The sequence below is a fragment of the Spea bombifrons genome, chromosome 4 (genome assembly GCF_027358695.1).
Source record: "Spea bombifrons isolate aSpeBom1 chromosome 4, aSpeBom1.2.pri, whole genome shotgun sequence".
NCBI classification, from domain to species: domain Eukaryota; kingdom Metazoa; phylum Chordata; class Amphibia; order Anura; family Pelobatidae; genus Spea; species Spea bombifrons.
This window is the reverse complement of record NC_071090.1, coordinates 69,391,706-69,523,853: the sequence shown is the minus strand read 5'-3', so window position 1 is coordinate 69,523,853 and position 132,148 is coordinate 69,391,706. Positions and strand designations below refer to the sequence as shown.

Here is a 132,148-nt window from a genome sequence, read left to right as displayed (position 1 = left end):
TGCACTCCAAACCAATTCTGCTGTAGCCTGGTGCTAGGTAACAAGGTGAAGTAATATACGCAGTCTATGGATAGTTACCAGCACTCTAGGTCTTTTCCCAATAAATACAAATTCCTCTTTTGCAGGTCAACGTTTCAGTCTTTATTTGACTTTCATCAAGACTGAAACGTTGACCTGCAAAAGAGGAATTTGTATTTATATATTTGTATTTTATATTTTTTTTTATTTTTTTTTTAATGAAAAGTAGACAATATTGAGGTAAATTGGAATGAATGTTGGGAATAACAGCACAAAATGAACATAAAAATAAGTTATAAACACCAAAGGGGGAATGGTTTACTTGCATACAGCTTTGATGATCTAATACTTTAACCCCTTAATGACAATGCATTGTTTTCAATGGGTTTAGGCACTGCCCATTGTCCTTAAGGCCATACTCTGTTCATGGCTCTTTAAGGCATGAGGACTTCAGTATGGGAGTTATAAATGACTCCATTGCATAGTGTATAGACACCACAACCTTTCTTCCCATATTCCCATTAAACAAGTGAGCTCTGCCAAATACCATGGAGCACCTGGCATAATGAACATAGCCATAAATGTTGTGATGAAGGGCTATTATTGTTACTAAACAAAAATGTATATCAAAAGATAAATGAAATTTTTAAATGAAATTGACACTATTCAGACAGTGTAATGCAAAATATTTAAAAAGCTATCAATTTCTCAAATAGCATGGATACAAGTTTAAGATGGTTGTCATCTTATAAAGTGGGTATTTATGAGGTTAATCAAAATATAGCCTATTTTAGCAATTACACTATGACCATCTATGCATATTTCCAAGAATGAAAAAGCTGGCTAGTGTCAGGACCTTGCCTGTCATTGCTTAGTCTTCATCCTAGGGTGCTTTCCCAATCCTTGACATGCCTTTGGTGTCTCCCACGTGCCATATGCCAGTCTTTTCCCCATGCGCAGGCTACCACATAGGTTCACAGATTAGTAAAGTCAGTAACATGGCTTCAAAAAGTCATTAAACCTTTTTATGGACACAAGCCACACAACACCAAACTTGTTTGCAATTATGCTCTTAGAAACCTGTAATCATATAGCTACTACTGTTTGAGCTGCTGCTGTTGTACTGAAGCTATTGTTATGCACGGTAGATTTTATTTTCTTATGTATATTAGTTTAAAAATGGGTTCAAATTGGGTTAAACAGGGTCTGAGAAGAAACAATAGGTTACCTAGCTATCAGGTAGATAGGGGGTGTTTGGTACCTGTACACTTGCAATTACATGGGGGACCTAATCATCCCAGAGTTATTAACTTTCAAGGTACCATAACAATGAAATATGACGTATTAAAATCAGGCAGGGGTTTGCTGCAAGGTTTTTATGACCCAGCTCATTAAGAGTGTTGTAAAGTGCCTGGCCTACATACCCCCCTCCCACATGACACCAAATGGGTGGTCTCCCCGAGACAAAGAAAGAAAGTTCCTATAAGAATGGGAATATGGGAGAAACAAGTAGAATTTTCATTATTGAATATCTTTGACCATAGACTTGGTGGAGATTCCCACTGATTATTTCACTTTTGTTTTCTGTGTTTTATCCTTGTTTTATTTTAGACTGTTTTGTATTGTGATTGTTTTGTATGTCTTTAAAGTTATAGCTTTCAGGGATTGCATGTTACCAATTTCAGGGAGAATCATAGAATGTGCGGGCGAGTCAAGTTCTTCCACACCAATTATCCCTCCTCCACCAAACTTTATGGTTGGCACAATGCAGTCAGGCGTGCTTCTTTCTCCTGGCACCTGCCAAACCCAGACTCGCCCATGAGACTGCCAAACAGAGAAGCGTGATTGGTCACCCAGAACAGGTGGCGTGCTTTACGCCACTCAATCCCACGCTTGGCATAGTATTTGGGGATGTACATTGGCTTGCGTGCAGCTGCTTGGCTATGGAAACCCATTCCATGAAGCTCCCGCTGCAGTTTTTTGTGCTGATATTACTGCCGGTGGAAGTTTGGAACTCTTCAGCTATGGAATCAGCACGGTGTTGCCAACCTTTACACACCATGCGCCTCAGCACTCAATGACGCTGCTTTGTGACTTTTTGTGCGCTTCTGCTTTATGGATTCGAGTTGCTGCCCTTCCTAAACGCTTCCACTTTCCAATAACTCCCCTTACAGTTGACCCTGGAATATCTTGCAGGGATGAAATTTACGAACTGACTTTTTGCAAGGGTGGTATCATATCACAGTGCCACGCTTGAATTCACTGAGCTCTTCAGAACTACCCATTTTTTCCCAATTGGGAGATGTAGCGATATTATATGAATGGGACACAGAGGCTGAATGTAAAGTTGTTCATATGTTTGAATGGTAGATGTGAGAAAATTGTGTTAATACTATTTGTGTGTTTTTATTCTTTTTATTTTTTGTAGACAATTGATACCACTAAATGATGATTTTCAGATTGAATTTAATGTGTTTATGTATAACATACATCAGTGTTGTTCGCACATTTTTTGCATATAGGGTAGGAATTTATTTTTGTGGTTCTTAGATCTTAGCCATCGGTAAAGTGACTTTTGAATAGAGTCATCAAGTAGCCACTTACAATGTTCCATTTTCCAACCGTGGAGCCTTGTGTCTCCTCCTTTACACCATGTTTCATAGCAATATTAGATGGCAGGGACATCACAGATTGCATGATTACATCATGATCACAGTCTTAGTTTATGATCAGGATTAGAGAGGCAGCGAACTATTTTGCTGCCTAACTGCATTTTACTGCCGGTACATTATTTTTCTTATCTAGTTAGTTGAGGGTTTCCGGACTAGAGCTGGGGGAATTTTGCCAAAATAATCAGGAACTCACATTAGATGACCAATCCAAAGTAAGTGTGCTTAACAACAGGAGGCCAATGTTTTTTTGACATCTGGACACACTTAATATCAGTATATATTTTGAATGTATGTGTATCTAGAAATACCAGCTTATATATTTAAGAAATTTTTACATTAATGTAGATCATTTACCAGTTAAATACATTTGACTAAGTTATATGTCTACTTTAAAATAACATGTCTTCACTTCTTAGCCTAGACATCCCTACCATTAAAATGACTGAGGGATTTACTACCCTATTTACTTGGTAAGCTTGGTAGGAATCATTGTCAAAATAATTATTTCTCTATATCATCCTCCACAGACCAGACTCACTGGAAGTATTTATATGTGTCCACAGTGTGTTATCTTTGTAGAGTTTCCCATGGAATTTGCCCCAAGTAGATAAACTAGGGGGTAAAAGGCTCCATTTCTCATATTTGAGTTAAGAATTGCCAGAATGTCTTTCTGATGGGAACTTCATAACTACAATAATTATATTCATTGAAAAACACAGTTACTCAATAGATACATGCATTTTTTTTATTTGTGTTGGTCTTGGTACAAAAATGTTTATCCTATTAATATCCTATTAATATTTACAGATACATTTCTATAGAATTTTTACTTACAAATAATTTTAAGTGTTTGCCTGTTAAACCCCTATTATTCTTTTTGATGGATACCAAAATGCCTTGTCTGACCTATTTCAAAGAGAAAGACTATTCAATTAACCTTAAGATTTGCTCATTTGCTGACATTATGACATATGGTACAGATAAAATTACCCACATGATGTATGGCTGCTCTCTGTTCTTCCTCCCCTGCCAAAACTCTCCCCGGCCTCAACGGGAGAGTATTAGTATAATGATCCCTAAAACTTAAAAAATCTTAACTGAGCACTGAGGGTGGCACACTTTCAGGTGCAGTTCACCTTTGTGGAATGTAGCTCTTCATAACTACATTCACAACTAACATGCATAAGGCTTGATTCAATGCCACCTGATATGGATGCTGCCCTATGCCTCGACCCAGTGCAGCGTCCCCAGGTGCCCCCCCCTGTTGCCATCCTAATAACATTAAAAGGCATTTCACACCCTTAAGCCACAATTTTCAGGATATGACTTCATATCTCGGCATGCCGTGTCTTAAAGGTGCACAGCACCTTTTATTGCAGTCTATAGAGGTCATGCTGAGCCTCCATAGCGTAAGTAGGCCAGTTGTACCATGGTAGCAAGGGGATTGTGTTGTAAGTACTATTCTCACAGAGACAGAGAGTTGATACCTGATGTAACGAATCTGTGAAAACATGTTTCAAATTTGAGTGGGCAGAGATCCCAGAATACCGCTGAAAGCCCATTTATTGAGTTGGCTGACATCCCAGAATAGTATTGTGGGATCTCAGTCAACTACATAATTGGGCTCTCCTCAGTACTCTAACAGGTCAACCAACTCAAATGAGAAACATGTGTCTCTTATAATTAACACTGAATGAAGTCTAATATTGACAGAACTTGAAACAGCTACTGTGTTTGCATTCAGAGGGTTAAGCGCCGTTGCTAAGGTGTATTTTTGCTTGACTGTGCATGTACAGCGTGTTTATGTGGTTTTTGTATGACGTCTACATTTGATTTAGTCAGGTTTAGTGAAGATTAGTTTCATGGTCTGAAATGTAGAGGCAAAATCCATCTACAGGCAAAGGCTACACACCTCATTGAGTAGCTTTCAGGGAAGGGTTTTCAATGGTTTCAATGTAGCATTTTCTGTGTGTTCCTGCTGTCGAACCTGCAATCGATCCATGGGCGTACCTGGGAACTTCTGGGCTCTGGCTACCCGGAGCCTTCCCTTGCGGGATGCAGCAAGGACTGCACACTGACGTCAGCGGGCGGCCCTTGTACGTCGGTGGGAGTTCTCCCTGACGTCAGTGGGAGGTCCAGCTGACATTGGGGGCGTTTACGCTGATGTTGGGGCCTTCCTCGCTGATGTTAACGGAAAACACCTCCATTTAAAGGGAAAATGGGCAGAGGAACAGGGCGTTTCAAGGGCAAACCCAGAGAGTTCCCAGGTATATCCATGGGGTTATTTCAAGCCATTAAATTGCTTACTGTATTTTCTCACACTGCTGAGGCATTGAATCGGCCCACACAGTAGTCAGGTGTTGAATTGCGCTTGTAATTGCTAGTACTGTTGAATGCCAAAACACTTCCCAGAAATGTAATCAGAAAATGCATAATTATCCTGTGAAACAAAAGCAGGTGCTGACATGTTGTCACTCATTAATGGTGTCCAGAGAAGGCTTTAAATTGCTTGAGAGTCTCAATGTTTTGTGTCAGCTGAGCAGCACCTTTAACACGATTGTCTCCTTGTGGGCATGGTTCACTCAAGGGAGTGGGTACTTTCTGACACCTTTTATTGAATGTGATCCCACATTTATGACTAGATTTCTACAGAAAAGGGTGATAGAATAGCTCCAGAGACTATTATAGTTTAAATGCTTTAATTTAACAATGACATTTTATTACAGTTCAGTTCTTCTGATGAACCAGGGTTGTGCTGGCACCCATCACATGAGTTCCACGTAATATGTACACAGCACTAATGGCATCTTGTTGGGAGGCTATTTGAATTTTCAGCACAATGATTCTCCCCTGTTGAGGTTCCGTAACAGTTTTGAATTCCCCTGCAGTATTTTCATTGCTTATAATTTGCTTTTAGTCTTGGACTTTTTATTAATTATTTTTAATATGTATTTGATAGATACATTCAATGATAATCCTCACAATTTACTAACATCAGGGCATGGTATCATTTTTGGAGAGGGTGTGATTGCTTATTATCCTGCTGTGGACAATAAACCGTAAAGAATTAGCCGTTTAAAGTGTTAAAGTCAGAGCATCTTGTAACATATGTTTTCCTGTTTTTGATATTTGAGGTTTTCTCCTGTCACGTTAATTAAGCCCATATGGGGGTTCAAAACTGTTTGTTTTGATGGTAGCAGCACAAACAACTCTAATTATAATACACCAAGTAGTGTGTCAGAGAAATTGTCTGGCCAGTTCACAGTGGTATTTCTCAGAGGAGACTAAGAAGGGTTGCACAGAGCTTTAGATGTGCTGAATACCATCATCTCTGTGACAGTGTCGTGCCTTTCAGACCCAGTTTTAATTGCTTAGTCTTTCCCTAACTCACCACTGGCAATTAAAAATACTCATAAGCCATGTTAATTTATACCTCCTACTTGTGTCTTCTTTTGTATCCATTGTAAACTGAGAATATAAAGGAATGATGGTGCTAGAAAGGAGTGAAACACACACAACATAAATTATGGGCGAGTAAGGTAAAAACCCCTCCACTTAACAATTAAGGGGTAGCAAAAGGATTATTAAACACACATTATCCAGACAAGCCTTTCCTTTCCCACAGAGATCTTGCTGCTACCACCACTGCAAGAGATTCTGGGTAGGTACATGTAAATAACGCCAACAATGATCACCTTTTGCCTCTATATCCACTTTATACATGGAGCCCTTGAAGCGTATGCTATACGAGACAGCCTTTAAACAAAGCCTGGGACAGAGGTGTAGAAGCCAGATAACCACTCGTGGACAGATGTTTTGTCCTTTATTATTATCAAGTTTATTACTGCCCAGACCTTACTTCTCATGTTCTAAACCAATATAATATCTCATGCTCCTCATGTTATTTGCATCTTTTTCTCCCACTCCTGCTTATCAAAATAATATATTCACTTCATCCATTGTGTAACATCTAACTAGTGGCTATATATTTCTTTAAAATAATACACAAAAGCTGGCATATAATTTGTCTAAAAGTAAGTTTTTTTTTAGACTTTCCAATGTTAAATTGGCCTTTGATATATTATTATAGCTGTGGTAATTGGGCTGGCTTAGTTGGTTCCATGCTCTTCTGCAGTGTATAAACTGGCAGAAATTTTGCAGTTTGGATGAACTTGCATTAAATCTGATAGTTATAGAAAAAAATGCTGGTGTTCTTCCTTAACTTGCTGAGCACTTGTCAAGTGCTGTCAGTAAATGAAAAGAAACCAGATATTTGGAAGTTTCTTGTCCTTTACTGACATCTTGTGGCCTTTAACCTTAAAGATAAAAAACATCAGACGTAGATTTGATTTTTAGATTTGAAGCCACTGAGGCACTGGAATAACCAAGAACTAATAATGGATGACATTTTGCATGTTCTTGGGCATTGTTCCTTGGTCATTCACTTGTATGTGCGCCCATGCTCTGTTCCAGGCATGTGTCCTATTGATCGAGAACGCGGAGACTCGCCATGTAGAAAATACCGGAGGCAGCTCCAGCCCTTGTAGCCTTGAAAATCTGCTAGTTCAGGACAATGGGGTCAAGACCAGCAACATGTTTCACATCAATGTGGGTTTTAATTGCAGTCTTTTGACACAGAAAATACCAAAAAGGACCTTATCTGACCTCTACAGGAAAAAGTTGTTCCAGGCACACTCTATTGTTTACCAAATGTGTCTAGACTTCTATTGCTACTATATGAATCAATTATATAATGATAATCATAGAGAATTAAAAAATTTTTTTTATTGCTTCTCTTAATAGGTAATCAGATGATCAGTCCTATTTATATCCTACTTATTCTTGTTCTGTGTTAATAATTATTTCATACAGACAACATATGTTTGTTTCTCTGGTACATAGATTATTTATTTATTAACGACGAATAGTTCAGGTAGTTATTGCTAAAAAGTGTACAGCTTGGTTGAAAAAAATGGCATGAAAGCTTTCTTTCATAACCAAGGAGACAATGTGAGCTTACTGCCATGACATCACATATCCACCTGCTGCTCCATGTACTCTTCTATTTGTAGAGGTTCTTATTTGTCTGTGAGTGATGTGAATGGTGTGCAGTAAACAGATCACCTGTTAAGAGCAAAACAGCATGACAATTTGTGATTTATCGCCTGGCATTTATTTAGATTTGTGGCTTCATGGAACCTGACCACATACATCAGGGGTGTCCAAGTTTTTTTCTGCAGTGGGCCACTTCATCAGAAATGTATGTGTGTGTGGGCTGCACTCATTGTGTCTCAACCTGTCTACTCATTGTGTCTCAACCTGCCTACTCATTGTGTTTGGCTCAACCTGCCTAAAACTCACAATATGCATAAATTTTTGGGGGTCCTGTCTGTCCCAGCATTACACTGTGCACAGACAGCATTACGTTTTAAGACACACACAGCCTAAACGCTTGTAAATGAGTTCCAAGCTACCCAGTATCTGTACTGGGTAGACTAGAGCTCAACGCTGCAGGGTCACCACCCCATTTATCGCGGGATCCAGAAAGGAAATGTTGGTGACTATGCAATATGCAGTATTATTAATATGCAAGGTGTATAAAACAAATTGAATCACTTGTGTGGTTTAGACCACACAATTAATTGGTGAGACCGACCAATAATCAATGACCTAAAATTGATCAGGTTGCAATAATTCTGAATTCAAAAATACAATGTTTGGGTTTTTTTACACATAATTTGTGCGTGTGTGTTTTTTTTTTTTCTTCTCCTGTGACAGCTTTCTAGATTCAAAAGCCCCATTCCATGCCTCATCCCTCCATTTCAACCCTGTGGGATGGAGGAAGTTTTGTAGAATAAAAAAATAAAACTCAATCTTTGGGAATGAAAAACAATTTAGTTACTTTTTTCAGGGAACAACCTGTATTGTAAATGTTCTCACCTCCTCATCTTTTGAAATATTGCCCTAAAAAAACTACACAAACACAAAACAATATCCATTTCACACCATATGGCAGCAAATGTAAAAATGGCAGTTGTTTGTGCAGGAGTGTGTATGTATGCTTCTGTGCACCTACTAACGCTAGTGTTTTAAGGAAAATTGCATCCTCGATTGACTTGAAAAGGTTCGAAGATCACAAGAGATTGCAATACAAAGAAAATAATGTGTGGCTCTAGGATTTGTTAGGGTAACTAAACTAATAGTTTATTTTAATAGATTGTAAATTTACAAAAGAATGGTCCACCATTGCTTCTGTACCAGGACGTCCTAATTTGTGTTATTCTTAACTATTTTGCCTCTTCTAGTTTTAACCCCTTAAGGACAATGGGCAGTCCCTAAACCCATTGAAAACAAGGCATTTTGAGGCCGTACATGTACGGGCTTTGTCATTAAGGGGTTAATGTTATTGTCCCCTATTGCAATAGTGCTATACTGATCCCCTATAACTGTAATATATTGTTTTATAAATAGTAATTCATAGCTAAAGTAGCTTTGACATAGGATAGTGTTTTCCTCACCATCACATATGTGTTTTCCATGTATTCCCCTCGACTATAACCCTGTTTTTTTCTCTCCCTTCCCCTTTCGCTCCATAGCCTTTTCTACATACACATACATACATACATACATTAGTTACTATTATAGTAATATATATTTTGTTTAAGATGTTGAAGAATAGTTCATAAACCAATAGTTTGTATTCTTTACATAGAAGGTTCACTGTTTAATGCCAATATCACTTGACACTTTGGTCCTCATCATTTCTCTGAAGTGGTGTAATAAATGGCCCTAAAAGGGAAGGAAAGAGAAAAAAACTACTACTAAAGAAAGGAAATGAACACTGGGTGTTTGTGAACAGATGGTGTTAAACAACCATCTTTGACCTTTTGGTGGGTGATGTAATTTATAAAAAGATTTTTCATTAATTACTAATTATAATAAAAATGTAATGTCAGTGGTTCAAGCTAGACAGTGCAAAAAAGTAAATGCAGATCTATACACAATATCTATCTAGCTATATCTGTCAACAAAAGCATTACCTTAAGCATTTCCCTAGCAATTATGGACCCCATACCATTTGTTTTTAAAGTAGGAGAGTGAAATAACGGTAACTTACTGCATACTAAAACAATAGTAAATTAATTCAAGGAAGAGAGAGAAATGAGAGAGAAAATAGCATTGTCAAAACAATTTGTTGATTGTCACACTTTGCTGCGTGACTTTCCAATGTTCTATCCTATACTATCCCCACATGAAGGACTTCAGCATCCTCAATGAAGATCCATCTTCCCTGCTTGCTCTAGACCTCAACACTTTCATAATGCACCATCTCCACTCCACACAGTGAAGGCCACCACATTGACCTGGTCTTCTCCAACTTCTGTATTGTCTCCCAATTCTCAAACACCCAACTTCTCTCTAATCTCACCACCTTCTATCCTTCTAAGTTTAACCATGCCATACCTCCCACTTCGTATCACCTAAGATATCTCTCGCTGCCAGCAAAAACCCTATAGCACTTTAGTCCTGTAACAAGGTTTATGATGTCCTACCATCTAAATACCTTCTAGACTTTACCTTAGACTTTACTTAATGCATCTGATCAATGACTGTCTTTCCAATGGCATATTCCCAAGATCTGTGTTTGTGAGGCTGTGACGCCGGCATTACATGCACAGAGTTGTGACACATTACATCATTATAAGAGGGAAGTAGTTCGTTAAATTGGACATAAAGAGTATGTCTTGTTTAGTAGAAATGTCTATTGCTGTGTGCTGTGTGCGTACACAGCAGGTGCTGCCCCAGGATACAAGGGCTGCATTCCTCAAAAGCCGCTAACAGTCCAGGAATCCTGAGTGTACTTGCCTTAGAACCAGTAGTTTCGATGATTTTTTAATTGAAATATCCATGCTCAAGCTCGGATATCCAAAACAATTACAATGCTACACCTGCACTACCTAAACATCACTAACCATAATTTATTTCAAATTGTTTTAATAGCCTTGCATATTTATTGTAATAATAATAATAATAATAAAAATATATATATATATATATATTATATTAATCTATACTTAGTTTTTTTTTTTCAAAAGAAGACTGTAAAGTAATAACAAGACTCTATGATAATCCCAACACAGGATTGTTAAAGTCAGATCCTAACTATACAACAAACGCTACACATTTTGCAACTTATTAATAAACTATTTAACTTTGTTTGAACAATTTAGATTTTATTTTAATCTCTTGGAGGTGTATTAGTTTTCTTTCATCTGTGAATACGTGCATTGATTTTCACGTGGAATAAGTGGGCTGTGATTAAGGGATATGCTTGGCAAACATTTATGTGAATCTGAGCTGTTAAGCGATCATTTGGAGGATTTGTGCATTGGGAATTGAATTGCTTATTAAGTATTATTTTAGTGCGCAGTCCGCATATTCTTGAAAAGTCTAGTTTGTGATACATTTTAATACTATTTAATTTTCTTAGTGGCTTTATTAAATGATGTATAATTTTATTATTACAAAGAAGACCTCAAAATCAACTTAGTTAGTAACTCATTTTGCTTAGACTTAAATTATTTCCAGTACTTTATATTAATGATGGGATACTCATACGTCTTTATTAGGGTATCTTTGTTAGTCTAATTATACAAATATGATTGAACACTTCTTGCTCTTAGGGCAGGGACGTCAAGGCCTTAGAATATCCTGTTAATTAGAAGAACACCAAAATGCAAATACCTATCATAGTGGTTATTCATGCACATGCAAAGAAGGAAAGTTAGGTGACTTAAAGTGCAAAGACTTTGGCCCTTCATAATGCTTTCTGCCAACATTCTTCTGTACTTTTATGCCAGCTTGGAGGAGGGTTAACAGCTTAAGTTGGAGTTAATTGAAATACTTTATCTCAATGACCTAACTATGCATTATACGTTATAACACAGTGGAATATGATTGACATATGTAACTTAATACATAATAAGTTCCTACCCTTCTGAATTTATCCTGCTGAAGGCTCTTGATAATACATAGTTAAATAAAAAAGTTGGAATGCTTCTAGTGATTACAACTCCTCTTAAAACTCACAATTTAGTAAATAACCCAAATACATCCGGTTCACGGTTCACGAGTAGGAACCAGGTAATACTCTCAATTAGCCAATTAAATCTAAAAAAAATCCTGCATTTTTTATTCCTAAATTTTGAGAATTCCAGGTGACAAACAAAAACAAATTAAAATTTAGTCCAATGAAAATCAATGCAATATATCAGCGACTGTGGTCGTGTTTTGCTTTTAAAAATGTAAAATCAATGCATTTGGCAGCTCTGTCACATAAATAAGAACAAAATGACAAAAAATGTTTTTTTCAAAGTATTTATTTAGCATAAAATGCTAACAGTTAAAAAAAAAAGTTCAATGTATGTTGTAAAGTGTTATAAATGATGCTTTATGTGAATTGTTCCAGGAATGATAAACGTCATGCATTCATATTGTGTTTAATGACTGATGTTTAGATCATTTTCTATAACTGTATTGCAGGGGGGAAAAAATCTGACAGATTTAGCTGTAATTATGGGTAATAGTACACAAGGCTGTTTTCTCCATATTATCTATAACATATTGCAGGTATTGAGATTTGATTCATTAAATAGATAGGACTTTTAGTTAACCCATGCACATTCATACCCTGATGCAAAATGAGTTTGGGTGAGTTGAAATATGTTTTTGTAAGGGAAAACTCAACTGGGTAACCTATTCACGATGCATAATAAAATGCATCATTGTGGCTCACTATTTAGTGAGACATGTTGACAGAGCATTTATGGTCAATTGGAGAGGCAAGGCCTGACCATTCTTGCTCCATAACTTTTTAACAGAGTGCATTGTTTTATATTTTTAAGTAACTTAATTGTTCTAGCAGTCTAAGCAAAAGTTTGGAACTTAGCACCTTGGTCAGCTCCTGAAAGTCACTGTAAAATGGGAAATATTCCTACAAGCAGTATTGCCAACAGAAATCTCCTGCAGATGTGAGTTCACCAACAAAAGATTTCAAATGACCATAATGTAACAGGTCCACTAGAATTAACCATGGGTTAAAATCAACCAATCTGAACAGATTCAGAGCCAATATAAACAGATTAGAAAGCTACTGGCGCAATATCCATCATGCTATATCCCAACTCATTGACAACATAAATTAGATATCTTGCACGTGACTTCTTATTTTTATTGTATAAATGCAAATATTTGCTGATATTCCCTCAAATTTCACATTCTGAATATTTTTTCTACACTAAAGCAATGACCTTTTGCTTCAGCAAATTACCATATCGTTTGTATTGATTACTGCTGCCCCTCCCCCACAGCCCCTCTCCCTTCTTTTTTCTGTACCCTCTCCCCACCCCCATTTGATATAACTAAAATAGAACAAAAACGTGCTCACAGTATTCGTGTGCAGATTATATTAATGTGGCATTAATTGCAGTATTCATTAACCTTTAAATTATTTATTATTTTGCAAGTTTATGAAAGCTAGCTTTATAAATGTATAAATATGCAATTACAGGATGTGTCTGGCATAAATACAATAAAAGGGTAATATTTGTCTTTTTTGTAAAAAAAAATGTTTGCAAATATATGTATAACCAGGGTAACTATGTATATCACTGTTTCTTAGTAATTGGAGATGTGTAGCTGTATGAAGTTCCTGCCACGCCATGTCACTGGAGGAAGAAGCTTCCGCTTCATTGCAATCAAGTCTCGGAGGAGAAGGATGTTCCACTGTTTGTAAAGTAATCCAAGAACATTATCACCTCCCTGGGGATAATTCTGAAAGACAGAAAAAAAAGAGTTAAAATGCACAGATTTTACTCATAAGAGTCTTCTTTTCTAAACAGTCCAAGTATCTACTACCGTTATATCCCCAGGTGTGAAGGCCACTACATTCCACTACTTTGGCACAGAAATAGCCAATGTTATCAAGAATGAAGGCACCAAAAATCTGGTAAATGTATACTGTTATTTTTGTGGAATGCTACAAGCTTACATTGAAACAATGAAACAATAGAAAGCTAAACAGTGTAGGTTCTCAACAATGGTCACCCAACAGTGCAGACAATCACACATTTGGTACACACATATTCATGTTTGAACCAACAGTAACCAGCACTGGTGAGATTACTTGAGAACTCATGATAAGAATAGTCTACATAAGAAAATTCACAGGAGGAAAGGGTGGAAGGAATGCCATACATTTCAAGGAGTTTAAAAAATGACGAAAAACAAAACTCCTTAACGTTGACTTTTCATAGTTGCACACACTGTATGTAAAGCACGCATGAAATAAGTTTATGTTGTAGAATTCAACTACATAAAATATGTGTGATGTTTATGACAAACACAAATGGCCTGGCAGAATTATTTTTGCAAAGTAATTATAAATGACTTATAAACCCTTTCTATGTGATCAGAAGCTGCTGTTTCATGGAAATGCAGCCTGTGTTGTGTTATCTCTGGTATTCATGATGTATGAAATCCTACAATTGGTCATAAACCAAGATAGCATAAAAAAGACAAGATTAAAGACACTAAATCACTACTGTTTGTAATAACTAGAATGATTTAGGATTAACTAAAGCTGGTGCAGCGTATATGTTTCCAAATTGAGTTATGAGGTTTTGCTGTAACTGGACCAGACAAAGCATCCATTCTCCCTTTCCCCATTTCTTTTTTGCAGTACTGGGTATTAGTACAATACTGATTCCTTGACACACTTACATGTAACTTAATCATTTTTGTCTTAATTTTGGTTTTAATTTTATATTGTATAAATATTATTTATTTTAAAAGTATCATATTCAAATATCAGTTAAAAAAGTTGTATATCTGCAATCTTAAAAATTATCTTATTTAATTATTATTATTATCATTATTACAAGGACCTAATTAAAATATATATTCATTTGTAAGAAGCAGTAATGCCTACTTTTATTATTACAAACTGTTTGAAATGGTAACATTAGCTGGTCAAAGTAATATTAATGGCTCCAGGATCCACTACCACCTGTATATACATTCTGATACTCCAGCCATCATATGTACATTAGTGCATATGACAGCTAAGCAGTCCTTTAAAATGCAATTGGTGTCCCCATTAAAAAATGCATAGTGGGATACGGCAAAATCCTCCATATGCATTTGTCCCTTTGCCTGCCAGCTTTTTCCCTTGCGTATAATATACTGACACCTAGTCAGCTCCAGCACTGGTGACTCTATTGGTCGTTCATACGGACCTTTAACTCTTGGAGCCAAGTTGCAGCACCAGGATTTTAAAAATCTATTGGCATCCTCTTAGACTCCAATCTCCAATTGGTTGATGCCAGAGGAGGCCCCTGCAGGCGACCAATAGGCTCACTCGCACGGCCCTTTAACTCCTGACGGTGCAACATGGCCGCTCCAAGAGTTAATGGTCCGTACGAGCGACTCTTGGAGCCAAGTTGCGGCACCAGGATTTTAAAGGTCTGTACGAGCCTGTGGGCAGGGGGTCTAGTGAGATCTCCATGCAAAAGTGTTCCCATTGATTTTATTGAGACCATACCAACGTTAAACAGAGCTTGTATGACCCTAACCTAACTTTAATGTATTTATTTATTATTTATTAAATAATGCCTAAACACATAAAAAAACAACTAAAAAGATAAAGCCAGTTCTGCTCCCATGAATATGAAAGATATTTAAAAAAAAAAACCCCAACTTTATAAATCTAGCCATACAAACAAATACTAAATAATAATAATAATAAAGAGATGTTGGGAAATATTTCTAGGGTATTATTTTACAAAATTCAAATCCTTTAAAAACATTTTTATATTAAAAGTGAGTGAAACTTCATATCCAGGACACTATTGTCCTGTTGTGTGGTTGGGTGGTATTTATTTATATTTCAGAACACAACAAAGTGTAAGTATAAATGGATATTTGTTAGTTTAGAAGAAATAATATTTTGTTTTTAGAAATTACTAGCTCTAGCCCCGTTTATATATCTCCGATATAGGGCAGACTAGATGGGCTAATGGTTCTTATCTATAACCTCTTACTATATTACCCCTTTTTAATAATGTTTGATGGATATGTAATTATGTCTGTGTAGTTCTTTCAAATCACAACATTAATCTGTAGTAGCTTTAGATTTATGCATTTAGAATAACTTACCTGACGATGAGTACTTGGGTTTGACACAAATACTTAGAAATAATGACATCAAACCCCCCAAGAAGAGGACCATTAGCAAAATGTGCCGGGTCACGTTGCAGATGAGAATACATATTACATTTTAGTATTTTGTGATGATCCACAGTGTACCTCTGTACTATACACATGTATATTCATAAATAAAGATTTGGCAAAATGACAAAAAAGCTCTGATGGTTCGGGTATGAAAAACCCTTGGCCATGGAGTTAAATAATATATTTGCAATATTATTGGCATTATCAATTAAACAATTATATTATAGTATTTAGGGATACATTAATAAAGAGTATTTGTAAGCATCCTTCAGAGTCATCTTTCATACATTTGTACCACAGGAGCTGTTTGGGCTCTCATTTTCTTTTATTTTTGTGCATGTAGACATTATTTTCCTTGATCTATGTAACTTTCACCTGTCCCTTTAGGTTCACGGCTTAAACACCTTAAGCATTTTTCATTACCCCAAGAACATGTCTGATACAGAACATGACCAAAGATGAAAGTTTGTGTCATCACATTGTATTTGAGCTTTTCAGCATTAAGTGTGTTTTACTTTCTAACCTGTTTTGACTTTGCAGCTTCGTTCACACTTAAATCTTGTTTTAAAACGATTACTGTTTCCTCCGCAGCCGCCAAACACAAACGGTCGACAGTCATCAGCTTCCATGTGGTAATACCAAAATAAAGCATAACTGGTGCAAAATCCTTCATTCATTGGGAGCATGCAGATATCTGAAAAGGCAGATAATGTTATAAAATACATCACTCAGTGTATATAACACACTTTGTTCCTCCAGTTTTCAAAAGCAGGCTTTGTTGGTCAACACATTGAAATGAACTGATCCATATATTTTATGATAAATAAAATATTGCCTGATCAAAACCTTTTTCCTCACTCTCTGAAATTTGCATGAAAAGGGCAAGTCCCCAACATGCCCTAAGAACAAACGGGCTACGTTGGTTCCTCTGCTTTAATATGTTGGTTCCTACATCTTGACTGCCATAAGGAGATTCCATACAGAATTTTGCACCAAAGTGCACCTCTCTCATTGTGCTTTCATACAAGTTTTAAAGCTCTGAGAAAACCATGACATTGTAGTCCAGGGCAATCTTAACAGCATTGTAGGCCATTAGGCAAAGCAATGCCATGAGGCCCCTACCTATCCACCAAAAAAACAACATGATGTGAAGCAAGGATTACTCAACATAAACAGACATATACATATTTGTGTGTATATGTAAGGGATAGAAGAGCTAGCTAGCATAGGCAAGTGGCCCCGAAGTAGGACCAGTCCTATTGGTCCAGATGGGTCCACATGGAAACAGATCAACTGAGTAACACATGCAAACCCTGCTTTGTGGTTATAGATCAAATGAGAACCACAGAGATCAACTAAATATCGCAAGTAAACCCTCCGTTGCAGGTATAGATCAAACAAGAACCACATGGAAACAGACCAACTAAGTAATACATGCAAACCCTGCTTTGTGGCTATAGATCAAATGAGAACCACAGAGATCAACTAAATATCACAAGTAAACCCTCCATTGCAGGTATAGATCAAACAAGAACCACATGGAAACAGATAAACTGATTATCACATGCAAGCTCTGTAATGTGGGTATAGATCAAATTATCTTCAGTGGTGGACTGGTTTCAGTACCTGCCAGTTTCATGTTATTTACATGGTAACCTGCCTGCTATACTTTAATAAAACAAGGGGAAGACACGAACGGGTCGTATGTGGTTTATAGCAAATTGTTTTTATTTAAATAAAAACTATTGTGTTTATGTATTACAGGAAAATACAATTATTCATCAACTCTTACAGCAAATAAGGCCTGTAAAATACATAAAGTCGAGGCACTGCGGATCCCCAGTGTAAACATTTAATGTTGGACCTTTTACCTGGAATCATACTATCCATGTGTCGCTTTCTTCTCTTTAATTGTCCCATTAGCTCCTTATCACTTTCCGCTGCTGAGAAACAATACACAATTGCGGTTATCAGGAGGGAGCAGTAAATTTACCAAACATTTAAAATATCGAATATCATTTTTATAGACCCTTGATGTATGTCAGGGAACAAATGGTTCACTTATAAGTATAAAAATATTATCAACGGCAATAAAATTATAATGGCTGCCAGCATCAGAGGGAGAAAGGTTAGAAATTAGTCAGAGAAAATTTAAACTGTATAAAATGCTGGTTGACTAGAATATAAATGTCAAACAGGAATCAAGAGATATTTTGTTTCCACAGAGAAGTATAATCCAGCTAGCCTTTTCCACATTCAATATTTTTATATTACTTTGTCTTGATGGTTTTGTTTTACCAGTACTAATTAATAACAGGTTTGTTGTATACAGTTGCAATCAAAATTATTCAACCCCTATTGCAAATCGGTGTATCGTCAACATTTACAGACTTTCTGCTGTTTGCAATGAACAGATCTAACAAAAGCAATAGCTCAACATAACAAATGGCTTCCCCAAATACAATTGAATATATAATGACTTCTCCAGTCTCAAAACTACTCAACCCCCTGAATAAAATCCCTCATAACAGCTCAAATATCAAAGGCTTCATTAGTTGCACCCGGTGTGCTAGAGCTGGAACACATGAAATACCTGAACTGCCTAAAGGTTTGTTGAGTGTCACGTTAGACTGCATGTTAGAAATGGTCCAAAAACGTAAGAGCTCATCGCCTTTCACAAACAAGGAACAAGATACAAAAATATAGGGAAGGCACTGAATGTTCCTAGACACAGCGTTGGAAGCATAGTTCTCAAGGTTTAACTTTGCAAAGGAACATTGGTTATACTACCTGGACGGGGCAGAAAAAGGAAGCTATCAATGGCTGCAACCAGATTTCTGAGAAGGCGGGCTGAGAAAACCCTCAAATGACTGCAAAAGACCTGCAGCAGGACTTAGTGGCAACAGACACTGAGGTTTCAGTGAGCACAGTAAGGCGCATACTAAATGCAGAAGGTGTCCATGCAAAAACTCCAAGTTGTACACCAGTGCTGACCCAAAAGCACAAGAAAAGTCGGCTCCAATATGCTCAAAATCATATAAATAAGCCACAGAAGTTTTCGGATTCTGTTCTGTGCAGCGATGAAACAAAACTGGGACTTTTTGGCCTGATGGATCAGCAGTATGTATGGAGGAAAAAGAATGAAGGATACACTGAAAAGAACACCTACATTTAAGCACGGTGGTCGCTGAGTGATGCTCGGGGGTTGCTTTGCCTCCTCTGGCACTGGAAACATGCAGCGTGTGGAAGGCAAGATGGATTCATTGAAATCCCAGGAGAAAACACCATGGCATCTTTGAGGAAGCTTAAGCTTGGGCGTCGTTGGACCTTCCAACAAGATAATGATCCGAAGCATACCTCAAATTCCACCAAGTTTTGGTTGCAGAAGACGGCCTGGAAGATTCTACAGTGGCCATCACAGTCACCTGACATGAACCCCATTGAAAATCTCTGGTGGGATTTGCAGAAGGCAGTTGCCACACGCAAACCCAAGAATATTGCTGATCTGGAGGCCATTGCTCATGAGGAATGGGCTAAGATTCCTCTGGAACGCTGCCAGCACTGCTGTCTGGCTATGCATCTTATTTGCAGCAGGTCATAAAAGCAAAAAGGTGCTCTACTAAATACTAAAATAATAAGTTTGAGACTGGAGAAATCATCATAAGTTGCAGTTGAATTTGGGGAAACCACTTGAAGCATTTGTTGTGTTGAGCTATTTCAATTGCTTTTGTATGATTTGTTGATTGCAAACAGCATATTTTGACAATATACCTGATTTGCAATGGGGGTTGAATAATTTTGATTGCAACTGTATATCTATATATATTTCTGTATAATCTACAATATGAAATGCTTTACCTTAGCCTACCTACTGATTAAAATAAATTAATTTAGTCATTGATGATTTTTTTTTCTTTCTTGGATACCCATTTACATTTCAAATCCTATGTTTGACTCAGTACAAACAAAATAAACTGTAGCTATGTATTCATGTTTATATTATTGTTTGCAATGATACGATATTGTATGTCTGCATCTACAAAGTTATACTGTACCTCGTTTCACTGAAAATAATATATTACTGCCCCATATCTCACAAATTGCTAAGTATAATCAAGGCCACAACACCTGTGCTGTTGTGCAGCGAGGTAGTGCTTGGAACTTCAGTTGTTTTAAGTGTTTCAATCCAGGGAACATGTCCTACTTCATTATCAACCACAGTGTCCACAGGATGTACATTCACTGCTTCTTGAGTTTCATCAGGATCTTCATCATACCCTTCATCTGGATTTGATGACTTGATAATTATCTGATAATCCTTTCCTGGATTAAATAAGCATTGACACCACAGGTTATTATTGATATAACCTCATGCAATATTTAACACATGGATATTAAATTAGGAAACAATGAGAAGAAACATGACTAGGTGTAGAATGTTATATTCTTTTCCCTAACATTTCACCCACTTATAATCATTGCATAGCTGTAGCCTTCCTTTTAGTCACCTAATAAATCTTTGGCACTCATAGATACATATACTGTAGCCTTATTCTATTTATTATATAAGCAAAGCTCTACCTACTGAATCATGTACTTATGAAGGAACCTTTGACAATAGCTAACAACCTCTAAACAGCTCTAAAAAAAGCAAGAGAGTAGGCTCTGTAGGAGTTAAACTGGATTTAAATTGCTGAGAAACATATCATGGTCAGCACTTTGAAAACTGCAATGTAGATATGTGAATGTTAGTCACCACTGACTCATTTACTCAAGTAGGCACATTTAGGATACAATAGTGACAACCTTGGTGTCCCAACTTGTCCACTTAATCTGTGTTCTCTCTATAGCTATTTCTCTTCTCTCTATGTTACCCCCACATCATTTATTCTCACTAATACCAAACCAAGCCTTTTGTTATCCTGCCTGCCACAGCCAGAGAAAGATGGTGAAGATCAGATGCAGAGATGCGTGGCAACAAAGCTATATTTTGGTTGACTGGAGCATGTGTATTTATACCAAAGGTTGTGGCTGCAGGCACATCTTTTGGTATTAAACCACCTAACTTTACAGATCACAGCATGTTATAGCACATAAGGTATACAGTTCTGATGTCTAAGCTGGAGTGGTACTTATAAACTGAACTATGTGAACTTTAATTTTAATAATTGTGCAATGAAACTCACACACAAGCTCATTGTCTGTACACACTCTCATGTTTGTATGTGTCTTATTGGCAGGGCAAAACATGGTCACCCTCGACTCTCCCACCTGTCCTGAATTCATAAACGCAGCAATGCTGTAAAAGAGCCTGCTGTACAGTTGCTGGGAAGTCACTGTAAAAAATACTGAGCTCTCTCAGCATTTACCTTGTGGCGGCTGTGGTGACGTCATTCCAAAAGACGGGGGCCAAAACGTCAAGTTAGCAGGGCACCACACTCCACTTATTGGTCACCATGAAAGTAATGGTACAGATAAATGCACCTGCCATTTGCATATTCCTACATGAATGCCATAATACTTTTTTATTGATTATAACCAATCTTTTTTTCTCAAGTAACAAGTTTAATATGAGTTACAAAAACTAACCCATATTTTGTATTACAATATATTAATAACTAAATGATTTGTTAATTATATAACCCCTGGAATATACACCGATCAGCCATAACATTATGACCGCCTGCCTAATATTGTGTAGGTCCCCCTTTTGCCACCAAAACAGCCCAGTCCAGACATGGACTCCACTAGACCTCTGAAGGTGTGCTGTGGTATCTGGCACCAAGATGTTAGCAGAAGATCCTTTAAGTCCTGTAACTAGCGAGGTGGGGGCATCATGGATTCATCCCGGTGCCACGTGTTCTCCAGGTAAGCAACGCACATGCACCTGGCCATCCATGTTATATACATGGATGGCCAGGGGGCAGCAGCTACGCAGCCCAAATATGGTACAAACTGCAATGCACTGTGTGTTCTGACACCAGCATTAACTTTTTCAGCAATTTAAGCTACATCAGCTTATCTGTTGGATTTGACCACACAGGCCAGCCTTCACCCCCATGTGCATCAATAAGTCTTGGCCTCCCATGACCCTGTCGGCAGTTTAGTACTTTTCCTTCCTTGGACCTCTTTTGATTGGCCACTGTAGACCCGGAACATCCCATATGAGCTGCAGTTTTGGAGATGTTCTGACACAGGTGTCTAGCCATCACAATTTGGCCCTTGTCAAAGTCACTCAGATCCTTATCTGCTTCTAACACATCAACTTTGAAGAGGAAATGTCCACTTGCTGCCTAATATATCCCCCCCACTGACAGGTGCCATGATAACAATGTTATCAGTGTTATTCACTGTCAGTGGTGATAATGGTATGGCTGATCGACGTACATCATCCATTTACTCAATTGAATTCACTCAATTAAATTAATCCAATTTATACCCTGACGAAGGCAGTCAGCCAATGTAACAGTGTTATTTTAATCTAGAACACAAACACAATAAGTTATATATAACATTTATATTGTTATTTGCACTTATCAAACAAATATGGTAGGTCAAAATAATATCCAAAGTTTTACATGCTTTAATAAATGACAGCAGAAGAAGCTGAACTTTAGTCCCTAGGGTCTGTTATCTAGGTAGTTGACAGGAGTTTTTTCAGGGGGGTTGTGGTTTGATTAACTGAAGTCACTATGCATTATTAAGGGCCATCCTTGGCTTTTTGCTTCAGCAAATGGGCTGAGCTGGCACCTACATAATGCATAGTTCAATATGTTAAGTGATATAAAAGAAGTCTCATTGATTTAACTATACACCATATAGAGCTGGCCAAACTCACTGTGCAGCAGGAGCTCAGTATGGTTGGACCCTCATAATATCATATAGATAAATAACAATGGGTGCTGATAAGCGCAACATTTTATGTGGTTTGTGAATAAAGGCACCTAATAAATATTTAGTGAGTGCAGCACACAAAAGAGGCCGTCTTCACCACTGTTCACAACATAATGGAAATAAAATACCCCTTACGAAAAAATTACTGCAGTGTATTGTCCACACTTCCTCGTTTGGCTCACTCACTCCTCCTCCTTCGTAACGGAGCGTAAAAAATGTAATGATTTCACGGCACAACACGTTTCGCTGCAGTTTTTTGGACATGAAAAAACTGCAATACTGCGCTTTTACTGCAGTATTACTGCACATTTACTGCAGTTTTACTGCATTTGTACTTCACTGTACTGCAGTTTTACTGCAGTTATTTTTGTACGGAAGTACAAATGCAATAAAGCTGCAGTACATTGAAGCACAACTGTAGGTTTGCAATATAAAAAAAGTGCAGCAAATGTGCAGTAACACTGCAGTACAGTGAAGTACAAATGCAGTAAAAGTGCAGAAAATATGCAGTAATACTGCAGTAAAAGTGCAGTATTGCAGTTTTTTCATGTCCAAAAAACTGCAGCGAAACGTGTTGTGCCGTGACATCATTACATTTTTTACGCTCCGTTACGAAGGAGGAGGAGTGAGTGAGCCAAACGAGGAAGTGTGGACAATACACTATATCGTGGTGAAAGATCTCACCCCCAGGATGCTGACTGTGGACACTGGACTCCATTTTCTTAAATGTAAGAGTGGATGTTATTTTATTTTTTTATATTAAACCGCTGCTATACTCGTTATGCTGCTGTCTGTCTTCATATATATCTGAAAACCCTCTTCAATTGAGAATACCGCTACCTGGAGAGAAGTGTTTGCTAAGGAAAGACTCTGTGAACAACATTCCTCTAAGCAGGGATTATGTAAAGAAATTTGTAGAAATCTTGGGAAAAGTGGGAAGTATATTTTATATTCTCCACATAGATGTGCGCCACTTTTGTTATATTGTATTTTATTTCCCTCATAATATCATGTCAGTTAGATGAAACCCCAACTCTAAAGCAAACCTTCTACAACTACATCTTTAGCGATTAAACCTCACTGAGCCAAAATGTTTTAGGAGATACTTGTTCAACAAAAAAAAATATTTATACTAATCCAGTATCTAATGATGGTCCACATTCACTAGAATGAGAAATTCCCTCTGCTGGAAAGAACAAGCATACCCTGATATATATACCTACCTTAAGCAAGCAGCAGCACACTTGTGATTTATCACCAGCTACTCTTACAATCCCAATTTCACCTTTTCAGTCTGCTACTGTCCATGAGATATCGGGCTGAACTAACTTCCACTTATCACTGCTTTTATCTCATTATTTCCCAACTGTTAATGAATCCAGCCCAATGTATAACTAGTTTATAAGATAAAATGACATTGTGCCTGGCCAGTGGTTGTTAGTGAATGGGCAATGCCTTTGGAGAACAGTGTGTGCACAGATGCATGATAAAGTTTGTGTTTAAGTTGTATGCACTTTGTACTGTTCAGCTTGCAAATGCATTTGTAATCGCCAACCAGCCCACAATAACATGAGTTAAGCCCCCATCTGCCTGGGTAGGATGCATCTCCTATTACAATACAGTAATTCAGTCTTAAACTGGACAAGTAACCTAAAGTAATCATGAAAACATGCCTTAGTAGACTCAACAATCATAAAATTAGAGACACACAAAAAGTTAATTATGATTATTACATTGAAAATAATAATAATATTAGCAACGACAATAATAATAAGAAGTGGATACGCTACCACTTAAGTAAGTGATTTGCATTTGTAAGAGATAGAATCAAACGTCTCAGAAACCAATAATGGATTTATTTTGCTATATGATCAGCTAACTCTATAAATGATAAAAAGGAGAATTGACCGGGCAGCTGTCAGAAAAAGGAGACAGCAAGACAAGTGTAATGCAAAAAACCCTAGTTAGTAGCTAGACTGCCATCAACAACTTACTCTGTTAAGTGGTCCAACACAGAAGGGGGATCGAGGTCACAGAGCAGTGCCACACAACTATTTTACTCAATTTTCCTATACTATAATAGTAAAGAGGCAGATCCAGTTTTTAGGCATCAATCAACAAATTCTTTTTTAGTTTAACAGGCATTGAACCAGTTACCTAGTTTGAGTATATAACAACTCCTCCAGAATATTATGACCCACTTTTGTTAATCTGTAGGAACACTGAAATTATGTACTTTGTCAATGCCTAATGAATTACATTGAACTACTGGCTACCAAAAATGACGATCAGCCATATTAATTACTCTGGTGAGAAAGATCTGTCTCTACACCCATGTTGCTGCTCATTTGCATGGCATGGCAGCCCCATCTTTAACGGCAACATCAGGGCTACGTGCGTAAGCAGGGAAAGAGGATCCAGCGTCACTTAAGGGCCAGACCTACAAGATTCATTTATCTTGACAAGCAGGGGTTGAAAACCTAGTGTCTATCCTTTCTACAAATATGGAGATGGAATGAGAAAAAGGAGAATGTAGGCAACAAAATGTTAAAATGTCCTGTTACCACTTAGTTTTTGCTACTGATTAGAAAATAGGCTTTTATACACGCCGAGAAGATTAAACAGTGAATGAGGGCTTGTCTTGGCAACAATACAAGCCCAAGGCCCGGGTCCCTTAGTGTAAAACTACCGAATGTTCTTCAGTCAGGACAATCCATCATTTAAAATACTAGCCAGTGAATGGTGGTGTGATTGTGTTTTACCTCAAATGTTCATATCTTGAACTCACCTGCACAAGCTGTAAAGAAAAAGAGAAAAAGGATTATATAAGTGATGATAATATATAGGGAAGGATAAGTATTTATGGTATGTCTATACATTAATTAAAAATAAAGGGAACAAGCTTACTGATTCAATGTTTGAAATACATCCATGATCTCTATGTAGACCATTTCTGTGTTTTGTGAGTGTGGCTTATTTGAGAAACACATTAGGGTTGTAAATGGATGAAACACAGAATATTGTACATCCATTTACAATTTGGAGGAGGCCTTTGACGTTTCCTTTTGTTTTAAAATGTTTAGTCAATAGATTTGGCCAGACTTCTCCATTACTAAAGAGATGGTTGTGGATCCAAATAGCATTTTATAACAACAAACAAGCTGCACAATTTCAGACTACATTGAAGGACATTGTCAGACCTTATGAATACATAACACAATTCCACATTAACACAACCCATTCCACTGCAAGTTTGGAGGTATGATACTGTTATGAGACAATCTTCTAGTGCAAAATCTTTAGCTGTTTTTATGGAACAATTACATTTTTGACTCTTCTAGGTTATTACAAGAAGAACAGCATTTTACTGTTAACATACTTAGGCACCAAGTTCCTGACTTAAGACCTTTTAAAAGTGGCCATAATGTTGTGTGGATAGAGCACCTGAGGTATCCATGGAGATGCCTCAAATTTAGTGTCTTGTAGTTCAATGCACAGTTATTTAAATAGTTCTGTTATCGAAATGCCTGCAATGCAGCATTCAAAGAACAGATACAGAGAAAAACCTGTATTTAACACAGAATGCTTTTAGTTAGTGTGTTACTTCTGACATACTCATAGACATGTGTGGATCTTCTTTTTAAAATATGGATCAGTTATCATTAGTTATTTGTAATTAAACATTCTTAGCTGTCCGGTATCTAATTATTCAAGTATTTATTGTTATCTATTATTTCATGTATTTATTTATCGTTTTTTCTAATAATGACTACTACAAACTGCAGTCTCTCCCGCAAGTGTTTTTTTACAACTTCCATTATGCCCAACCAACCAGCCAGGTTATGGAAACCCAAACAAGAGCTTCATTCCAACTCAGGTCATAAACTAATAATTGAGCTGGCACTGAGATCTCAATAATCTCACATATCATGCATAGATTTTAATTGTCTGTATGCAAGGTGCCATTGGAAATAATAAATTGCACAGTGGCACATTTTCATAAATTGCCAGCATTACTGACATTGGTGGTTTATATTATACATAGCTCAAGAGGGTCTTGTTTTCCACGGGACAGTCTTACCAAGTAGCCCCCATGCTCTCCTTTTGCAAGTAGAAGGGATCATAGGCCGCTTGGGTGAAACTGACCTCAATCACAACTCTGACAAGGTCACCTCATTATGATAAATAGTGTATATGAGATCATATCCTGTCTTTCTCAATACAACCTCAGATGAACAACAACACATGACATATTACACCCTGCCATGATTTAAAGAAAGATGCTGTAGCTGGGAATTCTACAGTTCACTCTCCTGGTTCTCTGAGGAAAGGCAGCAATATTTACATAGGCCCACTCTCCATCCAAATCATCTCTCAATCTACAGGACTTAATGCTATCTCGGACTAGTCTTGTCTTTGTTTGTGGCTAGCACTGCTTCTTCCATGACTAGCTATGCCCTTCAAGTGGCTAAACCCACCCTCCTGTGCAGATAGCACTGCCCTCTTATGAAGCTGCTCTCTCTCAGAAGACGGAGCACCCCTGGAGACCTACTTTCAAAAGCTTCCAGGTATGGTTATATAGGGTAGGTAGGTCACAATTACTAAACAGGCAATCACATTTGTCAAGTCATGAAAACTCCAAAGAAAATAATTCCTTTTACAAATGTTGCAGCACACATACAGCTATTATGCCTGACAAAAAATATTTTATATTTTACAAACTTTAAATACTAATTTTCTTTAAGACCAAACTCATGGTACCAAAATGGACAAGCAAAACTGCAATGGAAATATTTTTTAGGCAACCTATATATTTGTAGCTCATTGGTTAATCAAATAATACAAACAATAATACCCTTTATACACAATTCCGGTTAGGACCATTCCTTGCTAAATCCACTTTTCAAACTTTGCACCATAATTGCTTTTGAAGTGTAATCCTTACTAAAATTACTACTGATCCATCAAAATCATATGTGGCATGTATAAGGGCTACAGATTTAGTAACTATTTCCAGTGGAAGATTTGCATTTTATTGAAGCCCAGCACTGGTGTGATAACATGCAGATTTTCTGTCAGACAGTGAAAGTCTGTGATCAGAGGAAGATGCTTGTCATTTAGGCTTTAGACTCCTAATGTTACAGCATTTTCCGGGTAATACGCAGTCTGTGCAGAAATTCAAATTGCTTCAATATACCAAACGATAGAAGCATCCTGCAAGGAACAGATTGAGCTTGATCTAATTACTCTCACTTACCACACTTGTCACTCATTTCTTTTCTGACCAAATCTTTTACTTCTTCCGCCTGCAAAGCAAAGGAAAGGTTAAGGAAGTACTGGTGTGAATGTAATGTGTTACGTCAAAAGGGCTTACTGGTCGCAACTTCATTTTAAAGTACTTTAGAGTGTCTGTTTCCCAGCATCAGTTTACTTGTATGTTCTATCTATAATTGTATGAATAAATGGCCTATTTTTCAAGTAGGACACAGTCTAGTGTTACTTATGTCTAGAAACAAATAGAATTTGATGGCAGAATTACTATTGTCTGTGGTATTATTGCTGTCATATTTTGTCTTGCATTTCATTCTGTAGACATAATAAAAAAGAGATTATACAAAAAAAGAATTTGATGGCAGAATAGAAGCATTTGGCCCATCCAGTCTGCCCATTTTTCCTTCATCTTGTTATAGATTCAAGATAGCTTGATGCCTATCCCATAGAAAAAAGAAAGGATAGGAAAACACACACACACATATATATATATATATATACATACACACAGAAATCCAAATCTCCTGCAGGATTTAGCATGCCCCGGTTATGTACACCTGTGTCAGGTCTGTAAAGAGCAGTGAGTGAGTGTCTATTTGGACACACGCATTATATATCTATATAGATATATCGACAATCCTGCCAATAAGGAACACTAAGGACCCTTATTCTCTTACATAAGTGTTTTTCATTTGAGCAGATAGTTTGAGCTGGTGGATAATGTCACTTTAAATTCATTCACTTTAACTGAAAATAAGAAATACAATTTTAGTAGTGTCTATTGATTTTTTTCTCTCGGCTATTCTGTAGTATGTCACATCTTCTCCCTCCAACTTCTGTTTTATTGTACACTTTGTACGAATGTGCGTATATTACTTATTGAACTATAGCGTATTTTTTATAGTCATGTTTAATATATACATTAAAAAAATAGAATTGACAGGGATTTCCCCAGCAACGTCACAGTTCCAGGGCTGCGTGAGTTGAAGCTTAATTAGTACATATTACACGCATTAACATATTACAGCTTGTAGCAGTCATTCGCCCACCATCCGACATCAACACTGTTTCACAGCAACTGACCGTCATTCATAATCAAACACTGATTACAGTCATGTAATCATGTGTCATGATAAGTCATGTTTGGCATAGACACTGGTAAGCCTTACTTATTTAGCCCTTCAAATCTGAATCCCACACAAGTTATACAAGTTACACAAGTTATACATCCCTTAAAAAAGGGGGCATTTATACTAAAATGAAAAAAAAATGATTTTTTTTGTCATTTTCTTAGAATTTCTTCTACAGAGTAGGTGCCACTGATGAACAATAACCCAATCTTTCTTGGGATCTTTCTTAAGAATGCATATTAAAGTACCATTGCACCACAACTTTACCAACATCATGTCCCCCAGTGCCACCTTTGCCCCCAAACAGCTTGTGAGTACACACACATTCTAACACACATGCTCTCTCTCACATCACTTTTATGTAACATTCATGCACACACATAACACATATATACGCTTGTGCTAACACACACTCCATCTCACAACAGCTATACATACATACTCACACAAACACTTACACATACACATCTATGTTCACACACACATACACATCTTAACTAACACACAAACACTGACACATTCATGCTTGTACATACAAATGCTTTCACAGACAGATTCATGTTAACACACACATACACACATTCATGTTCACATACAGATACACATTCCCGCTCACATACACTATACATTGTTATTTGCACTCACAAGCAGTGGGAGATGACTTAAAGAGTGCAAATGAACCAGTGACAAAAAAGATCTTTGCTCTTCCTAACCAGTAGGGCTATTTGAACCACGTGTAACACGTGCAACATCCTCTGGGAAACCGACAGAGTCAGGATGGATGCCCAGCATCTCCTGTAATACTAAAACACAATCTCTATTATGCTAAATAAACCCTATATGATCTGACATTTTATTAGTGCCTCTGAAATTTTAATTACATAAAAATCTACTATTAGTACTGCCATTTTTTCTTGATTAAACAATTACTTCTGGGATGGGTCTGGACAACCTGCAGTACTTGTAATGCTTCACTTAGTTACAAAACAATTCGACATGGCAAAGAACACAATAAAACTAATCTCATAAGAAACTCTAAAACACATATACAATAAGCATGCTTACTGAAAGTCCAGGGTCTCCCTTGTCCCCTTTCAGACCCTCCAGACCATCCTCTCCCTGGAATTATAACATGTGAAATGATGTAAATATCTTGGATCATAGATGATTGCTATAAAGATTAGAAGTTACATTTCACCAAACAAGGCTACATCAGTTTAAGATTCATCACACTGCATTTTATTCTGTCTCAAAATAACTTTCATGGATAAACGTATGCCTTGATAACCCTTGGCTAAATGTACCAACCATTTCTCCTTTGCTTCCGGGTGTCCCTGGGTCTCCCCTTGGACATGGCAATGATTTGCCTCGTTTTCCCTTTTCACCCTGAGAAAATACATTTAATTGAATATGTTTGTATGTTTATTTAATTACTATGTATACATTGTAATACATGATAAGCACAGTACTTAAAGAGGTTAAACTTCTTTTGCACTACTCCTAACAAGCTAATGATCTTCTCCATAATTCATACTTGTCATTGTTTTTTTGAAAATGTTTGGTTATATGCTGCCCCCAGGTTACTTAAAAATATGGTATTCATAATAATAGTCAAATATACACTCTGGTACTTAGAGGAAAAAAAATCTGCACATATGTGAGTTTCAATACAGTTTCAGCAGACTAACAAAATCATACATTAAGAGGCTTTTGGGATCTGATTTCTCTTTATCAGGTCAGAGATAATGAGCAAAATGGTCTTAATGATTGAAAAAAATGTAGATACGCTTACACAGAATGAATAGAGGAAAATGTTGCTGTTCTTCACAAAGAACAAAGTGAGATTTTTGTTAAGTGCATTAAAATCCAATAACACAAGAGATGTGTTAATTTATGCCATATATAGTCTAAAATATGCACATCTTACTAGGTTCACATGTCAGTTTGCCCAGTTATAGCCATTTCCATTTCTGTTATTGGGTTTATTCAGGAAACCAGGTATTTCCAGGTGTCTTGAAACATTTCTGTTCACTGACATTACTGATTATCCCGGCAAGAAGGGACTAACTGATGATAACATACCAGTCAATAATTCAGATTAGACTTGTGCATTCAGGTTCGAGCAAACTTCATTTTTTAAAAAATATTTAATTGATATGAATCTTCGAAAAAAGGATGGCCCTCAATGAGGCAACCTCTGAATATTTGTTATCCAATCGTTCATTGGTCTGTCAGATTTGGTCCCTTACCATACCCTTCCTCTCCTTAATTTAACGAGTTGGAACCAAGCACTGGGATGTCATCCAACAGTGAAATACAGATACTTATGTTACATTTTATGACTTATATTTATGACTTATATACTTTATGAGTTATATGTAACAAGCATTAATTAACTAAAGTAAGAAAAAGGTGGAAGGGACCTCTTCTTTTGAAAATATTACACTGAATTTCATTTAGAAGTGAAAAATTCTTGAATTTTGTCTGAACAGGAAGGTCAGGAAACCATTTTTATTGTCAGAAAACATATGTGCCAAAAACTAAACAACATATTTTCCTGGATCGATTTGGCTGTGCACAGTCACAGTCAACTAAATAAGTTGATTGCTAAAATGTTTCAGCTGACTGCAACCCCCCCTACAAACCTACTATTTAATAAAGAGTGTAGGAGATTAACTTTGATTGTTTATGAGAGTAAAGACAATCTTGCATGCAACATAAAAAGATCTATCTCTATCTAATCTGAGCAATCATTGATGTTGGAGAACTCTTTACTCACTGAGAAAGAAATATGATATGGAAAAAAAGACACTATGAGCAATGAATTTAGTTGTAGACCCCTTGATAATAACTGGCACAGTTTAGTGATATTTTATTAGTTTAAGGAGCCATATAAATGATAATATTCTTCAGGTGTTTACCTTAGGTCCAGGTTCACCCTTTGGTCCTTGAGGTCCTTGAGATCCAGGTGCTCCAACTTGCCCTGGCACACCAATTGGTCCTCTGAAGCCACTTAGACCAGGTGCTCCTTTACTACCCTGACACCACACAAGGTATTTAGTGATAATATGGAACAAATATGGTGACAAGGAGTAAAGTATATATAAAACACTTAATATTAAAACACATACATACGGAGATAAAAAATAAACATTGGTAACCACCAGTGGCAATTAGTATTTGTTAGTTTAATGTGTTCAAGAAAACAAAATCTAAAATTCATTATTTCTCACTTTCTCTCCTTTGTCTCCCGTGAGGCCGGCTGATGCATCCATGCCATTCTCGCCTTTATCACCCTACAAGTAGAAAATACTAAGGGTAGTAAAAATTACAGTCACAGTAAAGAATAGTATTTATTTAATATATATGATTTATTATGGATTTATTTAACTTATTCTGTTTCTATAAATCCAAATAATTATGTGATGCACTACTTGTTATGGCCTGGATATTCATTGTGCAGTTCTGCAGAATATGATGACACTGTATATATATATATATATATATATATATATATATATATATATATATATATATATATATATAAAAATAATAAAATAATAATAATGATAACTATAATTAGGAAAGACCAACCAAAGTATGCTTCCCTGTGATTCGACTTAACTAACTGGAACACACCCCAAAACACAATGATTACATCACCTTTTTGTTTTACCAGATGTTTAAATATTCTGGTTAAACATAACATTAGTGACATAAAACATAATGGAAATATTATATACAAGAGCAAGTTGTACAACACAGTCAATACTATTGCACATATTCTAACTTTTTATATTTCTTTCATTGTTACAAACTGTGGCTCTATTTAGTATGAAGGAAGCGCAGCCAAAAAAGGCTGCCCATCCTATATATTATGTGTACACGGTATATAATTAAAGAAAATAACATGGATATGCTACTGACCTTCGGTCCTGGAGGACCTTGTGCCCCTGGTGCACCTGGACTACCTGGCTCTCCAACTTCACCCTTTTAATGCAAAGATGAAATAATAATCATTATAAGCGATGTTGATATATGCAAAACACAATTTAAAGACGTCTTTTCTTAAAATTAGATCCAAAAACCCTTTATACGTTAAAAAAATAAATGATATATGTTCATTCATGTATAAAACAGCATGAGCATTTTTCTCATTTTACAGAACATACATATATATTTGTATTTTTGTATATATATATATATATATATATATATATATATATGAATATTTGAATATACATGCTTATAATTAGCTACAATTTTTAATATATTTAGTTATGAACAAAAGTACAGATACAATTATTAGGTATGAAATGTAAAGATGCATTAAGTTTTATACCAGACAAAAATAGGTTGTAAGAGAATTTAGGATGAAGTGGTGCATGACTTTAATTGGAGCAGTTACAGTCACGCACCGATAAGCCTCAGGTTTAGCTCAAACACATCTAGAAAAGTTCCCCCGCTTCTGCATGTATGCACAGATAAATTGGAAGTTTGGTTTCTGACCTTTGCTTGGTTGTAAGAGGCCTGTCAAATATTTTCAAGCAAAAGATGTTATACTTTGGATTTCTAATGCAATAAAGTAGTTTCCAAAACCTTCTTGTAACTTTTACTCTCCTTTTATAGTGACCATTACAGACAGTTGAAGCAAACTGTTCTATGTAACTGGCGTCAGTAGAAACATCTCTTCTGTTTAGTAATATTTAGAATATACATTTAAATCAGGTTAAGTTCTTTAAAATAACCTCAATGATTGAACTATGGATTATTCATGGACAGGAAAGTCCTTTGCTCAGTAGAAGCTCACCAAGGTTGGCTCTACATAATTATACATTCAGTGGTGTTTATTGACTAATGACAAATTTGTCAGAAGAATGGATCCAACTTGCTCACTTCACTATTCATTATAAAAGACCAACACAATCAGATGTCTTTAGCAAGAATGGCTGAGCTGGCCCTGCCTACTGGATATTTCAACTGGGACTTTTGCATTACACAGAGCCGGCCAAGCTCTTCTTGTGGCAGATGCTTACTGGGGTTGCCCTTCACATAATGTACAGTTAAGTGCAATGTGGAAAATATAAATCTCCTGCAAAATCTCCTGCCCATTAGTGAATAGACTCTCCTGCAAAATCTCCTGTTAACCTGTAAACAGCTAATTTAGATGAAAATCCTGCAGATAAATAAGTTAATTTATCAGAGCTATTTATAGTTTGTTTTTTTCCTGTAAGTTGTAAAAATTGGTTTAAGGATAAGTACAGTTTTTAGTCAGTTGATGCTTTTTATTGTGCCATTATAGAAAAGGATATAAATTAACATGCTTCTCTATGTCCAATTAAATGTATGAACTTCGACTGAACACCCCATTTTCTCGTGGCCTAATATTGCAATATGAACTTTTCTTGAAAACTGTTCTATGGCCAAAGGTGGAAGAAACACCATGTCAATTTCCTATACTGATGATATTTCCCCAAATTCCTCACCCACCCTTACAAAGGCAGCTAGAACAAATCAGTAACTTGACAAAAGGGGAAAATTACTTTATTGACAGGAATCATAACTTATTGGAGACCTATCTATATTGTAGTCCACAGAATTAACTCTTCTTGATCACTGATATGAGCTACTTGCATATTATGTGCATAGAAAAAGAGCAAAGTATACTTACTTTAACTCCTGTTATTCCAGGTTCTCCCTTTGTTCCAGGATTTCCTATAAATCCCTGTTAGACAAAGAGTATCCAATGAATTAGAATTTAAAAGAGAGGATATATTTTGTAGCTTTAGCTGCAAAACTGAACAGAACAGCTCTGTATTCTTATTACTCTTGGTTATAATTAGACTTGTGCATTTGTATTCAGGCGAACATGAAAACGAACAGGAAGGGTGCGTTTTCGTTGTTCAGCCCGAATACCGAAAAACGAACATGGTGGCGGCAAAACATACACAAACACGAAGACACACAACACAAAGAATCTTCTTGGTTTATTAATCTCCCTGGTCCCTTCCCCATCTAGCCTACGCAGGGGTTAACAGGAGCTGAAATCCATAGGTTTGCGTGAGGAGTTAAAAGTCTGTGCGAGTGACTCTTTTGGTCGCCTGCAGGGGTCTCCTCTGGCATCAACTAATTGGTTGATGCTAGAGGAGGCCCCTGCCGGCGACCAATAGAGTCGCTCATATGGACCTTTAACTCCTGACGGTGAAACTCCAAGAGTTAAAGGTCCATACGAGCGACTCTATGAACCTTTAACTCCTGGAGCAGGCAGGTGGCTTTTCACCATCGGGAGTTAAAGGTCTGTATGAGCGACTGTATTGGTGCACTTCATTGGTTGATGGCAGAGGAGGCCCATGCCGGCGACCAATAGAGTTGCTCATACGGACCTTTAAAATCCTGGTGCCAAAGCTGCTGCGAAGTGTGTACTGCCTTAACCCCGTATTAACCCTTCTAAAAAAAGAGGCAAAAAACTAAGAAAAAAACACGAAGAATGTACACGAATATTTGTCTGAACCGAACACAGGAACAGGCAAATATTTGTGGAATACGAAGATTGTCAGCTGCCCAAGACTAGTTAAAATAGGATATATGTAACCATTGATACACGACTCAATGGACAGTCAGAAAAAATACTGGATTAACAACATCAGCTGCTACTTAAACCTCCAAATACCTTTTCTTGATAAAAGTCTCAACAGTGTCCAGAAACCTGGGGATTAAAACCAACGGCCTGAAAGAAGGGAGGTTGTTCTCCTGGCCATGTCACATCAAGGGAGCTGTGCGATCGGTGGAATCTTTGTCTCCCCATGTCCCTACCATTCTTGCCAATCCTGTGGCTAATTTTGTAATCAGTGGCCTTTATATACCAGGATGCTTCTTTTGATGGGGCATTGTTAACTAGCCCTAAACGGTTTGGTTCTGGTTTTGACCGTTAGCCTCAGACTTTTATTTTGGGTTTTGTGGAGTTGTTGCTCCTAGTGCTTGACATGAATAGGACATCGACTATGCCTCTTGGTACTAACTCATGAATTTCTGATTATCTGGGAATGACCCTGGAGTTTATTCTTCTGCTATATCCTCAAATACTTTGTTCTGATTACCGTATTTGCTCGATTATAAGACGAGGTTTTTTTCAGAAAAGCAAATGCTCTGAAAAATACCCCTCGTCTTCTAATCGAGGTCGTCTTCTAATCAGACCTCAAATAGAGGTCTGATTAGGAGACTAAGATCCAGATCCCCCGCACCGCTGCAGGGTACCTGGATCCTCCTGTCTCACCCCCCCCATCATACACACACTTACCGGTGCTTCCTGCTGTGTTGCCGGGGCAGCGGGTTGACGTCTACGCGATCCGCGTAGACAACGTCCGCTGCAGCCGGAAGGAGGTGTGGCTAGCAGCGGGGGTTGTCTGCGTCCGTCGCGTAGACCTTCCCCGACGGTCAGAGATCAGAGCTCCCCGCACTCTGATCTCTGACAGCTGGGGAAAGTATACGCGATGGACGCATACAAACCCCCGCTGCTAACTCCACCTCCTTTTGCAGCGGAAGGCGACGTCAACCCGCTGCCCCGGCTGGAAGCAGCGGTAAGAGAGGGCTGAGAGGGGAGAGAGAGGGGTGAGAGAGAGAGAGTGTGTGTGTGTGTGTGTGTTAGTTAAATGGGGGTATAGGGTGTGTGTGTTAAATGGGGGCATAGGGCATTTCTGGAGTGGCATTAAGGGGGCATTTAATAGAGCACTCTGCCTCCTGAAATGCCTTATACCTCCCTATATGGCACTCTGCCCCATAATATGCCTTTTAACCCCCTAAATGCCAGAGTGGCATATAGGGGTATAAGGCATTTCTGGAGGCAGAGTGCTCTATACAATGCATTTTAACTCCCTTAATGCCACTCTGCCTCCTGAAATGCCTTATACCTCCCTATATGCCACTCTGCCCCATAATATGCATTTTAACCCCCTAAATGCCAGAATGGGATATAGGGGTATAAGGCATTTCTGGAGGCAGAGTGGCACATAGGGGGTCAAAAGGCATACCATGGGGCACAGTGGCATATAGAGGGTTAAAAGGCATATCATGGGCCACAGTGCCATATTGGAGTGGCAAGCCTGGGGGCAGATGTGCGTAACTGGGGGACAGGTTGGAAAATACAAGAAATAAAAACAAAAAAAATATTTTTCTCAATCATAGCTTTTATTAAAAAAAATAGTTTACATGAATTAACATTTACTGGTAAAACTTTTTTCCTTTGGGGTCGTCTTATATTCAGGCTTTTTCTTTTTTTCCTAAGTTAATATTCAGATTTTGGGGGGTCGTCTTATAATCAGGGTCGTCTTATAATCGAGCAAATACGGTAATACAGGTGTATGACCTTGGTTCTTATGGCCTTGATTGTGCTTCTGCCATGAGAACAGATCACTCAGAGCCTGATTTGCTGCACATTCTGGTTTTCAGGCTAATATTTACTAAGTAACTCTGGAATCTGCATGCCCCAGCTTTACAACCAATACTGGGAATAACATATTTTTGTTTAACCCCTTAATGACAAAGCCCATACATGTACGGGCTCAAAATGCATTGTTTTCAATGGGTTTAGGGACCGCCCATTGTTCTTAAAGGGTTAAGACGGAACTGAGGCTCAACTAATCTTGAGCGAGCTAGCATTCCCGCACCACCCAGGCAGCCATCTTAAAATGCTTCAACAACCAGCAATATTTAGGTAAGTATAACTTCATTTCTATAAATTTGATGGTTACTTCACTAGCACATTTATCAGCAGTGGACCCTATCATATACACTTTTTCGGATAGCATGTACACCTTAACTTCTTTTACTCATATTTCTATTACATGGGTGTGTTTTTTATGCACATAGGAGAGGTTAAATTGTCTGTGCTGGAATGCATCACCTTTTCTCCTCTTTGGCCAGTGTACCCCGAAGATCCAGTATCCCCCTTTTCACCCTAAAAATAGGGAATAAAACACTGGTAGTTATTAGAATTTTAACAAGATACACTTTCAATCCATCTGTAGTATAGTGAAACCCAGCAGTCTATTTCATATAATTATATATGTCATGCTACAAATTACTGCTGCCCATAAAGCAGTGTTAAAAGTGCTGTAGGGTACATTCTTAAAGTTGACAATTTTAGCAGCATTAATTATAAAGTGGTGAATTAAAAAAAAATGTTAGGGAGGGCCCAAAATTCCTCAAAACAAAATGCAGCCATCTTGTGAGAAAGAGAAGAGTAATTGAAATTCTACTTGCATTGGCATTGTTCACTGACATTTCTGGCGCATTAACAGTCGGTTTAGTGGGAAACGGTTGGAATTCTTTTACGGTAGATGCTTACCCTTTAGCATCTACTCATACTAATAAATATATATAATAAATATATGTACTGTGTGTAAAAAGTTCATTCGGTGCTCAAGAATACAACTAAAATTATAGCTAGAATTAATAAAATTATGAATCCATTCATTAATGTTTACAGCCATTTTTGTAGCCTTCCTGACTCCAATATGACATTTTTTTTAGTGGAATGCTTCAATACCAATATGAATAGTTGTATGAACTGAGAAGTTAGTAACTACTCTTCTTATAGAGATAAAAACCTGGTACCATTTTCCAAGTTTCAACTGGGTTATTCCAGAGAATACTTTTTTTATAGGCCAAGTAACTCCTCTATAAGATCTTCCATTAATTGGTCAATAGAATCATTTATCTATTTCGTATATTTAGATCCCAGTTAAACAGAGCTTTTGTCATGTTAAATTATAGGAACCCCCATTTCACCAGTGAATCTAAAAGCTCTATACTGTTGAATGCTTCTATACAGCTTACTCTTCTAGTAAACGGCTTTTAGTTTAAATAGTATTTAATAAACAATAAAAGGTTATAAAGATTTGAAGTTTTCTCTGCAAAGTATTATAATGCAATGTTTACTGAAAGCCTCCAAGGATGTGCAATGAGACAGGAAGATGCATGACAGAACAGTTGAGATCTGAAAAAGAAGCAGCTAGAGAGGTAATTAGCAGGAGAAGTGAACCAAATATCTCAATATCACAGATTTAGAATTCCCCAGCTATCCCCCAGAATGTCTAGTTCACACGAAAGCAATCAAAGCACATTTAGCTAAACCAGACTTTAGCCGGGCAAAAATAAAAAAGCAGAACAAAATATATGCTAATTTGCGACCACAGTGTGTTTTTCTGTCAGTTATTGTCAGTTGACAAACTCTGATTTACGTGTGTTTTGTCTTTTTTTTTTTAACCCTGTTCAAAGGAAATAACCTATGGTCTAATTTGAAGGAACACACTGATTTGCTGTGTCCCATGCATCCATTGTTTATATATATATATATATATATAATATATATATATAAAGGGTGGGGTGGACTGTTGGATGAGGTGTCTAATCCTTGGCACCACTTTTTTCTTGGATAAAGTAGGATAAAGATGACCCTTTTTCCATGATTCTTGCTCTGCTGCTTTGCTGCGTGTTCACTTACTAGGTCTTCTCCTAACACGTTCTCCCCTGGGATCAGGATTTAATACAGAGCCATTGGCATACTAGCCTCCTAGGCAGGCAAAATGCCATCACACAAAAAAGAGCAGGTCTACGTGACCATGCAAAGTAGGAACGTTATGAAGGAGGGCCACGAAGCTCCCCAATTTCCCCCCCAAATGTCACAATCCACTGTCATAGTTACTTAATTTGCCAACAATAAAATTCAGACAGCACTGGCTTATAAAAACATGCAGGGTGTTAATACCCACTACTTTACTTAACTGTAAATTAAGGAGTTCCACTTATTGTGGCCAACTATTAGGCATACTCACTGAGGTAACCTGGTCAAATGTAAAATACATTTTTTCAATCTCAGAGGGCACACACCAAAATATATTTTGATTTCACATAACCTTCTCTGCACTACCTTTTAAATATCTCACTGCAGGATATTAAATGACACAGTAACCTTTAGTTAGTTAGAGCTCTCTGGTTAGCAAGATGTAGGGGCTAAATGACACAGTAACTTTAGTTAGAACTCTATGGTTAGCAAGGCCAAGTGACAGATAGGAGATACTGTGAAATGTGACAGCATAGTACTGGCTATTACTTGTTTTAAAGATTAGTGCTGACCATTGAGATGCCACATTCTCCCCAAAATCCATTTCCTTCCTGAAGATAAAGAGGCAACTAATATTTAGAATACTTTCACCAGGCTATAGGCATATATCAGGACCCTCTCCTGTCCAGTTGTCAGCAATCACTTAAAAGCCTTTCCTCTTATTTATTTGGGATCTTGGGGTTTTATTTGCATGATGGAAGGGACTTGCTTCCAGAAGCTTCCAATAGAATCCTCAAAAGTAAATATATATATATATAAATATAAAGACATGGTTGAATTAGTTTGGTGTGGAAGAACTGGACCATCCTGCACAGAGCCCTGACCACAACTCAATTGCAATTGAATTGTTCACATTATAGGTCACGTTAAAGGTGGAAAAAGTTCTGACATGATTTATCTTTGTCTCATTCTTTAACATTACAAGAACCTGGCATTTTAACAGGGGTGTATATCCACTGTAGCAGTGAACCTGAAGTATTATTGCTAGGTCCTAACATTTTGACTGTTTCAAATATACCACTATGAATGGAGATTTTTTGCTGGCTCAGAAAAACATCTTAGAACCTTATGTCTGAGAGTCAGTTTTTAAAATACCATTTCTGAAGTTCTAAGTAGTGCTTACCGGAACTCCTTTTTGCCCTTGAAGTCCTCGGTCACCTTTTAAGCCTTTCAGTCCGTTTCTCCCATCAAGTCCTGCTGAACCCTGGTGGGGACAATTATGTTAGGAATTTGGAAACTGTGGGCATTGATTGTTACAAGCCCTCTAGTACAAAGTGAGTGAGAGAGTGAGCAATCTCCAGCTCGAGAGTAGAAATATATCACAATTATTTTTAGCAAATTCACTATGCTTGTAACCGATAAGGAAAACATAAAGATTGGTGGGGCACATGACTCCTACGAATATCAAGTTAATAAAATAAATAAATATCCCAGGGTTTCGATAAAATAAAAAAAATCATTATAGACATGCTACATGAGAGACACATATGTCTCAATATTAATTCTCACTCCTGCCAAGCCTTCATTGGTATCAATAACTCGGAGACACACTGTAGAAAAAACAATATTTATTAGAGTTGGGGCAATATGATTGCTGTTTGAAATTGTTTTGCTAGGCAACTGTGATTTCTTGGCGCTCATTAGTCACATAACCATACCTGGTAACTTCCCAGGGCTGGGGCTGCCCAGAGCTCTCCTCTGTGGCTTCATCAAGGATTGGAACTAACCATGCATGGGGCAGGACTAGTCCCAGATAGCCTTTAGTGTTTGGTGTAGTAGGTGGGACATAGGCATGGTCAAATGCTGCTCCTCTGCCCAAAGGACAATGATCTGGGGAGTTCCCAGGGATGCACAGGACAACCCATAAAATGCCATACTGAGACATAACCAATATTGGTTATGATTAGTATTGCCTTCAAACTAACTTGTTGAGGATGATGGGGTTTATTTCCTTCCATTGTCTTACATTGTAAAGAAAAGTTTACTTGAGAAAACTTATATCCTCTAGTGTGGATGCATGGACTGTAATTGAAGTAACATAAGAATGTTATGACAAAATACCGATTACATGAATATGGGGGAGATGGCTCATGATCCTTAGAGATGATGAATAAGAGGCACTTATTGCGGCTTTTTCAATCAATTCTCAGAAGGCAAAGAATCTGTGATTATACAAAGGGGAAGAAAAATGATTTCCATATTGATAATCCATTACTGCTTTTAAGTACTTCTCAAACAGAATTGCTGTATTATTTACCAAAATATACTAGCAATGAAGATGCTTAAATATGGAAGCATTTAAAGAAAATCAAAAGTGTGACTCCAGCTAAACCACAACACCAGCTACAGCTTTAATAAAAGATTAACACCTTGTTTACTAAACTAGAATGGTTGCCTCATGATAGATACTTCACAAGAATCTTGAAGGGATAAATGGCAGTTTAGTTTTTAATACATACACAGATGTGTTTAGCAGTGATGCAGGAACTTTGATATTTTATATTCCTGAAAATGTTCCTCCAACCATTCTGGATATATGTTAACTCAATATAATTTGAACCTGGTACAACGATGGTCAATAAAATGCTTGCAATGCCAAGCTACAATGATGTAATTAATGGGGTGGCTAGGAATACAATTGCAACAGATTTTCACTTCTATGGAATGCAACAGATTTTTAGTCCACTGTCTGTCCTTCTGGTGCTCCAAAAAAGTTATTTTGTACCTATTTAAATTGCGGTGAAAAGTGACAGTATGATGTCAAATTGTGGTAACTCCAATCAGTGATCGAGTGGAACCATGTAAATGAGCAAGGAAACTGTCACAAGGTGACCACATATAATTTTTTTTACTTTAATGGCAGTCATCTGTGCATGTGTACTAACAGAATGATTTACATACATATCAAAATATACTCCCCAGTTTTCAGTGGCTCAACCAGACAGTGAATGTTGTAGTAGTTCTTTCCCACTTTTTAACATGAAAATAAAGGGGCCCCCTGGACCAGTAAGGAAGGGGGACATGACTGCTGGCCTAGGCCTAATGGCTTGTCAGTGTCCCCTGTCCTTATTGGCTGTTCCTTGCAACTTTGTTGCAGGACCTATGGGTTATAGGAAGGTGAAGCCTTCCTGGAGCTGCCACAGCACCTGTGATTGTCCCGCCCTCCCACCCATTGGTTCATCTGTCAGGTCAGGTTGTTTTTTCTTGTTTTCTGTCTCTCTGTTTTTTATTGTCACAGCAGCGGTGTTGTTCCCCCCCTGGCCAGCGCTTATGAGTTCGTTATCTGGAATTTGCCCTACGGGCTTGGGGAGGCGTGTCCTGAAGACGGCTGATGGCATCGGATGGACTAGGACTCTTGGTGCACGTGGTACAATAACCGCCTATCGGGCCCAAAAGGTTCGGTAGCTGGCGGGTCGTTTAAGTATATAATTATGTCATTTATTGGTTTATGTTCTGCTGGACAATAAAGGGGGGGAATTGTAATAAAGCTGTGGCCTATGCCCTACCCACTACAATTGTGTCTTGTTTCTTATTTTGGGTATTGGGTGGGTATTTGCTTTGGGCTATAGGCCTAAGCAGTCATGTGCATGTTCATGTGAATGTGCGTGACATCCTTACCTTGAACTACACAAAGACTGTGGAGGATTAGATACACCTTTATTGCATTGTCCCAGAAGAAGATTTCGCTGGTATGAGGGACAATTACCTCCCAATAAGGTAAAACTTCCTTATATTACATATTAGCCTCCGACTCCTTGCTTTAACACCTACTTGCTCGTTTGATGAATCCCTTTATGTATTTAAAAGTTTATCTCATATCCTGTGTGGACAGTTGTCAGACATTTAAAACATAACCCTCCAATATGCAGCATGAACAGCAAGAACTTGCTGTTTGCATCCAAATTAACCGCTCCACATTTACAATTTGACCATATATGTGCTTTTTATTAGTCCTATTTGAAAAGAACAGTATCTTAAAAGTATTGCCCCCAAAAAACACTGAAATATTTACCTATATATAAACTTGTGAAACATTGATTTAACCACCAAACTTTGCTGATTTTGTAATGATTAGTTTTTAGAGGTTGTAAAAAGATTGCATGATTTCCTCACGAGTAATCTTGAAAGGATTCAGCCTTCTGTGCACGTAAGAGGATAGTACTTAATGTATATTTAATTTTTTCCATTGAGATTTAGAGTAACAAAGTACAGGACAATAAAAGCAGCTAAAAGCACCAGTAAAAAGGCAATTAGTGATTCACAACTGAAATAGCATTGCTCTTTGGAAAACACAACAAACGAAGGTGGAAAGAATACTCGGTGGACAACGTCAGAATTCTAATTTGGTTCTGAAATAAAAAAAAATACTAAAAAAATAGTAGTTCGTTTTTTAACAAAATCATTGCATGATGTATTTAACTTGTTAGTTTGACACGTTTTAACAAATGTTGTAGAAGTGCTGTTGAAGCTATTAAAAGTATTGTCTCTTAGGGTTGAGATGAAGATGAGTTTGACCTAAAATAGCAGTTAAAAATATGGTGGTACTATAGCAAGATTGAAAATCCGAGCTTGGTGTGAAGCACCAGACACATAACCTACAATTAATGATGAAACTATGAGGTAAAGCGCTACGTGTTAAAGTCGGTGGTTATTAGTAATTATCAGTGATTCTGGTGCAATGTTACTGACCTAAGGCAGGCAGCCAGCCAGGAAGTTGGAAAGTACCCTAGTAGGCCAACCAAGCCCTGTACTTGAGAATTTTACCCCACACATGATGTGGTCGTCAATTACATTGCATAATGGAAAAGACATTTCATGTTCAACAATATAGAGTTTATTTTTACTTACTGTCCTTCCTGGAAGTCCTGGTTCTCCCAGCTCCCCCTGCTCAGAGAATAAAGAAAACTGCTAAAGCATAATAGTCCATCATCTTTTTGGGACGCTATTTTATAATCAACTAAATCATTGGCATATATTTTAAGGAAAACAGCATTACATTTAGCTAACTTTACTATATTACAAAAATGTATTTGCCTTGGTTACATAACATGGAGTAATTATGTTGGTAAACTATCTTACTACTAGTTACTTGTCACCTACCTAGCACCTGTAGTATAATGCCTTCCTCACGGTGAGCTTAGTATAATTGTAAAATAGAAGCAACCATGGGCATACATATTGGAGGCAAAAGTACATATAAACTAAAAATAACATAAATGTAAACTACTGACCTTCTGTCCTACAGGACCACGAGCACCAAACAGTCCCATAGATCCCTTAGAACCAGCTTCACCTTTAACACCCTTAATTAAGAACAATGTCACGTTAACCTGTGCATTGTATAATATAGCACTATAAATTTATGGCAAGAACATATTTCATTACTAAAATCATATTTCACTACCTAGGATCGGAATATATGAATTCATTATTGAACCATATTATAGATTGGAGACAAGTACCTTTTCACCTGTTGGCCCGTCTTCCCCTTTCTCTCCTTTGTCTCCATCAAAGCCTGGGTGACCTCGGTCCCCCTGCGAAGATAAATGTCATGAGTAACTCAACAGACGCTGGTGTATGTTAACATATTCGATGCAAGATCATCTGTTGTCTGTTATAATTTTCTTATTAAGTTCAATAAAGAGTTAGCATGTAAAGAACGGTGTCTTCATCATACATCTCCTGGTGACATAGGGACAACCAGGCTAACAACAAATGTCTCCATATCTGAGATAAACTATCAATGGTTGTAGTTGAAAGACATTGGTGCCTTTCCTGGCGACCTTGCCAGTAATTTGCATGTGCGGCAGATTTTTTTGAGAATGGGACAACAAAATATGTATGAAACCCAAGAACAAGAAATGTTGAGTAACAGCTTAAAATTGGATGATCTGTTATCTTTTATGGTTCAGAAAATCAACCCTCAGGGTAAGCAGAAACAGATTGGCCCCTTTACCTCTTCTTTCTATTCTACACTGTGTATATAATTAGAAGCAAATGCATGAAATAGTTAATTATTTTTCTTGTTAAGCTCTTCCAGTTAGCTATAATTGGGAATCACCATTTTTTAATTCTTATCTATTAACACAATAAAGAAGAATGTCATGTTTATAACATTGCTCTTCATTTTCATAGTAATTGCTTACACACAGCAGCTGAAATGTCTTTTGCCAAATTATCAGCCGTATGCTTACTTCTTCGAAGAAATAACAATACTTTATAAGATTACAGCCAGTTTTCTTTACATGTTTGTAGATTTGTATTTAATTCCTCTTCTGTGGAGCTTACAATTTAAATATACACTCAATACTTCATATGCAGTTTAATTCATGCACAAGTGAAGTCTTCACATAAACCTTTTTTCTTTTGTTCAACCGTGTCTCTGTGTTAGGGATAATTAGTGCCAGCCAGCTCCAGCTTCAGCTCTGGCTTGGGCAAGACTTCCAGGGGGTCTAATGAGACCCCCGCACACATACCCAGACAGCACTCCTATCGATGCAATTGCTTTCCTGCCAGAGATTGTTTGCTTTTAGCAGGCAAATTTGGCATCGGAAACACTACGCTGTTGCTCTGATGTTTAGGAGCTAAGTGCTTCTTATTATTTTTTTACAAAGTTATGAATGCAGAGTGGACTACAACACCTTAAAGCAGCAAGGGTGATTTCATCCATTTGTTCTTGTTCCACCTTCTACCCCAATGGTTTGTGCTGATCTCTCAGTTGAACATTTTAAATGGGTGAGCTGTAAAAGCCTACACACTTCTCATGTAGATATTCATACCAACTGAGTTATCCAGGTATTTGATAACTGGATACACATTTGAATATGAGCTTACACGTGTGTCCAAAATATTAAGCAAAAGCCTTGTTATTATTTAACATATCTATAAGTAGGTTCGAGAATTCTAGAATTCCCAACTACTATCTGGCGTGTTCTGCACTGTGCACATCTTTATACATAGTGTACATACACCAATCCAAAAATGGGTTATTATAAAAAATAGTTTATAATAACTTAGCCAGTGATTAACAGTAAGGGGAGTATTATCAGTAACAACATTTATAGCAGTTGCCTTTTTATGGCAAACACTTGTTCGCAACACATAAGTTCTCCTCAAAAACAATTTAATATCTTACTGGATCTCCTTTGTTTCCTTTATAGCCTGGAGTCCCATAAATAGTCATAGGATCCCCCTGAATATAAAAAAATATATAATAAACATATACAATGAGAGTCTGTCAGTCATTTTGATGGTCAAAGTTAGTTGATATGTATAGTCATATAGAACAGTTTGTAACTTTAGAGGGCAAGACCCATAAAAAATCACCTAGAACATAAAATACAGTGCTATGTACAGAAATGTAGGTTAGCTTGGTTTTATTTCATTTTGCTCCTTTATCTGCAGACTGGAGGATGTTCTTTAAGCGGGGAAGATCATCCAAAATATCAAATGATTCATTCCAAAACTACACAGAGCTAATTCATTATGGTAATGTTAATGAAGACCATTCGGTTTGCAAACCTATTGGTGCAGGGTGACATGTGGTTGTAGGAATAGGATAGGGTTAATTTAACTAGCAATAGCGCAAGTTCAGTTCGAAAACTCTGGTTGCGCTCCTGCTGCTCGATTTGCGTGAGGTTTTTTGCCTGCGCTGCGTCATTGGCAGGAATTGCCCAAGGTCAACTGTTCACTGATCTGTTGAGTCTGGTGAGCAGCAGAAAGCAGGAGAGCATCGGGTGGCAAGGAAGAGCTGCTGAATATGTGACAACCCAACAAAAAGTAATGGTCAAAATGTTTTGTATACAATTTAAAAAAGTTTTTTTTTTAACAAAAATATGTTGTGGCTTTTATTGGGGTGAAAGTTGCTCTCCTACTGAAAGTTTTGGTGCTCTACGTGTGGACCAAAAACTGTGAAATGTTGCGACCACATGTACAGTTAAACCCTTTCCTCCATAGACTTTTATTAGTCAGTAGGTCCAGCTAGGTTATTGAGACCTTGTATTGTTTACCACAATATGACAAAGAGCCAGGCTGTTAGTATTGTAAACTGGGCTACACTAACATAGCTAGAGCATTTTCATTTTATTTATTATTTTTATTTTGTACTCAAACTTGAACCAAATATTTTACCCTTTCTCCTTTAAATCCAGGAAGTCCTCGGTCACCCTGCAAGATGGAAGATAAAAATGATAAAGGAAGGTGATAGATTTTCATGTATATACCTGAGACATTAAGATCAAAGAGACTCTGAAATAGAAGGATTTTAGATCATTTTGGTACCCAGCGAGTACACTGTAAATTCTAGTTTTTCTGTAGTCCGACATTGCTGGTAACAATGTGATTTGAAAGAATTAAATAGAATGAGGGTTTTTATAAAGGTGGTGCCCTAAGGCGTAACCAATAGAAATGAACTTCACAGGTAAGAGTTTATATTTTGTTTCTTTGTATATACTAAAAATAGATCTAAAGATTATTGGAAAGTTTACTATACCCCGCAGCCTAACTAACAAAGAATGCACGTTAAAGTACTTTAATATGCACCTTTTACCTATAGAAATAAAAATCTAAGAGAAGCTGCAGTGCATAGCCCCCTTTTGTGGTCTACATTTCACATCACATTTGGCTGCTTGGTCATCAAGAGCTTCCATGCAACAACAACAAAGAGAAATCATTGATTCCAAAGCTCTTTTTAAATTATATATAACAGCACAATGCCTAAACCAGTGAACAAATCAATATAACAACGATATTCCGTTTGGACTTAATATGCACATAAGTCTCAATTACATTTTTACAAGCAACATTTTTTACTGACATATCAAATTGTAAGATCTTTATTTACTGGAGCTTGTCTATTTACTTTGATCTATGATAAATAAATTAATGGGGTGGAATAACCATACGAAACAGGAAAATAAGATGACATACGCTCAAAGTAAGATTCTAGTACACGCATGTTGTTGACTTTCATCCCTAAACAAAGATGAAAACGTTAATTAAGGTAAAGTGGGTGCATTGAGAAAGGGACATACATTGCTGAAGTGTTTGATATTCAGCTTTTTGTGTATCATTTACTAAATACGGGTGACACTAGTGCGCCTTAGGATGCATGGGACCTTCTGTTTTTTTTCTCATTTGAATCACTGTTACACAAAGGGCCAGTGATTATACTTGTGCACACACTGCATGCTGCGAAGAATTAGATTTTCATTGTGAGGACACTCTCTTTTATTTTTAGGTTTATTTAATGGAATAATCTAAAAAATTTGATATTTAAGAAAAAGGAAGGATCCGCTATACAAACTTCAACTGAATTGTGTTTACCTTCTATTCAGTACTACTGCATAACATATACTATACCAATTAAAAAGCCTTTCCTGTAAGATGGGTGCACGATTATCAGAAGTGTTTTTGTATTTGCACCAACCAGTACAATTTTTTGGTTTAATTGTTTAGGTTTCCTTATCCAGGGTTATCTTGAAGATTGTAAAATTGTAAACAAAAAAAAAAAAACGAACAATGGTTACTGCTTCACCACTAATGAGATGACGTTTGCTAATCCTTTTGAAAGAGTTAATTAGAAGACAAACTGCAGACCAGTTAAACCCAGGCTGAGCTCAGCATGAAGGAGAATTATATAGAAATGTGTAGAAAACTGTACTTGAAGGGCTTAATGACACTCCATATACTGGTGCTAATATAATCAGAGTTACAGGGGTAATGGTATATGTTAACTCTTTCACTATGAAAACCGTTTCCAATATGTTTGGGTTAGTGTTACTTTATTGTTTATATTTGCTTGCCAATATATACTGTAAGTTTCAGCAAGGCATGCATATTACTGTAGTAATAAGATATAAGGAGCTTAAGGGAGTCTAGGTATCTTTTTCTATACAAATATCATAGTGCAGTTATATTCCTCCAGGTTACATGCATTTGGAGAGGACTAACCTTGCGTTCTCAACAAGCACTACTTATTGCTTTATGATTAACGCTAAACCCCTTTTAAGGTCTAGCCGCTAGGTTGTGCGGTAATACTTTTATTTTATCTTCAGGTAGCTATAGTGCCTAAGATCAGGGTGGTGGTGAAAGGGTAGAACCGTTTCAGTGGGCTATTCCACAATTGAACCTGCCCTAACACTAAATATACCTTCCCAATGTTTAAGAAGAAACCTTCTCCAATCTTAAAGGATGCCCCTGTGTTGTCTGGAAAGTATGGTTAAAAAAAGAGATTTGTATCGGCCTTGAACAATATCATGTCCCCATGAGGATGTCTTTTCTCCAGAAAACAGAAACCCAGTACATTTTAACATTTCAAAAAAAAAAATATGATCCATACTTATCCCATATATTGCAATATAGTTAATAATAAAATATATCTGAGTTTTAATAATATCAGAAATTGACAGTAATATCAGAAATTGACTAAAAATAAATGCAGGATAAACAAACATTATAATTTACCATTTCACATATTCCCATTTGCTAAATTCTAGTATGTATCTTAGTAGATCTTTGTTAAGTTGCTTATAGAAGTGGTTAATACTACTGTACATCTCAAGCTATTGTGGTAACCATAGAAACTATGTGTTTATTTTTTTCCTGCAAACTCTTCAAGGTAGCAAATTTCTCCCCATTTAACTTTGGACCTTATATATAACTAAGTGTTTTATAAATTAGAGAAGAAATTGTTGAGGATTTTATTTTTATTCTAGTGAGTTCAATTTAGCGCCAGTGATTTTATGTTCACAGGTTGCGTGGCAATGACGTTAATAAATTGGCTGTGGCCTTTTCAGCCCACATTTGGTGTCTGTGTTTTATTTGGGGGGTTATGGGGGATGACATAGCCCAAGAGTCAAGGCTACCCCTGTCATGTGTGTCATTGTATAGCGGTAGAGTACGACGTATGATGTTAGCATGTTTTTAAGTATATAGTGTTAGCATGTGTAAGGGGATGTAAGATGATGCTGTTAGTATGTGTGCGTATTAATTTATTGTGTTAGAGTGTGTGTTAGCGTATGGTGCTAGCATGAATGTGTGTGTAAAGAAATACAGCACACTACCATCACTTACCCTAGGCTCACCACCTGACTTCATATTTCTTAACAAAGCAGCATCATATTTTGTTTTACAGTAAATCTCACTTGGCAGTCATGTATATAAATCTTCAAGCACTTTTCACAGTTGCAAATGCTACCTTATAATTCACCATGCATTAACTATTTCTAACTTAACAAAAATAGCTCATTGTAGCTTTGTATGCTAAGTGTTAAAATGCACTTACTCTGTCACCTTTCATTCCTTGAAATCCTTTGGGACCCTTAAAAAAATGAGAAAGTGTATATACTTTAAACCATCACATGATGTAGTTAATATATGGAGTGATCAGATGACAGTAAAGGTATCAAGCATTGAACGCATCATCCTCAAACGCTTTAAATAATAAAATATTGAATCTTTTACACAAAGGAGGATACAACCTGTTTTTAATTAATTTATCTCCTGTGATTTTCAGAATGGATTTAAAAAAAGTAAACAAAAGACCATTCCCTGTTTCAAAGTGCGTATCACCAACCAAAGATACAGGAATACTACACATGATTCATAATCTTTAATTAAACAGACCGTAGTTTACTACGCTCAGGAAATGCGTGTTTCATACAAGCTAGCAGGGACAAATGTTAAGAAAGGAGTCCTTAAGAAGTATTTTTAGATTATTTACAAGTTAGGCTTTCTCCCAATGTATAATATGCATGGAATAAAAAAGAAAAAACAAGTGATATACCAATGAAGGACAAATTTAGATCTCTGCACAGTGATAATGTGTTATGCACCGGAGGCTATGCTTGTTATTTAGCAGGTATTCTATTCATAATGTATGACTAGTCCATAAAGACATATTCGTAACAGCTAGTATAGCAGGGGTTACATTGTCATTAAATTATATTAGTGTTCACTGTGCATTAGAGCTGGAAAAAAACTTGAGTGTCAAGGGTTAATTAGATGACAAATATTTAAAGATGAATTGGACAAAAAGAGTTTATGTGAAGCAAGAAAGAAGTTGTTATGGAAACTGCAAACATCCAGAATGTGATGAGGATGGACAGGAGGGGAAGATTCTGTAATTACAGTACACTGCTGGCATGTTATCATAACGAGACAAGGCATTAATAAAAGAATTATCTGTAAATGAAATTAAAGTTCACAGTCTTGGATTGGATATGACTTAATGCTTTTAGCACCAAAAAAAATAAAAACAATTCAGTCTCATGCAGATGGTACCCTCACTGACCCCAATCCAGTTACGTACCATTATTAGACCATTGCACTAAACACATACATATTATAATTAATGTTTTACACCAGCACGTAATCAATGTAGTATGGCTCTTATACTCCCCCCTCTGAAAATACTACCTCCCCCTTAAAATCTGTCTGGTCATTTTGATTTGCTAACCTGGGGAGGGGGTGATTGGCTAATCATCTGGTAGGAACCTGCAACAGCCAGACATTTGTAATTGGGAACTGGCCAAACTGCATTTTGAGTTGAATAAACAGAGTATTGAGTAACCCACCTACAAATGATTGAACCTTTCACAAGCGGAAGTTTTACTGCTTAGACCCTTAACATTTATTCATAGAGTTTTAACATAGGAGTAGACTTTATGTATTTTGTACTATACATACCATATAAATGTATCTCCCCACTAACTTGCATGTTTGCGCAATGATTTTAAAAGTCTTTATAAAATTGGCTCAAATCTATGTATATTGGTGGCTTCTAGCTGTTTCTCTGCTACAACTTTAATACGTTATAAGTAGACTTGTGCATTTGTATACGGGCGAACATGAAAACGAACACAAAGGGTGTGGCGGAAGAACTCCCTGCTGGTAACCAACAGAGTCGTTTGTAAAGACCTTTAACTCCTGGAGCAGGGACTGGTGTCCCCAGGAGTTTCATCATCAAGAGTTAAAGGTCCGTACGAGCCACTTTACTGGTCGCCAGCAGGGAGCTTCTTCATTGGTTGATGACAGAGGAGCTCCCTGCCAGCGACCAATGGCGTTGCTCGTACGGACCTTTAAAATCCGTTACCGCTTTAACCACGTATTAAACTATTTAAAAAAAATTAGGAAAAAAACCGAACACGAAGAACCGATAAAAACGGGAACGGGCTAATATTCGTGGAATACGAAGATTTTCTTCTCTCTGTTCACTTTGGCAAGCCCAATTCAACCAACTCGGAGAGAGGTTGTGCCTGGAGGATCCACCCTTTTGCTGAAGTTCACCGGGAAGGCCATGCCCACGTAGAGGTGGACAAAGAAAACACGAAGAGCAACAGACGAAGAAAGAAGACAAAAGAAAGAAGCCGTGCAACAGGGAAGCAGTTGGTGGAAAAGGTAGGGAGACATTCAGAGAGAGCATGATAGAGAGTGAATGAGCCTGGAAGAGAACGTGAATGAGAGTGTGAAAGAGCGTGGGTGTGAGAAAGTCTGAAAGAGCATGAAAGAGTAAATTGAGGGTGGATGAGAGCGAATCTTGTTTCTGAATGTCCTGCATTTTTTGTCTAAACCAAAAGGACAGGAAAAATAATTCGTTGTCCGAAAACAAATGGACCAAAAACAAAACAAAAAATAAGTTTGAATAGTTTTTGGTCTATTTATATATGAGTAATGTTAAAAAAACATCAAGTATGTAAAAATATAATTGTAAGTTTTTTGGTTTTTTTGTATGTGTTGCTCTTACCATAATTCCTACAGGGCCTTTCATTCCTGGGACTCCATTATCCCCCTGGAAAAACACAAAAAGCATAGTTTTTACCAAAAAAGATTAATTGCTATGTACATAATATAAGATAATGTACATAGCATTATCCTTATAATATAAGATAATACAAAGTATTTATTAAATTACATTTTTATTTCGCAAATTTTGTAGCACTTTTACAACAGATAAGAGCAAACCTAGATAACCATAAAATGGGCAAAATAAAATATAAACAACAAATATCATTATTTAAACATACTGATATGCTCTTGGGAGTTTACAGTCTATTAGGAAGTAGAGATGAAATGAGGCAAAAAGTCCAAGACTGGTTAGACAAGAATTACTTAATTGTAGTGAAGGTCATGTGGAGAAGTCAGTGGCCTGGAGATATTGGTGGTCAAACCTGGAGAGTTCCCAGGTATGGAGGTATTGAAAACAATGCATTTTGAGCAATCATACTTTTTATTAAATATGAAAAATAGTTTACATGAGAATTAATATTTACTAGTAAAACTTTTCTTATAGGGTAGTCTTATATTCAGGCTTTCTTCTTTTCCTAAATTAATATTCAAATTTGGGGGTTGTCTTATAATCAGGGTCATCTTATAATCGAGCAAATACAGGGCTAAATATATTAATATGAACTTTCCTAGGACTTATGGGTGTTTTTAAGCAGAACCCATTACAAATTGGATCAAGCACATGGAAACAACGGTCATGTGTGCACTTTGTGTCCCTAAAAAAATATCCAGTCAGGGCACAGCGTATATTAGACTCGTGCATTTGTTTTCCTACAAACTTTATTTTTAGCGAAAATTGCATGTTTTGTGCGTTTGTACAAATCAACGAAAACTATGGTGATCTCTGATGAAACCAGCAAAAACCAATTGTAAAAATGATGAAAATTTGTTTGGTTTTCTTAGATTCGTTGCCATGTGTAGTCACCATTTGTCGGGTTTAGTAGTCGGCAAGTATGCAAGGCTGGAGACGTGGGTGAATCAAAAGCGAGGTACCGATAGGGATGAGACGTAGACGAAGTCAGGATAAGCAGAGGTCAGTTCAGGCAGCTAAGGTTCAGACACGATAAGGCAAGCGAAGGGTCAATATCCAATGAAACAACGATAAGGAAGCACTGATGTATATACGTAGGGAGCACAGTATATCTGAGCAATGAGTGAACTAAAGGACACAGATTTATAGGAAGGAGGGAGGGATACTCCCTCTGATGTCAAGATTAACCTGATTCTATACACCTGTGAATATTGCAGACTGTGCCTTTAAGAAGAGGATTTGTATGCGTGCGCGCCACTAGAGGGCGTGCGAGAGACGGAACGTGTTCTCCGTCTCTGTTGGGACGGCCCTGCTGTTGTGTTCCGGCCGTCCTGGGGATCATAATGCTGGGAAGAAGATCGCTGCACCGTCAACGCCGGGGAGTGAGCGGGTCTGCCACGTCGGACCCCTCTTCGCCCGTCGCCATATCGGCGGCATGGGTCAGAAGGAGGACGCGGCATGGGACCAAGGTGAGTACCGCGGCGGGGACCTGACACTATTACAAGCCATTTTGGCACCATTACAAGCCATTTTTGTGCTCGTTGATGAAGTAAAGTGGGAAGGACTGTGTGCGGGAAGGTACATATCAATAACTGATAGGTAGAAGTACCCCAAAAAATGGGGGTGGTCTTTATTGATGTTATGGCTGTGATTGATGGGTCAAACAACCTTTGGGAGTTTTTTATTACTTTTGTTACTCTGGCCAATCAACATTTAAAAGGGGAAGGGACAAGCATTAGAGGTATAAGTGTTAGTGATGGGAAGTTCGGATCATTAAAGTGAATCGGATCATTTCGATTCGTTCACTGAAATGATCCGATTCATGATCCGGATCTTCGGATCACTCAGTGTGAGATCCGGATCATTGTAAGATCCAGATCTTTGAACGACTCTCTGCCTTCATTGGTATTCTAATCATTCAGAGAATATCACCATACTGTTATAAATAATACATTAATAATCACTGCCCCCACTATTTACATTCCCCTTTACCTGCAACTGCACCTTAAGCTAACTTTATTAAATTAATTAAATTAACCCTCACCATTAAATTAACCCTAAACACCCCATCAACCATGACTGCCCCTAAAATTAACCCTTAACACCCCATCAACCATGACTGCCCCTAAGATTAACCCTTAACACCCCATTAAGCATAACTGCCCCCAAATTAACCCTAAACACCCCATTAAGCATAACTGCCCCCAAATTAACCCTAAACACCTCATTAAGCATAAATGCCCCTAAATTAACACTAAAGACCCCATTAAGCATAACTGCCCCCAAATTAACCCTAAACACCTCATTAAGCATAACTGCCCCTAAATTAACACTAAAGACCCCATTAAGCATAACTACCCCCAAATTAACCCTAAACACCTCATTAAGCATAACTGCCCCTAAATTAACACTAAAGACCCCATTAAGCATAACTGCCCCCAAATTAACCCTAAACACCTCATTAAGCATAACTGCCCCTAAATTATCCCTAAACACCCCATTAAGCATAACTGCCCCCAAATTAACCCTAAACACCTCATTAAGCATAACTGCCCCTAAATTATCCCTAAACACCCCATTAAGCATAACTGCCCCTAAATTAACACTAAAGACCCCATCAACCATACCAATTTATTAGGTAATTTATCTGGAGTACATGCAATTAATTTAGGGGCAGTTATGGTTAATGGAGTATTTAGGGTTAATTTCAGGGGCCGTTATGGTTAATGGGGTCTTTAGGGTTAATTTCAGGGGCCATTATGGTTAATGAAATCTTTACGGTTTTCCAGTGGGGCAGTTATGGTTGATGGGGTATAAGGGTTAATTTTATGCTGATGACTGAGGGTTAATTTAATTAATTTAATAAAGTTAACTGTAGGTGCAGTTATAGGTAAAGGGGGGGCAAACTCAGGGGAATCTAAATCCTGGGGGCAGTGTGAACATTATTAATGTATTTATTTATAAAAGTATGGTATCAGTAATATTCTCTGAAAGATTCGGATCCTTGTAAGATCCGGATCCCTGTAAGATTCGAATCATTCGACTCTTCGGATCATTCGACTCTTCGGATCATTCGACTCTTCGGATCATTCGACTCTTCGAACGACTCTCTGACTCTATGAGTCATCGTTCCTGTGTGAATTAATGAGCTGTAACCTGACCCCAGAGTCTGTGTCTGAGTGCTCTGCAGATGACTCACAGCTCTAGGATCAGGTTACAGCTGCATGATTCACAGACTGAACCGCTACAAATGAATCGTTCAGTCTAGTGAACCGATTCATCCGGATCACTAAAAAGAACCGGATCAAATGAACGATTCGTTCATGATCCGGACATCACTAATAAGTGTGCTGACGCCATTTTAACTTGTCGGTAGCAGCAGTTACAGAGTGATGGGTGTTGGAGTGTGGGACAGCGACAGTTAGTTTAGCAGAGGCCGAGATTAATGCCCCTTGCTCATATACAATACTGCAAGTTAATTCATAGTTTATTTTAGTGCAGAAAATGTACTGTTTATATGGAGGATTGGAGACGCTGTAGTTTAGTTGATTAACATTTATGCTACCAGCCAAGCCTGTAATTGATGTGCCAGTGTCTGTCTGCCTAGGCCCAGTGCTTTACTACTACTGCTGCTGCGCCTCTTTGACTGTCCTAACAATGGGGGAAGCTTTTTAACCTCTCTTTCCTCATTCTTCCATCCTGTCTTTTTCTCTTCTCGTCTGTCTTCTCTCCCCTCCGTTTTTTTCATCTCTCATTTTCTCTAGTCTTTCCTATTGTCTATCCTCTCCAACCTCCTCTGGTAAACCAAAAATTTTAGCTGACACCAGTAAACTGATAATCATAGCCAAATCCCAAACCATGCTTTTGATACACCTCCAGATGCAACCTTTAAAAGTGTCCAGGAAAAGGCTGGCAAAACATTGCATTCTTAAATGCAAAACAAAACCGAGCCATTTAAACACTGCATCCTATTTAATATGTATAGGCGCTTGCAAAGACTTCTGGTATTGTGCTGGCAAATCTGACATGGCTTACAAGCTACACAATGCTACTTCATTTAATTTCACTTGAATTGATTGATGCTGTATTATATTAGGGCATTTAATTAAAATGTGTGTTTTAATGGTTAATACACTTGATATCAAAACTATAGTAATGTGGTCTGTGGAGACACTTTGTTTACACATTATAAATGTCTACCACCATCTAGTGGATTCAAATGAGTATTATTTAAACACGCCGATACTGTATTCATAGCACTCAGGTATTTAGACAAATATAGTAAATGTGACCATAGAAGAGTATAATATTAATGTAGAGTATAATAATTGTATTATATTTTGCTGTTGATTAAATGACAACTCCTTGTTCAATGAAAATCAAAATCAAACTATTTAAAATGCTGAGAATAAGAGACTGTGTTTAATTACTAAATCCTCTATATTACTTACTCTGAGACCTGGGAGTCCACGGGGACCTCTAGGACCAGGCTCACCCACAACAGCTTCTCCCTGCAAAATAAAATCATTCCAAATATTAGAAACTCAAGCAGCAATGATCTGATATATTGTTCAATTTTTTTGGGGGGTACAAAGTAAAAAGTTCAGTATTAAAATCTAGCTATTATTGTCTAACAATAAGGTTTGGTCATTGAGTTCCCATTCAAATTAATGGGAGCAGCAGCAACCAACTAGACGTATGGTAGCTGAACAATGATGTTCAACTAAGAAACATGTAATTGGCTGCTGCTTCTCCCATTCATTTAAAATTGAATCTCAGCTGTTGTTGACATCCACTGGAGTGCTATAGAGTATGTGCAGGAAGTGTACCCAAGTATACTTCATGGTTTCTGTAGGGATAGCCAAAATAGAAGTTACAACAAAAGAATAATTAAAGAATACATTGGCATATATATGCAAAATGAACTCCACAATTTTGGACATTATACTAGTATTAATAGTGATTGATTTGAACAGAGTTAATCATGAGATTCTTACTAAATTCTTAATAATAACCGTTTAACAAAATAGGGAATAGTATTATTAAATGTTTTACATCTTATCAACGACTTTATGCAAAATAACATAATTTTGGACTAATGTAAATAAAGCTAAGCGTATGATAGAATAATATGCAATCTCACCTTCTCACCCTTGATGCCTATCGGCCCATGTTTTCCCTAAAATAATAAATCATTAATTATTATTTTGAATATATATAAATTAGTAATAAAAGAAGAGAGAAATGCTATTGTTCAGCTAGATTTGGTGCTGATTAAGATAACCTTCTTGCACTTTAGATGTCTCTTCTTAGTTGATCTTATTTGCACTGGTGTAAGGGAGGTCCCCACATTGCGAGGGACCCACTGTTCAGTGAAAGCCCCTACATCAGCAGCTCTTGGTCTCTGGGCTTCACTGAGGTCAGTAAAATGTGATATATTTTCCTGGGTTCAGACAAATGCAGCATATGAGAAGCGTGAGGGACCTGCTGGACTTCCCCCTTCTCAGCCAACATAGGTATAGGTATGTGTGTGAGTACGTTACTGTGTGTAAGTATGTCAGGGTTTGTAAGTTAATATGTTACTGTGTGTATGTTAGCGTGTGTGTAAGTATTTTGCTGTCTGTAAGTTTCCTATACAAAAACAACATCAAAACAGTTAATATTCTCGGAATAACAACTTTTTCTACACTTCCTTTCTGTATAAATGTATGCGCTACTTAAACTTACTCTGAGTTACAGATTGCAGATATAAAAAATTATTCATTGTTCTTATTAGATGTAATCGGTAAATCAGGCGCATTAGTTAAAGGTAAACTTGTGCACTTCTCCTACAAGAACGGCTCAGTGGGCCAAGTAAGGTCCTTGCATAGTAAAGTCAGTGTGATGACATGTTCAATTCAACTGCAAACTCCAATCCCAGTTGAACTAAATGATATTTTTTTTAGAAGAAGTTAACTTGTAAATATCTGGCAGTTCCTCAACTACATTTCAAATATAGAACATATTGACGGATATCTTGTTTAGCTTCCAGGGCTAAACCTTTGGTGACTGCAGTATGTTATGTCAGCCTAGGACTTCAGTCTTTATCAGTATAGACAATAGAACTAGTAGTTTTCAAAGCCCTTCAAAGATGCAGTCTTTGGTAGACTTAGCCGGTTAAAGAACCCATGTTTGTGACAGACTTGGCTGATCCCCAGTACCACCTGCTATGATTATTTACCTCTTTCCCATGAAGTCCAGGTGAACCAGGTGGTCCAGCGCTTCCATTTTTCCCCCTTTTACCTCGTTCACCCTGCAAACAGGAAACATGCATATTTTCTCCATTCTGAATGTTAAGTTAAAGTTGCAGTTCACATAAACAAGTAATAAAGAGAGGGCCCCTTCTAAACCGGTAGGAGTAGACAGGAACAAGGGGTCGCAGGGGTCCCCTAAATGCACGGACCTCATTGCAGCTGAAACCCCTGTAGTTCCGCGCCGAGGCACACCCTGGCTTAGCAAACTTCGATAAGGGGGTCTAACGAGAATTCCATATGCATTCATTTCAATGGGAGCACTTTTCTGCCACTGATTGGAGTGGCAGAAATCGTCACACCACAAAAGAGAAGGGGAGCTGTAGATTTTCCATGAGCTAAGTAATTTTTTAAGTCTTAAAGAATGAATATACATTTTTGGTAAGACTTCTTGTCTTTTAATGTCCAGAAATTGGACAAGTCAGTATACTATTTGATCAACACCTTTAAATACTAAAAAATTAAAATAAAAAAGGCATGTTTGGACAACAAACCAAATATACTAGTACAATGTTAGCAGACCTTTACCCGCTGACTATCATTCGCACACCTGCTTTAGTTTATGTCAGATGTGTTAACATGAGGGAAATAAATAGGCTAATTTCAGCTTTCGGAGTTTTGTGCAGCAGGAAGATCTAAACAGGAGATAGGGAAGGTATGGACCAACTGTTTACTACAACAAAGGATTCAAGCTTGGAATAGGAGACATGGCTACATAAATGAGTCTAAATACATTTTACTTACTGCAGGTCCAGGAGGACCAGGAAATCCAGTCTGGCCTCTCTCACCCTGAGATCCTGAAATGCCTGGGTTACCTTGGATCCCCTGGATTCCCTGTACCCCAGGGGGTCCTGAATCTCCTGGTTCCCCCTGTGAGAAGCAAAACCAAAGGGATTATCATTGTTTATTGGTACATGGTTACATAACATAAAGTTAAAGTTTTAGTGATCACTTTACTTTCCAAATAAACACACAAAATGCAAGTTAACTTAGTGCTTCCCAAATAGGGCGATACCGCCCCCTGGGGGTGCTGGAACGATCAAGGTAGATTTCTACTCTGCTATAAACCTTGCCTCATATTGTAATATTTAGAATGGAATTGTTATGGTATATCCTACATTAATAACTTCAGGTTCATCAATGTTATTACCAACTTAGAGCTGCTTGATTCCATTGTCCATGTAACTGTGAAATAACACAGGCACTCCTTAGTGTATATTCCATTCCCGTCATGTTTACTGTGATTGCGTGGAGCATACCATCACCCAACAGCACAGCATGAAAATATAATAATGATTTTACATGCTAACTATAAACATGCTATGTGCTGTGAAGCCTGTGTGACCCCAGTGCCTGGTCCTTGTGCAGTGTTTTGGAGGATGTTCTCTTCTGAGAACTGTCACTTATAAGTGGTTTTGATATCTGGGGGCAGGTAAGATGCTTCGTTAACCCTTCTTGTGCCATGGAATAGGTTAATACATGTATCTCCATGACACAGGGTTTTGGGAAAAGCACTATTCAGAAGGAAGTGCTAACCACAGGCATGCATGTATTAGACACAGCTGTAAGTTATCTGAAGGCTTTCTGTTGCTAGGTACTATGCTTGATTCTGTGTTTCTGGTCCTGATATTCTCTGGTTTCTTTTTTTGTCACGTTGGACTTTTGTTGTCAGCCCTGAATATTATTTTGCCTCCTTCCCTTTTGTGTCTATTTTTCTAAAATACAGTGGAGAACTTGTTCCTTGTGGGTTCCTCCTTTGGGTACAAGCATACCACCCAACATTTCAAAATGTGACACTTTTTAACAAAAATGTAATCTTGTGGAACTCACCAATACAAGCAATTGCACTTGAAAGTGTCACGCTTGCATCGCCACTTAAAACATGCTTTATTTTTGTCAGCACAATCATGCATCAGCACAGACATCTAATGAGAATGTTGTTTCTATAACCTACCAAAGGTAACCTACCAGTAGAAGAAACAAAGATACCAGTGTCACAGGACACTGTGACTAGAATGCAATACAAACACGTACAGTTGATAGTGATGGTTCCCCACCACATATATCAGAGGTAGGAGTAGAGGAGAAGAAGGGAAAGAAGCCTGAGTCTGTGGCATTCAGAAGCTGGGAGTGAAACTTATCAGGCTTTAGAGATGGCCTGGACCATGGAGGTAGCTACATGCTCCTCTATGAGTGGCAGCAGTTCCCACGTGGTCTCCAGTGGTGCAATAATACAAATGGATGCTACATGGTGTTCATCAAAGCAGCCAGTGACTGAAGGGAGTGGTAGTAGACCCACCAAATATCCAAGCCAGGACAGAAGACTGACATGACAGGTGCTGCTAATGTCTTTCCCACCCTTACAGCCAAGCAAGGGGAGTGTTCCAATTCTACTCTTCTAAAATAAAACAACTCTAAGTAACAAACAAAAGAACTGACAAGGTAAATTGGACCTTTGTGACTCTTGCTCTGGCACCTGCTCTATTACAATACAGACTCTTGAACAGAGGCCTGCTTTGACACTGTTTTCTGAAACAGGACTCTGCCTGCAGAAATTTGGACAGAGGCCTGTTTTTCCTAGAATATTAAAATACATGATTTTTTCAAATTAATAGACCCTGAGATTTTTCAAATGTGTCAATCAAATGACGGTAATATCGGTCCTCATGAAAACCAAGAGATTCCGATCTTTCATCCTGAGATTAGAGCAAAAACCCTGAGAACTAGGTGCAAAACTTGAGAATTCCCAGACATGAGTATTATGCTTTACCTTATATCCTGGGGGTCCAGGCTGACCCACTGGGCCTCTGTGTCCCACTCCAGGTTCACCCTAAAATGACAGAAAGTAAACATAAGTGCAGAAATCTAAATAGATGTACATACTAAAAAAGCTATGGGAATTTCCCACACCATGCCCATCAGGACACTACTAAATGTTGAAGTAATGTCATATTTTCTAATTTAATATCCCCTTAAGGACAATGGGCGGTCCCTAAATCCATTGAAAACAATGCATGTACGGGCTTTGTCATTAAGGGGTTAAAGATGCATACAGATTATTTATGTCAACATATATTGTAAATTGTGGTTCACTAAATTTTGTTGGCTAATCCATGCACCAAGATTCTGAAGGACAGATTCTATGACAAAAATTAAAACCAGACCTTCTCATAATTCTTATGGTTGTTTAAAATAAAAGGTAGAAGGACTGCTTCCATGACACTTCCACAAATACAGAAAGCAGTTGTTAATATGACAGAGACACATAACAATGTCAGCCATTTAATCTGGCTTCTTCCTTCTCATTGCAATGGAAATTTTATATGTGCCATATCTTCTATAACTTTGATAATTCTTACCTTTTGCCCTTTTTCGCCCATTTCTCCTTTCTCTCCCTGCAGAATTAAAACAAATATGAAAACAAAAAACCACAATGTTTCTTTACAATTGTGCAAATGACTGCTTTCCCATTAGATGAAGTATCCTTGCTTGACTTTTAGGAACAAGGCTTAGGGTAAACATTGTTGCCTGTAACAATTAATCGATCAGCTGTAACATTATGACCACTGACAGGTGAAGTGAATAACACTGATAATTTTTATCACGGCACCTGTCAGTAGGTGGGATATATTAGGCAGCAAGTCAACATTTCATCTTCAAAGTTGATGTGTTTTCAATGTATTTCAATGATTTCATGATAACAAACCTTCTTGCCAATAATGCCAGGTTCCCCGGGATCCCCTGGCTCCCCCTAGAATTAAAAAAACATGCATCATTAGACCACAGTTTCCCAGGCTATTTGTTCTCTACTGAGAGTCATCTACATATCCCATGCATTCTGTGAATGAATGTAAGTTAAGTGTAAAAGGTACCTTTCCTCTGTCTTTTTGGGCTCCTGGGTGACTTCTTCCTTCCTACAATTCAGGACAATGGAATAAGGAAAAATTGTTAAGAGCTCTTCACCATTTATCTCTAAAGAAACACTGTTTTCTATGTATATGATGGTCAAATCCATCAAACACAGCTCAATTTGGTTAATTATATCGAGTTATAATTAAAATTCAACAAGATGACTATGGTGGATACTGACAAATTAAACTTGTCTCTACCGAATCCATTAGTTACTTAAACAACTCTGGTGTCCCAATATAAAATTAAAATCAGTATCCTATTACCGAACAAATCATACATTCTCTCTCTGATATTATGGGATAAATACACAAAGGGACAATCGTAGACTAACATATTTCCCCCAATTTTACATGTATAAAAAAAGAGACATCTCTCTATACCTACACAAATGAGGTGCAAGTTAAAAGGGAAATGTTTAGTAATAAAAACATTATCTTTCTGGTATCGTCCAACACTTCCAACACTAGCTAAAAATGAATCTCAATATTCTTTAATAAAATAAATGTATAAAATAAATCATACAAAATGATATAGAAAGAGCTGGCATTCGTTTCCCATCAGCACGTGATACTAACTCAATCTCTTCCACATTGTTACGTAATTTGTTACATTTTTTATTTACCTCAATCTTTTGTAGTACCTAATTTATATCAATATCGTTTTTCACTTATATATTTATGTAAATTTTCATGGTAATGCAAGTCTCTGTGATAAACCTACTCCTTGCTGTTTCACAAAGTATATTTACTTGTATTCCTCCCCAGATGAGTTTACCTTCTTTCTTTTTCCTCCACCTTGCTGTCCAGAATAAGACTTGGAGAAAGATAACAAAAATACGTCAGAGGAGCTAAATGGAGAATACAGCAACAAAAAAGTATTTCACCTGTGATTCTTTCAATACTATATTTAGAATACAATGAGACGTTTCAGTTATATATGAATATTGTATATAAACAAAATAGCATTAAATAAAACAAAAAACTTACCATATGATCATGTTCTTCAGCCGTCCTTTTAACTCTGATGTCTTTCATGTGTTCTGTTGAATTAATAAAGTTGATTCTGATCTGCTTTAAATTAACCAAAATTATGATTCAATTAGAAGATAAATAAAAGGTTTCACAGCATGTAGTAACAAAATGTGCAGGGAGACACACAAAGGTTTCTTCTTTCCTGGATTCTATAGCATAAGATCTGTTTGATATACTCCAACCCGGTTATTTCTGTCCTGATATTTGGGCGATCAGGCTGTCTGGCTTTTCGGATTCGGCTTATGGATCAGCGAATAATTAACACAAAGGTAGATCAGAGTGCAAACAACACCTTGTACCCCTACCAGTAGAAATATAAAATACTCAATAAACAGGCATGTATAAAGTAGCTGTAGCTAATCAGTTCTTGAAAGAGATGTTTTTTTGCTCTTTACAGTGTTCAAATGTTATCTATGTGTAGAAGGTGTTTCTTTATATCCAGATATTTGAAATAATATGTGCATTAAATAACTATTCAGAAATAATAAAACTACATAATCAAAATATTCATGTAAAGTAAGGACTGTGTATGGTGGAGATCAGGTCAACTATTTTAACATTGGCTAATAGCACTACCTCATCAATATATTCTTGGATGAAATGAGCGAGGCAATGAAGATATTCATATTCATTACATCGTTAATTCTCAGGATTATATGCACTTTTTCTGAGCACAATCCAAAAATGATGGCATTCGGAACTTTACATTGTATAAAACATTTAGATTAATGCAAATATGATTAATAGTCTTCAGTGAAGAAGTATTGACTAATGTGACTAATTGTGAAAGTTGAACTCCCTTACTTCACTATGCAGGATGGGCAAACCCCAGGAGTTCAAAGGTTCAACCTACTTACTAGCAGTTTAGTGGACATATCTCAGAATACAAAATGTGTATACTGAAGCTTAAAGATTATTCAGCAAGGTTTAAATACCCAGCAGCCAAGTCTTGAGATTCCTTCTTAAATTAAGCAGTTATCCCACAAGATTATTAATAAACATGAAAAACAAGGGATCATGTATTTAAACTCATCAACATCAGTTCTATAAGAATGGTATTTGCAAGTTAATGAAAATACATTTTAATTTATTATGAGAGATAATTAAGATTTTAAGGATTAGACACTCACAATGTTGATTTTATTTTTGTGTTTACCTAAAAGATAATAACTTACACCATTTTTGGAAAACATATTTATTGCATGTCAGACAACATTTACATTTTTGTGTATTACAAAACAAAACATTTATTAAGAAAATGTAATTAAGATATAATGTCTTCTTAATTCTTAAACTTTGAATTAAAAGTTTGGAATACACAGATTTTGTCTGAGACCAATGAGATTCTCTTTCCTCTATCAGGCCCCTTCAAAAGTGCTATATATAAGTTGATTCAATTGTTCCCTTGAATTTCCAAGAGGGTTTCTAAGTGAGATAAACCACTTTTGGTTATTTATGTATATGGGTTTACATACAAAACTATATCTTGTTCTTTCTACCTACATTACCTACAGTGATAAGGACTTGAGGTGCACATTAGCCACAAAAACAGGTGTAACTAAAGGCAGCTATATAATTAGCAGTTACATGTTGGCAAGCTTAGTTAATTAAAATATTACCAATTTTACTTAGCTGTTTAAAATATTACCAATATTATTTTGGTTTGGAACTGAGCACCAAATATTTTAACCTTAATACTCTCAATGTTCTGCAGAATTCCTCTACAATGTTGACAATATCACACCAGGGACAGCAATGAAGTTTGCTACATATCTGTAGTCTTGACATTTGTTGCAACACAGTAGCTGGAATGCATTATGCACAGACTACACATGTTCTGTGTGTAATTCCTTGTATAAACTGAATGCAGAGATTCCATTCGAACAAATCATCTATTAATAGCATATACGTAACATAATTGTCTTTGTATCACAATAAAAAAACATTTTCCAACATTTGTCCAATGGAAGTGTATTCTACATCTTATAGTGGTTAAAAATCAGATCATTTGTTTGACCTGTAGCTTTGATGCATTGCTTCTTCACACTGAACTGGAAGTCCATGGTTAAAGGAAGTGGAAGGAAACATCAGTCCCACAGTAGCCTTCCCATATACTGGTCTGGGCCAGAAGGATTGTACCACGTAGATCACTGCCATCCAAAAGTACACTATACTTTGCCCTAGTACGCCTGCCAAATACTAGAGCCACTCCACAGTCCTTAAGGCTAGAGGAGGATCTATGGCGGTATGATGTATAGTGTTTCCTTCCTGGTTTATGTTTGAAATCCTGATTTTTTTTTAAATTGGCCCTGTGTGATTAAAACAAAACAAGTTATGTTAACAGGCTTAGTGCTCCTATACCGCACAATGCCACTTATCAAGTCTCCATCATTCATAGACTTCAAAGAGCTTACAAGTTCACTGGAATAGGACATCATTTGCAACGTAAAGCAATGTGAAGACTGGGATGGACAGAGTACCAAAGATCTGCAGATCTCTGCATCTTTACCAAAATAAGGAATTGTCACTTTTGCTACCGTTGGTCTAGATACACTATATGACCAAAAGTATGTGGACACCCCTCCTAATCAATAAGTTACGTTTTTCAATCACACCCATTGCTAACAGGTGTATAAAATGTATAAAGGTATATAAAAAAATCAGCAGCCATCTCAATAGACAAACATAGGTAGTAGAATGGATCATACTAAAAAGCTCAGTGCCTAAACATCATAGGATGGCACCTTTGCTACAAGTCGGTTCATGAAATTTCTGCCCTTCAACACTTTGCTATTATTGTGAAGTGCAAGCACCTAATAGTAACAACCACTCAAAGCAGTAGACCACGCACATTCACAGTGGGGCTGCAGAGTGCTGAAGCGCCTAACACATAATAATTGTCTGTACTCACTTCAGAGTTCCAAACTGCCTTTGGAAGCAACACTATCACAAGCACTGTGTGTCAGGAGCTTCATGAAATGGGTTCCCATGGTAAGCAGTTCCACACAAACCAAAGATGGTGAAAGGTGTAAAGCACACCACCACTAGTCTGATGGACATATCTAGGTTTGGAGGAAGCGAGGAAAACACTACTTACCAGATTGCATAGTGCCTACTGTAAAGTTTAGAGGAGGAGGGATAATGTTCTGGGGCGGTTTTCAGAGTTTAGGCTAGGTCCCTTAGTTCCAGTGAAAGGTAATGTTAATGCCACAGCACACAAAAACATTTTAGACAATGTTATGGTTCCAACTTTGTGAGTAAAGTTTGGAGAAGACCCTTTCATGTTCCAACATCACCATGCCCCTGTGCACAAAGCAAGGTCCATAAAAACATGGTTTGACAAGTTTGGTTTGGAGAAATGTAGTGACTTGATGAATTGTAACTCAGTCCACAGGATCAATGCTAGCCTCACAAATGTTCTTTTGACTGAATGGCAAAAATTTCCATGGACTACAAAATCTTGTAGAAAGCCTTCCCACAAGAGTGGAGGCTGTAGTAGCTGCACAATGGGGTAACTCTATATTAATTTCCATAGTTTGGCAATGGGATGTCTAACAAGGTCATATAGGCATGATGGTGTCCACATACATTTGGTTATATAGGGTATGTCCCAATGAAAGTGGGCAAATGTGTGCCCTAGTTCCTGTATGTCTTCAGTTGCCGCTGTAATTAAGTTCTGAGCATGCACATGCAATTTTATGGGCCGTGCTTGAAGCATGTTTGTTAATAAGTGCACAGATTTCAGTTACCACAAACCATGCTAACTTTGCAACATTACACTTACAGTACTTAAGCATTATTAGCTGTAACACAGTGCAGCCACACAACTGTTGACAACAATGATAGATACAAACACAACATAGCGAAGCATTTGGTTCAGTGTCGGGTAAGCCATTCTAGAGGCAGTTGCCTATTAATTCACAATTTGCCCATCCTATTCTTTACTTGAAAATCTAATAGTAAGACATGCAGTCAGCCACCATGAGGCAGATATACAAATGTAGCAAACTTCATTGTTATTCTGTGGTGTGATTGCCTCAATGGATCTTATCAAAGTAAACTAATTGATATTTTGATTTGGTTATCATGCATTTCAGTAAGGCGTATGGGCTGTCCATTATCGACCGTAGTGTTTATGTCCCAGTGATAAAAGGCAATGACTGAGAACATGAATACATATAAAAAATGGTGCATTTCTTTGCAGGAAAAAAGCAAAGGAAGACAACACAAAGAAATACAAATTCATTGCTAATAAAGTATTAGAAAATGTATTTAAGACATTTACGTCAGGTATAAGGCTAACTTGACCATAAGGAAAAAATAAGGTTTGAATTTCTCATATCTATAGCTATAGTATAATGACTCACTTATGCACACTTCCGCTCAGGTCTACAATTACTCCAGTGCCTAACACCAGATTAGTGCCATATGCAGCTACCTAGGTCATCTATATGTTGGGCTGGACCGCAGCCTATGAGAAGATCTGGGGGAACAAATCACCCACTTAGGCCCAGACTGGCTAACGGAAACATTGGGCATATAGTCTGGTGAACCAGTGATCAATGCGCCTCTTGTATGCAGATGTGTGTACCGTAACACAAGTAACTTATTGGCCACTGTGACTGATTTTAATTCCCAGTCATTGCTCAACCTTTAAATTCTAGTTCTTTGCCTAATCTTGCTGTAAAAGAGACACATGCATCCAAATGTTTGGATGAGGGATAGAGGTGAGAAGGGCATAGAGTGAGAGATGAAATCAGAGCTGCAGTGAAGGGGCAGAGGTGTGTGGGGGGTGAAAACATGGGGGGATAAAGAAAAAGAGTGCCGTGGAGAGGGGGAAAATGTCTGACTGGAACTTTAAACATGGTGGGAGAGATGGAAGAAATGACTTAAAGAGATAGAGGGAAATTAGTGGATGGGTGACACAAATAGGAAGATAAAAAAGGGAGATGAAATGGTATTAGGCCCTGTTTGCATCACTGGAAGAAGTATCTGTACATGATCACCCATGTGCATACCCTGAGAACCACAGGATAAATAAAAATCTATAAAACAGAAACACATATAAAAATATAGCAACATATACATGCATTGCTAATTTCTAAGAAGCAGGAAACAGTGTCCAGCAAAACATGCAATCAGTCAAACAGCATGCTTCAGCCAGATCACAGCGATACACTCTGTTAGTGTGACTTTACAGGAATACATTAAGGCTTCAGTAATCCAGGAAACCGATTCATATCTACTTACAGCGTACATGTATCTAAGCACAATAAATAAAGATTTTATACGGTTAGACATTATTTGTTTTAAAGGGTCCATAGTCATGGAGGATCACTGCAAGTTTTCTGTACCTTCTTGATGTCAACTCTTTGCTTAACAGAGTGGGTAAGCATGTGTACCTCAATAACCAAGCAATGTAATTAAGCACACTTTTAAAGTAGTGTTTGAAAGAAGAGTTGATCTCTAATGCCATTTCGATCAGCCTAACCCAAATTTATACCACAGTGAATTAAAACATGTCATACAGCTTATAAATTAATTCATTTGTTAGTGCTCAAATGCAATTTATTATTTTTAATTCATTACATTTATTTATTATTTTTAATTCTTTTTTTTTTATTATTTAAATTGATTTTTTACTCCACACTCTCATGCATTAAAGCAGGCGCACTTTGTAGATGCCTTCTCCTTACATGTTCCAGCTCAAAATGCTTGTAATAGTATCATCTTATTCAGGGACATGTCATTGATAAGTCTCCCCCAAGCTAATATGTTTTCCAGTACAACAATACAGCAATACCCAACTAATGTGATTTGGCCAAGACCACTTCTTTTGTACTTGACATTTACTCAACTCTCATTGAGGTTCATAACCCTAATTAAAATATGTGAGTTAGTGAATAAGTCTATCCCAAGACTGATAACATTAGAATTTATAACAGCCTTTACCTCATTTTCCAGATGTGCTGCTTCTTCTTCAATAACATCTACCTGCTATGATTGAAAAATAATATTCCCATTTAAGTGAATAAATTTTATTATATGTAGAATCATTAATTATATTAGTTACAGAATTATAAGGTTAACTAAATTGACAGTGCACCTGTGATCTAGACTGCTCCAGCTCAGTTTCTTTTTCTACCATGACCAGTTCATCCTGAAAGGAAAAATAAAACATTACAGGGCAGTTTAATACTGTTAAGACTGCTAGCTATGCATATATGTAATGTAAGTTATTATTTAATATACATTTCAAATGTTTTCTCTTTACTCAAATGTTCATACTCCAGACACCTCTTATTCTTCAACAATGGGTGTCCAGGGGATAAAGGTGAACTGAGATGCTCTAGAGGATCACTCCCACTCAGCAGGAGGAAGGAATTGTTTCCACTATAACCTATTCTAATCTAGAAATGTAATTCAAATTATCACTCAAATGTCATCAAGAGGAACAAATCAAACAGGTTTCCAAAAAGAGATGCAATGCACTGCTTTTTGTTGCACAGGAATAATTGTTTCTGCTAATCAAAAAAATTGTTAAAAAAGACAACCAATGATAAAAATTACCATGCCCTCCTCTGATTCATCCTCTGATACGCTGTATGTTGCAAGTGTACTCCCAGTGCTCTCAAGGACCTCCAAGTTGAGATATGTGCTTGTTGGGGTTGGCTCAGTTTTAGCATTACCCTTAAGGTCTTGTGTTGAGTTAGATTCAAACAGTGTTTGAGTAGAAGTCATCTCTTGTTCCACAGCCCCCTGTGCATTTGTTTCTGTGGCCATGTTTTCTGCAAGGTTTTTCTTTTTCTGTTCCTTTTTCTAAACAAATCAAACAGTACATGGATACAAATCATGTTTGTTCAGGGTATAATATAATATTAAACAAAAACAAAAAAGAAAACTCAATGTGGATGCTAAAACACAACTATCCTGCCAACTATTTCTTTACTGAATAGACTCAAAAAGGAACTGCCATACTTTGTTACTGAGGATGATAGATAATGGCTGGAATATCACACCGAAGCTGAAACTTAAATCTTCTAGCTGTCATGTAATACCCCTCTGTTCATTTTATTTATACATTTTCTCTTGCACCCTGAAGCCACTTACCCATAATTAATGCTACAAGATGCTACAGTTACCCGTACTGTAAAGTCACGAGTGGGCCCTTCTTAGCCCGCTATTCTTGCCAGGAACTTTTCTATGCATGGCAATGTCTAGATGGCAAGCTTATGGGAAAGGTCCTCAACTCCTGTTGCGTCTGCATATATGAATATACAGTATATTTGATAACTATTCCATCTTTAAACTGTGTAGCCCTGTTTAATATGTTGGAGGTTAATAAAGGAGTATAAACACAATAATAATTACAAGCGTAACAGATATTGCTACAAGTTTTATTTATCCTAAAAGATTAATCCTAACTCATACTTTGTTACTCTACAAAAAATGTCCCTGCCTTGTTTCCCCCACAATGCAAATTAACCTTTTTATGTAGTTTACCTGTACAAGGCCGATTGATTGATTTTCCATGGCTTCACGTGTTTCTGAAGCACTAAGCATAATTCCTTGTAGCAGCTCAGTGGGACCAGATGTTCTCTCTTCTCTGACACTTGGCCCTGGCTCTCTTGTTACTCTTCCCACTGTATAACTATCTCCTCTTATACCTTCCTCCATTGTGAAGTTAATTGACTTTGTGTCAGCCAACAAGCTATCCAGACGATTCTTCTTCTTCTTCTGTTCCTTTCTAGACTCCTACAAGAACACACACAAGGCAAACAGCAGCTCTAGTATAGTTCTAGTATAGAGAACGTTTTACTAACATAGCTTTTAACAGACCCACCTTTTCATGCTTCTTTTGGGGTTTTTCAGATTGCACTTGTTTGTTGGTCTCAGTCATTGTTTTCACAGTGCTGATAGAGAGTAATGAGTCTGTTTCATCAACAGGACCATCTTCCTCCTGATCCTCTGTGACCACGTTTGTGATAATGTCAACAGGTAAAACTTCAGATTGTGGTTTGTCTTTTCCCTTTGTTTCTCTCCTGCCTTCATGTGCGTCCTAAATTATAATTAAAAGAATAAATTAGCATGTTCACAGTGATGCAGCTGTCCATGTACAGGTATATGAAACCAAGTGGTCCCAGACACATCTATACATTTATACACTGGCCAATATAATATAACAAAGAGTAGTCATAAATATGCTATATCAAACAGCCATTTCCTAACGTCTCCCTGACAAGAGCCCTATGTTCCATTAGCTTGGTACATAATCTTTATTGTTTTCCATGTATTAGACATTCTGACAAGTAGTTGCATTTTATGCAGATGCACAAAAAGCATTTTGTACTTGTTTCTACAAATTTGGGTCTAACATACATATATGCATTACAAATGGGTTTGTATTATACTCAAAATTCTATGATAATCCTTTTTAACTGGCCGAGAAATAAAGCCCAAATATATAAGTTGCAAAAAAAAGTTTAATGTAACATTTAAGTTGGCACAGCATGTTTATTTTGAGGAATAATATCATAACATTGTTTTCATACAACATAAATCTCAGAAGCAGTTTCAGAAAACGTATTTACATATACATGTATTGCCGCAGGTGTATAACATAGAGCACCTAGCCATGGAACTTTGTGTCCTAGCTAGTCTGTCTATTTTGTAAGTTGGAGGACCTATTGCTTGTCTTACGTTTAGGAGAGCCTTATGCATTGATATATTTAACATTGGTGCCGCTCTGATGTTGTATTTGGGTGCTCTGCCTCTTAAGGAAGTACAGCATGCTAAGGAGGGTATGTTGGCTAGATATTTCACTGGTAGCTGACCACTGGTAGGTCAAGGACTAATTGGCATTGGCCAGAATGTGCTATTGGCCTTTTGTTTATCCCATACATAACCTTTACCATTACAGGTTCTAGCGGGGGAAAAAATGGCAAAAATGACTTGTCGCATAACCCGCAGTTCTAAATCTTGAAGTCACGATATAAAAATAATATTTTTCCTTTTGCAAACACACTTCCAGAGCAAGTTCCAATCACACTAATTTTCAAACTAATGACATCTTCCGTGTATATGGAATGTAAAAACTATATGTTTATGGGGCCTTTAAAAAAGTCAGTGGCAGACTTGGCTTGCTGGCAGAAAAGGAAATAGCACATACACAATAAATCATATTGCATACCAATTGCAACAGACTTAGTAGTCACTAGTCAGTTTTGTTCCCTTTTAATTATGATAAAGAATTCCCCAGAAATACAATTAGTTACTAAGTATCCTACCAAATACTCTACCATACCATGTAGATTGTTGTATGCTTCACCCCTTGCTCCTTCTTCGAGATCTGATCTTTCTTCACGCTTGTGAGATGCTGAAGCAGATCTGTTACTCCATTTTGTACGAGATGATCCGTCAATTCCTTTAGCAGTGCTAGCTAGACCAGAAAATGACAAATAGCAACAGAAATTAACAGATTTTATTTACAGGCAGATCCCCTCAACCCACTTGTATGTTTAGTTTTAATTCAAGTTTTAATGGCTTAAGTCTTGTATTTAATTTTTGTTGCTTCAAATCCCTGGATAGATTATTAAACACAAATAAAAATGATATACAAAAAATCATCAGTTGGTACATGACTTTAAAATAAATGATTATTATTTTTTTATTTGCTAAATATTATGCTAATTTATGATGATTCAAAAGCCTTTCAAACTTATTCTGGGCAATCAAACTTGTTGGCCAGATAACTTGAACATAACACAAAATGTGCAAGTTGACCATTTCAGCAATGATACATTACAAGTCTTTTCATACCTTAATGCCATATGCTTCAAACATTTTTTCAAGATCCTGCAAAGTCAATAAAAAGTGCCATTTTTTTAGTGCGATGTTAACCCTAAAAACCAAGGCTATCAATTTTTTAACTGAGACATATTTGAATCTGTATTCATTTTTTTTCACGTGTATTGAATCCTACAGGGGTGGTGACAAATGATGTTGACCGGAAACTCTAGAATATGAAAGTCCCTGTTAATTTCTTATTTTAATACCAAATCAAAATGAAGATCAGTGATTTAACATGCATAGCGAAAGTCAAAATGTGTTACAAATCATATTTAGTGAATATTGAATCAGATTTTTAAATTTTGCACTTATACTGATCACATTAAAGTACCTGTCAGCTAAGCAGACAGTAAACAGTGCACTGAAACAATTTAAAAAGATTATCTATCTAGCATCCAGGTTGCATGAGAGCGGGACACTGCCCCTGTCAGTTAACCTACCCTGTATCATGGGGAATGTGACTCTGGGAAGATGAAAGAGTTTAAGTTAGAATCTAAGGCTAACACAGGCTATGTGCACAGTGTCTGTGTGAAGGTGAGATGTAATGTGCGCTGAAAGTGGTGTCTATAGTGGGGACGCTTGTTATGCACCTGGTAGTCAAGAATCTTACCTTCATGTCCATTTCTTTTCCATGTGGTCCCTAAAAGGCAAACATAAAATTGATACATTCAGATGAAAACGGAATATATTTATATTAAATGATAATTACCATATAAGCAGCTCCTTGGACCCAATGAGAATGAAAGAGATTGCGCTTACTTGCTGGGGTTTATTTACTAAAGGTGTTTTTTACTTTACATTATGAAATGTTGACCACAGTAAGCTTCTGCTCCAATAATAGTATGGATCAGCTCAACAACTTTTCCAGGTATGGAACTTTATGTTGCTTAGTAAATTCAAGGACATGAACTTGCAACTTTCTTACCATCGCCTGATTTTGTGAGCAAATTCCATTTTGTTTTTTAGGTTGTACTCAAATAAGTCGCGAGAACAAAAGACAGGCCCCCTTGTTCTGAAGCCCTAAGCTGACAATCTTTACAGAAGCCTATTTCACAAAACATAATGTGTTACTAAACTAGCTCACAAGTAAAGAACTTGGATGGTCAACAAGTGATTTATACATTTACTATAACTCAAATTAGGTATGGTGGATGAAAAGTGTGATGGAAAACCCCTCCACTAAGAATTAGGTAATAGCAGTCATTACTAAACACTCATCAACATCCACCAAACAAGCCAGTAGACCTGCTTTTCCCACATAAATCAGGCTGATGAGTCCCATTAAAGATGAAACAGCTTTGCACAGTGGTGATCTGGCTATTGTACTTCTTTCCCGAACTTTGTTTAAAGGCTGTCTAGTGCAGCGGACATTAGCTCTAAAAGGATCCATGTATAAAGGATATAGAGGCAAAAAGGGGTGATCAGTGTTAACCTTGTTTGGATGCGCCTTCCCAGACTCCCCTGCAGTGGTGGTATAATCCTTACGAAAAAATTACTGCAGTTTTTCTGAAGTAATACTGCAGTTTTTTGGACATGAAAAAACTGCAATACTGCACTTTTACTGCACATTTACTGCAGTTTTACTGCATTTGTACTTCACTTTACTGCAGTTTTACTGCAGTTATTTTTGTACGGAAGTACAAATGCAATAAAGCTGCAGTACATTGAAGTACAACTGTAGATTTGCAATAAAAAAAAAGTGCAGTAAAAGTGCAGTATTGCAGTTTTTTCATGTCCAAAAAACTGCAGTATTACTTCAGAAAAACTGCAGTAATTTTTTCATAAGGGTAGAACGATGAGATTTCTGTAGGAAAAACACGGCTTGTCTGGTGGATGTTGATCAGTGTTTAATAATACCTGCTATTACATTTACTATGGAATGTATAAACACATGTAAGGATGCAGGTTGGTACAGCATTGTTAAAATATTGTTGTTTTTTTTATTTGACATATTCCTCTGTTAAGTAAACAAAGTCACAATTTCCAACTACAACAGAAAACATGTAGATTATTAATTTACTCAAACTAAATACCTGAGGGCCTGGAGGCCCTGGGGGTCCCATCGGCCCCATGTCTCCACGTTCCCCTTTTTTCCCGTTGAGAGCTGGAGGCCCCTTAATAAAAAAAAAAGATAGAAAACATGGCTGCTAATAAACAAGATTTGGAGGTTATTTGTCCCCATTGATCAGGCTTTGTCAATAGGTAATAAAATGAAAATCCTAGTCAAGTACACACTTTACATCTCTTAGGATTCTAGATATTGCAAGGAAGTATCATAGAGGGTATGGGGCTTTAGGGGGTCAGAGTGTTTGTAGTGAGGCTTAAAAAAATTAAAACATGTAATACAATACTACATGACAGAAGAAACCTAGTGAGAAAGTATACGTAAAAATGATGTACAGAAAATATATGTCAAATACTGGACTGCCCTTGTTGGACATTTCTCATATATAATTCTGTTTCATTGTATCCGTAATATGATGTATAATGATATTACAAAAACTAATGATCAGGAACCCAAATGTTCTGCATGTAAAGGAGGATACTTACGTTTCCTGCTTCTCCTTTTTGACCTGGTTCACCCTAAAAATATCAGATAATTATAAATATGATTAAGATTTGTTTTATCTATTTTATGTATTTAAAATACGGTATGTTTCTCTCCTGGGTAGCCATGCTAAATAACATATTTTTCATTGCACAGATACACTTATTTGAATTTTGGGGGGGATTTAAAGGGTTTGACGTTATTTCTTCTGCGTTGAACATCATTACCTTCACTCACTTTTCTACTACAGGGCAGTGATATATAACCGGTACATCAAAATATACTCACCTTTTGACCTGGTGGCCCAGAAACACCTGTCTTCCCATCCAGTCCATTTTTGCCAGGAGATCCTGAACTTCCCTTTAGATGTAAGATAAGACATATAAGACACAGGTTATATATTATGGCAATATTATCTAAACAATAGGCTTGATATACTACACATGCACATCGCTGGATCGGCAGCTTTGATTATTTACCAATACCTCACCATTTCATTCAATTATTTTATTTGTACAGATGGTAGGGGTATCCAAACTTGTATTAATTACCGTATTGGCTCGAATATAGGCCGCACTTTTTTCCCCCACTTTAAGACTTTAAAGTGGGGGTGCGGCCTATATTCGGGGTCTAGCGCCCGACGCCCGGGACATGCAGTCCCGGGCGCCGGGCAGGCAGCGGGGTTAGGATACAGATCCCCCGCAGCAGTGCAGGGGACCTGCATCCTACTGTCTGATACGCTCAGACAGCCTCCCCTGCCGGTACTTCCCACGGGGGGGGTGCCGGCACGGGAGGTTGTCTAAGCGCATCGTGCGGATGCGTTTTACCTCTGCATCCCCCCCCGGACTTACCGGAGCAGACTCCCGGGTGTCTTACGGGGTCGGCGGGGGACATCTACGCAATACAACTTCCGGTGCCGGCACCGGAAGTTGTATTGCGTAGATGTCCCCCGCCGGCCCCGCAAGACACCCGGGAGTCTGCTCCGGTAAGTTGGGGGGGGCAGAGGAGGACAGTGCCAGCGTATCTCGGGGAGGGGGGACAGTGCCAGCGTATCTCGGGGAGGGAGGACAGTGCCAGCGTATCTCGGGGAGGGAGGACAGTGCCAGCGTATCTCGGGGAGGGAGGACAGTGCCAGCGTATCTCGGGGAGGGGGGACAGTGCCAGCGTATCTCGGGGAGGGGGGACAGTGCCAGCGTATCTCGGGGGGGGGGACAGTGCCAGCGTATCTCGGGGAGGGAGGACAGTGGCAGCGTATGTCGGGGAGGGAGGACAGTGGTAGCGTATCTCGGAGAGGGAGGACAGTGGTAGCGTATCTCGGGGGGGGGGACAGAGTGGCCGCATGTTTTTTTGGTGCTTTTTTAAAGAAAAAAACTTTTTCTTTAAAAAAGCACCAAACTTTTAGGGGGCGGCCTATATACGGGGGCGGCCTATATCCGAGCCAATACGGTATATCTGACTATTTCATTATTATCCTGGGACCTCAGAAATAAGTCAAGAAGAAGAGATTTTAAACTCCCTAGCTATGAAACTATGTGGGTGACCATATGCGCCTGTTTTCAGGGACAGGTTCCTGACTCATCCTTCTGTCCAAATCAAATATTTTTTTTTTTTTTAAATAAAGTGGAAACTTATAACTAGCCAAAAAAAAAACACTCCTGTCCAGCTATCTACTGTCTTTCTATCTATTTATATATTATTTACCTTTTCCCCTTTCATTCCCTTTTCAGGAGTAGATTCTAGCTGTGAACATAAAGCATGTGTTAGCATTAAAGTGATGTGCACATTAAGTAATAATGAAGAAAATGTAATTGTAACTCATATGAAAAAAAAGCAAAACATGACTAAAGGTCCGCCTGCTTGAGGGTATCATATAAATCAGTACCACAATGCTGTGCATGGTGGGCATATCTTATAAGAAGAAACATATTACTGCAACAGATGTGCAATATAGAAATTACAGTATTTTAGTAGTGCTTTCCAGTGTTTCAATTATTTAGCTTAGGTTTCACATAATAAGGAAATGATGCCATAAAACTTTTTCTGTATTGTTTCACATAACAGCCTACAACTTTCTAATTGTAAAAATATTATTGTTACATATTACTTAAATATATTTTCAAGAAATTCTGTAACCCAGCCTACCGTAGTGCTTCCAGGAGGGCCTGGTCGACCTTCTGGACCCTGTAGAATGAGAGGTATTGCTTAACATAAGATTGTTAGCTCCCAAGAGCAGGGTCCTCTTCTTCTTTTGTATCAGTTTGTTATTGTATGTGATTTTAAATAATTTTACTCTGATGTAACTCTGTTTCAGAATGTGCTGGCACTATATAAATAAATGTAATTAACTGTTAAAGACACTGTGCAAGAAAGAGGATAATCTGTCTCCAGATATCTGTATATTGCCCTGTGTCAATTATTTTCTATAATAATGGCAGCATTAGCAAGTATACAGTGAAAATTAACAGGTAATACATCACATACTTAAAGAGATGTTGGCTGTATACCATATATGATGGATAATGCATGTACATGTATGAATAACAATATCAGTTTAAAGATCTATTATTAGTATTATTTATTGTTTTATATAGCACCATCATATTCCGTAGGGCTGTACAATGGGATTATATTGTTTAAACAAGGTATTAAATAAGATATTTGGATATAGAATGTTCATAAGCATATTTTACACAGCAAGAAAGGAAAACTGGCCTAATGCATAGTTACATTATGTACCAGGACTCTTAGCAATAAAATACAAAAATAAAAGGTCTGCAAGAAATGTTGTTGTATCTGCTCAAAAGCATATAATTGCTGTCTACAAGTTTTATATCTACTTCATGAGAATTATGTACAAATCACACAATAATTTGAAATTAGAATAGAATGGGTTATTGTAATAATTAAACATATTTACAAGGAAAAGTTTTTTTTAATGTGCTACCAATACTGAAACAAAATGCAGGATACAGTCCTTTACATAGAAAATGTTTGCCTATGCATTTTTATATTTAATGACACTTTGTAATGTACATCAGCACGTTAATACAGCTATAATGCTTAATTCCCCATGTTTTCTACATACCCTTGGTCCAGGTGGGCCAGTGTCACCCTTTTCACCTTTAAATCCTGATTTTCCTGGTTCTCCCTATAATAGTAAATGGAATAATTGTCTAACAGTATGACCACGTGTCGTAAAGAATGGATGAAAAAAATATTTAGCAGGCACAGGCTGGATTAAAATATGCAATAGGCAATTTATACCCTGGAGGCAACATATATGGTTACTAAAGAGCAGAATGCAAGGATCATGAATGGCCACGTATTAAGAGTACTTGATCCCTGTCAAGGCAACAGTTAATGTGTAATAATGCTAAATAATCAGTCAAGTTCATGAAATTATTGAAAGACTATACCTTCTCTCCTTTGACACCAAAACTTTTATCAAGAGATGCCACCTGTAAATAACAATACTGTATTATAGACTACTACTTATTATCTTTACTACTTATATATAAATAAACCATATTTAATTACTGAATAAACATCAAGAAGATATATATGCTACAAGAAAAGCACCCAGCGTGTATCACATTTATTCAACTTTGGTGGATATTCTATTAAACAGTCACATTGAAATAAATATATATGTAAGACTCACATGGAAACCATTAGTGATTTGTCATTGTGTGTTGTATGTTTAATGGCTATGACTTGAAGACAACTAGGTTTTATCTTTCCAAATTTCCAAATTTGTCAATTTTTATTTTTCTCCTACTACACTGACTTCAAAATCCAGGTATTTTTGCAGTACTACAAGTATGAACACTAAAGTCTTAAAACTGTTACATATTGCAGTTAGTTAAACTTTTCCTACTGTATATAATATTGGTTTGCATTAAAATATTACCAACCCTTTAACAAGACATGCCCAAAACACAAGATTTCTCTGAATTGAGTATGATGCTTACCACACTTCCAGGTAATCCAGGCTGTCCCTGTATAAATTGTAGTATATGTATATATATTTTACTGTTCAGCTTATTAACATCATTGTGACAGGTAAAACCATATTACATTACAGATTATTTAATAAACATAGAATTCGATGGCCATTCGTAACCATTGGCCAATCTAGTCTGCCCATTTTTAGTGATTTAAAAATTCAAACTTTAATATGTTCCCATGTGTTTCCCATGCATGTTAAAATTCCAATCACTGTATTGGAGATTGTTTCACTTATGCAGCACCCTCTTGCTAAAATACATCTTTCTAAGCCTGGCTACGAGATGGATGTACTGCTTAAAAACACCTTCCATGTCTATATCATAGCAAATGTTCTGCAAAGATCAACTATCCATGCAAGTAACATGCATAGAAAATATTTGGATTGAGTCCTTATTCTACACCCGATTATCCTTCCAACAACTGATGTTCTAGCTAGATTGGTTAGTTTAAATCATTGCTTCAAAAGAGACGCAAAAGATAGCCCTAAATCTGAATAATTTTACATTTCAAAGAGAATGAAAACGGATAACCATCAGGAAATCAATAAATAGAATGTATGAAAGGGTTAATATGACAATGGTAATTAAAAGCTGGTTCAAAACTTTAGGAACAAAAATTGTGAAGCTGGACATAATATATTATGCCAATACTATTTTTCTATCTGGAGTGATAAAGAAGCAGATATAGTTGGATGCAGAGAATGTAAATACACCGTTGCATACCATCAAATAGCATGCATACTTACAGAATCTCCCTTTTCTCCCTTTTTGCCATCAACACCCTGATGAAATTAAACATTGTTTAATAGGGATTTCATAAATACACTGGGTTATTCATTTGCCACAGCATGGAGGTTATCTGGACAATTATATATATATATATATATATACACACACATATACCGGTATATATATATATATATAAACGGTATAGATTTATCCTGAAAAATGAAACCTCTGGATATATCTGCAGTCATTATCTATTGTAAATATATACAACATCAACCTCTCCCCTTCAAAAAATATTCTTTGGAAAAAGAATAGACTTACATCTTTTCCTGGAGGTCCCACATCTCCTTTTGCTCCAGCTTCACCAAACCGTCCAGGAAGACCTACAGGACCCTGGACAGACAACAAGTGAAAAGAGGTTTTAGGTTTACAAAACAAATGTTCTGCCCATCTGGAATAAAAGACAACTATGTCAAATGCAAAAGTGCCCTTGTATCCCAGATGCGTTAGCTGATTAGCGGATTATGGTATGATGGACAGCTATAGGAATATGAAAATTATTAGATCCCACAAATTATATGGTAAATTAGTTTCATAGAAACTGTATGGAAATACAACTAAATCAGAATCACTCAATAAAAAGGGGGTAACACAAAATTGAAAAACCTCACAAGATGAGCACTAAGTGGTGAGAGGTATACACTGCTTTTATAAGTACCGTATGTTGCAATTGACATTTAGTGGTTTAGTACAGGATACTTGTAGTTATCTTTATAATATCCTTTGGTATAGAAGTCTTTTAACAACTTAACAACTTAATCTCTGTATAAGTTGTTTCTCATCACTCATTATTTCATGATGAATTTATGGTGACTGATGAGCGCATCTCACGTTACCCTTTGTCCTTTCTCTCCCGATTCGCCATTAAGTCCAGGTTCTCCCTAATAAAGAGAAATAAAGAAAATGAACATTATATCACCCATTTTAGAAAATAATTAACTTGTTCCGGTGATATCCTGTATCTTAACTATTCTTTTCTCTTGATTTTACTAATAGTTATGGTGATCAAAGAGATAAATCTCAACCAACGAGTAACAGTAAATTGTGAAGATAGGATAAACCATGGATAAAGGCCCCAACATAAAGTTGGATTCTTTTCTTTATACCATACTTTGGTGATACATAGTAACAGGCTTTTATAGGCTTACACAATTGAAGAAACCAGTAAACAGACACCCTTTAGAATGATCTTGGATCACATGGGTACATAACCTCAGAAGCATCATATCTTTGTATGATAGGCAGACACAATCTTAAAAACTACCGTAATGGCCAATGTCTAAAATTAGGTCTGACATACACCTGACATTTACGCATTGCAGAGTTTGCTTAAAAGTCTATTCCGTTTTTGTCTACGTTCTTTAGTAACAGTGAGCAAATTGGATCTCTCGATTTTATACCTTGTCCCCAGGCTCTCCTTTTTTTCCCGGATCACCCTGATGGAAGAAGAGTAAAATCATCATAACAAGAAACTATGCTACATTAAGGTCCTAAAAGGAGGGTTTGGCTAAAAGATTTGAAAATGAAAGATGCATTTTATTAAGAAACAACAACAACAATAAGGTAACAAATGCCATTAAATATGTCTATAAAACGCATGAAAGAAAAAAGAAAAAAATACCACAAAGGGACCTGTGGGTAGCAATGCAAACAATGGTATATATGGCAGAGCAGCATTCAATAAACTACTCATAACCAATGTGAAAAAGCAGTACCCCTGTGGGGTGTATTCACTAAAGTGAGTTTGCAGGAGAGCTGTGGTCTGACCAACTCCAATGAGCTTTACGTGCAAGAAGAGCTTGGCTGATTGAATAGAATTAATTACTGAATCAGTGAGAATAATTGAAAGTATCTGAATTATGCAGAGCTAGCTAACTCTTGCAAGATAAATTTACCAGTGTTGTCTCATTTTACCATATTTACCCTAAAGCTTTTCCTAAAATATTATGAATAAACATTCCAGTTGTGTGGTTGTAGTCCAGGGGTGTCCAACCTGCGGCCCTCCAGCTGCTGCATGACTACGTCTCCCATACTCCTCAGCCAGCCCCTTAGCTGAAAGAGCATTATGGGAGATGTAGTCCTGCAGCAGCTGGAGGGCCTCAGGTTGGCCCCCTCTTGTAGTCCATCCATTTTCCAAATGTCATTGCTTTATATATAGGGGTTTTGTTACTAGCTACACAATCTGCACATGGCAAACACCACGATAAACTTAATATATTATAGATTTAGTTCATGAAATTACTGTCCTGTGAGGACTCTACTGTTGACTTTTTACTTACATCTTTACCTCTTAGTCCAGGTTGTCCAAGTGTTCCAGGTACTCCAGGCTCACCTTTCTCACCTTGTCCACCACTATCTCCCTGTTCGAAAAACAAAAACATCATAATTTTAAACCATGCCCATTATTGGAGATGTGTGAGCGATGCAAGTGCAGTACCATTCTGTTACAATACTAATCTATAGATGGAACATATTTACTGTAGTCTAATTATTTTTCAGGACTCAAAAATCTAGAACTGTTCTTCGGCAAGGAAAAAATTACTATTCACTATTAAGAGTTCAAGTGCTTGTCTTTTTGTCTGTATGCATTTTATTTAGAAGCATTTTAATGTTCAACCAACAGGACATCAGGATAAATTATCACATGGAGAGGAAGCAGTGCTTTGTTTCACTTACAAGACAAAAAATAAGGCAATATATTTTAGCCACTAATCTCCAAGTTAACAAAATCAACATGACTGTCAAACATGATAACTTACTTTTTGTCCAGGTTTTCCTGACAATCCTATGTTCCCCTACAAACAAAGAAACAGAAGTGTTCGCTAATGCTAAAATGTCAAGCAACTTTTTTGAGAAACATTAAACATTGTGCTCCCGGAACTAACAGCCTCTTTCATAGCATTATGCTAGACTTATTATATGCAAGATTATTTAATTGCCTTCATAGTTTCAACTACAATCTGGACCAGAGTTTCCATTGCAATCAAAAGAACTTAAATTTAGTCATGCATAAGAATATATAGAGACATTTTAGTTTAGTATAGTATAGTATGAGCTACTGTATATATATAAAACCCATTTACTCACTCTTTCTCCAAGATCTCCTTTTAATCCTGGCTGCCCGGGAATACCAAATCCTGGTTCTCCCTTAAAAAAATAAAATCAATGTGGCCAACAGATAAATATATGGCTTTATATACAGCCCTGGAGTGCCCATTTGGCACACCAGGCAAATGACCAGTGGGCACTCTATACTCACCCGATCTGCCTCTCCAATGGCAACCCACATATTTTTTACGCAGTGTACTAAATTGTTACAGAAAGATCCTTGTATGGCATAAAGTGTATAAGTAACTATAAAATAGCTATTTTCTTTTTATATAGTGCCATCAATGTATGCAGTACTTTTTATAGTACATTCAAAGGATATGACAAAACCAGAATTGACAAACTGAGACAAATAGATACGATAAAGGTAAAAAGGGTCCTGCTTCCAAGCAGCATAGCTTAGAAGCAATGATCTTTTAATTTCTATTGCTGTACCTTCACTCCTTTGTCTCCTTGTTCTCCTTTGGTGCCTTTGGGTCCCAGTGGTCCAACGGGTCCAATATCACCCTACCAAAAAAATACACGCAGGAAATGTGAGAGTCAGTGGGGATCCAATTTAAAAGTTACATGGTGTATATGAGATGGTGTATATTTGATACATAGTAAATATACTGAGCATCAGAAAAGCTCTTCTTGGCAGCGGCTGAATTGTTTTAGCCACCTTGGACTTCTAGCTACATGGCAGAGGGTTCTAGAGTTGTAAACGTGGTATTATCACTATTTTAATCAGTGGCATGTTCTTGCTCTGCACCCGAATCAGTTTTATTATGTTTTCATAGAAAATGCAAACTGTACTATTTTTTCCAAGGGATTCAGGTAGGGTTATAATATACAGAATGTTACACTGTATCACTGTACATACATATATATATATATATATATATATATATATACATACACGCCACACATATGACATATATAGCCTACAAAAGGTATATTTTTGAGGACTTACCCGGGAACCCTTTTTACCAGTAGGTCCAATTACCTAAGGAATGTAAGAAATATACTGGTGAGTTATCTGAAGCCAATAATTTTGGTGTACTTGAAACATTGACTAAAGGGTAATTTACCCTAAAATTAAGAAAAACAGATTTATGATTTTACTTATCTTAGTGCACATAGTGAACATGCCCTACAATCATATGGAGGGCCTCATGCTGGTTGAGAATCATGGGGGTTGCCTCATTAACATTTATTTTACTTTACCATGTATACTTACAGTTCCTTAAAAATGTACGCATAAATACAATGAAAATCAAAAGTGCTAGAAAAAAATAATTTTATAACTGATCAATTCCTGGTTTCAGCACCTGTCTTTAGTACTCGTATGCAATAAACTATATTAAACATTCTAATTTCTAGATTCTGTATTATTTTTGGGTAAATTAATCATTGGAAACTAATGAACTTATAAAATACATAGCCCAAACACTTTTAATTTTTTAATGGCTTTTATAAAATGTATTCAATGTATTTAAACATATTTCACCCAACATTAGGTTAACATTGATTATAATTACCCCCATAGCTGGAGCTCCAGGAAAACCTTGCAGTCCCTATAAATGGGAAACAAAGAATACATATAAAAACAGTACTTGTCTGATGGAACTATACTATGTGTAGAAATATTCATTATGTTACCAAAATATCTCCTAAAGCTAAATATGATTCTTCCATGCAGGTGTGCTTTATAAACACAGATTTTTTTCTATAAGAATGCATTTAAAATAAACCTTTAAAATAATTGGCTTTTAACTTTAATTTTCAAAGAAATATGGCCACATTGAATTGCAGGCATATCATTAAAAATGACTAATCTCCTTTTATTTTCTAAACATATTTTCTTACCTGATCTCCTTTTTGGCCAATAGGTCCAGGAAGACCCTGTTTACAGACAAATACTTGTTTAGCACTTATTATATCACTCAAGCAATCACAGCCCAGAAAATTGCACTTCTAAAACTAGGATGCGTGATCATGTCCACTTATTCCGATAACAGATTCAAATTCTGTGGCAATTATTTTTATGCCATTTGCTCCCGTTACAAGAAAAGTCCAGTGCATTTTTACTACAGAACCTGAGAAAAAGTCTGTATTTAAAACTTAAAAAATGTATCCATGTGGGGTAATATTCTACTCAGGGGATGTTGTTGAACATAAATTAGGCCTTTTTTAAGTTGACCTTATTTATGGAAGAAATCTTAATTAAAATTGCCAAAATTAATTTTTTACTGTTTTTTACACAATAGATGACAATATATAATTTGTGTGGATACACTAAAAACGGAAAAGAGGAATCATGGTCAAGCAAAGAAATGCTATAATTGCAAAAAAAAAAACAACCTCCAGTCACTTAGTCGGGTAAAACCCCGGTCACAATGGGGTTAATGCTAGTTGCCTCCTGGTTCCAATGAGGTATTGTGGCAGGATGTGACACAAAAATAATCAAAATCCACAAAGCACCTTCTGCCTTGATGTTTCTTAAAAACACTCCCAACATCAAAATTGTCAAAGACGGCCAGTGTGATTGGAAATATGTCTAGAGAAGATTTTTTCTAACCCTTTTTGGGGGCTTTAGTGACACATTCTTAGCCTGGTAAGGCTTTTAGAGTAAGAATATTGCATGTTATGTACAGAAATGTACAGATGCTTTTTTGTTAATGTAATGTTGCCCTATTTTTACTACTGCGTTGTTCAAGTGATTTTAGGCAGCCAACACTTATGTTTAAAAAAAGGAATCACTTAATAAGTTATTTTTTACTTACGGCAATCCCGGAAGGACCACTTAGTCCCACATCACCACGTTCTCCCTGTAGCAAAATATTGTGTGAAAAACTACATTTTAGAGAACAGTACCATGTTTTTTGTTTGCTTGTTTCAATCTGAAACCTTCTTCATAAGGTGCCAAATGTTGCTGTCTTTTTTTTAAATGTCGTCAAACTAAATGTTCTTGATTATTTATGTAATTAATTTCAGTACTTTCTTTATTTCTGTTCCCTTGCAATGGCGTGTGAAATCCACGATAAGGTACCACTGTCAAATTAAATGCTTAAAAATATTTATCGCTCCATACAGAGCTATATTTAAATCATGCTAAGTTAGCTAAGGGCATTAAAAATGGTATATTCTCTGCAGAGGACTTGTCTAATAGAACTATGGAGGGAAAACCACCTGGCTTGGTAGAGTTGTGTTCCAAAGTTGCAGATGGAACTGGAAAGGGACTATGGCTATTGAGTTTGAACACTGAGATGGAAGGAATTATATTGCTATTAGGTTTTACTGTAGGTTTTATACAATTATTATGGATGCTATAGCATAGAGAGATTGTATTAGCACATGTTTAGCTTTTTAGTTGGTCATAAAATAATTGAGTTCACGTAAATCCAGCTGCTGGTAGAATATGTATGCGGCTGTACACTACGTTCTTACACTCGCACAACATCAAGCTGCTTGTATCCAGCCCATAGCCATTCATTAAAGCACTGGATATGCTGCAAGAGTAAGGTGAGTGGCCCACCAGGCATTTGCCCAGTTTCTAGATGGCCAGTTTGAGTCTGAGCACTAGTGCAACTTGGATAAACTGGGCTGAACTCACTCCATGTTCATAGAGTAACTAAAACCTTTTGCGGCATTTAAGAAAAAAAGTTGTAAACTATAAAGGCTATAAAGAGTGATGACCTCTGTTCAGATATGAAACTGACCTTTTCTCCCTTTTCTCCATCTTGACCTTTTTTGCCCTAAAAGTAAAATAGGAAACAAAAATGGCAGGTACTGGAATTTTGTTACAGAGAATATAGAAACATGTACTCATATTATTCTATATGATGCCATCTTACCCTCAATCCAGGTACCCCTTCCACACCTTGGATTCCTTGGGCACCCTTAACAAAAATAAACAGCTTTGTATTATCTTTTCTATACTTTTTCTCTTCACATCACAAACATAAATCAATTATCATTGATCTAACTAGCAAGGATCTAGTGTATAAGGAGCTCGCTATGCTTCTGCTACAAAACTAACACATTGTTTGATTAATGCACAAATCCCATGCTAATATTGCAAATATCAATATTTCACATATATTCGAAATCCACTTTTCTTCTCTTTTCATCAATTGAGAAAGACGAAATATAGAAAATGAAATATATTGAAATGAAATATGTTATTCTGTATTGATGCATATTCCTATAATACTATCTGTGTTTGCAAGTTTACAATAACATTTGCTTGGTCCCTATGTTAAGAATACTAAGCAGGGAAGTCTACCAAAGTATATTACTGATTGCAAGCTTGTGTGCAGGACCCTCTATACATAATGTAACAGTTTGTAATGGTTTGGCTGAGTCTGTCAAATCCACTGTTGTTATACCCTTTATTTATTTTATTACAGTAAGAAGCTCCTTGTAAATTGTTGGCCGTACATAAATTAAAGACAGTAATACTAGTAGTATAAGGTTTTATTAATCGTACATACCTTTGGCCCTGGAGGCCCAATGGATCCAATAGAGCCCTAAAATAAATACATATTAAAAAATAAATACAGATATCCATTGAGTTATTCTACAGCAACTTGTCTAAAACTTCCCCTAGCAGCAAGCGGCACGCATGTAACTCTGGCAAGAACTTCAGCAGAACCTGGCTTTGCATTAACAAGCTGAAATCATGTGGGTCTTTATGTTTTTAATCAATGAAGGAGGCAATGTGAAGCCTTTTCTTGAAATTATATTTTGAGGGCTGCTAAGACAATGTATACACTCTTTGCTATTTAACTTTACAAGGAAAAAATTGAAATTGCATGTGCATTTATTCATTTACTGTTGCATTTTTTTGCTGAGTACATTGCTGATGATCTCAGTGTATATATATATATATATATATATATATATATATATATATATATATATATACACACACCGGTATATATATAAAATTATTTGTACCTTTTCTCCTGGTATTCCTATTAAACCGGGAATGCCTGGAACTCCTATACCCGCATCTCCCTGCGATAGAATGGCAGATCAGAATATAAAATCATTGGCAATACATAGTCTATGGTAATAGTTAAATGCCAACACAAAATAGTATCTGGATTCTCTATTGCAATCTGCATTACAGAAAGAAATTAAAAAAAATGGTTAGATTACATGATTAACGTCACTTTGCTAAAGGTGCACTTACAAAACAGATTTACTAGTTATTAATAGATTAATTAAAATAAAGCTGTGCATTGATACAGCCATTTGGATGAACTTGTACAAGAAGAGGCTTTTCTCAGACTTAATTCTTTAACCATGCAACGTTTTGCCTTACTTATAATTTTAGCTGGGGGCAATTAATTGCCATGTGACATAAAACAGGCAGCGATAGGCTGCTGTCGTACAAGCATAAACTACTTTTTAAAAAGGTTTGTGTTCATGATTAAATAACCAGAGAAAATAATAAAATGACAGATATGCTAAAGTTTTTTCCTTACAAGAATTTGCCTAAGGTAATAAAAAGCTGTTGGCCTGAGTGGGAAATGCAAAACGGTACGCTGTACAGTACACATTAGTATAAAATGGGGGAACTACATAGGTCAATTTGTTTATGTCTATTACTTCCAATATTATTAATATATTGGGGGAACCACTGACATGACCTCTCAATCTCTTTTGGTAATAGTGAGAGTAAAATGATCATTCCTATATTTACTAGAACTATACTTGATGAGGAGATGAACAAGTGTAGTTCTCGTCAGTGGCATGGTCATCAAGTAAATAAAAGTTACTATTTAAAAAATATAGATTGTATTAACCTGTATATGCTCTAAAAATATTACCTTTTCGCCTTTAATTCCTGGAACTCCTGGAAAACCATCCAGACCAATTGGGCCAGGTAAACCAGCTCTTCCCTTGAATCAAAATATTAATATGTCTCATCATCTGTGACTTTTGTACAATATTACAAGTTGGATGATATGCTCCTATGAAATTGAGATTTGTTTAGGAATCTGTTCCTTAAATCACTACAATCTCAATATATCTAACACATTCTGGAACTTATCTTCTCAAAATATTTATTCTCATTTATGGCGGATGACAAAAAAGGCAGATTCACTAGAAAATGTATTTATCACATACAGAATTTGTAACTATCCAAGTGAGAACAGCTTTACACATTTCTAAAAGCACAACCAAATTCATATATCAAAACTACCTAGAGTTGACACTTTTACAATAGGTGTAATTGGTGTGGATATATTTTGTTTAAAAATAAAGGGCTATTTTAACTCAAAGAAGCATAACAACAGATGTTAATATGGCTACTCTTATGGTATACTCATAAGAGGGGCTTCTAATACATATATTGTATATGGTTTGTTTCACCCTTCATGTGGTAATTTGGTGCACAGAGCTGTAAAAAGTAGGGTTTAGAAAAAGGGAAAGATCTGCTTTAATAAACCCCGTTCTTGTCTTGAAGGGATACTTCAAGTACGTAAGAGTGTGTCCCTACATCACAGAAATTGTGCAAACAGGTTAAAGGGTGTCCTAGAGTACGCAACTTACAGCTTCTCCTTGGTCCCCTCTATCACCTTTTGGTCCAGCTTTTCCACGAATGCCCTAAATAAATCGAAAGCAATTGAAATACCAAAATCAAACTTACTTTCACAAGCTTTTAAACTAAACTTATAGTTAGCAGGTACTTTTACGATAGTCAAATTTGAAACACTCCTAACATCTTTTGGAAATGTTTGATATGCACACTGTAGGTCTATTGTAAGAGGAGCTTTAGGTAGTATAATTATAATCCATGATGTGAGAGTATAGGTATGAGCCTGGGGGTACAGTCTTTTATTTGAAGAAGGGAAACTGAGTCTGGATTTCGATAAACCCATACAGTACCTAACAGAGAGAAGAAAGATCCTGGAAACGGTGTTCAAAGAGAGTGACAGGTTTAGCTACACAAGGAATACTACATGGGAATAGGGAAAACAAACATTCTTGACTGATTGACTGTGGGGATTTAGGAATGATAATTCAGACATTTCCAGGTAAAGGCATGAGAGACGTGCTCTGTGGCAGATCATTCTAAAGCTACTCTTACACACTGGCTTTCAAGGCAAATCATCTCTGCTTACCTGGCTCCCTGTTTCTCCAGGTTCACCCTAAAACAAGAAGATATATTAATGAAATGCAGATTTAATGTTGATAAAAAAGAATAAATTAGATATTTTGTAGAAAATGTACCTTATATCACTGTTTGAAGAAAAATCTACACACAGTTTTAACATATGTGACAAATATATATTCGACAGCTTCTAGAACAGCACTTTTGTTTTGAGTAGCTTAGTTTGTACTGCCCTTTTGAGTAGAACATGGTTCCAAGACCTCTTCTGGTATAAAGAAAGGACTCTGCATCATTAAAACGTATTCTACCAATAATTTACTGAATAAAATGCTGGTCCATAGATTATGCAAATAGACCAGAAAAAAAATGTTTTGTTTTTGGTCCTTTTGTTTCAGTTCGGATGCAATTTGGAAACAAAATTCTTTGTCACTCACACTTACTCACACTGGAAAATGAGACAAGGACATGGAGACAGTGTGAGAGAGAGAACATTAGATGACCGAGCGAGAGTGTGAGGGAGTGTGGGTGTGAGACAGTAAAAGAGCAACAAAATGCTAACAAAAATTTGGGGTTCTCTGCTTCATTTTGATTTGTTTTGATATGAGGGTCCCTGTTGGTTTGTTAGACAATCAAAGAAATTAACAGATTTTGCAAAACTGCACCAGAAAAATACTCTTGACTGTAGCCAATATGGTCACTACATAAATACAATATCTAGACTTAATTTCTAGAATTCTCTTATCTCTTGGAACATCCATAAAACATATAAATCACCCCAGGGAGATATTATGTTATTGTATTCAAGACCTACCGTATTTGCTCGATTATAAGACGAGGTGTTTTTCAGAGCAAATGCTCTGAAAAATACCCCTTGTCTTCTAATTGGGGTCGTCTTCTAATCAGACCTCAAATAGAGGTCTGATTATGAGACTAAGATCCAGATCCCCCGCACCGCTGCAGGGGACCTGGATCCTCCTGTCCCCCCCCCCCATTTAACACCCCCTGACACACACACTTACTGGTGCTTCCTGCTGTATTGCCGGGGCAGCCGGTTGACGTCTACGCGATCCGCGTAGACAACGTCCGCTGCAGCCGGAAGGAGGTGTGGCTAGCAGCGGGGGTTGTCTGCGTCCGTCGCGCATACCTTCCCCGACTGTCAGAGATCAGACTGTCTGATCTCTGATAGCCGGGGAAGGTATGCGCGACAGACGCAGACAAACCTCCGCAGCCAACTCCACCTCCTTCCGGCTGCAGCGGAAGGAGACGTCAACCCGCTGCCCCGGCAATACAGCAGGAAATTGGAAGCACCGGTAAGTAAGTAAGTAAGTTAGTGTGTGTGTGTGTTTTAAATGGGGGCATAGGGCATTTCTGGAATGCCTTATACCCCTATATGCCACTCTGGCACTTAGGGGGTTAAAAGGCATATTATGGGGCAGAGTGGCATATAGGGAGGTATAAGGCATTTCAGTAGGCAGAGTGGCGTTAAGGGGGCATTTAATAGAGCACTCTGCCTCCTGAAATGCCTTATACCTCCCTATATGCCACTCTGCCCCATAATATGCATTTTAACCCCCTAAATGCCAGAGTGGCATATAGGGGTATAAGGCATTTCTGGAGGCAGAGTGGCACATAGGGGGTCAAAAGGCATACCATGGGGCACAGTGGCATATAGAGGGTTAAAGGCATTTCATGGGCCACAGTGCCATATTGGTGTGGCAAGCCTGGGGGCAGATGTGCGTAACTGGGGGGCAGGTTGGAAAATACAAGGAAATAAAAACAAAAAAAATATTTTTCTCAATCATAGCTTTTATTAAAAAAAATTGTTTACATGAATTAACATTTACTGGTAAAACTTTTTTCCTTTAGGGTCGTCTTATATTCAGGCTTTTTCTTTTTTTCCTAAATTAATATTCAGATTTTGGGGGGTCGTCTTATAATCGAGCAAATAGGGTATATAGTGCAGCACCTAGCTCACTTTTGTGTACTTTTATTCATGTCACTTTTTGCATGAAAGAGTTTTAAATAGTTATAAACATAGTTATAAACACTAACCTTTACTGAAATACCCGGTGGCCCCTGTGGTCCAGGAAATCCTGGAAGTCCGGGTGGTCCTGGAAGCCCGGGAACTCCTGGCTGGCCTTTAGATCCCTAGGGAGAAGTGAATAATGACTATAAGGACATGCTCATAAAGCATAGAAAGCATCACAATTTCAAATCACATATTAAAAAACTTTAAACCACAAAAATTCAAACCACATATGCTAGTGTAGTATCCATATTTATATATACATATCTATCATAGTAATTTTTGGTAAATAGTGTATGGAAATAACATGTCCACTCAATGCACTTACTACATACCAAGTAAATGTAAACTATATTCTATAAAATATATACTTACAGGAGGTCCCGGTATCCCACTGACACCAGCCATTCCATCGAGACCCCCTAGCACATAGCCAGGCTCCCCCTGTCATATAAAGTAGGAAAAAAGTGATACAACAAACGATTCATCCAACACATTACACATACATCGCATTGCTTTATGAAATAATGCTCTTCATTCTGACCAGTTTTACTTGATGGTGGTTTATGGTTGATAGATCATATTGCATACATTTTGCAAACGTTAGCGTACACATCTTGTGAAACCACCCTTTTAAATTTCCTTTGATAAATGAAACCTTTACTGTATTCTGGAACTTATTAATAATGGCATAACACATTTTATTTTGTGATTCAGGGCACAGGCAAAATAGAATTCTAAACATTGAAAATTATAGATCTACTGTCTTTAATAGTTTTCCCTATTTTTAATACAAATAATGTATAAAAATGTTGGATTTAAAAAGGTTAAAAAGAGGGACTTAATTATTGCCTTACCCACTGTATGCTTCATGCACCTTTCTGTACCCAGCCCCTTTTAATAATTCCCTATCCCCTTTTGTCCCATCTAATATCTGATTTTTGCTGCCTAGATCTGGGGAGTGCCAGTAAAGGTACATCTGATCCTGATTTTAATTAGGTATATCGGGAAATACTTACCCTGTCTCCTTTTGGCCCAGGTTGTCCTGGATATCCTTGAGGTCCCTGATGTAAAACCAATGTTAACTCAAGAATATGTAATATCAGAATCCTACAGGACATTCTATAGATATGTTCGACATGATCCAGACCTCTGTATAACAGCTATTAATGCAACTGACAGCATGCACTACATTGTGTTATGCCAATGGAAAGCCCACTAGGAAGAATATCAACACAATTGGGGGCTGTATTCATTAGATCATGACTTAATGGGGGCGACAAACACAACAATTTGCTGACTATGCTAAGCCTGAAACAGTAATGCATAATTTACAGTTAAATCTGTCAGATGGCTTTTAAAAAAAATCTCACTATTTTAATAACTTAGAATGGGGAACATTTCAGAGGCTTGGAAAGAACTATATTTAATGTCTCCAGAGCATAAAAATCCAAATGATGCTGCCATACATGCTAGATATGCAGGGGCAAATCATATAAGTTATTTGGCCGCCCAGCAGGTATTATACCTTTTTTCATTGTTTGTTGGGCTGAATATTGTTTTTTGATGATACTTAACAGCGATGCTATAAAATATAATTAAAAACTGAAATCTTCTTATATTATAATGCATTATGCACTGCCAGGTTTGCCCTTCCAGGAGCGGATGCTCTATGGGTTAGGCTCTACATAATATATATGAAATATTCAACTCTATAAAATACATGACATTTAGTGAATACACAATCACGCATTACATATATTGTTAAATTAACTATTTATAACTTAAATTAAAAAAATAATTCTTGCATTGTAGCATTGTACCTGCATTGTCAATTATAGAAATACTTACGGGATCACCTAGGAAGCCTTTATGGCCCTACAAAGAAAATGTGAATATTTTATTAGTTTGACATTTGTTTGAATCCCCCAAACTATAGTATCTGTTTTAAAATCCATATGACTACATTATTTGTTATAGGTTAAGACTTCCTACTGTACATTGGGCCAGCCCCAGGTCAGAGGGTGCCAGCCCCAACCTGGGACCTATAAACAACATAGAATTACGTATCAATGTACTTACCATCTGTCCAGGTGGTCCAGGAGGACCAGTACGACCAGGACGTCCAGGAAGCCCAGGAACCCCGTCTTGACCAGGGAGACCCTAGAAATATAGCAAATAGTTCAAGATGATGAATTTACAATAAAATACTGATCACTGTTATATTTTATAATAATGTTGCTCATTAAGGCAATTTCCACCTCTATAATATTTGATGTATGCACTATGCAGTACCAAACTTCTGTGTTATATCAACAAATATTCTATTTCACAGTATATCAACTTATATAACTTGAGCCAATTTAAAAAAGGTTTACCGCCAACTACTAAAATCTACAGTATGGAGTCAACTTAAGGTGAAGAACTGTTCTACAGGAGAGAAATATATAGTATGTTTACTCACCCGCTCTCCCTTCTCTCCTTTGGAATTTAAATTGAAGGGATCAAACCCACCAGTTTGTAGACCTGTAAAACTCTATCAAAACATAATAAGGAAACATAAAATAACCATTTTGTAAGCTATTAATGTATGCAATTTAATTGACACTTAAACATCATGAAGCACCAAGGCACAAGTATGGGGCTTAATTCTAACAGTTCACACACATGCTATAGCTACAAAACCTTTTTTGTAGGGCCATCAGTAGCCTTTCTAACCATGTAGTCATGTAGTGACTTCTGATAAATTATCAATATATTATTCAAGTCAAAATGCATATGTACAGCTACTATGTTTTTTTAATGTCATCTAATGTGTATCCTTCTTCCTTTTCATTAACACTCTACCTAATTCTGAAAAGTAATTCCAACATCTGAGCAAATTAAGAAAAAAAAATAACTCACTGAATCTCCTGGAGGTCCCCTTGCACCCTATAGAAAAGTAAAACAAAAATCAGTTGGTGTTTAATTTAAAAAAGTACAAATTAGAAACCCATTCACTGCTGATTTTGACACTAAACATTTATTAAGAAGATTACTGACCAATATCTCCACCCAAATAGTTTCTACTTATCTTCAGGATCATCAACTTAGATTACTGAAATTATTGACTACTTTGGATTTAAAAAAGTTAGAAACATGTATTTTACCTTTTCTCCTTTTTGTCCCTGCAAACAATATAAACATAAAGCTGTATTATTTTATAAAATCAACGTACAGTACAATAGAAGATAAGACACAGGTAGTATCATTCTATAGTTTGGAGATAAGATGAAAAATCTGGGGCATGATACATACAAATACAATTGAGGGTTAAACAATGTACAGTAGGCCCATAGAGGTTGATTTAAAAAAAAAATGACAATACGTGGCATTGTATAAAATTAGATAATCCTTCCTTTAAATTTAATGCCCCCCCCCTGAACCAATGGGGAAGGGGGATATGACTGCTGGCCTATGCAGGGATGCTTTCTGTTCCTCTCATTCATTGGCTGTTTACAACTTTGTATCAAGCAGGTATACAAAAGTGGTGGCACTTTATTACTCCCTTTTCAACCAGGATCAGGCAGGGAGAAGATCTGGAACTTCACAACCCTCCCACCTGGAATAGATTGCTAGGAAGACTAATATTGGTATTTCAGGAACAGCGGCAGTGGTGGCCAACACAACTGGTTTGAAGCTCTAGGTGAATATGGTGAGTGTATCTGCCTGACGTGCTTTGTCGTCAGCTGGCAGTGGTTTCTTCCACAATTTCTCTGGTGATTTACATGGATTAATATTCTGTTGAGTCACAGCTGTGGTTTGTGGTCACCTTGCCAGCACCTAACTATATGGTATCCGCAACTGCGAAATTGGGAAAGACCAAGCCAGTGTGGGCTGCGGTGCAATACTAGTTTGAAACGCTTGGTGTATTTGTTGGGTATATCTGCCTGATGTGCTAAATCAGCGATCAGCTGACAGGTGGTTAATGTCCTCAAGCCTGGCGGTGAATATGTGTTCAATAAAGCAGTGGCCAAGCCCTTGCTCACATATTTTTGTCTGGTGTCTTATAAGGGAAGAGTAAAGTTATTTACTATATCTGTATGGATGCTATTGGCCAGTCATGTAAGAGAAATACTCAGTTTCAATGTAGTAATGTTACCTTTCCACATGTGATATTGCAGTGTCTCTCCTGATTCACAGGTGGTGGCTCTGGCATCTCAGGTTTCTCAAAGGATTCCTGCTTAACAAACTGAAAATTAGAAAACAGTGATTAAAAAGATAACATCGCAACAAACAGTTCTTTAATTCATGTCTTCAAAGGCATTTTTAAAAGATCTCCACAAATTGATTACATATATGATTACATATAGCTTGTTTAAATCACGATAACTAATCATTTTAGAGAAGAAGAAAACACAAACAATTTGGCCTGTTGAGGGTTGCAACAGTACAGTAGTTCACAGTGCTCCACAGAAAAGTACTATGTTGAGTGGGCACATTAAGTGCACGCTATCTGGAGGTGATGGGCAATGTACCCTCAATACATTATTTCACCAACAGACAGCACATTCTGAGTTTATGAATAATAATAATTATAATAATATATCTCATTTACTACTCCCAATTTTTCTCTGTTTTAGTAGGGTAATTATATGTTATCTAAGTTATGTAAGTATTTATATGTTGTACATCAACAGAGCAAATTTGAATTATTTCTAAAATGTTAGATGCACATACGTGTGTGTGTGTAGTGTGTTAAAATGCATATTATACCCATGATTTTTCAAAACCTATGGAGCTACATAAATAAAACCACATACACTCCACTCACTTAACAAATTGTGCACCAAAACTGCTTTCATTAATAGGGTTCTGCTTTATGATCTGTTTTGGTATTTACATGAAAAGAAAACAGATTATTAAACTCCTTAATGGAATGTGCACAAAACACATAAAATGAACAATGCATTTCATGTAATTAGTACATACTATTCATGGGTCTTGGGACTTACCTCAGTAGTATATGCTTTAGGCAGTTGTTCTGTTTCTGTGCAAATGGTATCTATTAGGTCCTGTATAATTAGTGGGAAGTCATCGAAACTGCTGATAAAGAAGATGTTCTCCAGGTTTCTGTGCATCATGATACCCTTCAACTCATCCACATCTGCAGCACCCACTCCTATAGCAATCATCCGAATGCCTAAAAGATGGTTTAGTGAGTATGTCTGTACAATATGGAAACAAATTAACTGCACCATGCTTACATAAACTTGCACCTACATGTGGATGTATTGACTATTACAAAATAATCTATTAGTCACAATAAGCATGTGTGTAGGGGCACCAAAGGTTTTGGGACCAGCAGTATATCACTGTATAATCTGTCCACTTTACAGTCACCGATCACATAGCAGGAGTTGCTTCCTAGACTATGTGTTGGGATACATCGTTTCTCAGAAGGAAAAACATGAATTATAAGGTGATATATTTTATTATAAACATTATAAACTGTCAAGTGGTATGTCAAAATGTAAACTCCGTGGTGTACTTTATGGTCCACCAATTGACAAATATTTTTTTGGTGACCAGAAGCTTTAAGTGATAATCCTAACAGAATATACTGAAAGCACTAATTAAAATAATAATCTGCAACACCTCATTGATAGATCAGACAACCAGAAAATAATGTACATAAAAGAACCTATAAAAATTTACCAGTTTACCAAGGGGAAAACTTATTAGATGACAGTTATGCCCAGTAATTTATTTAAATTGGAGACTTGCCCAGTAGAAATGTTAACCTGGCAAATGAGCATTTCCACTAAATTAAGAGTCTATTAAAAACCGCTTTGCCTTTGGGTCTGTGTATCTGGAAGGCAAGTTCCGCTCTGGTCTGGCTCACCTCAGAATTTGGTACAGCCGCCTTGTCTAGATTGTCCACCTAAAAACTAAAGGCTTGCAATGGTATAAAAAGGGATACATATGCTCACAGGGATATATTTCTATAAAGGTAACAGGTCACCTAACTCTAGCTGATATTAATTATTACTTGAGCTTTCATGCCAAATCATTTCACGATAATAAGTAGGGCATGCTGATGAAAATAGGCGTAACATCTTCAACTCCTACCTGGCCACCCAGCTGAAAGTCACCACTGTATACATGTACATTGTGTAAAAAAAATCATTTTTTTGGTAAGACATCAAATTAACTGGAAGATTTAACAATGAAAAAGAGAGGACAAAAATATGAGAAATATGTTTACCTAATGCATGAGCCACTCTGGCAGGCTGTATGACATTGTCCTGTGACCTCCCATCAGTTACCAGCACTAGGATATGAGGAGAAGATGGCCTCATCCCCTTTGACACCTGAAACATTTCCTTCAGCACATGTCCAATACCCCGACCTGGCAGCAGGGGAGGAAAAAAAATCATTGTAACAGAACAAAAGGGGCACTTAATAACCATACGCTGGTGCCTAGAAGAAGTGGCAAGGAAGGACCTTAAAATAATTCACATAATGTCTATATGACACATTCGCAATTTAAAATCAAATATTTTTGAGGCATTGTGAAAAACCAATGTGACCAAGCAGAGGGTACACAAGCAGTGTACTCAACAGGAATACAATTGTCGAAAGAAGAACTACACCCTTGGTATATAAGCAAAGAAGGCTGTGAAAAATTGTCTATTGTTTAACCCTTTGATCTTTTTTCCCCAAAAAAATACACAAAAATAATCTGCTCTGTTGGATATTAATACACAAACACAATACATAATTTAAGGTTAAATTAAAGCACAAACACAACACAAGTTTAAGCAAAATTTGCATGTGCATTAAATAGTCTAATTGTGGTTTTATCATTTATATTACCGACTGATGAATAATCATATTGCACTGGCAGTGTACATCATGATATGTTCGTATTGGTAGCTGTATTATAGTAGCAAAGTATGTAGCACCTATGTATGTTGAAATGTAAATGACGACGTTACATTACCAGTTTTTGTGTTGCCGCCATAATATTGTAGCCCTCTAATGGCTTTCAAGACTGAATTCCTATCTTTGTGCTGATTTAAGTGGAATTCTGTCCGGGGTTCTTCACTGTACTGAACGATGGCAATCTAACAAAGAGCAGAGATAATTTATCAGACTGTCGTGAAAGGACAGAACAAGTGGCGTACCATAGCCAACACATTCAACAGATATCACCTGGGTCAAAACCCACAATGTCCTTTATTCTCTTAAGGGAGGATTGCCATGAGAGCTTGCAGGAGAGTTGTGGCTTTAACTCCCTCAATTCAATATTTATTAGCAAAGGCAATCTCTTGCACATTTATCCAGCAAACAAAAGTACTAACACTACATGATGTATAATTAAATCTATAAGGAGACTTGATAAAAGCAGACAAGCTCCTCCTGGAGCAGAAGCTAACTCTGGTCACCCCTTTAAAATGTATAGTGAAGTCAAGAAACTAAAACATAACTCTCCTGCAAGCTCTCCCATTAGTGTATAGACATCAATGATACTGATAGAGAATAGGTTAGATGTAAAGTGGGTGATCTAATAACCCACTCAGCAAAAAGATGTATTAAGATGTATGACCCATGCCAGAAATACATATTTTGTGTATACAATGCCCAGAAGCATTTTAAAGTCAAGGACCATGAGAAGTTCAGGCTCAGAATAATCAGCCATATTCTCTTAAAAAAAAGTTGTTTGTTGTGGAGGCTTAATGTGTAGCCCACATACGCAAGAAATTGCATATGACATAATTCATTGATTGGTTGATTATTATAATTATTATTTATGGTTCCACATAGCACCATCGTATTCCACAAAGCTTTCAAAGTAGGAGTCAGGATTTTGAAATTCTAAGTGAAGAGACTGGTAGCGGGGAGAGGTGAGTCTGAGTTGAGTACCGATGAGTCTGGCAGACAAATTCATGGTGGATTGTAGAGGGGTGAGGCAAGTATGAAGGAGACCAGCTAAGACAGAATTGAATTTGTCAAGGCAGGAGATAATGAGGCCATGCCTTAGTGGCATCATGTCTTTTTAAGATGGAGAGGGCAGTTTTTTGAGACTGGGCTTGAGGGGTGAACGAAAGGTTGGAATTAATGGTGACACCAAGGCAGTGAGCGTCAGGGTACAGGGAGATGATTGCACTATTGACATTAAGGGAAACTGTTGAATACATATTAATATTGGAGGAGAGAAAATAAGAAGTTTGGTTTTAGAGAGATTGAGTTTAAGAAAACTAACAGTTAGAGTCAGAGGCAATGCAGTTAGTTACATGATCTAAGAGGCCCCTTAGCAGAGAGCAGGTCATTAGTACATATAATATTTACCTTGCACACATCTAATGCTATCATAATATATTTGCTTTGCCAGTTTATGAAGTTCAAGAGATTAATGTAACATTTTTTTATTTATATTAAGCAATCCATAGATAAGATGTTTCAGGAAACAAAATAATGCTGTAGAAAACTTTATCTCATGCAGTGTTTAATATGTATATCCATATTACCTGTGTTCCCAGTGGCCCAAATTTGGGGAAATATGAAACAGTTCTATACAGGAAATCCTTGACCTTATTAAAGTTGGTTGGTCCGATGCTTGATGATTCATCCACAAGAAATACAATGTCAGCTTTCAGTTTTGAACAGACTATGAGAAGAAAAACAACAAAATTAAACAATGGACTTGTAATGATGTCAATATGTTATTTAGAGTCCATCGTACTATCATTCCAGGAACACTCCATGTTTGACCACAAAATCTCCGGGTAAAGCCCTGCTTTCCCGGGTCTCCAGGTCAGGGTGGTGATGTTTAGTTATGCCCACTTTTCTCCCCACTTAAGATTTTCTAAAACTAGCTTAAACATTTTGTGAAGCTAACCCTGTGCCACCTCATTTAAAAATCACTCCCTCATATGAGGCAGAAACCAGGTATGTTTAAGTATATAAGTATATAAGTGGTGTACAAACTGCACACAATACATTGGCAAACCAAGTAGTGATGTTCCACTCAGGTGATAAGAAGTGGAAATGTTGAACGTCTTCCATTGTATAATGGAGTGCAATCCTCAGGTACAGACCTTCCATGTGTATAAATGTCATATTTTTAGAACCAGGTATTGCTCTCTCCACCTAATGTATCGGTTTGTCTTAGTCTGTCAATTCTCATCTTGTCGGACCCCTTGAAGATATGTATTGTATTAAGCATTGCGTAAATTGTTGGCGCTATATAAATAAAAGATAATAATAATAAAAAATACTCTTAAGATTACAGATTAAGTCTATACCCAAAATAAAGAATTTCATTAGAGGGTATTACACATTACTAATAAATATTTAGTTTGGTTATAATTCATTTTTTTAATATTTCACCTGTTCTGCTTAACTATGTGCTGCAGAATGCAAAGGTGCTATGTAAATTAATAATATTAAAATTATTGATAAAGTATGCTAGTATATACAGTTAGGCCCGGAAATATTTGGACACTGACACAATTTCCATATTTTTGGCTCTGTACGGCACCACAATGGATTGGTAATGAAACAACCAAGATGCAATTGAAATGCAGACTTTCAGTTTTAATTCAAGGGGTTGAAAAAAAAGATTGTATGAAAAGTTGAGAAATTGTAACCATTTTCCTACACAGTCCCCTTATTTCAGTGGCTGAAATGTAATTGGACAAATCAACACAATCACAAATAAAATGTTTCATATTTTGTTGAGAATCATTTGAAGGCAATGACTGCTTGAAGTCTGGACATCACCAGACACGTAGTTCCCTCCTTTGTGATGCTTTTACAGGCCTTTACTGCAGCTGTCTTCAGTTAATGTTTGTTTGCGGGTCTTTCTCTTTTAAGTTTTGTCTTCAGCAACTGAGATGCATGCTCGATTGGGTTGAGATCAGGTGATTGACTCTTGGAGAATATCCCACTTCTTTGCCTTTAAAACATCTGGGTTGCTTTTGCAGTATGTTTTGGATCATTGTCCATCTGTAAAGTCAAGCTTCGTCCAATCAATACATTCCTTTATACTTCCTATATAATTCATCCGGCTGCTTCTGTGTTCTGTCAGATCATCCATTAACACTAATGAGCCAGTGCTCAGAAGCCATATATGCCCATGCCATCACACTGCTTCCACCGTGTTTTACAGATGATGTGGTATGTTTCGGATCATGAGCATCATTCTGCTACAGGTTGCTCTTAGTTTTCTTTTGTCCAAAGTATGTTGTTCCAAAACTGGGCTGGCTTTTTTAGATGTTTTTGGACAAAGTCTAATCTGGCCTTCCTATTCTTGAGGCTTATGAATGTTTTTTTTGCTCTTGTGAAGTCTTCTCTTTATGGTAGACTTGGATAATGATATGCCTACCTCCTGCAGAGTGTTCTTCGCGTTGCTGGATGTAAAAATAATAAATAATAATAATGTTGTGAAAGTGTTTTTCTTTACCATGGAAAGGATCATACGATCATCCCCCACTGTTGTCTTCTGTGGACATCTAGGCCTTTTGTTTTGCAGAGCTCCCCAGTGCGTTCTTTGAACGTTCCTGCTCTCTCCCTGATTGATTTTTTTTTTTGCAGCCAATGGATGGCCTGTTTCACTTGCATTGAGAGCTCCTTTGACCGCATGTTGTGGATTCACAGCAACAGCTTCCAAATGCAAATGGAACCCCTCAAATCAATTCCAGACCTTTCACCTGCTTAATTGATGAAGAAATAATAAAGGAATAGCCCACACATGTCCATGAAACAGCTTTTGAGTCAACTGTCCAATTATTTTTGGGCCCTTGAAAAAGAGAGGGCTAGATACATTAAAGAGCCGTAGTTCCTAAACCATCTTCTGATGGCTACTTCCAGCAGGATAATGCACCATGTCAAAAAGCTCACATCATCTCAAACTGGTTTCTTGAACATGACAATTAGTTCACTGAACTCCAATGGTCTCCACAGTCACCAGATCTCAATCCAATAGAGCACCTTTGGGCTGTGGTGGAACAGGGGATTCACATTATGGATGTGCAGCCAACAAATCTGCAGCAACTGCATGGTGCCATCATGTCCATATGGACCAAAATCTCACCTTGTAGAAAGTATGCCACGAAGAATGAAGGCAGTTCTGAAGACAAAAGGAGGTACTAGCAAGGTGTACCTAATAAAGTGGTACACTTTATATATATATATATATATACTTTATACACTTTTATAAACTTTATATATATATATAATATATATATATATACATAGTGTAAATGAAAGGTGTTTTAAACATAATATGTTTATTATATGACTTACTAGGTTCATTGTGGACTGTTGAAGATCCACGTGTGGCAAAAGTGGTGATTGCAGCACTCTCTCTTGTGGTAATCGAAGGAGAATTGGTAGTGGCTCTTGTTGTGGTAAGCTTTGGTCCTGGAAATGCAATTTCTGGGATGACTGGTTTTCTGTTAGGTCCAACTGAAATAAACAATGCACAAAACATCTGGAGAGACAACTAAAATACCGTATATGTTTTGCACAAACCAATTATCTGTACAATTTTTCATTATTGGCCCGCATGTAGCACACAAAAAATTTTAGCGCTAGAGTCAAATTTAACTACTTCTGTGGAAAACGTTCCCAGGCTGAATCTTTTCATTTGTCCAAATGCAATACTCTTCCTAGTCCCAATAAATATTCCATTTTATGTGAAAACTTTTGTGGGTCACCCAGTATGAGTGTATATAGAGAATAATGTATATCATAAAAAATCATTCTCTGTGATTTTATTCTTACGTATGGCTTGAGTAATGACTTTTTCAGGTCCTTCTATCTCTCCAAACAGAGGTTTTATGGTAAAAATGTAAGTCTTTCCATAGAGCAATCCAGTGACTCGGAATGAACGGTGTGAAATGGCCAACTGTTCCACAGAGGCATCAGGATCTGGGGAGACAAATATATCTATAGAAAAAAAAAACTTAAAATGTTTATAACAGCCTTTCTTTGGCTGTAGAACTTTAAAAATATCACAAAATCAAAACAGTGTCATGTTATACTTTATGAAGTGTAGCTTTCTATAATATTATCTGCTAAAACCTACTAAAATTCCTTGGAACCCAAACTTCATTTGTTTATGTAAACTATGATATACCATATGTCTCATAGAACCATCATTCTAGTTAGGGGAACCGATACTGCTACCGTAACAAAGCTTTTCTCCATTGAACTGTACAGTAAGTTAGCTGAAATTTATCTTCATACCTCAGCAGATGGCCCCTGAAACTTACCATTGATATTATCTCTATTATCTAAAGATGGCATATACCGTTATAGATAATTACCAATTAATAGTATATGAACCTTACAACAAGAATATAATAATTGTCTGTCCTAATAGTTGACGGATGCTTTTAGGAAATACATATACAAGCATACATATAGTATTTATCTTTATTACCTGTGCTTCTTACCTGTAGCAATCCTCCACGTTAGGAGATATGAAGATGCCCCAGTTACAGGAGACCAGTTCAGTAAAGCAGTGTCACTTGTAACTTCTTTTACTTGAAATTCTTCCACTATTGGTAGGTCCACTGTAAAATAAGAGTAGCAATTTTCTTCCAGATACATCATACTTTATTTATTTGTATCTAATATGTAAGTCCTAAAAGCTCTGATGCATCAACTCACATGTTTTTGCAGTAATGCGGACAGGGCTTCCCTCGCGGTTTCCAATGATTGAGGAAACATGAATAGTATAAGGGGCCCTTTCCTTCAGATCAGTAATTGTGAAAAATGATACATCTGCAGGAACAATCTTTGAGTTTCTAACACCACCTGCAAATTACAGAACGTGTATTGTTATTGTGAGCATGGTTCATTTTTCACGTGGTTTCACTCCTCCATCTTCTCTCCTTACCGTATCCTTTCATGCTTCAACATTCTCCCTTCTAGTCTCAGCCAATAATTCTCTCATTCCTCTTTTATAGCCCCTTTAAGAGCCTTCTGTCTCACCTATATACTATATTTGCTTATTGTGTAACAATATCCATTAGGCACTACGGGACCTAGTTCTTGGAGGGGCGCAGTGCTCTAAAGGATGATCTCCAGATGCATCACTACTGGCCAAATTGAATAGCTGCACTATGCATTCCACTACGAGTCCAGGTAAGGATATTTGTGTGTTTTGTGCACCTAGGAGGCCCAGAGGGCCTAAACCAGCATTGATCGTATTTTGTATATCTTCTAAGATCGGTGAAAGTTTGGTTGGATCTTTGTGTAGTGTTGGAAGAGGAAAATTTTTAGTGGGTTGAGACAGTGGGTGACGAAACAGTCTGGCATTTAACATATAAGAGATTAGTAATTAACAAAGCATTACAAAGTACACCAAAGTCTCAAAAGAGCTTACCATCCAATGGTGCCCAAGATATCTTATAGTGAGTAACTCCTGGGGTTTTCTTCCAAGATAGTTTCAGTGTGTTGACTCCAGTATCAATGATTTGCAGTTCTCTAACTGGGGTCAGCTGAACAGAGTTGGAGTCTGTACAGAGGTGAATATAATATGCATACAAGTTGTGCTATCACTTTAATTAAAGGGTAAGCATTGACTGGCATAGTGAAACTCAGCAAAACTTGAATATCCCTTCACTTCACATTCAACACTGAGTATTCACTAGCAACTGAGCTGTTTTGAGCATGTACAACTTCAAAACGTGTCATTCAAAGGCAGGTTAATGCAAGTTGGATATTCAGATTGACTTTTAACTCATAAGGCAAGTTTTTGGGCAGGGTTTATCTGTATTAATGTAACTTTGTTATGTATGAGTTAATTGTCCCATTTAAAATGTACAGCACTGTGTAATTTGTTGGCGCTAAATAAATAAAATATTTATTTATACTTGCAGCTAGATGTGTTATTCCTGGTGAATAATGCCCGCCTGGGTAATAAGATCTGTTTTTACACTACATAATTTGCAAAATCGGTATATACCGATACTTTTACAATACTAACGTCTTATCACAATGTAATCTCCATTTAACTCACCAGCTGTAAATGTTCTTACCTGTGCTTTGGATAAGGGTGGCTGGTGGGCCCTCATAGTTACTATACACAGCTTGAACATTTACTATGTAATTGGTGCTTGGTTGTAAGTTGGTGAGGTGGTATGATCGCGTGGTAGAATCCAAATATTTGCTCATAGGAGTTTCTGAAATAAAAAGAATGGGATGTCACCTATAGTCAGGGGCGTAACTAGAAACCTCAGGGCCCCGGTGCGAGAATCTGTTAAGGGCCCCCCCAACCCATCTATCCCTTTCTCACTATCTCCCCTCTCCCTCCCTTACCCCACTTCTCACGATCTGCCCTCTCCCTCCCTACCCCCCCTTCTCACGATCTACCCTCTTCCTCCATACCCCCTTCTCACGATCTACCCTCTCCCTCCCTACCCCCCCTTCTCACGATCTACCCTCTCCCTCCCTACCCCCCTTTCTCACGATCTACCCACATCCTCCCTACCCCCCCTTCTCACAATCTACCCACTCCCTCCCTACCCCCCCTTCTCACGATCTACCCATTCCCTCCCTACCCCCCCTTCTCACGATCTACCCACTCTCTCCCTACCCCCCCTTCTCACGATCTACCCACTCCCTCCCTACCCCCTTCTCACGATCTACCCACTCCCTCCCTATCCCCCCACCCCCCTTCTCACGATCTACCCACTCCCTTCCTACCCCCCTTCTCACGATCTACCCACTCCCTCCCTACCCCCCTTTGTAGGTCACTTACCGTCAACTCCTGTGTTGTGAACGTGAGGCGTTTGTCTCGGGTGCCGGCGCTTCACTGCTGAGCGCCGGCATATGACGTCATATGCCGGCGGTCAGCGTGAAGCGCCGTCACCCGAGACAAAAGCCTCACGCTCCCAACATTGCACTCTGGGCAGCGCTGAGGCAGGCGGCAGCGGCGGCGAGCAGAGGAGTCCTGGATTTCTGTTAGTCAGGGGGGCCCAAGAGGTGCTGAGCGGTCGTTTTCAGCAACCGCTCGGCACCCCTTGGGCCCCCCTGACTGGCAGAACTCCAGGGCCCGGTCGCAGTCGCGACCCCTGTGACCCCGGTAGTTCCGCCACTGCCTATAGTGCAAACCATGGGTGTATGTATATTGGTGGCAAAAATGAAAACTGGACTTGGACATCGATTACGGACATAATTATCATGAATACGAGCTTAAAGGCAGCTCTAATGAACAAACTCTGCAGAATCATTAAAACTAAATTTTTCAATGCTAAAATAGTAAATATTGGAAGAATAGAAGAAAGTATATTCATTCCAGATATGCCAAAATTTGTCCTTATACAAACTCAAAAAGACCATTTATTCATCATGTTCAAAGAAATGAGCAAACAAGATTAGATCATGCCTGCCGCAGATTATTCTTTCACTATGAGATATTTGGAAGTAAAACATTTCCTCATTATGTTACCTGATGTTGCAGGGCTCCAGGAAAGTTTATATTCAGTGGCGCCAGAGGTAGAGCTCCATGCCAAGGAGATAGAAGTACTTGTATAGCCAGCAACTTTAAAGTTAGACACATACCCAAGAGGTGCTGCAGAACAAAACCATATATTTAACAGGTATTTGTGACTTTTAGGAGAAGCGCAAGATAAATAAAGGTTCACTTTCTGCAAACATCCTTAATTTGCTATGGCCAAAACATTATGATACAAATGGTTTCCGCATAATCTAGGTAAAGTTTGAACATAAAACTATACCCACATGTTTTGGCTGTTGTTGAGATCCCTGGACCGGCTACAGAACCAAACAGCACATATAATGAGATTACGTATTCCGTGTTATGGACAAGGTTTTTCAGTTGGTAAGATGTGATTGAGCTGTTTAGTGCAAGTTGACGAGGACGATCCTTTCCAATGAATTCTTGAAAGAAGATGATTATGAAAGAATGTTAAATTTCTAAAATAAATGAATGATGGCATGATATTTAATTTCACCAAGTTAAACTCAAGAATCTCTTTAAAGGTAATAAAAAAAAACCTGAGTGTGTTCTTAATTTGTGGCAGTGTTATACAGAGAACTCTTCTACTAAAAACAAGTTTATTTATTGGAATCGCTAAGGATTGTCTCTTTGTCTTCTCCTCTCCTGACACAAAGTTCCTTGATTGATTTAATCTATTTCCTAATGCACAGAGATCCACCAAGTCAAACTGCTGTAAAATTTGTTCTTTATGGCAATCCATTTGCCTGCAATGCTAAACAGAATCAATCAAATACAGAAAAAATGAACATTAGGGTAAACTACACTACAAAATAGAGAAGGTTTAGTGGAATACGGACTGCTTGAATAGACAGCCTTCCTGGGTCCATATACCATATCTTATCTCTATCTATTTTACCTGGAGTGGGTCCCCATGTCAGTCTGTATCCTGTAGCTCCAGGTACTGCATTCCATGATATCACTGCGGTGCTGATAGTTATCGCACTAGTTTTAAGATTCTGCACTGCACTAGAACCCACTGAAACAGACAATTGTTACATAGTAACTTAGGTTTAAAAAAAGACACAAGTCAATTAAGTCCAACCCCGAAGTAGATGATGGAGAAGACAACAACCAAAACGAAACATAATTTCAATTATTTCCATTTTGCCTCAAAAAGAAGAAAAAAAAATAATTCTTGACTCCAAAATAACCATTTTTTTTCTCAATGGATCAAGAAATTATAACTAACCATGTCCTTATAACCAATTATACCCGTGTATACTCGTCTTTGCTAAAAAAATTATCTAGTCCATCTTTTAAGGCATCTATGGAATTTGATAGCACAATGCCTGTGAGTAATTAATTCTGCATCTTTATTGTTTGAGGTTTGAGCACACTTAGTAATGTTTAGGTAGTGCAGGAGTAGAGATGTGGTTGAGAGGTGACTATTTACCTAGCCTTCTTTTAACGCCCACAAAATGTTTTTACTTTCAGACAAAAAGGTGGACTTGAGAAAAGTCCCCCACCACCGTTTGAGGTCCATATTAAACAGGTGGGGCATAAAAAGCCTATCATAAAATAATGGCTTGGAAGTCTATCTGTTTAGCCTTACCTTAGTAACACTGCGTTTCACTTCGCGTTTCACTTCGTGTTTCACTTCTCATTTTTCTGGCAGCTGTATTATATTTTTTTTAATACAATACTAAAGCCTCATATTTATTTAAGTGTATATTTGTAGGTTTAGATGTGTGTGCTGGCAATTTGTTCTTACATGCTATGTTTTGACATTGTTTAAATGTTAAATTAGATTCTAGTGAATTTTAGCAATTTATTTAGTATTTCTACTTCTGTAGAAATTCACGGAAACCAAAAAATATATACGGTATATATAAACTTCCATATACTTACAGGTTTTAGCTCTTGCAGTAATTACAGGACCCTCGATGTCCACAAATATGGGATTGATTGTGACTGTATACTCTGTGTCAGGCTGAAGGCCCTGGATCATGTACTGGTCGTAATTATCAGAAAGGTTAATGTTCTGCGCATTTCCTTCTAGCCAGTAAAGAGCAAAATATTATTAATACAGATTTCTCAAATGTAGAATTGCTTCAACAAAATATATCTTACATCAGAGAGTACATCATATCAGATTATATATATGGATGTAATGCAATTATATCAATGTCCTCAATCAATCAATTGGTAATTAGATTTGTTATTTTTTGTTTTTCTATATTGTTTTACTTATAAGTAATATAAATGGCTGTTTTCAGTTTTCTGCCCTATGAAATCTGCTAAAGTAAAACTGTTAAGTGTCTCCTACCTTCAGAGGACCATGTAAGCCGATAACCTGTTGACCCTCTTACTGGAGTCCAGTGGGCCTGAATGGTACCCGTTGTGACATTCTGGAGTATCAAGCTTTTAACAGCCAGTAGTTTTACTGCAATCAAATGAAGCATACACTCAGAGTGCAAATTTTTTTTACATCTTTTGGTGTCACATGTGGTCATATTGGAAATGCATCTAACATAGAGCCAGAATAATATTACATTATCTCTTCATCATTTTTGCCATATGTTCGTTTATTCACAATCCCCAATTTTCGACTTACCGGCATTATGAAATATTTTATGAAAATACTAATATGGATAATTTTATAAAGGATGAACCAAGACAAAAACAGCAAATTGTTAGGAATATCATATTTTATTTTGTCTAAGTACACCCACACTAACTTACATGTACGCCCTACCGCTGAGACAGGTTGACTTGGTCCTTGTGGATATACAGCGTAGATGCTGACTGTGTACTCTTTATCCTCCTCTAGATTATCAATGGAGTGTGAGGAGATATCTCCATTCAGAATTTGTTCGTATGCAAATCCGGGTCTGTTGGCTAAGTAGAGAGCACAAGGTGAACAACATAAGTAGGAACAGATAAGTACTTGTATATAGGTTAGTTTTATGTAATCCAACATTACAGCAAACATAATAAACTAGTATGTATATTGAAAGAAGACTTTATTGTAAATAACAGATAAAAAAGCAATACATAATAATTAAAAACATTTACTTTATTCTCAGTTTATTGGGTTAATTCACTGAAGGTTGTAGTTGCAATCAAGTTTGCAATAGCAATATGACTAAAAATTTGGTACGTTGCAGTGAGGTACTGTAGTTACATCCTTCCAATGCACAATTATTACCTTGACACTTGAAGAGAAAGGGAAGGCAGGAAAAAACTCCAGGGTAGACTTGTGCATTTGATTCTCCAATTGTGGGAGAGGACATCAGCAAAAGTGCCGCACATTGGGTGGAACTTCATCTTAGGGCAAAATGACATCCTCTCCCTCGATTGAAGGATAAGGAGAGAGGACCTCATCAGAAGCGCTGCCATTATGGTAGATAGTTGTGCCAGGTTATGCCTGCAGAGATGCAGTCGAAGATAGGTGATAAAAGATAAAGGAGACCAGATGAAAGACGAAAAGTAGAAGAGAGAAAATAAAGAACAAGAAGATGTGGAAGTGGTCGGCAGAAGCGGAAGTGGTTGGCAGAGAAGGTAGGTAAACATTTAGAGAGCATGAGACAGCGAACGAGAATGAGTGAGAGTATGAGTATCGAAAATTATGAGCTTTTTGCTTTGTTTTTGTCTGCTTCGTGGGGGATCTGGCTTCACTTTTGTGGCTTTGTATGAATCACTGAAATTGTCAACATTTTGTAAATTTGCAATTTGTACAAATCCGAATGCACAAGTCTACCCTGGACCTCTAATTGCAGAATTAATAATTTGGTAAAATTTTATTTGATAAAACCTTTATCCTTACATTTCTTAAAATCTTTGCATTTGCCAGCTGCCACAATATATTTTTTGATGCTTTGTTGATAACTTACATCTTGGTATATATATCTTGTATCCATCCAGTTTCCCCAGAGGGGGAGTCCATGCCACCTTTAAACCAAATAGCCTTTCTTCTATGACTCGGAAATTAGTCACTGGAGGAACAGGAGCTTTAAACAAAAATATGAAAATGTTATGTAAAAAAGAGAAAAGGTGCCTTATGATTACTACAATTTTGTTTTTCAATGTATTTAAATTTCAACTGTTTCAAGAGCATTTACAAATGCAGATTACACATTTATTCATAGACAAATACATTATTCTAAGAATTTGGAAGTTGCTTTAAGCATAAAAAAAATCATGTTTAATGATTCTAAACTGATAGCAGATCTGAACTTATTGTAGGAGGAGGGAAGCTATTAGTAGTACTCTGTAAGTGAAAAACTATTTGCATTCAAATGTTTCTAGTTTGTAATTATGAATATGGCCATTTTACTGCTTTGATTGCTGCTCTATATGTTGGTGTGTTACCATGTAGAGAAAACTGGAAATAAATTAACTTACTTGTTTTCCCCTTAATTGCAGCTGAATCCCCAATAACATTCGGGTAAAGAGCAAGCACTGTAAAAAAATACTCTGTAGTCGGCTGAAGATCTGTCACCAACAAACTCTGTTTGTCTTTATCCACCATAGTCTGTCAAATAAGCAGAAAACAATGAATCGCCATATAATTACTGTTCAAATTAATGATACATAGTAAAGTATTATTGGGAAAATGTTTGCTGATTTTTTTTTAATAAATGTCTGCCTCTTTATACAATAACATGCATAGCACATGCAACACCTAGCCTAAAGGAACAGTGCAGGGAAGCAGGCAGCTCCTGGAAAGGGCTGGATGACTGACCCTATGAGTGTTGTTGCTCATAGTTGGGAAAGGCATTAGTGAGCAATATTAGAGCTTGGGCATGGAAGTGGGGATACTTACTTAAGTGTATGGAAGTTCTGACCCCTTCCTTTTGAACCAAGACTAACAATTGTGGTCCCTCGTATATTCCCCATGGTTTTGACGTGTAATGTACCTTGTATAGTGCGGAAGCAGGCCATTGGTGGGTGTAGCCTTGCTAGTGTTGCACATACCTTTGGCCACATGTTCAGTACACCCCCTGGGCCTGGTGCCCAGGTGTTGAAAATCCGATTGTAATAGCCACCATGCTAGCGGGGACGCCAGTGACTTTAACAGGTGTGATGACATTATACCTATACCAGGGTGGTTAATGAGTTAATGGTTTTTATTTCAGTGTTTAAGAAACTTCACAAGTTTGACCATCTGTAGACACTAGGCATGGTGTTAGTCAAAATAAGCTAAATAAATATTATTACGTGTTCTGTGTACAATGTAATGTATGTATAAATTATTTGAAAATTGTCACAGTGTGTTTGACTGCTAGTCATACCATGTTGAAATATTCCTCCATTATACAATGCAAACTTTAAACGGTGTATGTGTTGTTATTTTTGGGAGAACCGTGGACAGTCCTTCAGTCAAGAAAACAGGTGGTAGTAAAGGTACATCTTCCCAAATACATAAAAAAACAGTTTGTGTCTAATTGTAGACTTATTTGTGGTATTTCTGTCATTGTTGTAGCACACCATTGGTTACCTGTCTCTGGTCATTGGTGTTAAGGCGGCCAGCAGCTGTGAGTGAATTAATGACAACTTGGTAGCCTGTAACATCACCTGTGGCCGGGGACCAATGGAGGCGCATTGAGCTGTAGCTTTCTTCACTTATAATCAGGTCTCTGGGGCCTACTATCTTTTCACCTGTTGTAAAAAAAAAACATGTGTTACTTATGATATCAGGAGTTAGAGAGATGTGTAAGCAAACTGGTGAAAATATTACTCATCTAAAGCAGGGATACTATAAAGGAGAAGCTTAAAGCCATTTATTTAATTTGTAGGAAATGATTATACTGTAAAAAGACTAATTAATTACCAGAAATATTTTAAAATAAATGTAATATTTAAACTAAATCTATGGGGTAATTATTTATATGTGCTACTATAAACATAGTTTTAAATTGTACAGTGTACTAATTTTATATTAACCAAACTGGCATCACACAAAAAGTCAAAAAGATGGCACCTGCCCTGTAAGATGTGTTGAGCCCTCGCCGATATACATCTGTTATTTTTATCTAAATGACTGTGTCTTGGAATATTCCACTGTGTATTTATGTAACCAATCCATGGTTTTCTGTGGTTATATTATGGAGTAAATAAAGGCAAAGTGGCTATTTTGAACAAAAATAAGCCAATAATAACATAACAAAAGCTCCTTTGCAGCATAGTAGTAAATAACTTGTACATCAAGAAGTCTTGGGGTGCCCTTAAGACCTTAAACTATGTATAGTCCTAATAAAAAGACTTAATAAAATAATATAAAGATGTGAATGGTTTCATATAGACATATGAGTGCCTCATTAAACCTGCCCTAGAACAAGGGGGGGTGTTAACAACACTATTACTAAACAGAATTGAGAACAATGTTGGCTCGGTTATTTGAAACCACACCCCTGTGATTTCCCCATGTTGTTGGCTAGCAATGGATCCTTAGGCTTGGAATCAAGAAAACCACTGGCTAAGCTGTACCTTGAAACAGTACATGGGTGGTCTTTTCAACAATCAAAAGGATATGCAAGGTTTTTACCAAATGAATCAAACTTGTATTTCTGTAAAATGAATGCAAAACATAAAACAATAGCTTAGATCTTCCAGCTTCCTCGGGACCTCAGCTGACTCACTTTCTACAATTTGTCTGACTGGTCTTGGGGGCTCAGACGCAGCAAAGCAAATTCTCCGCACAATCTTGGGCAGCAAATCATCCAGGAACCAGAAATCACTCACAAGGATTATATGTTCTTCTGTTGGTTCAGAGGCGATTTTCAGCAGCTCACCCATATCTGCATTTTTTATCCCTGAAGATGCCACAATAAAGAGATTAATAGTGCTTTTACACAGTCATCTTTGTTTTTAAATGCAGTATCTAAAATTGGATTTTATTTAAACCATTAAACCTACCTATAGCAAATACTGCAACGCCCCTGTCTTGTAATTGCTGGGCCTTCTCTTCCACAGCATCGCCAGATTTACCATCCGTCAACAGCACAACAATCTGTTTAGATGATAAAATATTTTTTATATAAGAAAACTTAAAATACAGAAGACAGCTGACAAGGAGTCAGCAGGGCAATTTTACTCTGGGCTGCTTGGTTTCAATCCCAAAACATATTTTGTGTTGAGTGTTATTTGCAACTCCCCATATAGCCAGTGAGGTATCTAGAATAACAAGGACATTAGGCATGAAATGTACTAAATCTTTATCCTTTCTGTACACCTTTAAAAGGTCAGTACATGTGGGACACAACTGCTTTTGAAGGTCTATATATGACCGTATTAGCCCGGGCTAAAATGGCCAGGCCTCCTCTGTTGAGTGGGATATGAACATGTATACTAAAATGTCCCATGCAAACATACCATGACTTGGCATGGTAAATGCTCACTTATTTTCACTAGTTCATTTCTATAAGTGAATATGGTCAAAACATAGCAACAGTATAATTTTGAGTCATGTAGTGTTTTGTTTTCAGATATTTTATTTATTTCTATTATTTCATGTATTGGGCACATCCATGACATATCATATAGAACCTTTTGTAAATAGTCTAGGTGGAAAAAAAAATATGCAAAGGCCCACTTTACTGACAATAAACATTTTACCATCCAGAAAATAACTGTCCATTTGAAAACTAAATGTGTGAATTAATTATCTTAGTTTCCCATATCAAATCAGAATGTGTCTCACACAAAATAAATTACTTAACATTCCAAATAAGTATCTGTCAATACATACGTTAAGCCATGAAGTTCAACTAACCTTAGCTACATCTTCTCTGGATACAGATGGGTTGAATACTTTATCAGCCAAGAATCTCAGGGCTTCTCCAGTCTTGGTGTTACCTCCTTTATATTCAATGTTTTGGAGAGCCAGTAAAACTTCTTGTGTGGTTTCATAGTCAGATAGCTCAATACTCATCCTGGAAAGAGACAGAAGTGAGTTATTATTATTTGTAGGCTATTATGTTGCTGGTACTGAGTCCTTATGTGAATTTGTTTTCGACTTCTTCTGTGTCAAAGGTTTTTGGCTATGGGCAAAAGTAGCCAGTCAATAGGCAGACATCTTCCAAAGTCTGACTCCTACCCTATTTCATTGTTTGGTATATAGGTGTTATTATATATACCTGCAATGTTAGCAAAAGATCACACAGAATCTATGTCATAGAACTATAATGTAGAGATAATGTAGAGATAGAGTTTGAAAAATATATTATGACTCAGAGAAGAGGTCTCGCTTAATAACTTGAATGTAGTTCTACAAACCAAAGGCTCCCTCAAAAAAAGCTTTCAGTCTTTTTGCTTCAGAAGAAACCCGTCTAGCCTTTCCTCAGGAAGAAAAATCATTCAAATCCAGTCAACTGTAATTAATGTTACTTGGGATTGTTCTTATTTATTATATTTTCTATATTGTCTAAATGTATGGTGGCAAGATGTTAGCTATAATTCAGTGAAATATGAATTGTAATTGTTACTACTGACCAGTTAGGAGCATTATCTAAATCCAGTACTAAAACACTCATAGCTGTAAGGTTGTAACATTAATTAACCAACCAACATAAAAACACAGATATTCAGAACAAAAAGTCCCACCTTGTTAAATCTCCATAAGGTGCAACACCAAAACGTAATCCCTCCTTTCCAAGCACCTGGGTGTTTAGAAATGATGATATTACACTCCTGATGAAGTCTTTGATTATCTGAAAATTGGCTTCTCCAACACTCCATGACTCATCCACCAAAAATAAGATATCAGCTGCCTCTGCTGAAGTGCACACTGAGCAAAAAAACAACATTTAGCACACAACTTAACAACATTGGTCATCAAAAAAACAGTTTACTGTAGATCAATAGAGGGGATCTCCAAGAATCACAGGACCATCTACTGTGAATTGCAGATTCACCCTGTCGAACTGTAAATAGGCATTAATTCCAGTGTTAAAACATCTGCAAGTAAATTGTGTGTCTTCAAGTGGATATTCACAATGCTCATTTGGATGGGCTGTATGTTTGTGACATTGGTACTTTGATCCTATGGCAAATAGCAGATTTTAGCATTATACAAAACCAATACTTATCAAACGTTTAATTGTGTGTCTTTTGTCATAATATTTTCCTTTCACTGTTCAACTATGTTGACTTTTATTTACTTTTTTTTTACTTGGGCAATGAGACATAGATACTTTAAAAAACATTATATTCTACTGCTCCCTGTAGGACTAACGGGCAATTATCAGTGATCAGTCAACAATAGAAAGCAAAGTATTAGCCCTAAACATACATCATAATTATCAAATTTATTTGGGTATTGTAAAAATAACCTTTACCTACTTAAAAAAATGTGAATTGTTGAAGTGGCACTTAAGTGTAGCTGGCAAAGACAGATCAAGCAACAGAGTACAAAATATTCCTCCATATGCCTGCATTTTGTGGAGTTCCCCTTTCTCCTCTTCACATGACAACCTCATGTAGATTGAAAGCATAATTGAAAGCGAGCACCCCATTCCCATTAGGAGGGTAAGACAACTGATACATGTTCTTGTGAGTAGTACTTCAAAAGAATCCTAGTATAGTGACAAGGGTAGCTTTTTATCACGTATAACCCATTACAAATTGATCAGAAAATACAAATTGATCCCATAAATGTAATAACCTACCTTCTGGTTGGGACCAAACTGGGCATTCTGCCATAAGACATGTAAGAATGAGAATTCTCAGGTATACCAGTAGATTCATATTTGTTTATTCTTTCAATGGCCTTCGAACCTTGTAAACTTAATTAAGAATCTACAAGGGAGAGAGAAGCAAATGATCACCAACTCAAAAATAATATACGGTAAATAACTGGATAAATAGATTAAATACTGAAGTTAATCAATTATGCAGCCTAGTTTGACCTCATTTACTAACTAGTAAATACATAGTTTAATTTGATACATTATAATATCTTTAATCGCTATAGCACATACACCCTTAGTTACTACATTTCATCCACCTTTAGACATTTGAAAGTGGGATAGTCACATGCATAGAGGGAAGGAGACAAGTTCTGGTGTGCTCTGGTTTCAAATTTTTGATCCAATACATTGTCTTTTATGTGTTTTATTTGGAATTCTACAGTAGGCTGCTAGATTATCTAGCATAACATGTACTTAAGGCAGCATTTGTACCACAATCTAATAGTTGTGCACAGTTTATTGATTTTCAATACAGCCCTTTTTGGTGAGTGTATGTTGGTTATTGTGTGCTTTTTAGCATCTCGTCTGCAAAAATATAGTTGACCTTTTCATTACTGGGCCATTTGGTTGTCTTCCTCACCCCCGTGTTGAATTTTGCCACCCCTCCTCTGCTAGTGCACATTGTATCATGACCAGGATTAAACCCAATGTCTGGCATGACAAAAACATAGAACTTTGTGAAGTGCTGCATGCTCCAGAACTCTGCCCCCCCTTAAAAGTTCCTCACATCTGTTGTCCTGACTATATCTCCTCATCCACACTTATTTAGTCCCTCTTCTTACCTGATGATCTTTGTCTTCTGTTCTAATCTCTACCTCACATACTTGTATAGAAGACTTCTCAAGAGCTGCCCCTTCCCTTTGGAATTCCCTACCTCAGTTTTAGACTATTCCCTGTTCTCTTGTCCTTCAAAACGTCTTCAAATTCTGTGAAGCCTATAAATTGCCAGGTTAACTCCTCTCTTTCACCTACCACATGCTCACCTTTCCTAATCGCAATCCCACTGTGGAGTGCCTCCCACCACACCCTATTAATATGATCGCTATATAAATCAATACCTTATCATAATTGGAAAGGATCTATGTAAATATATTTTCACAGAACCACTGTATTTTGAATCAATTTAAATATGACATGCAGTTACATTCTTCATTACAAATCCATTGTTTGCCATCGCTTAATAATCTCACATCCCCAGAAGAGGGTGTATGGCATATTCTGTATGAAGAAAGCATTTCATTTAGTCATTTAGTCATAAATGCATAATTTCACACAAAGGAAAATTTATGAAATTGAGTATGGATTTTAAAAGACATGTTTAAAACTTTGCTCTTTATACCAGTAAGGAAATTGAACAAAAATGCATTTTGCTGTTACAGTTAACTGCCATGTAATTGGTAGGCACTATGATCTGAGTTATCATAATTTCAGGCTATTACACTGCATATTGTAGGAATTGCTTACCACATTTAATAAAGCATGCTCATTTTTCAAAAAATAGAAATTATTATTTCAACTTTCCAGTTGGAAAGCACCACAGAGATTCTTGCTGTCAGTGGTTCTGCCATTGGGGTCAGTTTCACAGAAGCGCCACTAGGTCAGCAATGTCACCACGCGATCAGGGTTGACCTCCATCCTGTATCCCACCAGATTCGATGGATCCTCCCCAAGCAGTAGTATCCTCAGACATGTCCCACTCCTCTGCTGCTCTTGATCTTTTCAACAACAGTGGCTGGCTGTGGTCTCGCACACATGTCACGCACAAAATGGGTGTGATTGAATGTCCTGAACGGAGTGACATCGCTCCATTCGAATTTTGTCGCCAAATACAAATTTGCCGCCTTTTCTTGTCCTGTGCCCTATAAAAACCTCAGACACTCACTGATATTGACCACCCTTTACTCTGGCTACCTGACTACAGCTTGTCTCGACTATCCTATGTGTGCACATTTCTGAGTTTGTCCATGATCTCGGAGGACCATCAGAAAGTCCCACAGCTGCTTGAATCCAAAAGGTCCAACCCGAGGGGGAACCTGTTGGAGGGCTAAAAACTCTTTTGAGACCAACAGGCTTCCTCATGTGGGGACACAATATCCTACTCTGTACCAGAGTCTCCCCTGATATGCTGAGCATGACAGTCAGTTGTACTCAACAGCAAACATAAGTTGAATGATTGATTGATGTAATTTTTTATTACGCAACTATTTATTACCATATAATAATGATTATTTTACTGGCCCATCCTAACTGATACCTTAATTTTTCTAGGTTGAGTGTTTAGTATATTAATGTGCTTTTGTTGCCTGTGTGTGAAAAGTGTATCCCAGCATTTTGTGACCCTGCACCATGTGCAAAGAAGACAGGATCCATGCAATAGGAATGTGTGTGGTACACTCTAGTGTAGAGTAAGAGTGGGTTAAGTATTCTGTCTCCCTTTTTTGTATTGATTTATTTATAGCCAGGGCTGTCCTAGGGCAGCACCCCCACACCTACTTCTGCACCCACCATCCAACCTGAGCACCAGAGTATGAAGCCATATCCCGATGATGCACTTGAAAGGATATGTGGCATTGGGTACAGTGTGCTACTGAGGCTGTACCAGCTCAGAACTATTCTCCAAAGCATTAATGGGCAGTTTGGATAAATCAGGGAACTTCCTTGTAACCAGCACATTGAGCAGCTTCACACTAGTAAACATGTAACAAAGAAATAAGTGGAAGCTGAAATTATTCTCATTATATTGGAATGTTGCACTTGGCTTTGAACTTTCATACCTAGTAACATATAAGCAGCACTCATTAATGAGAGTGCATGTCTCTACCAAACGGTGACTGATTTACTTTGATTGTTTAGAAAAAAAGGCAACTTCAATGCAACTGCTTGCACTGCACAACCTCAAATATTTTTTATATGTTTATACTCTCAGAAGCTCAGAAAAATAACAGCCAAGTTTAATAATTTAATTAAGGACATACTTGCCTTCTCTATATCAAAGTGTTATACTTCTGTCAAGTTGTGAAAGAGTTAAACTACTATACCATATGCATTTTATATATGCCATATGCTCATAATTTTGTTCCCTCCCATGTACAAGTCCCCCCTCATTATTAGCCTATTTTAAAATCAGATCATATTTTATTGGTTACCTGCACACATGGACCTCAGTCATGTAATGGAATTTAGTTTATAAGGGAATGCTATACATAATACAATTACTTGTTTTAAGATCTCTGCAGGGTTTTTCGTATGGAATAAAACTTGAACATTAAATTAACATACCATCATGTATCATAAAACTCCTTTAAAACACTCTTATATAATGATTGCAGTCCTGTGCCAGATGTTAAACCATTCTATAACCATGACCTGGTCTGTTCATTTCTCACTTAATTAAGTAATTGTAAGATTAACTGCTCACTGACCTTGTATATCTGCCACCTTCATAAATGGGATGTTCAATTTCTGTCATTCTGTCATTTTATGATAGTTCTGCAGTTAAACGTTGTAGCGAGATTTAGTTAAGAGACTCTATGAGCCCAGACCCAGACTTTCTATACTAAGCAGTGCTTGGCTAATACCGCTTATCTATTTTACTGCTTATCATCTTCATAAAGACACCAGTGGAGGCATACATCTTGAGTTGGACTCACAAATATAATAATATAACTACAATATAATACTCCAAAACCTCTCATGCTGCTCTTTGTAATAGAAAGTTCCACTCACTCCAATGGGTATCACCCATGTATCTTTAAAGTTCAGATTCTGAGACTTGAGATGACTTACTTGACACTAACCTGGAGATCGTTTGGCTATCACACCAAATCCTGCAATGTTTGTTAACTGAAATGCTTGCTTATATCTAGTTGTCAAATTCATTTTGACTATCCTGTGATGCCCGTTGTAGGGCCTATCGATAAAAAGCTGTGTTATGTAGCTGAATACCTGTTTTTGCAGAACAATGAGTTATATGGTATTGTCTTTTTTCTTTTTACAGATCTGAAAACCAAAAATGGATTTTATGTTCATTTGGGACTTGTACCTTTTAAAATTAAGTGATGTATAAATATATATAAATATTTGTTCATACAGTATAGGAATCCAAACATGCATGAGATACCTCCCAAGCTTCATCCCCCTGGCTCCCGTGGGTAGAAGTTGGGACTTATGCAATTGCCCAGAAGTCTAATGGGCATACGTAATATATATTTCATATCAATCAGCTGTTAGGTTAGTTGGTTTATTAGTATTAATGTATGAAAACATACATCTACATGCTTCTTTTTCTATTAAAATTCTTCATCCAGTCTAACGATAGATGAAAGAAAGAAAAGTTCAAATAAAGACAGAAGAATACATGATAAATAGCCAGGCAGACTTAATATGAGTCTTGTGTAAAATGCTCCATAATAACTATGTTGTCATACTATTGGAATGCACTTTGCCTTTATTATCAGTAAAACAGTAAAACACCTGACAAAAGCTGGTTTCCAAACTTTCTGGTATGTTTATTCAAAGACTCATAGAGTTCCACTATATAATTACTAAAGATGCAAACTTTGAAGCCATGAAAGGAAAAGAAGAAAAGAGAAAAATCAAAAAGATCTTTTTTGTTGTTTTTTTCCCCTTACGATATTTTGGAAGAGGAAGAAATTAACACTATGTTGCTAAAAACACTGCATATTTAAGTAATAAGGGGTTACTTTTCCATAGCTAACCCAAAACACTAAGTACATGTAATGTAAATACAAAACTCACCAAACCAAGAGTTTGCAGATATGTTGCACATGTTAATTGCCTGACCTCACTATGCATCATGAAAGGCCAATTCCTGTGAGTTTCTAGTGTAGGACTCAAGCTATGGGTGGGCTGGCTTGAAGGTCATGGGGGAAATTGCCCCCTGGGTTGCCCCAGATTCATCAAACAGGGCTGGTGTGGTCATGGAGGCAAGAGAGCAGTGGGATCACATAACACAACATTATCATGAACAATAGTATGCCAGCTTGCACACTGTGTAAGCAGCTAAAAAAAGACTTCTAGCCAGGTAAGAATGAGAGGCGTGTATGTTTTTAGTGTGAGTGTGCATGTTTTAGTGTGAGAGTGTGAAGCAGAGGGGGGAGAGGGGTAGATAGTGACAAGAGAGGTAGAGGGGGTAGATAGTGACAAGGGAGGGAGAGGGAGTAGATAGTGAGAAAGGGGGGAGAGGGGGTACATAGTGAGAAAGAGGATAGTAAGAATATTGAAATAAAGAGTGAGAATGAGTGAGAGAATTAATTACTGTGTGGATGAATTATCTGAATAAGGGAGATAATTAACGAATTTGTGAGAATGCATTCATGAATATGTGTAAATGATTTGTGTGAATGAGTGAGAGAATAAATTATTGTGTGAATGAATTATGTGAATGAAAGTGGGAATTCGTGAGTGACTGTAAAAGTGTTTGTGTGCATCATAGATGTATAAGTGATTTCTGGAAAGGCAAAGATGGCAAAAGCAGGGTGTTTGAGCCTTGGAGACCAAGATGGCACAGGGTGTTTATGGGACAAAGATGGCATAGGACAGGCTGTTTGACCCATGCTGGGCTGTTTGGGGACAAAGATGGCACGTTTCTTTGTGTGTGTAATTTGGGTGCTAGTCAGGTTCTACGTGGGCAGTGTGGACGCAAGGCTTTAGGGTTTGCAACATGTGATCTATGCCTGTAATTTAGGGGGGTTTATCTATACCTTTAATGCTGAGTTTTTATGTGAATTCCAATTGATCTATACCTTCAAAGCTGGGTTTGTGTGTTATTCTGTTGATCCATATGCTATGTTTCCACACATTATTTGTGTATACCTGCAAATACAGGGTTTGTATGTCTTATTCAGTTGATCAATACCTACAGTGCTGTTTCCATGTGTTTATTTGATCTATACATTCAGTGCTGAGTTTACATGTGATTTCCAGTTGATATGTGCAATGCTAGACTTGTGTGTTCTGTTGATCTATACCCGCAATGCTATGTTTCCATACATTATTATTGTATACCTGCAAATACAGGTGCCTTCAGTGCAGAGTTCACATGTGAATTTCAATTGATCTATATATGTAAAGCTGGGTATGTGCGTTAATGTGTTGATCTATACCTGCTATGCTATATTTCCATACATTATTTATGTATACCTGCAAATATAAGGTTTGTATGCCTTATTCAGTTGATCTATACATGCAAGTGCTGTTTTATGTGTTGTTTATTTGATCTATACCTATTTTTTGGTGCGGGAGCGGAGGGAGAGATTGCATGCTAGAGAGTGTGGAGCGGGGCCCAAGGAAATGCTTGCATAGGGTCCAATTTTTTCAATATAAAATGTGTTGGCAGCAGGGTCTAATATTTATATATATATATTGGCAGCAGGGGCTAATATTTTTATATATATATATATTGGCAGCAGGGTCTAATATTTATATATATTGGCAGCAGGGGCTGATATTTATATATATATATTGGCAGCAGGGACTGATATTTATATATATATTGACAGCAGGGGCTAATATTTATATATCGGCAGCAGGGTCTAATATTAATATATATCGGCAGCAGAGTCTAATATTAATATATATCGGCAGCAGGGGCTAATATTAAAGCCAGTTTAGCTGTTATTTTGAAATCATATTTCAATCATAGTCTTTACTTCAAAGAAATAAGTACATATTATGTAGTTAAAAATGCACGTCTAACATAGATATATATATATATATATATATATATATATATATATATATATATACATATACACCTGTGTGTGTGATCTCATGCACTTCATAGTGTGTCCCTGAATGGCAGAAATAAAATGTCACCCAAGTACAGACCCATTTGCACATGTTAAAACAACAGTATTGCTCGCACAGCCAGCTCTGAACATCAAGTACACTTTTGTGTTCATGTTTGAACATGAAATGTGTTTCATAGATATTAGCAATATGAAAATCCATACAGTAAATTGTTTACACTTTGTAAGGGCTATTAGAACACCATTTTCTGGGAAATGGCAATTACACCATTTTCATCAAATCATCCTCCACCTTGTAAGAATGTTTTTTCATTTTTATAGGGACATTGTATTTGCTTAACATGGTAATTCAGAGTTCCCAGGACAAATCATGAATGAAGCAACATTTTGCTTCATTCGTCATCTGAATGATGTTTCTTATGCGGCATTTAGTTATACAAAGTGATAAATGTGGTACAGAGGGTAGAACAGCACCTTTAAATAAAAGTGATCTTTAGTTTTAAGTAAACTACCTGTTTTCAGTTCTACACAAATCTACAACGCTTTATTAGGGACATATGTTTAGAGATTCTATCAGTTTCCCTTGGGCTCTGTATATTAATCTGGGAAGTTGTGAAATATGTGATTCTTAAATTACACAGTACATATTTTAAATAATAGTGTATTTCTCTTAAAAATATATATAGAGAGAGAGATCAATAAATAGATAGGACATCAAACATTAACCACACAAAAATAAAGAAACAGAAGAAGAAATGATAATGTGTGTACGATAAGAGTAAAAATTGAGCAGGCAACATGGTGGTCTACAGCCATGTTTGATGTAAGAGTAAGAAGGCAAAAAACATTAGTTGCGCCAAAGCACACACTGAGAATAAAATTCCCTGGTTAACACAAAAAGGTGCTAAATCTTTTTTAGATATATATATAAGTGAAAAGTGGATAAGCAAACAAGGAATTATTAGATTATAGACAAATGGAGGGAGTAACATAAATGAGGATAAAGATCTACCCGACTGCCTAAATAAAGACTTTAGCTCAGTTTTTACAGAAGAAGGTGAAGGGAAGGGACCTCAATTAAAAAGAAGAAACAGTGAAGCGTGTAAAGCATGTTTGTTTACAGAGGAAAACGTTCTACTTCAACTCTCCAAAGTAAAAAAAGATATATCCAAAGTTAGCTTTGAAAAAACTAATCTTTCAGACTTACTTAACCAGTCACTGTTAACAAGAGTAGTTCCAGATGACTGGCAACTGGCAGTTGTGGTACTACTTAACCAAAAAGGGTAAACATTTATGGTAAAACAAGCCATATGGCAAGTGATTGAAGTACATTAGAATGGTCGAGAGTGTGGCAGCTGCAATTTAATGATGATAAATGTCAAATAATGTACTTGGGATGTAAGAATTTAAAGGCAAAATATAGCATTGGGAGCACTGTTTGTTTATTGGCAACAGGAGAGCAGAACTAATTATTTCAGAGGAGTAAAAAGTAAGCAGTGAATGTAATAAAGCGCCAGAAGAAGCAAGCAGAGTGCTGGGTTGTATAGCTAGAGACATTATTAGGTGAAAGAGAGAGGTGGTTCTGCCACCTTACAGGTTTCTGGTCAGACGTTACCTAGAGTATTGTGTAGAGTTCTGGAGACACCACATCTAGAAGGATATTGGAAAGAGTTCAGAGGAGGGCTACTAAAATGGTATATGGTTTGCAGGAAAGACTACGGGATTTCAATATCTATAGCTTGGATTAGAGAAGAGAGAGGTGAAATAGAAACAGTTAAATACTTAACGAGATTTAACAAAGTACAGTAGGGGAGTTTATTTCAAAGGAAGGGAAACATTAGAACAAGAGGCTATAGTCAAAAGCTGGAGGGTCAGAGGTTTACCGAGAGGGTAGTAGATGAATGTGAGGGAATTTAAACATGAATGGTATAGCCATCAAGCTATCCTGAATCTAAGGCAAGACCAAGGACTGATTAAGGTCGCTACGTCAGGAAAAAGGGCAGACTAGATGGTCTGAATAGTTCTTATCTCCGCTGAAGTCCTATGTTGCCAGGTATGGTTTATCTGCTAGCCTACAATCCACAGTCAGCCAATCTAACACTGGTTGGGGATTATTGGTATTATAATCCAGCTAATTCTTAACTCCAGCCGTTGCAAAACAGTCACTGCTTTTCCCTTTACATCTAAAAAACATATGCATGTAATGGGAAAAACATGTCCCATAATGTTAATCTCATGCATTAACAACCAAACACGCAGGGATCTTCATCAGAGCAAAACTAGCAGCCTTATGGACCCAACATATAATCTTAGCAATAGAGTCCATGGGGTGCCTGTTGAAAAGGAAATAAATAAAAGGAACTGCAATGCACAATTAAGGCCCTCATTGCCTTAAAATCATTGGTAATCATCCCATGTGTGTATTTAAAATAAGGGTGGACTTATCCCTCACAGTTGCTTTTACTGAATAGCTAACAATGTCCATGTGTGCTTTTCAATAGGCATTGAACTAAAAAAGATGAATGAAATATGCCCAAGAACATTTTGGCACATACCCACCTTGTATATGAAAAGAACAATGGCATATTATCTGTAAAAATCACTTACTTACTTTATAGGAAGGTGGCGTTCCAAGTCTAATAAGTAAGAGAATAGAGAGGAGAAATGAAAGGAGTAGAAAAACTCTCATTAATGTTGACGGTCCCACTTAATATAACAATGGACACATATGTATGTATGTATGTATGTATGTACACACACACACTTACATACAATATAAACTAATGCCTGCTGTGCATGTCTTTAAAGTATTACATAACTACATTATATGACTTCTAGGCAGAAATTAAGACAGAATGTGGCCTTAAAAATGATTACCAAAGCACCACCTGTATGTCATAAAACAAAACTAAAAACAGTTTTTATCACACCCTACACATTGTTTCAATTAAAACACATATGCCCGGAACTAAGCCTTTAATAACTTTAAATTATAGCTCTGAGGTTCAAAAAAAATTGGGCTCTTTAAGACAGCATTCATGTTTCTGAGTACACTAATAAAACGCCATATCTCATACAGAGACCTATAAACGCAATACAATCTGGCCACGTCCATGCATCTGTTATTTAGTGCCATACTAACATGCCTTATCTCCTGTGTTCAAATACATTTTACCTGCCTTTCAATGTATTAACTTTCGTTATATGAACAATATTTCAGTTAGTATGCCCAGATTCTCCTTCATGTATAAGTATAACATAATGTATGCCATATTAAACATTGATATTATGTCTCAACTAGTTATCACGCTAGAAAGCCCATGCGTAAAAGTGTCATTTTCCCACTATATATAAAACAACAAAGGTTTGACAGAGGCATTCATGGAAATTGCCATGAAATAGCCCACAAAAATGATTTAATTAAGTGCAACAGATATAATTTGTAAAAACACAATCAAAATATCAATTCAGATGAAGACCTTAATGTTAAATACAACACACAAAAGACACCTAAAATAAAATGATGTACACAATAAACAATTTCTTCTGATGTAGGGAGTTTCAGCCCTTTGACATGATTTCAGAAAGAAATGTTCAATCTCCTGAAGACAGACTGTGACATCTCTCATATTGATTGAGCAAAAGGATAATCAATAACAGAAGATTCGAAGCCAACATTTCTCCATATGAAAAGAGCTAGAGAAACTCAAGCGCACGATCCCCTTTAGTCAGATGACCACTGAAATGAAAATAAGGCTACTGAACAAATAACTTGCTCTTTGGCTTATACTCATGAAAGTCCACCCTGTTTTGTCCAACCATATAATGCTACTTCTTGCAACAAGTGTGTTCACATTCTCCATCTTATCACGTTGCCAAATATATTCCTTCTATATGAAAAATCAAATGTACCATGTATATGTACGCTGCCAGGCCCGGACTGACCATCTGGCCGACAGAGCCACACACTCACCCGATCTGCCAAACGTAACGTGCAGCCATTCATTGCCAGCCGCCTCATCATCACCAGTCTGGCCCTATACACTACCAACTTATTCACTTAGCTAACACATAATTTGATTTAATAACCCTAAACATTAAAGCACCAAGAAGGATCAGTAAGAAAAGGGCATACAGTGTATCATTAGCCCTTTTGAACCTACCATTAGTCCTTTTGAACTCATCTAACCCTGTGTTTAATTATATCACCATAAAAGAGAACCAGGGTATGAAAGATCAATATGCACATACATGTAGCCAACACTCCACTTACCAGGTTGATGTTTTCATTGGTCAGTTGGTTGGATTTCTACTTGAATTACATACCAATAGCTCAGAATAATGTGAATGTACATAGTTCACAATAAATCCATCATATATTTGAAAGCATCCAATCCAAAAAGAGAATGGAGTCAATCGAGTGTTGGTTTTAAAATCAGATCACAATTCTTATTCTGCATGAGGAATGGAAGAGACAGAACAGACAATGTCCTTTAACTAGGGCTTTAAATCTGCTAGGCCTTAAAATGTGCTTTTATGTTAAGCTCTGCTTATGTGTGGAAGGAAACCATATGTCCTTACAGAACCTGGATCTGTGGGCCAGATCTGCTATGTTCTTGAAGAAATTAACAGTGGGGTCATCTGTACATTATCTAGGTATATCTGCCCATAATTCTAAAAAGGTCTGATGTGTGCCATGTGTGTTATCCTTAAATGACAGTGAATCAAATACAAATTTTACGGCAAAAGTACCTCAAAAAGTTATCCCATCTTAACATTCTTCAGCATTATTCCAGTAACTAAACATCAATTAAACACCTCAAAAACGTATATCAAAAGGGGACTGGGATGGCCCTACGTAATGCATTTATTAATGCATGGTTTGGGCTCTTCGTAATGCTTAGTCAAGTCAGTGAGCGGATATGTGATGCGATTTTCTTTTTTAAAATCGAATTCATCAGATAATTGAGGATGAATGTTCAATTCGTGAAAAACATAGCACCGTGACAGCAATTAAGATCTGAATTCTGTATTTCTCAATTATACAAAATACAAATGATGTGTCACCTGGACCTCTTAAAAGTAAGCCTGCTGCAGTCACATGGATGGGCAATAAAGCAAAAAAGTTGCTAATCTGTGTGGCGCTGGAACTGTTAATAATCTTTGGTTTTGATGATTAGGGATATCAATCATGTGTTGGGGCGTGCAAAAAAAAAAATTCAAACCTGCAGGTCATATCACATTGCAATGAGAAATCAGCATTTAGCCACGTAGTATCAGCATAAGTTAAAATGTTTATTGCTTTAGCTCTTTAGAGTGAAAAATAAACTCATATGTTACAAACTATATAATATATAAATACAAATTCTTTAATCTTACCTGAAAAACTCAGAAACATAGTTAACTGGGTGGAAAAAAATTGGTTGATGGCTTGGTTCTTCATGTAAGATTAGGTGACACTTTTGATAAATGGTTTATAATCCCCTCCTAATTGCAGGTTGCATCTTCAGAATAAATCCAGCAGTTTTAAGGATTTCTGGAGTGTTGGCTTTGGCTGGAGTGAAAGTGAAGGATTGACTGTAGAAAGGTTATGAACGGAGAGGAGGAGTTGAATCCTCCCTCGGTTCACACAGCCCTGCCTGGCCTGGGGATGGATCTTCCCCTTCTGTGCATGGACCACTACCTCACACTTCCATGGAATGCGTGAGACAAAAAAATGTCCCTTCTGGGCAAAAATAACTGCAATCAGGAATGTCAGAAACAGATCAGTGATAGCAGATCGGCTTATA

At 37.1% G+C, this 132,148-nt stretch overlaps 1 protein-coding gene across 1 annotated transcript; it reads right to left on the bottom strand.

Annotated features, from left to right (window-relative positions):
* Window positions 1-13,125: 13,125 nt before the first annotated feature.
* On the bottom strand, window positions 13,126-131,911 carry LOC128491389 (collagen alpha-1(VII) chain-like). Its single transcript, XM_053463713.1, has 101 exons — window positions 131,739-131,911; window positions 119,509-119,638; window positions 118,445-118,628; window positions 117,615-117,774; window positions 116,759-116,852; window positions 116,482-116,655; window positions 115,341-115,501; window positions 114,245-114,374; window positions 113,734-113,850; window positions 112,583-112,738; window positions 112,167-112,283; window positions 111,749-111,895; window positions 110,757-110,876; window positions 110,122-110,280; window positions 109,829-109,951; window positions 108,417-108,560; window positions 107,762-107,893; window positions 107,044-107,190; window positions 106,827-106,946; window positions 106,153-106,299; window positions 105,673-105,834; window positions 102,894-103,033; window positions 101,366-101,489; window positions 100,628-100,771; window positions 99,375-99,562; window positions 98,522-98,611; window positions 97,530-97,547; window positions 97,285-97,311; window positions 96,845-96,916; window positions 96,463-96,543; window positions 96,232-96,258; window positions 95,400-95,444; window positions 94,756-94,824; window positions 94,407-94,502; window positions 92,365-92,391; window positions 91,793-91,846; window positions 91,066-91,137; window positions 90,188-90,247; window positions 89,722-89,757; window positions 89,083-89,127; window positions 88,948-88,983; window positions 88,012-88,056; window positions 87,095-87,130; window positions 86,767-86,802; window positions 86,199-86,231; window positions 85,682-85,753; window positions 85,226-85,285; window positions 84,898-84,933; window positions 84,418-84,498; window positions 83,539-83,574; window positions 82,975-83,019; window positions 82,400-82,471; window positions 82,096-82,131; window positions 81,314-81,340; window positions 80,759-80,800; window positions 80,428-80,490; window positions 79,485-79,523; window positions 79,044-79,082; window positions 77,631-77,702; window positions 77,345-77,377; window positions 76,828-76,908; window positions 75,405-75,434; window positions 74,765-74,800; window positions 74,250-74,384; window positions 72,789-73,004; window positions 72,449-72,700; window positions 71,516-71,764; window positions 71,052-71,105; window positions 70,898-70,942; window positions 69,964-69,990; window positions 64,901-64,984; window positions 64,689-64,727; window positions 63,875-63,916; window positions 63,709-63,753; window positions 63,362-63,397; window positions 62,773-62,832; window positions 60,747-60,872; window positions 59,933-60,004; window positions 58,856-58,891; window positions 58,164-58,223; window positions 53,641-53,685; window positions 51,181-51,216; window positions 48,027-48,062; window positions 47,032-47,088; window positions 45,359-45,430; window positions 45,128-45,199; window positions 44,745-44,780; window positions 41,020-41,100; window positions 38,175-38,228; window positions 34,947-35,000; window positions 33,203-33,265; window positions 32,509-32,571; window positions 32,197-32,313; window positions 30,584-30,661; window positions 30,341-30,394; window positions 28,132-28,180; window positions 25,663-25,671; window positions 20,109-20,303; window positions 17,852-17,923; window positions 16,504-16,674; window positions 13,126-13,523 (listed from the first exon to the last, which is right to left on the bottom strand). The coding sequence occupies exons 2-101, from the start codon at window positions 119,585-119,587 to the stop codon at window positions 13,504-13,506; spliced, it is 8,286 nt and encodes a 2,761-aa protein (XP_053319688.1). The 5' UTR covers window positions 119,588-119,638; window positions 131,739-131,911; the 3' UTR covers window positions 13,126-13,503.
* Between the last annotated feature and the right edge of the window lie 237 nt (window positions 131,912-132,148).

Excerpts from the sequence above, each read along its gene's own strand:
- LOC128491389 (XM_053463713.1), bottom strand. The coding sequence starts at position 119,587 with ATGAATCTACTGGTATACCTGAGAATTCTCATTCTTACATGTCTTATG. Across the intron at positions 110,281-110,756 it reads GACATGGGGACCCACTCCAG|AATTCATTGGAAAGGATCGT; the intron begins GTAAAATAGATA and ends TCTTCTTTCAAG. Across the intron at positions 96,917-97,284 it reads GGGGACCTCCAGGAGATTCA|AGTTTTACAGGTCTACAAAC; the intron begins GTGAGTTATTTT and ends ATGTTTTGATAG.